Raw genomic sequence first — 142,180 nt, forward strand, 5'->3', positions numbered from 1 at the left:
TGTCTGCGTTCAGACAGGAACTTTTAAAAAGACGGACTTTTCACCTCGCCCTACCAAGACTAATAATAATCATATCTACTTACATATGGGACCTCAATTAATAAACAACGTAATCCTAACGACTTAGTAATCAATAGACTGAGAACCTACAAAAATTGAAGCTAAATATAAATTTATTTTACTCTGTAAATATTATATTATGAACACTATTTCCAATACTTTTTTATATTCTTGCATACTGTGCCTAGTAATTGGAAATGTCTGCCACCGTTGTCAACCATTTTCTAATGCAAAACGTAACTTTTGCAGCTGGCCACCGCAGCCCTCCTCATCTACAGCGGCTTCGCAGCGCTTTACTATGCTAAAGTGAACCCTCCGACCACGGATGACGAGTTCGACGATATATTTCGTCGTCGAAGAAGACGAAGAGCACTGTACGTGTCTCCACGTGACATGCCTTTCTGCGGTTTGGACAGCGCCACGTTCCAAAGGATAATCGACGCCGTTTCCAAGGAAGTTCATTGACAAAGGGACACATTTCACAGAAATTTTCACCAAAACTCTATCTACGAATTCTGTGACTTTGCAAGGAAAAATCATCCGCAGCTACCCACGCGAGAGATTATTTATATTTATGAAATCGAGTCGGTTTCCGCAGAGTGCTTCGAAGCTTAATTTTTACGATTTTTGCATTACTGGAAATATCTACGGTTAAGTTGCAACGATTGCATTACACTTGGCGATTTGTATATATGTATAGCGACTGTGTGTATAATTAAATTAGTTTCATATTTTCTTGTGTCGAGTACATAGAATATATACCCATTGTTTAGTAACAATATTAATTAGTACCAGTCCTGATTTTGAACCGTTTGGGTCAAAGTTATCTTTACGTGGTTAATTCGAACCTATTATGTAACGCATTCATTATGTGCGAGCGATAAATTAATATTAATGACATAGTAATTGTACCTATGTAGAGGATAGCGATACTCGTATAAAACAACATTCTGTATCCTTTTTTTTATTTGTCATAATTAGATCAGGTGCGAAACATTACTGATACCTCATACGTTACTAAAATAAATTATATACAAGAATTCACTCAACGTCTTCCTAGGTGGATTAACACGGTTGATTGCCATGTCACCCAGAACTGGGACTTTACATTAAAGAACTAAAAATATTAATTCCGAAGTTAAGGTGTTAATAAAAATAAATCTGAATATAATTCGTGAACTTGGAGGGTCTGAAAAATGAAATACTATGAGAAACGATAGATAATCCAATTTTCAATTGCCTCGAGACGAAATTTTAACGTTGTAGAAATATTCAAGTGTTTTGCTCTAGCAGTCAACGTGTTAACGTCTAACTACGTCGCGTAGTTTTCGTTAAAAAAATTCACGTATATCGTTTTCGTGACTCGTTACGAGAACACGTTTCGGGAAAGGAAAAAAGGCGACGGGAGATTTTTGCAGCGAGGATCGCGCGCGGTCCAACGCGGTAGCAGACGCCAAAATGTATGCGCGGAAGGATCAAAACGTAATAAAAATCCCCCGAAAAAATGTCGACCGATAAATCAGCCTTGCCATCGTGGCCGCGTACGTATTCAACAGCGTCCATGCGAGTTTTATACGTGAACACTTGTGCGCGCGATATGCGCGGTTCAAGCTCGAAGGCAAATTTTCTTGTCGAACAGCGCAACGTAAAGGGGGCCCTCCAGCACATTTCGGTACGAACAGGACCGTATCTACGACATACCATCGATTTTTTCTATATTTAAAATCGCCAGAAATGGATTATTTCCATTTTAAGAAACTCTAGATGCATTAAATCCTGCAGTCCATTAAAATTGCAGAGGACTGCAGACGACCTCTTTATTTTACCCTCCAGAGACTCAATTGCTCCATTAAAAAAGTGTATACGAGAGATGATGACTAGTAAAACACCGATACACAGAGCTAGTCGTGATCTCAAGAACATTCGTTAAATTTATCTATCTCTATCTAGTTCCCGACAATTTTGTATTCGTTAAACCAAACTAAAATCGACCAAGTATTACACATATCTGTCAACGAAATGTTGAGATAGTAGGCATTGCTAGGCAGCTGCGTAAGAAAAAATTTTCAGCTGAGATTTGCTCGAGGGTGCAGAAACATTTCGCCAGAAGCCGGTCCATTTTATTATCCAGGTTCCACTTTATCGCCGAAAATGATTCAGGCGTGAAATGCGGAGATATTTCAGCGTATAGGACAGGTAGGGTCCGGTACGGCCCTGCAAAAATCACCCACTGCGACTTCGCCAACGCATTCCGCCACGTAGTCTGCTGCAAGGGGTACCTTCAGCAAAAGTACGACGATCTCATGCGGCCGGGTGCGTCCCGAGATGGGCCAACGAGCCAAAGAAAAAGGGGGGTTTGGGGTTTTTTAAAAAAATTTTTCAAATAAATCTCCGACTCGGGGAAACGACGGAGGATATAAAAACGACGTAAAAACTGTTATTTACAACGCGCATCAACGTCGATCGCCGATTCTCGCGGTCTGAACTCACCTCCGTAATGATACGCAATGATAATAGACGATTAAACGCGAGATCGAGACGGGCTCGCTCGCTTAAAACAATTACGGTTGTTGAGAAAGATTATCAACCCTTTGTGGGCTGCTTCCAGAGTATATTTTTACTGATCCATGGTAGAATTGTCGAATTGTTTCGAATTGAGTTTAGGAAAGTGCTTCTTGGGCTTCTTGGGCTTCCTTTCATGAAATTTATTGCATTATTGATATATTCTTTATTAATTTCCGATATTGACTGTTATTGTACTCTTTTCATCAAGGTGAAATGACAATTGAAAATTGAAAATTTCTTTAACCCAGCTATGGCTGAATTATCTTTTGCTATTTCTAGAAAGAATCTTACCACAGGTAGTTTCTTTACGAAACATTTAACATGTTGGTCCCCGTGTCACTCATATATATGTACATGTGACAGGGCTTTTTAATAAAGAAGTAAATATACATAAATTAATTGTGATATATAAGAAGTTAAAGAAAATAAGTACAAGTTTAATAAATATTCTTCTATAATAATTCTTCATTGCATTCTCTCTATCTACAGAAGGTTAGGGTTGCATAGCAAACATCCGAAAGTCCTAAAATCCTTTCAACGCCTCAAACACTTCTTCGTCAACATCTCGATCCTCTACGCACTTCCGTTCTCACGGGTAAGATTTATCTATCATAATTCTTTACTCAATTCCGTGACTAAAATTTCTTGTCCCTCGACTCCGTCAATTTTCGCGTGACTGACGATTCCCGTCGAAACGAAGCTTTTACTTAAAACACCGATGGGAAAAACGTACGGAACCGAAGACTCCTAACAATGACCAACCGACTGCGGGGCCGCGTGGCTCGCGATGCAGGAAGCGACTTTTAATATTTCAGATAAATCTCTGCCACGCGAAAAAGGAAAAAGGAAGTTAGAGGGGCCCCGAAATCGGAGCCCGCGGATAAAAACAGTAATTTATGATGCAATGCTTGCCAGCGATCGATAATTCTCGCGTTGCAAATGCAAGCGGACCGAGAGAGGCTCGGTTGCAGCTTCCTTCTACTACCGGCCTCCCTCCAGCTTCTCGCCGTTCGTTCCCTTTCTTCTTTTATAGTTAATGATAATAATAATAATAATAATGAGGCGAACGGGCGCGGACGCGAAGAGGGCGGGGTCGTACCGAGAAGTCGTTCGAAAGGGTGCAGCCACCGCGAAAAGAATTCATTATGACGCCGGATATCTATCAGGAACTTTATCTCGATGCGCGTTTAAGGTAGTTGCTCCGTGGATTTATTTAATGAATATTTTTCGCTTGATTGTTCTTTGGTTAAATATGAAGCGCATAAGCCTACTTTGATTTAAATTGACCGTGCCAATTTTATGGAAAACGATATTAAAGTTTTGTAATTTTAACACAGACTCTTACGAAGCATACAAATTTCCACGTGAAGCTATTCAATTTAAATCAAAATGCAATTTTGGGGACTTGCCGAAAATTTGATGTTGTTAAAATCGAAATTATGAACCATTTAAAATATAAGTAACAATTATTGACCGCGCCGTTGCTGAGATATAATTCATTAAAATCTGAAATTAATCTTAGTTGCGCAGTATCAGCCAACGTTATTGCCACGATAATTTCTCGAGTATCGCCAACTTATGTGTAAATATACATATCGATTTATTATGAATATGTGTGAGAGCAGTAAGTCTTTACTTTTACAAAAGTCCCCAGTGATACTTTTGAACGTGACTATTTCGAAACAACTACCTTAACAGGGAAGGGTGTATCGCCGATAAAAGTTTTATTTACGACCCGAGCATTGGCTTTGTGCCATACAGGGACGATTTCATGTAGCCAAAATGACAAGTTGAAGGAATGTTTACAGGATTAGCGTAGATCCCTGTATTCGCTCAGTTTCTAAGAGAAAATACGAAAACTTCATACAGGAAAATAAGTTTCGGTCCTGGATCTTACTACAAGTGCAACGTACACTTACACCTTGGGAAAATATTTAGTTAGTAATTAATTACACGGTGCACGACTTTCCAGATAACGGGGCATAAAATTACAAATCTAAAACGGTCGTTATAATTCAGCCATGCGGAAATCATGAAAGTATGTATTTATGAATTTTCATCAAACCCTTAACTCGTTGCAGTCTCGTAACAAGCTCGTCATGAATAAAATATTTAGCGATTTTCAACTGTTTAATTGAAAAGAACGCGTAGCTAGACTCATATAAAATATCGAGGCGCGCGATGATTAATCTTATCGTTCTTGTATTGTTCTAACGACGGGCAAGAAACGGTTACATCCAACAGCTGACAGAAAAATTCATCGGCGAGGGGTAATGCAAGAAAGGGAACCACGCGAGACGTAAAAATTTATTATTCGGCGGACCTACGTGAGAGTCATTTATACGAAGTGTATGATTTATCGATGCGTTTCGATCCGTTCTCAATGAGCATCCGATATCCTGAACGACTTTTTGGCTACGATCCAAGGGGACTGCGAGATCCCCGTGATTTGTGTGGCCATTTCGTGATGGTAATGCGGAATCCGCGATTAATTTCTTTCTGTTAGCTGTTCAAACATCCACTTAGTAACAATGAATCACCATCGAGGATACTTTTTGTAAGCGGAGTGTATTGAAAGCAATACTGTGTCTTATCGTCACGTGGAATGTAACGAAAGGAAGAGCAACGCTTTATCCCAGGGCAGATGAGGGCAGACGAAAATGAAACAGACAACGTTAGTTAGTACACTAAATAAGAACGAAAGAGGTACTTTTAACAGCGACTCGCATTTCGTAAGAGACGATCTTTCTAGGAGTATAAATATTTGTATAGCGATGATCACGTGAAATTCTAGATAAAATAAGATATTTATTGAATCTATGAACTAACTTAATCAAGGAACTGCTTCAAGAACGTGGTAATGCATGTGTAACACTATTAACCGGACGATGATACCGTGTACTACCACGCGTTGAGATCAGTCGAGCGGCGTTTGGATTAATTACGTACGTTCGCAACTTCCTTACACGATAACCAGCTGTATTATCGATACTTTACGGGCACCACACGTTACTCCTATGGTTCGCGACGACTCCTAACGAGAGTGGAAAGATCAGACTCTTGAAAATTGGCAGGACATGCAATTATTATACGTGAAATCTATAAATAAACAAGAATTAGGACCAAGGAACCACTACTAATCTCCACAAATCACAATAGACCACCTAATCTTGCACTGTACAAAATACGACATAATAAGACAGAAATATACATTGGAACCTTTTCTGAAGGACAATTTAGATGACAAGAAAAGCCACGATTTAACGAAAATAAAAGAAACTAAATTAATTGATAAGATATTGTAAAACAAACTACATAGTTGATGCGACGTTGAACTCATATAAAAGAAAAAGAATTTGGAATAAATTCTCTTTAAGCTTAAGTTGATATTCGATTGGATGAGAAAATGGATCACAGGAATTTATAAACTAACAAGTCCCTAAAAATTCAGAAGATTGATCCTTCAATGCGTAAATGTATTGTAATAGGAATTCGAAATTTTTAGAATGATATAGAATATAGCCAATCGCGTTCCGTTACGTCGTATGAATTCTCTTAAGTTCTCTTTGAGTTCTCTTTAAGTGAATGTCTCGTTTCTAGCGCTTCAAGGCAAGAGAAGCACAATTAATTCTCGTCGAACGAAACGAAATCTTGGAAAACTCCTTCCTGGACCCGATATTTCCGAAGGAGCACTCGGTAACTGGGCAACCGTTGAGCTTTATTATCTGGCCGCGGCTCTTAAGGCTTTAATTGGCAAGAAAGGAAAATTACAATGTACTCCGGGAGGAGCGGAGCGCCGAAAGGCAACTGCTGGCACCTATAAACAGACGTGAATTGCGAGGTCCGATCGGTGAGATTCAAGGGCTACGCGAAAAGGGGGATGAGGGATGTGGCTAAATAACAACGAAATGCCAGGACCGTGGCCGAAGCCGAGAGAACAAAAGTGGTCTGGCATTATGACGGGAAAAACGGCAGAATGCCATGTGGAATTCAACCGGCGCGTTCCGACGTACTGAAAGTCGGCACGCTTAGAACTTAGTAAATAAACGAGAAACACGCTGTATATAATTGGAAAGGAAGACGGAAAGGACGCGCACCGAGGCGGCGTAAGAACGCGGGAGAGATGAATGCGTGGATAGGGACGCAGAAAAACGGGGACGACGTAAAGAGGGGAAAAATGAGACGGGGGTAAAAAGATTTCGGAGCGAAACCGAGGGGCGAGGGTGGTAATTACGGGAGGGCATCTTGAAAATCAAACGCAACGAGATATGATCGAACGTCTCCGCTTAGAATTCAGATATTGAAAATACTAAACTGTAGGAAAATTGTAAGTTACTCAATCTTTATAAAGTCGTATTAAATGATGTAACTTATAGGATATGTAATTTATACGCATCTTTAGACATCGAGGCATCGAGGTTGGCCAATTTCCGTTCGAAATTTGTATTCGTCGGGTACGGTAGCTCGTTACTTCACAGTCCCTGAACTTGCAATGTTTTCAAGCTGCAATTTTCATCGCCACTTCTTGTTAGAAACGCAAAAGAAAAACGTCTATGGAAGTAGCGCAAGAGGAAGACCGGAGAGGCAAGGAAGAAACGGAAAAGGGAGAAATTGAAACTGACACTTACCAAAGCAGGCGGTCGGGATCGTCGTGCCCGTGCCGGTGGCCACATAACGACTGTTATGTCGGATATGATTATACGGGCAATGAAATACCACGAGCCGAGGAGGAAAAACTTTTTTGTCCGACTTCTGACGATCCAGCGGAGCGTTGCGTGGCCGCGTATATACTCGCCGAAGGAACGATCCATCCGACGCGCCGCGATCGTTCCCCGTCTGCCAACGATTCAACGAAGTAATTAGAGCCTGGATGTATTGCGCTCGTTATCGAGAATTCTTTCGAGACGCAGCCAATAATTAATTCGACGACGACGACGCATGGCTCGGTCGATTTCGATATGGAAGGAACGGAGTTGCCGTACGCCTTCTTTCTGTCGTGTCACACTTTGTCTCCTTCTTCGACGTGGATGCAATAACACGTTGATTGCCACGCTGATTTTTGTGAACATTTTTATGAGGCCAACATTCTGTTTTAACCCTTTCAGACCTGAATCATTTGTTTTTCTCGTAGTAATGTAATTGAATTTTTATAGTTAATTTGGACTTAAATTAATATAAACAAAAAAATCTAAATAGTGTAGTTTTCTAGGAAAACTGGTCTTTTTTATGTGCATGAATAGTGTCGGTAATAAATTAAATTTGGGCAATCTTCAATTGTGGGCGCCAGGTCTGAAAGGGTTAAAATTATTGAAAACTATATAATCTGAAATTTGTCAAAGTATATGATGTTACAACCTTATCGGAATTTAGCAATCTTATCCAGATTTATTTTCTTTGACACCTTGTCTTTAGAATAAGTTTTTTAAATCCCTGAAAAGTCCTTTGTTGTAAACTCATAAGTCCCTCAAAATTCGAAAGAGTAATCGTCCGATGCGTTATGTAATAAGAATTCGAAATTTCTAGGGTGATTATGCTATAGAAAATAGCGAATCGCGTTCCGTTACGTCGCATAAATCTTTACATCAATTATCGAAAGTTACTTAAGACACCATTACGTTACGCTTTTATTCTTGGCGTGCGTTAAACGCGATAAAAATCAAACGTTAGAAACCGAAGGTTGGCGCCAATAGATTAAGGTTACTATAGGGGAAACACTTTTCAAACAAAAATAAAACACTTCGATACGATCATAGTTAATATAAAATTAACGCAAAATCCATACTCTATATCCTTTAAAACGTGTCCTGTATAGAGAGGTAACAGAAATATTTTCTTTAAAAACTCAACCCTCCTGAATCAACAAAACTCGTCCTAAGTATACGATGCGTATTCTATGTTTATACAAGATGCGTATCTCGTATCAAACGGCAAATAAAAACAGGATATGGTAAAAATACAATAGAAACGTACCTTCTTTCCAAACTGGGTACAAGTAAGGTCGAGTCACAAGCGCTACGAGGTCCGATTTACAGCATGATGACGGGCAAGGTTTATGCAAATCCGATGGAAAAAAGGTCCATAATCTGCTCAATAACGATGTAAATCGGTGAACACGTAAACGTTCTAAATCTGGTGCGCATTCCTGCATCGCAGCTTCGAGCTCGCGTTATTATCTGTGGGAAAGCCGGGTTGTGAATCAAGTCTTATTCGCCAGGTTCTCAAGCATCGCTTTGTTTCGCTTGCTACCATAGACTCTATTTATCTTCGCGTCGACCGAAGTGCCTGGCTAAGGTGTGCCTGGTCGAACGATGAAAAACACTAACTCGGTCATAACCGCAGAAATAAAACTATCGACTGTTTACCTCTTATACAAGATGATGCTCATCCTTCAACGTTGATCCTGGAATGGAGATAAATTTTGATACGCAAAATTTATATTTCGATATGAATGGAATTTCAGCGAAGTAAAATTTCACTTACATAATTCAAATCATCGCGACGAACTGTGTTTCGCCCTCGATTACGCTAATTACACGTGTGTCGTAATTGCAATTACAAAAAGTCTCCTCCAGCTGAAAAAGAGACACGTATCGATTACAAAAATGCAGTAACGCGCGCCGGACAGTCTCGAAGTGCCGTTAAATCGCGCAAGGACAACTGCTATGTTGCTCCATTATAAACAAGCATGTAATCAATTTTTTTCAGATACAAGGAAGCATTAAAAAATAATTGTAACACGATATAAATTACTTTGTAATAATATGAGATATTATGACAGCGACTCCCAACTTCTGCTACATCGCTTTATACTATTTGTATTATACCGAAAATATAACAGGTAGTAGCGAATGACGTAAGAATATTCATCGCGATATTTCCAAGCGAAGCCCTTTTGCATATAAAGTAACTTCGTTAATTCATTACAAATTTTTGTACGGCATAAAAATTACTAAATTAATGGTAAATTTATGACGTTACAAGCAACGATTAAGAAGGGACATCGATACAATTATTTTTCACACCGAAATACGGGTGCATAATTCTCGTTTTCTTTTTTTAAATCCGTTAAAAAGAAAGCCACACGATCGTTTATCTTCCGGCACACGAGGGAATACGTAATACATCGCGCAGCTTGACGAATATGATTCACGTTAATTACCCGCAGATTCCGAGCACGGTTAGGAATCAGGCCGTCAAAATGCGTCCACGGCCGCAACAACGTCGTGTGTCCATCGTGAGAAATTTCGCGACTGGAAATGTATTACCGTTAGAGAGCTAACAATGGAACGCGGAACGGGTGATCCGTTTTATTAAGGGTCGAATAATGAGTAACATTAATGCAAACAGCAGGATTGCGCGGATAATGGACGGGATAATGCCAAGAGCGGTTCGTAAGTTTCTAACGAGATGAGGGAGCACAGTAACCCACTCCTTTGATCACACGCCAATACAATGAACGCGATCGTGGACCTCGACGCTCGGTACGTCGATTGGTACGGTTATTTTTTACATTGTACTAATCAAGCATCAGCGATGTTATTAGATGGCTCTGTGAAATCCAATTGCGTGAGCATTTACTTGTTCAATTATTAACAACAAAATGTAAGTATAACACACGCAACCAAACAATATTAACCCGTTTAAGAATTGGACACACAAGATTGACCCATGGCCATCTGATAACAAGAGATCCTCTTAAACAAATGCAACCTCTGTGACACAAACTTATCAGTTCAGCATATGGTTGAAGTCTGTCCAAAGTTTAATATTGCAATAGGGATAAACACAACATACCACTTGATATAAAAAAAGCTCTCAATGATAAAGTTTTAGACCTCAGCAACCTTATTTAAAGAACAAATCAGTCGGTAGTCGCTAATGACCTGTGGAGTTGATGCGACTAAAAATAAATGTACAAAAAAAATTGTGTAAGTATAAATTTTAATTTTGTGTGCATCTTTATTTCATTCTTCCTTTGACCAACTTCGATTCAAATAAAATGATTGCCGATACATTTTCTAGTTTCTGAAACCGAGTTATCGAATCAAAAATTCCTTCTTCTGTACGCTCATCAGTACCATTACAATTTAAAAAAATATTGATCGTGGCCTCGATTTAGGGGAGCATTGATACGCATCATGCGCGCATCGAAATCACCGAGTTTGCGTCTCGCTTTCCAGGCATCGAAATCTCCACGGGAGCCGCGATATAGCGCCCGTAAGCGTCGTATATCGAGCGTCGAGGGATGCACGAGTTAGGTGATCGGATATCAACGGAATCTCCGTGGTTTTTTAACGATAATCAGTCGGTTCGCATCGGGGCATTCGCCAAGGGATCGGAACAAATTGCTTCGCGAACCGTGAGGATCGGCGCGTTGCAACAAGGTAGCCCGAAGCGGGGAACCGGCGGAGGCTAACGAAGGAAAGGGTGCAAGAATGAATAAGAAAAAGATAAGAGGTGCGCGGCGAGGGAGAGGGAGAGGGAGAGGGAGAACCGGGAGAAGCGGAGCGGCGATGAAAATTAAGGGAAGAAAAGTTCACCGGTCGGTGATTCCCACGAGAAAGACAGAGCCAAAAAGTAAAGTGGCGTGAAGCGCAGTCGGCCGACAAAGCTCGCTGGACGAAGAAGAAACCGAATGAGCGGCAAAGAGCGGTCGGTTAGCTGAACGGGAAGGATGAAGATGAAGAACGACGGTGCGTGAAGATCTCCTGCTGTCAGTCGGTGGTCAACCGTCTCGGAGGAAGGACGTAGTGCGGAGTGCTTTGTACCTCGCTTCATTTATCGTCGACGAACCTCGTTTTCTCTTAACAACCCGACTATTTATATTTTGGGAACGCTGAACTAATTAAGGAAAAGTGCAAACTCAATTCCAATTTCACGAAGGAAGCTTCGATTGTCAAACGTAACGTGGTGACAAGGGAGAAGATGATGTTGCAGTGTGTTGTCGACAGACTGCCAAAGGACTTTGACCTTGCGCCGTAAGGTGCGAAAGAATATCCCAGAAATTTAATTGGAGGACTAAATAGACCTCGAGGAAAGCGAGCAGACTATTCTTTATGAGAGGAACGACGTGGGTAATGTTCGGAACCATTTAAAAACTGGTCTGAAAAATGAACTGGTTTTTTTATGGGTCACCGCGTTAAAAGCTACGAAAAAAGGAATGCTACTCACGTATGAATATATCGGGGACTGTGCTTAACGGGACTGTTCAGGACGCTAAAAAAATTGTGCTACCACGTGACCTTGAATTACCTCGCGGCAATACGAAAATACACTCGGCCTATGCGCATACGCGGTCGCGGATCTGCAATTCAAGCAGGGGAATAACGATTCTGTTTCATCGAGATAAGGCTGCTCTTTCGTTTTTGGAACAATCGATTTCTGGAACTTTCGAGCATCCGACAAGATACCTGGTAAAGTTCTGCGATGAACGCGATTCGAATTATTTAAAACGTCGTTCGGAGATTCTGCGCGAGGGAAAACGATCGAGAAAAATCCAGAAGAGAAAGAAGAATCGGTGAAAGATGGCTTCTATGTGTGGCAGCACGAAAAGCTATCCAGCGATAAACACTGGTAGCTATTACAGGCCAGGTGCCTACCCCTATCAGGTGAGTGACTAAATTTCGTTGAAACTTTCCGTGTGAACTGCGTCGACATAGAACATAAAGAATTCGTAAGGTATTAGGGGGGTCAGAAAGTAACGTCGTTTCTTTTACATTAAATTCAAACAAATAAATTTATGGCTAGTTCTTATTTTTAGTCAATTATATAATCGCCTCTGTTTTCGCTACCTAGTGTGCAAATTTACAATACCTAATAAATGATAAACAAGTATCGACAGAAAAGACATTACTTTCTGGCCCCCCTAATAGTATAATAAATGTAAGGATCAGCAAGAGGATAGGCCGAAAATCGAGCTTCTAAGGGTTTTCTAAGGCAAAGGCTTTTCCTACGATTCGTAGTGCTATCGTCGCTAATCTTTATAAGTAATAAAAAAGTTCACGGAACATTATCGCACTCGTTAGCATCTTCTCCGGATATTCGGATGCTTACACTTTGGCTCCGTTATGGTTTGTACCGGAAATCATTTTGACGTGGTCGGCAGCGAACGCATTAAGCTTACAAACGAGGAACGCGACTGAATATATTGAAGGAAAACCCGTTTCGTAGTATGCACGAACGACACGAGTAAAATATCATGAATAATGGAAGAATCAATTGTCTAAGGCCTACGCTGCTTTGGCGGCTACGAAAAGAGAATTCGAATATCTAGTGCTGAACCAGCTTTAATGAACTGCTTGCTGTAATATATGCTTGACTTTTATCGTGGATGCTCGATGAAACCGATAGACAAGAATTGCTTTGGAAAATATTAATTGCTAGACGTTTCGGAGCAGTATCTTAATCTATTTGCAAATGAAAACTAAATTATCGTTGTTTGATCTAACGAGGAAGAAAGCATCCTTTCAACCTTTTGCCTTAGAATTGATTTTACGTAAAACCGCACAATGGAATTACGCTTGAATTAAAATGACCTAAGGTGCTGACAATAAGAATGTTCATGTTCGGAATTGCGATGAAGTCAGAACTACAAATATATTTCACCGTATTGGTTATTACTTCTCGAAAAGACCTGCTAGCTGACGAATATGTAATTGCATATAGACATTGAATTATTGTATTTAACGTATTACGCAATCACTGTGAGTCGCGTCGTTGTTGATAAATAAAAATTACGAGAACGTCGCAAACAAGATGTACCTACATGTTAAATTACGCGAATAAAATGATGGAAACCTTGATGAAAATAGTCGACAGAAATGGAAAATAAAGAATATTACGAGATAACGTAGAGGAGCTTGGTTAAAACAACGAGTGTTAATTTAATTAAGTCAACGAGGCCTCGACGAAATAATAAAGTTGTAAAGGGTAATTTCTCGAGATTAGAAAACTGTGTACGGTAATTAATTGGTAGGCGGTGAGCGCAGTGGGCTCGTAAGATTAGCATCGAACAAGATCGGCGTACCCATCGATAACGAGAGTGACGAATAACGGGAACCAACTATTCTGGCTCGCCTTTTCCGCGAAGCCGGTTAAAAAGCGTTCTCGACTCCTGCTCCGTTTCGCGTTTCCCGCTATTAGCGAACGACACTGAACAATGGCAGTCCCGGACACGGGAAGGACAACGAAAGTGAGAAAACCGGGGAAAAACTTCCCTGGAGATAAACGGCAACTTATCCTGATAGCGCCTTTAAGGAGTGAGAATGCTTTCAGTGTCAAAGATACGACGGAAGAACAAAAGACAATGGGCGTGCAACACTAATTACTGATCTACGAAATCTGCGTTTACGTTAGAACGTTACTATACAGGTGATTCTCGTTTGTTATTAAATATACATCCCTCTTAAGGTAATTGTTTCGAGATTGTCACGTTCGAAAGTGTAATTGGAAACTTCTTTAAAAGCACCGTCTTAATGCTCTCGCACACGTCCATAAAAAAAAAGAATGCGTATATTTACACATACAGTCAGTCCCATAAATATTCATACCTTCTATGCCTACAGAAGAAATTTGTTTAAATTAAATGGTAGGTTTGATGTTTCCAAGTGTATGTTTGTATAAATATGTCGATGTGTATATAAATATATACATGTATAAGTATATTCACATACATATTTATAATGAAAAATTCATTGAAACGAATATTTGTGGGATTTGACTATACATTCGTAATACTTGAGGAAGAATTTCTATTCTTGTTGCTATTATTATAAGCAATAACTCCACAAAAATTCAAATCGTTTTATTAATTTTTATTTGAGTTAAATAAAACGAAGTAACCGATTGAAAAAATACCATGTATTTTCCATTTGAAACTATCGAAAATTTGGGGCACGTGTTAATATTAAAATTGAGAACTCAAATGCAGGAATTTTGTTGTATGTATTTCCAAGGTATTTAAGGGGGTGCGTAACATAGATTTCGAAGATCATTAAAATAAGGTCCACTTTAATGTACAGCGACCTTCGTCCTGAGCTACTTTGTTTGGTACTGCTCCAAAGCCTGCGATTCTAAAGCCGCTGAAAATTTCCAAGAGAAGTATACCTACAATCGAGTATAGTTGCCTTCCGTCTCTGAATTCCGCCAACTTGGTGGTCCAGAGAACAAGACCCATAGGATTTCTTTCGATAGACGTAATTAAATGCGTCGCCTGACCGTCGCATAAAACAATATGAAACGAACGGACCACACGTACCGAGTCTGCGTCTGCTGGAAACCTTGGCCTTGTCTTGCATGAAAGCATTACATAAGTTCGCCTCGCTCGGCATCGCGTGAAGATGATGCTCCGCCATTCTTCGGCTTTCTTCTTGTCCTCTCCTCTTCTCACCCACTGTCTCGACCTGCCTTTCCTTGCCGCTTCGATACCCTGTACTCTGTCCTATGCCTCGCCCGTTGCTATTCTACGGGACCCTAAACATGTACAGTGGATGGAAGAAGTATTCGTACGGCGAACAATTTCAGTACAATGCGTGCGTTCGCTCTACCTAGCTCGATAACATGTAAATTTAACGTTGTTCTTAAATTCTATCGAATCTCTACCACACTTGTAGTACAGCTTATGCTGTAAGCTTAAACTTCGTTTCAAAGTTCCTGATACGTATCCTGAAAATTGCTCGTTCCCGTTAGCACATTTCACGAATTACAGACGAATGATACGTGTCAAGATAACGACGTACTTATCCACGGTAATTCGTGTAACGCACGATAAAGATCCACGGTGCGTGCAAGCAGACCTCTCCCTAACAGAGAAATTAACACACCACGAACCGAACGAGAGTTAATGCACGACACCACCGTCTCAACCTGAGAAAAGTAGTTGTTATCTCGAAATATGCACCTTTCTTCTCTTTTTTTTCCGTGATACATCAATTTCGAAGCGTGCATTATCCGCGCAGACTCGCTCATTTTCACAATATTCCGTTAAAATCGCAGGCTGCGAACGGTGAGCGTCGTACAATTAAAATCTACAATGCAATTAAGGTCTCCCCTCCCATCAAGACGAGGCATTTCTGCGTGTCATTCCGGTCAAAGACATGCGTGCTTCACCTTGCGATGTTCGTTGACCCTAGAGGGACAGATGTTCTATTGTTCCAGAGGCCCCTGTATCCTCCCTGTCGTTCATGATTCCAATATTCAAGAATGCCTTTACCTCTCCGCCAAGAAATTCTCTGCATTTACAGTGATTCGGTGTCTTCGACAATTCACCCTTCGCATTGCAAAAGTGCCACATTATCTTTGCTATCCACTGCTTTAAATATAATATCCTTTTGTTCCAACATAAGCGACTGCGTTTCCGGTTGACTAAACCGTGATACATTTTCTAAGCGACGCCCGAGCCTTGAATAACGAATGCAAAACCGTGGGATCCTCTAGATGGACTTCATCCTTGATACACTCGAGTGGCCAGCGTGTATAGATCGAAGGATGAACGATATCTGATTCACGCGACAATGTCATCAGCCTTGAACGGTGACTACGATTGTAGTCAAGGTGTCACTCTCTGACAGCTCGTGTAATTACGGACCGACACAGCGCGCGATTCTACTATCACGGTTTGCTGATTCATGCTAATATAATGTTAGCTTGAAATTGTTAGTTACAGTTGCTCTTGAGATGGGAAATACTTGCTTTTAGATTTAAGGCTTTCGGGGGTATCATTCGTTGTATTCATGGCTTACAGTATCGAAGCTACCCATCCTTAATAATCCAGACTGAAATCAGACTCTCCAACCTTCAAGAAGCCACGAATACTACAAAAACTTTCTCTTACATATCAAGAAGGATAGATCTGTTCATAACAACTATACAAATCATTTTCACTAAATATCCAAGTATCAGGTCTACTGGAAAGTTCTGTCCTTTTTTAGAATAAAACAAAAGAATAAATTTTTCATACCTCGAATAAATCTAATCGAATAATTTAATTTTTATCATTACTTCTGACTTCTTGCCGGCGTGATTGCAATTTGTATATCATTTTTAACGAACAGAACTTTCCGGTAGACCTAATACGTATGTAGACTCGTCTTGACAAAAATATTTCCAGCGTCAAATCTGAAGCGAGGGAACCAACGATAACGATTTATAAACGAAGCCCCGACGGAATAATACAGAAGGTAGGCACGGCTCTCGTCCTGGTCCCTTTTGTCGACAACGGGAGGCCGCACGGAATGCACGTCCTGGACAAATCGCTATCAGCCTCGGCATTGCGCGAGAGTAATGACTATAATCCCTCGACTGATTTTTCATCTTTGTCAACCGCTGGCGTTCGAGCCCGCGCGTTACAATGTGAACGTAGGAAATTGTTCCGAAAGACGTCGCGGACAAGTTCCGCGTTTACGGGCGAACGCACACGCGGCGCGCATCAATAACGCCATTATTACGAACCGTAAACGCTTCGTCTTCGTTAATCTTCCGTTTTAAAGCACTCGACTTGTGGGAAAGTCCTGTCGCTTTTTGCGCGTGCGACATTCGACCTGGCCGTGACAAACGGGAGAACCTGGAATAGTTACCTACGGGGTTATCGCTGATTTATCGTACACAGCGTGAACTGTTACGTAGCGCGATTTCTTAGCCCTTTCGTTCTCGCTCTGATCGTACGGTTACATACGCTCGCGAATAAAAGTTGCTCCGCTATTGCGTGTATTTCATTTTGTCTGTTAAAGGGAGGTCGCTCACGTGGAAATCAACTATCAGTAATTGTCCATCCATGCAAAACTTTGGAAATTCGTATTCTAATACGGCGGGATCACGAAATTCGTACCCTTACGTTAATTTCGATACACCACCACTCTCATATCTTTTACTACTGCAACTCCATCTTAAACCTGCTTGGACTCATTAGCAAAGCTTACTTGATAGCTCCTGACTTAGACGTGACGCGATTAATCATTTGAATAATTTCCTTCCTCGCACGATCCTTGGTACGATTAAAAGTAACGGACACGTTGCTATTTGTTCGTGTTATGATACCGTAAAGAGTGATCGAAAAAATCGACAGAAGTTTCCCACGGTCGTAACGCGATACGTCAGTCATCGAGTGTTTCTCTTCCATGTATCCTTTTCCTTTAAAAATTGTACTCGAATCACGTCTAAAGATGTGCTCGAGACCATTGAGGATTCTTAAGAAAACGCACACAGGGAACGTTAACAAAGACCGCGATTAAAGCTGTGATAACAATGCTGTCGTTCATCTCTTCATCCTTCCTTCGTTCCGGCCGTTACTTCGAGTGTGTTTCAGCGTTACGTTGTTTGCCAGCGTTCCTGCCGCCTTCACGCTGTCATCGTCAGGGGCCTTACTCCTTGCTCACTTCTCCGTGTCCGTTCTTCCCTGTTATTTTTTCTCTCTTCTTTGCTTTTTCCTTGCTCCTCCGCGATTCGATAACCGAGCACGCGGTGACACTAAATTCAAGGTGGCACTGACCTAGCTGGCTAGGACCACCAGAGTTGGACCGTTCCACGACTCTCCAGCTCGCTGGTAGGTACTGTTATTTCACTGGCATACTTCGGGCTCGAATACCAAATGAATACGGACGGTGAAAGATACACGGAGCACGCCGCAGACGAACGGCGATGCATCAGGAATTCCATCTGGAGCTAGATACCGTGGATCAGTCAAGGTTGAATGCTCGGGTTCATCGTCCGAATTCCTTCTAAACCGCCTGGACAAATTTCGTACATGTAATATATGTCTTAGCTTTCCGTGGAACAGTACCTCGGTTATACGGCCATACCTGCTCCCATTCGGAGGTGATGGGTTTGTAAAACGACAAACGGGCGCCTAATAACTGGTTATTTATTAGTTCTTACTCTAACGAACCTTCAAAAGGCCGACCAGGAAACAGAATGGAAAGACAAGCCCTGTCCATTGTTACATTTCATCGAGGCAAGTACTCGGAAACCTCTTAAAACTCTAGTCTTGGACAATTATAAGGAGTTTTGCTCTTGGGTCCTCTTATTCTGAGCAAGTCTATTGCTATCAACAATCCCAGGGACAGACCCGGGACAAATTTTGAACAGGTTCCATACAAATTCTGTTCACGTCGCGTAGATCGTTCTTACGGAGTGACATTCGGTTCGCCGATATCTGGAACAACACCTGTCGCCGCTAAAAACGTTGTAGTTGAACTTGAAACGCCGCGCGAATATATTAACGCTGAATAAAATTGCATAACGATCGCACGGTTAAGGAGGTACTGTTATTCCGTTGTACAGGACGACGAATAAAAAAGGTGCAACACTTTAATGACTAGGAAAAGAAAAACCACCGTGTTAACACGTTGAATACCACGTCACCCATATATGGGCGACAGAGCTTTTCGCTAAGGAACATCAACAATTAATTTCTAAGGGCTATGTGTTAATGAAAACGAGTCTGGGTAGAATTCGTACGAGAATACAAAAGTAAGTGATACGACAAATGTTAGATTCTATAGTTTTCGATTGTCTCGAGACAAAATTTTAGTCCCGTAGACATTTCCACGTGAATCAGTCTGGCAATCAACGTGTTAAATGTTTTTAAATAGACTGTACATTAGCGGAGAGTCTTAAATAGTCTCTCCCGCATAAGATCGCGTAAATTCTAGGTCGCACGGGTCGCTGAATTACAAAATTGCGTTAAACGGAACGCTCGTGTCGTTAGATCCTGTCGTGTTTGTAACTGTGCGTGTACAGTATCCACCAAAAGCTTTGCTACGATCATGTTATCTCCATTATTGATCTGGTTGTTAATTGTGTACCGTACGATGACATCTGAAAGAGAGACTATTAATGCTGTTTCGCAGTTTTGTAAGACTTCGCGAAAATTTTGCTGTAAATTCCTGTAATTAAATTAAAATTTATTAAATTAAATTCCTGTAAATTAAAAAGTCCTGTCACCTTTAATATGGATGACGTGGCGGCCAGCGTGTTAACTAAGACTCTATTTGTAAACAAACACACGTTTCGATATCTGGGTTAAATTCCTGATCTCGATTCTCTTTCTGTAACGCGTAACCGCTATCCAAAGTGTTCCATCCTGCCTGTGGGTTCAATTATAAGGCTATTTATGCACGCATGGAAAGAGGAACGATCATGAAAACATCTAGGATACGATATGCAGGGGTGTGCGCGAGATGCTTGCCAATTTTCCACGCGAATCGCCACGAAATGCGCGTAAGTGACCTCGAACGCTGAAATTGGCATCGATCGTTACGTCGGTATGCGGTCACGATCTTGATCTTCGCGAACACGCGATGCTTGATCGTCCATTCACGCTCGATCGTAGGCGAATAGTTATCGTACTAGTTCAACGCTGAGCTGCGAGCTATTTTCAAAGGCCGGTATGCGCATCGCGCGCAACAAAATGTAAAACGGAATCAAGAAAAACGGAATGAGAAATGGAAGAGAAATAACACGAGTAAGAACAATATTTGCGCAGGGCATTGGACAAAGCAGATTTACTAAAGCGTAAAGGATGTTAAAAAGGGTGATATCTGATTAGTATGATATCCTTGGAATATACTTTCATCGTTGGATATCGATATCAATAATTAAACTACGGATCTTTATGCAAAATAAAATCTTTGCAAACTTACCTACAAAAATTGAATCTAAATAGGAATTTATTTTACTTTGCAAGTATTATAATATGAACTTTACTTTCGGTATTTTTTATATCCTCGCGCATTCAAATTTCCTCTAAATGCATACAAATCTGCAGTCCATTCAAACTAGCATACATTTCGGAATTATTGAGTGCCTATCTGCTGTGAATTATCTATCATACCAATCAGCATTAGGAATCAGGGTTTTAATTTATCTAAACAAGTGATTTGATATCGATGCTCCAGATTACAGCCACATTCGTACTTTCGTTCAATTTCGTATCGATAATTACATCGCGCTGAATCGAACGACGAGAAGCGTGAATGAAATGAACCAGAATTGATAAGTTAATTACCGCGACGTACAGAAGATATTAATAGTCTTTAATTACCTGCTTTTAGATTCTACTCGAATATTGGCTGCGTTTATTCAAAGTCGAATGCAGGTATAATCAGATCTCTTCGTTAATGAGGCGGGAGGCGCATCGAAATAGAAACGTGAAGCCGACGGGTGACCTTCCTTTTTGTCTAGCCACGACCGCCGTAAAGGCGGACAGTTAGGTTCAACGGACCCGGATTATGAGTCTGTAACTCTGCATGTGTATCTGGACGCTTGCACGTTACCAAAGTCACGTTTAACAGCCGATTATCCGCGTAATCTGTAACTCAATTATATTTACGACAGCAATAAGTCGATTAGAGATTACGATGATCACAGCATCGAGGACTGTGCCAACAATGAGGATCGACTCACTCCGAGTTTCCATTATTGTCGCGTTTAATCTGATGTTTAGATACACCGTGGATATTAGCCAAAGGTTAACCGTTACGAGTTTCCTTGTATTCCGTGCCTCGTCTTCGACGTTAAGATCTCGTTCTCGTGAAAAGAGTCGGCATCGTTAGATAAGACCGACAAAAAGCATTTTATCTCCTATTAAGTCTAATTTACTAACAATGAGATGGTTACACCGAAGCTTCGAGTATCGAGGATTCGAATGGCTATTTCCTGTACAATCACGTACCATTCGCGTATTCAGAAGTTACCTCCGGATGCATATCAAGTTACTAGAAACTTCTCAACAACGCGCGGATCAGCGTAATAGGTATTATTACGTTGTTTTCCTCTCTATTACCCTTGTTTATTTTTCGCCTAATGAGCATGATTTAAATCGCTGTCTATCGCGAGGAACGCGTTCGTGCGTGGAAGCAACTAAAATGAAAGCGGTGAAGAATCATTTACGCTACCATGATTCAACCGATATAGCACTTCTTAATTGAGGGGTCATCAATAAGGAGGCAGCTCCATTTTTTCAATTTTTGAGAAATTAAAAAAAACACGTTTTAAAATTCAAATTTTTGAAATTTTCTTTCTTTCTCTTTTTCATATCGTAGCACAGGTACCTAATTAGGAAATTTGGTAATTCCGGATTCCATGGTTTCTTTTCATAGCGGTGAGGTAAGGATTAATGTTCGGAGCTGCCTCCTTATTCCAGCACACCTCACGATTGCTAAAATCTTATCTTCGAAAATATTGACAAGATACATTTGCGTTCCCGTTTCTTTCGTTCGTACCAGAAATCAAATTCTGCCGGCAACGGTTCATTAAACACGTGTACACTAAGAATAATTAACATAACAAAGGGAACGCTTGTTTGCTGAGAAAAACGCCGACTAGGTGAATTTCCATAGGCACCGCAAACGTAACTGTATAAAGTGAAGCTGGATATCAGCTACACTTCTTCGTGCACGTAGCTTCTATTTACTTATGGTATAATAAAGACGTTATTGTTATTATTATCTATGATACCCGGTACTCGCCCTGGAGGTTTCCAAGCGGGCGGAGGTTGCTTGGAAATCCTGGATCTAAACGGTAGGGTCCTGAGAGACCCAGAAGGTCAATCCAACACGGTACATCACGACTCCACGGTCTCGGCGTCTTCCGCCTCGTGGTAAATCATGAAGAGGCGGAGATCCTGCACGGCATCTCCACTTCACTTAGTGGAGCCACTAACTCAAACTATATAAAACGGTTACAGGCCAAGACGATCGTGCCATGGTTAACGTGATCCCATTGTACGAAGTACATTCTGTACAGAGTAATCCAAATTTTCAATGCATAGTGTAATCATCCAAATAAATAAAAAGTGGATAGGTGAATTTTTAGAGCTTTAGTTACCAACATTTGGGCTTTTCAAAACTATTTAAAATTTAGACCGCGATGGTATGGTACGAAGTACATTCTAGACAGAGTGAACTAAATTTAAATGCATACTGTAGTCATCCGAATAAGTAAGAAGTTGATCTGTAGATTTTTAGAGCCCTAGTTATTACCAACACTTTTGAAGACTAATCCTTTTGAAAAATACCCAAAATTTAGACCGTCGATTCTGACTCATCCTGTATATCCTCCTCCGCGTTCCATCAGGCTCCGTACACCGAGGTCAAGAGAAATTCACGTAACCGACGCCTTAATACTGGACGTTACTCTCCATTATGCAATCGTTACGTTGGGAGTCGAGTTAACGGTCCGACGTCCGTGAAAACATTGAACTCGTGGATTGGTCACGAGGTGCCAAAGCCTGGGGGAAAAGGCGTAGGATTATCAATTAACATTCTCGTAGTTTAACTAAATCACGTACAGGCTCGATCGCGACGAGAACCGTCAGCGATTACGTACGGAACCGTTGACAAATGGAACACCGTAACGGACATGACGTGCGCGCGTGCTTGTACCTACGAGAGTTCACTTTCTTCCTCAATGAAATCAAGACTTACGACATTCTGAAAGGCGAAACTGAATGAAACGCGTACAAAAACACGCTGCGCTCGCGCCCTGCACGAGAATCTCAATGTCAATGTGAAACAATATAATACTGGCTGGTATCAGCACGTGCTTAATTATCTTTGTTAAACGCTTCAACCTTATATCTGGTTCCTATTCGGTAAAATGTTATAATAAACGTAGCATTAAGCTACAATTAAGCTACAAAATTAAAAATTTACGAGATCATTTTTTTTTTCTTACTTACACCCTCGCTCGTAAATATGTGGACACGTACTACTTTTAATGAATAATTAATATACATCGTAAATTATTACTATACAATTTTTGTTGGTAAATTCTATATTTGATGTATATTTAACAACATTTAATTATATTACATTTTTTGACTGCCATATTTAATTTTATATGAGATCGTTTAGATAGAAAAGTTTAGAACGAATGTTCAATATATCAAACACATTTGTGGCGAAATATTACAAAATAAAGAGATAATATTACTTCGGATACAATGAAGAAATTAATAGTATCCAAGTCTGGTAAAAAAAATGTTAACATTATCTGGTTATCTCTAAAGCTTTTTATCATTACTAATGTGATATTAAAAAAAACTATTAATACAATATATTCGCTAATACAACATAAACATATCGAAAGATAAATAATATAATTGATATCAATAGATTTGCAACTGTTATTGAATATTTAGTGTCCACATACTTCTGAGCGGGGGTGTATATTATTTAAAGTCACATGGCCCCTTAGGGTATTGGCGATCACATTTTCACGGAGATTAAAATGTATCATATTTAAATTATATTTTTAGTCATTGTGTTATATGAGGTCGATTATTCCTATTTTTTTTAGAAAAGTATGTAAATATTTAAACAACTGAAAAGTAGAATATTAAAGGAGGGTCGAAACGTTTAATAAAAATGATTAATTAGCTTGTACCAGATTATGTACACCATAAACTGAATTACACCTAACAAGCAATCTACAGAATTCTCAATAACAATACGCATTTTTCTCACAGCCAAGAAAAGTATGATCATATACGATACACACGCACACGCGAGGATGTAACCTCAACGAAATCTTTCGTATAATAACGCTGATCAGCCGACGTGATGCTCAATGGAAGCACGTAAATGCAAATTTGAAATCGTTCCCAGCGTTCGAGAATCAAATGCGTACTTCCGGCCTCCACTTTCGGTGTAGGTGTATCCTGTCAGGCAGCCCTTATGCTTTACAATTGTATAGATATTATCGTCCCAAAAGACGTAAGTAAGCGCAGCTAATTTCGAATTTTTGCGTTATCATTCGAATCGGTTAATGTCGAAAAATTCTTGGCTAATTGAACGTCGAGAGAAATTTCCGAGAAAAAGAGGGCCGCGTCGAGCATTAAAACGGCGAAATAATAAACATTAACGACACCCGGATAATTCTGAAGATAACATTCTTGATAAAAGTGCGAGTTTGCCAACTCTGGAAGTTACACGAGCCAGGACATAATAACTAAGTGGTTGCGATCAAACGCGGCAAAAATGAGGAGATTCTCGAGGGTGTCTTCTCGAAGAAGTGTCCGGGCGTGGATATTATCTGCTCGACCGTTCCAAGTTCTTCGTGGTTCGAGGGTGATGATTACACGACCGGCTATGGGGATGAGGTTACAGAAACGACGGGGGGAAATTGTTGCTGGACACACTGCTAACAACGGTTACAGCAATTACACGCGCGCCGGAGATCGCAATCTTCGCCAAGAAGATTCTTAAATGTTCACGAAGCCTCGGATTTCATACTTGACACGATCGTTGCGAGTCCACGGAATCCCCACTAAAACAGGCGTCTAAAAATGGTAACAGTTTTAACTCGTTAACTGCCAGGCTAAGACTCGCGAAAATTTTTACCAAGTTAAAACTTTGTCTCGAGACTGTTGAAGATTACATAATTTAACATCTGTCCTAGTATTTCATTCTTTAACCTATTTAATGCATAAATTCTACCCAAATTTATTATATTTTCACTATTGTCTCACTTTTGGAATCAATTTTTTTAGATCCTTTTCGAAAACTCCTCTCCCTGATAAATTCTATACACACTTTTAGCTACTGACCAACGTAAAATTATAATTTTATAGAATAAACTTACGCGTCGTTTTGTAATTAACAAATAAAAATTGAGACACACTATGATTTCGCTGACGTAACGTCATTTTATAATCAAAGAACAACCACCAACGGATCGTGCTTCCTTCCGTGCATTCTAAATTCATGCGGAAGATGCTGGAGCGCATACTAACTCTCTTACTCCGACCATTCACAGTGGAAGCTAGTGTCATAGCGAAACTAACGTTATTTATCTCCGGATGTCACTTGTGAACGTACACTGCCGATCATTAATTTCAACACACCACCGTATTTGTAATTTTTTCAAGGTGAGATACAAGTCTCCCATTTCTCTTAGAGTATATCCTACACGTGATTTTTATTCGCAATTCGTTCTTCTTGATCGCATCTGTCAAGATGATCCCTCAAGGGTTAACCCTTTGCGCCCGGGTGGCGCCTCTAGGGCGACATATGTAATTTAAAAGTGATTTTGTGAACGTGAAATTTCAAATTCACTTAGATCATAATACAACTATTTATTAATTGAAGTAAGAATACATTGAGTCATGAACGTTCGTAGATGTTTCTCTTCGAAGTAGAGTTTTTGGTTTCACAGAAATTTATTATAAAAATGGACTGGATTTGATTCTATAGAAAAATGCCTTGAGCGCCAAAGGGTTAATACTGTTCTCTATAAACCTCGTTATTTAGCAAGTTATGAATATGAAATACTTTGTGACAACTGAATGACATGAATAAGTGCAAGCATCGCTTACATTAATTACGTTTGTCCTTTTTTGTAGAAGTTATAAGTGGTATATCGAAATTAATGGCCGACAGCTTAATTAATTTCCGTTTCCATTCTACATTGTTTAAGAAACATGAATGCACTATTTAGACAATTGTACGCAGCCATTCGTGGCGTGTCTATATTTGTACCAGGTAATGGCACTCCAAACGGGTATCTCGAGAGAAAAATGCGAAGTCTCGGTCGGTCGGTTTTTTGCCGCCTCTCCCAGTTGCTTTTCCTCTTTGTCGAGGATCAGCACAACGCCAGATAAAGGGAAGACGCGGCCAGATGCGAAACATTTACCGGTACAGGCGCCACTTAATATATTGCAATAGGATGCACTGACCATGTATGCACGTTAGACTGGAATTCGATGTCATTCATTAGCGTAAACGTGGAGATTAAATCGGGCTAAGCTTGAATGCCTTTCCTTGTTTCTTAATTTTATCGTCGCTAGGATTATTTCTAGCACGCCTATATAATCTCGAACTCGTTCGCGCCTTTTAGCACCGCCACGAGTAGGATATATTCCTCAAGGTTAGCCATAACTTCAAGGTCATTTTTATAAAACTCATAATGAATCTCACAAGTACATAAACGTGATATATCGCATCGAATTCCTCGAACTCGTTTGCATCATTCCTCAGCCTCATCGGTAGGATTACTTCAAAGCTCGGCCATTTACTTACAGAACGACTCTATAAAATTCAAAATAGATCTCACGAGTATGTGAAGATCCGATTTAAAGCGATGTTCTACGTACAATGTTTCGAACTCGTTCGTATCTTTTCCCCACAATCGTGACACGAAGCATGATTTTTTTAATGTTCCTGTATACTTCAAACATGGGTCTCGCAACCAGGTAGGTCACTTAGGTCACTTAGGTTCGGGAATCTTTGCAACGTGTGCACACGAAATAATTAGCAGCCATGGTGACGCTAATGGTACGGGGCCCGAGGCTACCTGCATTTGCCGATGCTCACCGAATGCAGAGGTATCTTAACACGCTTTATCCTGAATCGCTACATCAAGGCGGACCTGTTCCAGGAATATAAGAAGGCAAAGAGGCCCGTCGACTCGATGCTTTTCCGCTAGCAGCCCTTTTCCCGAGCGGTCTAAGCCAGGAGCTGGGCATTCGTTACAACCTGTATCTACCTGCGAACGTACGTACACGTTTCTAAGGAGTCTCATTAAGCGAGACAAGGACGAGAGGTACGGTGGCGTCCTTGAGAGATCTTTGCACTCGCCGGTCGTAGTCGCATCTTCTCCTCGCGTTTTCTTCATGCCGCCCCATCGAAGGCCGCGAAATGGCTCCGCCCAGGTCATGGTCCACGCACCTGGCATGCACATTGCACCTGTGCCGATCTCTGCCTTTTTCTGACCTTACTTTTTCTCGGTGCTATCAAACCTCTGACTGCGAAGGGCGTACATATCTGTCCTCGACAGTTACACTCAGAGATATATCTGAATACGTTAAATTAATTTTTTTTTAAACAACACCTTATAGAGAATGACAGAACGAAACTTTCTTATATTTACAGTTTATTCGTACGACGTTTAGTTTCGAATGTAAAAATCCGAAATGTTACAAGCCCTTTTCCCCGAAATTCAATTACGTTATAAAATATATAAATTGCTGTAACTTGGCCGAATTTCATCGAAATTCTTTCTATCCATTACTGTTTATTAATATTTAATCATCAGTTAACGATACTTTTCATTTTCACCGTTGCTAATGTAACTGCATTTCAAAAAAACGGAATTCTAGGCTATTAATTTTTATTTTTGAAACTAAACGTCGTATGAATAAACTGTAAATATAAAAAAGTTTCATCTTATCATTCTCTATAAGGTGATATTTTTAAAAAATTCGACTGTTCCAGTGATGCACCCCTTAGAACAAGTATTATCATCGGTTAAATTCGAACACTCTAGGTTTCTGCATGCCTCGATGTCTTCGAATTAAAACAAAAATAAATTAGACAATTTTCTTTTGGATAAACAGCGGGAGAAAAACCGAACAGTTATTAATATTATTACATTAAACGGTAACTCAGCGAAGACCACTGACGTTCCGTTCGACTTATCGGCTTTCATCGGTTCGATGATTTATGGCATTCTTGCCGGCGACGATTTAAAGGTGCCGCAGTGATTCAACGATAAGCAGAATGATGTATGAGACGAGAGACTTGGCACGGTTCACCTTCCCGATTTTGTGTTTCGACCGTTGTAATTAACTTCTTCAGGCTCGCTGCACGTTTACGTCGAGTTCTTCGTGTAGATTCTGTAAACAATTAACGACATCGGTTAGAAAACATTGCAAATAATTTACTACTAACATAGTTGCAACTAAGTAATATTTTTGTTCTGAAACATACCTTTCCTGATTTATATAAAAAGTCGTGACTCTTCTTTAAACAAAGCTTTCATTCGTGCACTTTACACTGGAATTATATACCGCAATTGTTAGTACAATATTAAACGAAAACCAATGAATTAGAGCTACGCGTAAAATATTTATTCACCCCCAAAAAAAGATTCAGATCAAAAAGAGTTAGAACGTTGATCATGTCCTTTTTCCCAATCCGAGAAATATATTCAAGCCTTCAAATAAATCCTTCGACCAGCAGAGATATCTCAGCAATGTCGTTAATCATTCCCGCGTCATTATTTCGAGTAAACGCCGACAGAGATGGATGTTCCGTCTAAGCCAAGAGGTACCGTCAAATTTAATTCTCAAAATTCATGGGCTACGTGAAGCGTGGAAAGACGCTAGTCCCATAACGCGTCGCTGTACTCGTCCCGATAAAAATATCTATTCTTCGTGCATTGCGCGAACGAAACTGTACCCATGGCTACACCTGACGCAATAATCGAACGCCTTTTACGAAACGTGATTACCGGTCAGGAAAAGTAATGATGTGCAGGTTTTGCTTCCGTATTATTCTACTTGGATTTAATAACGCACTTTCGCGTGCGCCAAAGCTAATGCCCTCTATAAGAATCGCGTAGCTGTTACCACGCTTTGTGATCCATATAGTTGGATATGCTCGGTAACGCAAGTTAAGTACGCACCACTAATTCTTTTTGCAGCTTGCGCATATCCAGAAATGTAGAAAGAGTAATGAACAGTCAAGTAAAAAGCGTTTAAACTTGGACGTTCCATTAAACCGTGCACCGGTCTGCATCGAAGAACAAGCGAATCTTGCCCTTCGGTTCTCTGCTCATGAATAACTTGTAACAGAAAATTCATTAATAAATTTCAACGGTGAATCTTAACTGTGATTTTTCTGTTTATCGTACTCGATATTAAAAGAAAAAAAAAATATATATTTTAATTATAATAGTAGTATACATATTTATTATAATTACCATATATAATAATTATAATTCGGCTTTACCAGCCAAGACTTGGTTACAAATCTACTTTCATTCTCCCACTTCCTCCCATTACGCCATTCTTTTAAACTTACATCTATAATACTTATTTACTCCCCATCTACCACATCGTGTCTAAAATTCGCAACTACTAAAATTATACACTATCACATCTTTGGTCTTCTCTTTAGTCTCTTATTAATTTCCTTTCATTTCTATTTTTCTTATCCATTTCGTCACGGTTTCATCTGCTCTCCCTTCTATCACTCTTTCCTCTTTTATCTCAGCATTAAAAGAATATATCCCAATAGATTAAAACAATACCGGTTCTCCAATTGGCGTCCAGAAAACCTCGCGGAAAGTGCTAGCTTCCTGAAGGCGACGACGTACTTCGAAGCCTTTCCAGGGGTACGCCAAACGAGTGTCGATACTGTCGACGATAATGGCGATTCTAACGGGGGGCTCTACTACGTCTTCGCCAAGTCGCCGACAAACCCTCGTCCTTTGACGGGAATTGCATAGTCGAACGGCTCTTTTGTCGTTGGTGCTGGTAACGACCTGCGGACGGGCCAATAGATCCCAACGAGACAGTCGAACCGTTTCGTTTAAAATGTCGACCATTCTCGGAGTCTAAATGTAAATTGGGAGGGCACCGAGTATCACAATGTATTTTTTTTTAAATACATCTAGAATTATTATTTTACTCTAATGTAAAAAAAATGATGTGTACATACGATCCAAGATTTTTCATTCAACACATAAAATTTCTATTTTCTAATAAAGTGCTATCGTCGTAATCAAACACACTCTCAGGGACATCGAAACCTTCGGACATCCACTGTTGACATACTCTAACACCTCCTAATGACAGTTTAAACATAGTCGAAGAAAAAAATAACCTACGAATGTCCTTCGACATTAATTCCCTTCCAGGCACAAGACGGTCGCGACGTTCTCAAAGTGCGCGAACAAAACGTTGCAACATGCCAAGTTTACATATGGCCACTAAAATTTCCATGAATCGTTCGACAAATCGAACCATTAGACCGTCCCGTTCCAGCCGCAGTTACGAATGCAAATTACATGAAAATCGATGCACCATTGCTCAAGGGACTGACCCAAATGCAGATGACTATCATTCTAGAGCATACTGACGAGATGACGCTGAGTCACTGTCAATGAGAATCGCATAAATCAGCATGGTTGATCGACGCCTTTGTCCACTTTTAAAAGCCGATTTAATTTAACGTCCGATGGGTCCATGACCAATCGGATACCTGAAATAATTAACAGGTTGACTGCCAAACAACTCGTACAAATTTATACAAGTCCAACACTTTGTTTTTATATAACCGACAATTATTTTTGTTGAATTTAAACTAGTACTTATCTTTGCAATTTCGCCAAGCTAATAGAACCTGCACAGATTTATTTTGTTTAACATATTATCTTCAGAAGTTATGTATTCAATTCCTCGGTGAATAATCGTGTACTTTTGCAAAAGTTCCTAATTATACTTTTGAACGTGACCATCTCGAAACAAAATGTAAACATGCTGCCACGTTCCTAAATCACCCTTCGAAATATTACATTAATATTCCTATATTAACTTGGCGGCTCATTTTCACCAATTGTTCCGAATCGTGATAAATGGGATCGAAATAAATTATAGCGGTCTCAAAATGCTAAATTCGTGGACTCTTTCACGGCACACTTTTATGCGGAATTGTAATCAACCCCAACGATGACGATGCTGGAGTTCGATTGTTATTCAATCGTAAAATTTCGAACTTCAACTTTTTGGCGTGCCCCTCGAGAATGGGAATAATAATAATAAGCTGGCGCGGCGCGCAGGCTTGACAGAGACCATATACGACCCTTTCAGAGCTTTTATGCGAATAACGTTTCAAAGGAGCCGAATGCTTCATTAACGACAATTCTCTACGGATCCGTTTGCATTCTATACACTTAACTGCCAGGAGACACGCCGAACCTTCTCGTACGTTGTCATTTTCTACTCTCTGCGATCGACGTACACCTGGAGATATAATCTGATATTGATACAGCAGAATGAAACTTTCGTTACAAGTTTGAAAGCACGTCGAACCATTTGGCGAATGCGTTCAGCGAACTTGAGGAAATAAATAAACCGTATGCCCTCGCTTCGACGTGGATGCTTTATCGCTTAATTTTTCTCATTTCTTCCTTGTTCTGGATGCTAATGGAAAAGATGGCGGGCAATAAATCAAGGAGACCCTGGAAAGAATGGACCTTTACGACTTTGCAGACCTCCGAGTGATTCGGAACACTTCCTTCCCCGCCAAGTCTTTGTCTTGGAAATACGTCGTCTTAACGCATAATAGAAGCTCCGTTGTAATCTCGTACGTAACGTACGAAGTCTGGAAAATAAAAAAAGAAGAAAAGCGACTGAATTGACTGTAAAATCTTCGCAAGTATTCCCGACGAGACGGTACGTAAGAAAAACATTGAGAGATTTGCATTGTGATTCGTGCAAACCAATGTCTACAACGTGTTCCATCCGTGACCATCTTGATGGTTACAGCTGAACGCAGCACGTGTGCAGTTGCTGCGCTGGCCATTGTGCGAGAAAAAGACCAAGAAAAACACTGCACGATATTTCTTAGCGAATCACGACATCGATAAACCTTTAACGGTGCACGGCCATGGAATTCTCGGCGCGCTGGCGAATCTTCAATTCGATTCGGTTGGCGACCACTCATCTAACAAACCGTACTGTTTCGGATTGGATGATTCGTTCAATGTACTATTGCACGTAACACTTTACTTCCTGTTAGTTGTGGATTAAAATTATTCCTAATTAAAATATTCCACCGTCTAAACGTCTATAATCTCCACTCGGAACAACGGTTTATAAGCTTCTAAAATGATATAAATAAATTCTAATTATGTTCTGGTATATTTGAAATCATTCGTAACTTTTTACGACCAGTGTATACGTATACATTAATCCATATAAATATGGTACGTCGAAAAAGTATCACGTCGTACTCCGTAATGACATTCTACTTGCGTCACAGTTTGCTCTTGGACGATTGGTTCCCTCATTTCGAAGCCAACGACCTCGGAGTACACACAGACTTCCGATTATGTGGCCATGAAGACTCGATCGGTCATAACACTTAAGCGTGAAATTATTTTTCACCGTTGATCGAGTCGTTAGCCATCGTCATCAACACCGCACGTCGGAATATGTTCCGCGTGTCAACTCGCGACAGACGTCGAGTCTATTACTCGAATACTATACAAACTACGACGGGTATGTTGATTGATTCGTTTGTCTCGACTACTTTGATATCTTCGTTGTTCTCAAGGATACAAAGAATGGAGTGACAGTTCCACGAACACAAAGCGATTGCATAGAACTATGATTTCCATTTTTAATCTTCATAAAAGAAGTTGGAAAACAGACGATCACGAAGAATAAATTATTAAGGTTGTTGCTCTGCGAATTTATTTATTAATGGAGGATTTTAACAAAACTCCGCTTGATTGTTCCTTGAATAAACATGAATCATATAAACCTGTTTCGATTTAAATTAACCACTCCAGTTTTATGAAACACGGTATAAAAATTGTGTAATTTTAGCACAGACCCTTATGAATCATACAGATTTTCACATGAATGTAGGAACTTGCTGAAAATTTGACATGTTACAAAAACCGGAATTATAATCATTGAGAGAAAAATAACAATTACTGACCGTGCCAATTTTGTGAAATATAATTCATTAAAATCTGAAACAAAACGTAGAGAAGTCGTGCAGTAATAGTCACCCTTGTGGCCACGATCATTTCACGAGTATTATGATTGTATGCGTAGATATACCTATTAATTTATTCTAAGCGCGTGCGAGGGCAGTAAGACTGTACTTAAAAAAAATTGTCCAATTACATTTTCCAACCTGACTATCTCGAAGCAACTACTTTAACTTCTGTGCTTGTAGTTTACATCCAGTTTATAGAAGAATAATAAATAATTGTTGACGGAAATTGAATTAAGTGGACCGAATTGCGTGACCATCTGTACAATAAAATAAATTATTCGAGATAAATATTGGACGAAGGTTGCTTCTACGACGAACAAGAAAATACTATCATTTATCTTTAAAAGTTACGGCAGAATGTCAGCCATGCGTAGTATGAAATTCACGGAGGAGAACCGTGACAAATGTGCTAACAGTACCACTTGGTCGGGAATACAAGTGTGACCACGCCGTAATAGATTATTTCCATATTAACCATCATGGCCCGCGTACCGCTGATCGGAACGATATGAGTTTTCTGTACGGTCCCACCTGCCGTGCTTCACTTCGAAACCTTCCTTTCATTTTGTTTCTTAAGCATTCCATCTCGACGCTGGTACCGTTATTGGTATTACTGTACGCCTGACTAAATTTATCGACGGTTCGGTTTATTGAATCGTCGAACAGCGGCGGTTAGTTGGTCACTGGATACAGCGCGGGACAAAATGATACCACCTTTTATGCTCCACCCATGCTCCATAAAACTGACAAGAAAATTATTATTATCATCGCGAACCGAACGACACGCATCGCTTTACATTTTTAAATGTACAGTTAGACGCTGGTCATTGATTAATAAAATATAGAAAACCAAAACGGGATAGTTGGATATACAGCACGTATAATAACCAGACTGCGGATTTCATGCATGTGGAGTGTAGATGGAAATGAAAAAGATATATTGACGTATGCAAAGTAGCAATGAATTTATCAAGTCTGCAGTCTAATGCGAGCAAGCGATTTACGAACGAGTGAATTTCTGAAGTTAATTACATACGACTGCGAACAGAATAAAACGTTTGAATGTAGTCGAATGAACTCGAGGAAGTTTCACGTTATCGCGTAAAATATCGCTGTTAGTTATGGTACACATACTTGTTAAACGATCGATGCTTGCGAGAGTTTTGCAATGACGAATGCAGTATCGCGTATTAAGAATGCACAGCCGAGAATTCGTATAAAATGGACGTATCCGTTTCTGTTTAATTATAGAACGATTATTATTTACCACCACGGTCGACATGGTCCAGAGTGTCTCCACAGCAAAGCAAGAAACAAAGAGGCAGTACCACGTGGAAAGTTGGCAGCGCAATGCTAATAATCTCCGCCATGCTAGTATTAATCGCCGTCTTCGCGATCGCTGGGCTAGCGTTATGGATGGGAGGTTCGTTTATGATTTACAATTCAACCTTTTCTCGCGTCGCCTATAATCGCTAGACAGTCAAATTATATTAAATCAATCGAAACGTTCTTATTTGTTTCAGCTCTTCGGACAGACTCAAAAAATGGTAAGCACGATATTTCAATTATCTCGCCCAATTACAGTTTCGCGAAAATGATCGAGTGTACGATCTATCGTCACCCTGTTCGAATGATTTTCAATAATTTTGTATATCCCGTAAATTAAATTGAGTTGTAGGTTGCCCGACGAACAGTATTCACAAATTCCACGAAAGTAACTCAAGGGTTCGTTAATAATTTCAGCGATCGTTGGATTCACGTGCACCTTCAGGGTGGCCAAAGGTGAAAAATACAATCCCATGTTGAAATTAAATACGAGCATGGTGTTTCGTGAGAAGGAACGAAAATATAAGAATATAGTGAGTATAGAAACGAACGGTAAGGAATTTTGGTTTAATAAATTAAAACAACCTGACGAGTTCCATTACCGTGTTTCAGTTCGAGCTCCTATTTAGAAGGAGCGTGTTGGGCACCGCTTATCAGAAGACCGTCATAGACAAATTCGAAAACGGTGTTCTGAAAGTCTTCTTCAGGATATATCTGGACAGGAGGAAGATACCACGATCGATCACGAATATCGAGGATACGATCGAAGACATTATCGCGAAGGAGACGTACTCGACGTCATCCCTGTTTAAGGACATGGAATTGGACCTCACCACGATATCAGTGAAAAGTAAGCACCCGTTGTGAGCGATGATTAAGTCCGATAAATTAATTACTGTAATTACCTCGAATATTATTCTTAGAATGAGCGTATTCTTTTTCTCTCTAACTCAGGAATAAATCAAGATTCATCTGGAAGTCAGAAACAGTCGCAGCAGAGGAACGCGATGATCACCAAGAACGGACTTCTGCGTCCAAGTCGAAACAATACGCTAATAACAAGCCCGAAATCAAAAACGAAACCGACCAAGCCAGAGTCTAGCGAGCCCGAAATCGATTTCAGCAATATACCTACGATTCAGGGCACATACAAAGCAACAAAAGTGAACGCCACGTCTCAAAACAAGGCCAACGCCACCGAGAGTGTTAAAACGCAGCCCGACGCGAAGAACAGTACCAAGGGACCGTTAGCTCTCGAGGAAACTACGATTAAGTCCTCCGCGGCGGTAACGGAGGAGCCAACTCGCAACAACGCGCACACTGTACCCATTAAAATCAAACAGAAGGTCAATCACACCGCAAACAACGAACGGCGCAACGAAACTATCCAAGAATCTACCACGAGAGTCCCAACGTCCACGATGGCTCCCACTCGAATCGAAGCTGAGGACATTTTCAAGGATTTCCGCAAGCCAGACTTGGAGATGTCACCGTGGAAGCCGATCATACCCTACGTGAACACGGAATTGAAATTACTGCCTGGTAATGTCGAAACGACGAACAACAAAGTGAATTACAGCAATACGAAACCTGGGGAAGCATTTGTCCCCGAGTCAACGGTGATAGCTCCTCAGCACACCGTACAAAGTGCAATTCCTGAGTCGACTACGTCGAGAACGTGGCTCCCAGAACCGCCGGAGAACTCTTTCGCGGACGTTCCCGGGATGAGCACGTTCGACACGGGCGACAGCGACTTTCCGCACGACAGAATCGTGCCCCAGGAGATGGTGAACTTCCGGGTGAATGGGAAATTCAAGAACAAGATACCAGGACTAATGGAGGACGGACAGATCTTCACTATGCCTCCGAAAATGGACGAGATCGAGAAACCGGAAATAGAAGTCTCGGGTCAGTTGCCGGCGGAGACGTACGACATCAAGCTTCGAACCTCTGCTCAGCCCGAGAAAATGGAGTTTTCGTTCACTAAACCGTACAGGTCCACCAATGAGAACGAGACCGGATGGAGAGTCCCTAGTTCGCGGATTTCGTACACAAACACGGCAGCTGGACAACAGGAATCTGTCGGTCAATTAGAAAACCTAAAACATAGCCAAACGACAGTGGACCAAAGTTCTGTTGGCACGGAAAAGGAGAATTCGAGTAATTTCATGTCGAGTTCAAGTACTCCCAGGTGGAACGTGCAGAAACCCACCGAACCGAGCGTGGAGTTCACCACGAAAATCTCGAGGATAGGGGTAGCCGAGCCCGTTCCCGACGCAGACATCGAACTGGAGCCTAGGAATCGATACTCGGACATCCAAGCCGTCACCAAGCACAATAGTAACGCTTTGCAGGACAGAAAGGTTGACAAAACTGCCCAGGAGCCAGTCTACACGAGCTACAAGACACCTGATCTCAACGGTGCTGGCTTCAGGCCGAGTCTAATCGAAAACTCTGGAACGCTGAAACCCTTCAGGCACACGATACCTGTCGACAAAATCACGTCGGTTGTGAACGATAAAGAGGACACCTTGTCGAAGCAAAAGACCAACGCCGTGACGGACAGTATAATCAACGGCGAGGAGAAATTTGTCGAGGAGGCTCAGAGTACGAGGACTGGGAGCAATTCACAGAAGAATGGGTCGCAAGAGTTGCCGAACCTGGAAAAAGTTGTGGAGATAGAGACATTCTTCGAAGACCAGGGCGGTGGCTCCGAAGCGAATATTCCAGCGGATCACGAAAAGCTCGAGCTGTCCGAACGCGTAACGTCGACGGAATCGAACAGTCAGGGTATGATAGACGACGAGAAATTCTTGAAGATGAGCACGACGGAGGTTTACTCGGAAGTGATTCATCCATCGTATAACAACGTGGACAGACTGATTCTAAAGAACGAAGACACCAAGCAAACGCCACCAGAAAAGATAACGCCGAACGTGTCGAGAAACTCCACCTTCATTGAAATCGACACCCTGAAGCACACTCCTGGAGAAGTCGAAAACAGCAGTTGGCCGGAAAGTAGACCGTCTACAGAAGTCGAATCGGACCTGGCCTCTAATGGAACCATGAATCGACCTGGATCGCTGGAAACCCGGAAGAAGATCTACAACGATACTTTGAAGGCCTACGTGGTGGAAAACTTGGTCACCCTGGCACCTGTCAAGAGTAACACTGCCATTGGCAGACCTGTGAGGCCGAGACCCAAGGTGGATAGCCAGAAAGTATCGAAGAACGTCGAGAAATCCACGAACCGAAGTACGACGGACGATGCCATACTTCTTGAGCAGTTGTTCGGCGTTCAGAATCGCGCTAGGAACACGACAAAACGCGAAAACTCCGGCGACGGATATCCCAGAATAGAACAGATAATAGAAGTGGTGACGTCCATCAGCACTAAAATATCCTCGAACATTAAAGAGAATCCTGTCGTATTGAAACTTGTGGTTACCAATTCCACTTCTCTTCCAGTGATACATTCGGAACTCCAGGAAGAGGAAGCGTCGACTCCGCGAGTATCGGTACAAGAAAAACTTTCCGTGGGTGAGAATCGAGAAGAGAATCGTTCTTTTAAAGACGAAACGGCGGTGGAAGATTCAAACAAAGGAGATAAAATAGAAAAGACGCCTTCCTTGACGGGTACGGAGGCGCAAACAATACAGACGTCGGACAGGAAGATCTCCACGATCGAGAATCGATTTTTGTTGGAAAAACTGAAACAATTAGCCGAGATAGGAACAGATGACAAGCCAGCGAAGAGCAGCAAGAATCATTCGAGACCGATCGGAACGTCGCAGCCTCACGTTTCGAAGGGACAGGAAACTCGGCCGTTTCTCGACTTTGAGAAGCTGAAGGAAATCGCGGACATCGCCACTGGAAACAAGACCCTCATGAACTCGACCGCGGGGTTCACGATGACTCGCGACGGGGTCGAGATATTCACCAAGATCCTGACCAAGGTCGAAGACCGCGGCGATAAGATGATTTCTACCACAGAGAAAAGTATAGAAACTGGTAACTATTTGGGAACATCTTAAGGGGTTGTATCTACCTGAATCGTTGGACATGGTCTCGACTCTGGGATTATTCTTCCAGTGTATTTCTAAAAATGATTAATTTTATTATTGGAAGTATGCAAAAGTTTTTACTTGAAAAGTTCATTTATTAATAAACCAAAATGAAATATACCATGAATTAAAGTGTTGATCTTCGGCTGCTACAACCATTGTTCACCTTGAAAAAGATTCCCTTGAATTGTTGCGTTGGAATATCACTTTATCGTCGGTGTATTTAAACATTTTTAACGGTATAAAAAGACGCGCAACTTTCGCAAAAGAAAAAAAAGAGTTTCACAGAATATAAAAAGTTACCAAGAATACAAACAATAATGTTTGCGTAATTCATAAAAGGAGACATAGAAATGTGAGCGGTTTTTGCATACTCCTAATAAAATGGCAAACTTTAAAGTCAGAGACTAAATTTCTATGTTATCAACGAGCAGAAACTAATTTATTTCGATGTGTCCAGGTACATGTAACCCCTGAAACGATTACACAGCGATCACTTTGTCTGCGATTAAAAATTCTTATCCCACGCCATCCGTTTTCACAGACGATTGTTTCGGTTTCCTATGCAGAGACGGAAAATGTCTGCCCTCCAGCGGCAGATGCAACATGCTGGGTGAATGCTCGAATTCGGAAGACGAAGCCAACTGTACGTGCGCCGACTTTTTAAAAGCGCAGCTCCTCCACCAGAAAATTTGCGACGGTGTGGCCGACTGCTGGGACTATTCGGACGAAACAGACTGCGGTATTTATTCTTACAAATGATTATTGACAGATATCGCATCTGACAAACAGTTTCAATACTATCACAATTCCGATAAGACGAAAATATCATTAAACACGCGTAATGAAATTGGAACAAATTCTGATAAAGTAATGAACAATTTTTCTTTCTCTGCAAGGAACAGAGGGCTCAACGTTACGTATCTAAAATAATTTCTTTTCTTCGATTGCTTGTCAGACTGGTGCGAGGAGGGGCAATTCGTTTGCGGTAACAGCCGATCTTGCGTGGATCAAGACAAGGTGTGCAATGGCTTCGCGGACTGCCCCGAAGGAGAGGACGAAAAAAAGTGTGCCGCACTCATAGAAGACGATGCAATACCAAACCACGAGAAAACAAGTGCGTCCTCGAAATATGAGAATAATTTTGAGCCTACCGTGACCGAAGACTACGCACTCCCGCAGGAATATTTTTCCGAAATAGAATCCAGCACTGACAAGGACGTCGTCTTCGATCAAGAAGCAGTCGAGTCTTCCATCTCGGAATCGACGACCATCCGCGCATCCAAGAGCAACGTTCAACTGGACAAAATTATAACCACGAAGAACGAGTCAACGGTTAAAGAAGAAACGGTTTTCGATAATCGTGAGCGATCTAACGCCACTATCCTCGTATCTGGAAGGGAAATATCGTCAAACGCGAAAGACGTTTTGGCTCACGGGAACTCGATCCATGTGAATTCGAAAAATAACGAGGCTATGACCACGAACAATGTCAAGAAGGAAATTAACAATTACAACGAAAAGGGTTACATAAACATACGAAAGAACGGGAAATGGGGGAAATTGTGTTTAAGCGGGATGGATGATCTGTTGCAAGAGAGACAGGCTACCTGGACCATCGAAGATCTTGGCAGAGCGGTTTGCAAGGCGATTACGTATCAGTAAGTATTACATAATACTATCGGTTGATGTTTCCCACTTTTCTCTTAAAGTTTCTAAAATATAAACTACCAAAAAATGAAGTGTCTCGAAACTGGTCAAATTCTTATGCTCGATAGAATTCAATTGGTCTCCACAGCTAAACATACAGAGTCTACTTTTTACTGGTACTTTAGTTTCAATATTGAGACATAAAATACGTTGGGTAGTTCTTTGATATTTATTCGAGCCCCCTTTAAAGAAAATGATAAGCTTATGAGCATTAGAACACGTGCTAAATGTATCAACGAATTGACAAATGTTCTCCAGAGATTACGAGACAGTCGAAAAGGTATTGGACGAAAGGCCAACGTCCAGTCGCTCGTATTACACGTTGTCGTACAACGAGAAATCTCTGGACAAAACGATCCTGACTTTCAAACCATCCGAATGCCCGAGCGGCGAGATTCTCAGGGTCAAGTGCAAGAACCTTGAGTGCGGAATAAGAACGCAGGCACCATCGCAGGCCAGGTATACTCACTGAACCAGTTTCTCATAATTATATACCGACCGCAACATTTATACAACTATTTTGTATACAAACTACGCCCAAGGATAATGCCCTCCTCCTGCGTTTCAGTAATAACAATATATCGGTCGGAGAGAGAGAGAGAGAGGGAGAGAAAAGTATGGTACACGGATACGCATAAAATTAGAATATCAAACGGTCGTTATTGCTCCGAGACGAGCAACTATAATACCATGTATCGGCATCGTACATTTTTATCAAGATTCGTGTGAATATTGCTAATCCATCGAAACGTTCTGTTATTTCCACATCCCACGGATGCATTCCCGACGTATAGAATATTAAAACAATATTCTACGAGTTATATTTGCTCTGTTATTGCGTTAATATTAAAAATAGCAAAAGCTTTTGATAGACCTGATATTTTCACATTATGCATTCTCGACGCTTAGAATATTAAAGCAATATTCTACGCGTTATATTTGCTTTGTTATTGCGCTAATATTAAACAGGACAGAAGGTTTTGATAGACTTGGTATCCACGAAAATGATAAATCAAACGTGTAAACGTATTTGTGGGAAATGTGTGCATTGAAGTAGATCGAATGTTTCTCGACGTTCCAGGATAGTCGGAGGTGGTAGCTCTTCGGCTGGAAGTTGGCCGTGGCAAGTGGCTCTCTACAAGGAAGGTGATTATCAATGCGGCGGTGCTCTCATCAGCGACAGATGGATCGTATCCGCAGCGCATTGCTTTTATCAGTAAGTGGAAGAAACATGTTACTAAAATCGAAGAAATGAATTCAATTAAAATTGATCAAAAACTTGAGTAAGGTACCAAAGTCATTATCCAAACAGTAAATAAACGATAGTTATAAACTTCAAGCAATCAGAGATATTCAGATTTTTAATTTGCCTGTCGATAACTCAAATTAACGTAAACATTTGTGGTATTTGTACCATTGGTTTCGCTAGATAAAACATGAATTCGCGTCTTTTGAAGCATCCTGTACCGACGAATAAAGCGAGTCTTGGCCGACTGGCCTTCTTTATACTCCAAAGACATTTGAGAATGAGAGTAAGCCAGGAACGCTGGAAAATTACGTTACCTCGGTACTTCTTTTCTTTATCGTTGAATCTATTTCAAACGAGAGTGAAATAGGTCGGTAGGTACTAGTTCAACCTGCCCAGAATAACATTATGTGGAACCCTTAACGAAATTACTAGCAATCTTGGCTGCACTTGCTCGAATAAGAAACTGGTTCATCATGAAATGAAAGTAGTACACTAGGCTTCAATTCCGAGCACCGTTACGAACAAACGATTGAAGAAAAACTTGATAAGACTGGCATAGTAACATAGTAATTAATGTGACCTTTTAATAAATATTTGTAAACATAAAAAAATGTCCTTGAATTAATGAAAAGAACACGTATGCCTGAGGTTTCGTTATACAAAGTACGATATTTTTGACAGTGCTCAAGATAAATATTGGGTGGCTAGAATCGGAGCAACGCGTCGGGGGAGTTTCCCGAGTCCTTACGAACAAGTGTTACGTTTGGACCACATATCCTTGCATCCCGAGTACATTGACAACGGATTTATAAACGATATAGCGATGCTGAGGCTCGAAGAGCAGGTGGTATTCAGCGACTACGTTAGACCGATATGTCTTCCTGAAACAGAGCCAAAAAGTGGTACTATGTGTACCGTGACGGGATGGGGACAACTGTTTGAGATTGGAAGAATATTTCGTAAGTATACCTTTCGATAATATACCTTTTAATGTATACCTTTTAATAATTTTCGATTAACTTTTTATTAAATAGCGGATACGTTGCAAGAGGTACAACTACCTGTAATCTCGACGGAGGAGTGTCGAAGAAAGACTCTGTTCCTTCCTTTATACAGGATCACATCGGGAATGCTGTGCGCAGGATTACAGAATGGAGGAAGAGATGCTTGTTTAGGAGACAGTGGTGGACCTCTGGTTTGCTCGGGATCAGACAACAAGTACACTCTTCATGGTAAGACACACACACGCGCGCGCGCGCGCGCGCACGCACACGCACACGCACACATATTCTGTAGTACTAAAAAAGATAAGAAAAGATTAAAAATATTGTAAACACGATTGATCAGGATTCTAGTTGCGAGATAGTGTAATCATTAAAATTGTATGGCTTTCTCTCCAGGTATTACTTCGAACGGTTACGGTTGCGCAAGACCAGGGAGACCTGGAGTCTACACGAAAGTTCATCATTACCTCCCTTGGATAGAGCATACAATTTCGAGAGAAGACATACGATCATCGATAGCGTCCTGCAAGGGCCATCGATGTCCACTTGGTGAATGTTTACCAAAATCTCGAGTATGCAATGAATTTTTAGAATGCTCGGACGGTAGCAATGAACGTAATTGTCCTGTTAACTTATAATTACAAAAGACTGATCGTATTTGTACGTGAATCCCTGCGTATTTATCTGTTCAGCTGTGCAAGCATCGAACAAACGAATTAATTAATTTAATGATAAACGAGATCAAGAATCCGCTGGTCTGCTCGCTGGCAACGAAAGAATAGTTGGGCCAAAATCAATTGGAAAAAACAAACGTGCTGCTTGGCGTAAATTCACAGTTGGAACTGCGATCGTGAGCAACCAATTAATTTTATCCCAACGATAGTCTGTTTGCCGCAGATAGACGCGAGAAGTGACTTTTTAGATAAAAATAAAAACTTAAAAAAAAAAAAACGTGAACACTAGAGGATAATGTTAGAATTTGCACTGATTTTGAATCGGTAGGAACACTTTTGTAACATATAAAATTTTCATTGGTTTTATATGTGTGCAATACATAGATAGAAATTGAAAACTGACGATAAATGTTAGAAAATGTATTGAACATCGGTGAGCGCTGTTAAGAGTTTCGATTATTAATGATAACTGGTGATACCGCGAACACTGATGTATAATTTTCTATGCAATTATCTTCGTGCTGAATAGTTAACATTAATACATTAGGATCGTAAAAGTAAATCGACTAATGGCAATCGTTAGGTTATTTGCGGCATTATTTGTTCCACGACAATACGAATAGTCGCCAAGAATAGTATCTCTAAGTCATTCGCACAACTCAAATATATTTAGCTTAGGAATGTTTAGATGAACCTGGCATTTTGATTCTTTGTAGCTGCAAAACGAATCTCAAGGCCACGTATATCGTGCTCACTACTTCAGTCTCTTTGTAAGTTCGAAGATTTTTAACATAATGTGTATATATCGTGTCTAATGTATTATGTAAAAAATCTTTTAATGCTAATAAATAAGGATTTTTAAAAAAAAAAGAAAAACATCCTGCATAACTTTTTACCTGAAGTATTACTGTTTAATCATACGTCGGTTCCTGAAAAAGAACAAAGGACTGCGATACAATAATAAGGTTAGATGGTATATCATTACCTTTTATTAGGACAATTAGAAATAGCACTGAAAATCATATTCGGAAATAAATATTGATTACTTTCGATATAATACTCTATCGATATTAAAATGAAAGCTGTTAAAGATTACTGTGTTAAAGACAGTACGATCCTCAATCAAATAATCGTCGCTCCGTAATTAAACACATTTAGTACCATAGAAACGATAGAAAAATCGCATCGTTCGAATCTGCTTAAGTCTCTTCGGTAAAAAGGATCGAACTGCTGGCTCCATTGTTACCTTAAACGATCTTGTTATTCTAAATCGTGCCTCAGTTAAGTAGCTCTAATATTAGATTATACCTACGATTAGCACAATATACCAAGTGGTAAAAATCACAATGTAATTTACGTCACGTTCAAACAGCACGCATTTGAAGTTCAATATTGAGTTCACAATTTTTTTTATTGTTCAAGGTATTTCCTCTTCACCGCTGGTACCATCAAGACTTTTGCACAACCATTTTGATCGTTTCAATTTACACTCAACACTCAACGACCGTGCCAAGGTTATTAAAATTCTCAAATTCACGATGAGTCGAATGCTATACATAAAACAAATTTAGTATTCAATCCTATTTACAAATCACGAACGTTCATAGATTCGGAAGACACGTGAACTGAATTACTTAAGCTTTAAAATCGTCAAAGAGAATTAAGAATACAACATATACAATTCATGAAGAAATTTGTCCCGAACCAAGGTAATTCCATGCGCTAAACTGATGAAGAGAGTTATTTGCTGCAAAAGTCTAGAGGTAATATATCGACCTATTGATATGACGTCCCTAACACTTTATAAATGGCTCATGAATGTTTCTCGATTCTATACTCTCAAATGTGTACGTGCGATACTCGCTCTCCTTTCTTCCACTAAAACGATCGAGTGGCAATTCCTTGGCGAGTTGATTGAAATCTTGAAGCGACCGGGTTTGGGCAAAAGTTCGATCACAATAGAAAATGGTGTAAATGTATAAAAGTGCGATTCGAGGGTAGTAAAACTTTTGTCCATACCTATTCTTAATGCAACCTACAGCCCCCTAATCTCAGCACCAACGTGCGAAATAATTTTTCGTGAAGAATGTCGATTCCGTTATATGAACACCTGCTTAACGAATCACTAACCTAATCGGTGCTATATTACAAAATGTTGAGCCGCAGATTATCGAATACCAGCATACATAAATTTGACAAGACTCGTATGATCAAGCATCCTTTCTCACTTGACTCCAATTTCGATCTGCATAGAATCGATGATCCCCACGAAATGCGCAAATACATTGAAAGAGATAGGGCTGTAACGTTGCAATGTTGTTTAATCGATTTATCTAATTCGATTCCACGATTCTCTGAATACGACACAGAATCGCAGATCTATGCGCGCGGATGAAACTACTCTCTTCTACTTCTTCGCCTTTCTCCCGAATTCTTAAATTAATTGAAGAAGCAATAAATAATAAATCGACGAATTCTCTGAAGATGATACCTCTAATGAGCCGTACTCTTAGACAGACGTTAACTTTAGGCTATGAGTAGTTGAATTATTGGCGTTTTAATCCACTGAATTGATCGCAACGGTTTTAGGACCTAGTGGAGTAATAGTCGTCTTGAATTGCTCCGGTACAGCGTACTCGCGCTGCAAATGCAAAATTATACAAGATGCAAGTCAACGAGAGAGGATAAGAAAATAAGCACACGCAATGATATTGGTATTGTAGAAAACTTACATAACTCCCTGATTCTGGTACCATGAAGTTTAATTCGCTAGACTTGCTGCTGAAAAGTTCTACGTCCACTGATTCCGAGTTCAAATACATCTGACAGCCATCTGTCTTGTCAATGGAGATAGTAGGTACCTTTTCACGTACCTGTGATGACAAACAGAACATATAAAAATAGTTTTTAAAAATTGATATGATTTAGAAAATCATATTCCTACAGTATAATTATTTCTTTTCTCTGGTTCTTTTTCGAGTGAACCACTCTATATGCAACATCGATATTTTCACCGTGTTTATAAAAAAGAACAAGTGCCGGTCGCAACATCTCTGGAAGACCGGACATTTTACGCTTCACGTAATTCACATCCTAAATAATAGTGGATACGTGTTGATGGCTTCTTGAAATCTACACTTTGAGACCTACAGTCTAATAACACCTCTTGTCAGAATGCATTGGCAATTCGGTAAGATTTCATTGACCTTTATTAGGAAATAAAATGTATCGTTTTCGTTTCGAGCAAACCTAACTGTGTAATAAAAATTGGTCCTGAAACGTAATTGGTCAGTGTTCTAATCGATTCGTACACGTATGTAGGAGGAAATTTTGAACCCGTGCAAATAATCTGTGAGCTCGACTGGAAGGAATGCCCAAAAGCAATTGCAAATTATATTTGGAGTGAAGTTGTAACCGATGTCCTTGACTGCTTGAAGAACGAATGGATAGTCTGGCGGGTACAGAGAATTATTATTTTTCAGTTGAAATGAATATCGAATTAGAGGTCTATGAACATAGCGATCGGGTAAGTTCTTCCTGAAACTGATTTGACTTCTTCTATCTGAACGCTATGTTCACGATTAGCCCACCGAAAAGTAAACACAAAATGAGAATATTTCCCTGCTCTATACGTATTATATTAATGAAATCAATAATACTTGAAGGTTCTCGCTGGGTTCCTCGTTCTCACCATATTGCTACGTCTAATGTTCGCCAAATCGAAGCACATGAACGACTCTGTGATCGAAAATGAAGTTCTCAACAAAGTCGGATACAAAGTGGAAGATCTGGAGCTCAAAGTTAATATATTGACCTACAAAATGCAGTATGGCGCTTGGCCTTTGCCTCATCAAATCCACAAATCGAACTTCAGAAAGAATCTCCGAAATCTTCGACTAACCCTGTCCAATCCCAACGATCGCAACGAATGGATAAAACACGTGCTACTAAGGTATCAAACAAGCTGCGAAAAGGAGAAGAGAGCAGTGTTTTCCAAAATTTTATGTAACGAAACAAAGTACAAACTATTTCCTGTTGGAAAACACTATCGTGGGAAACAGGAGTTTCCATTTTATCAGAATCTTGCATCTTTAGTCCCAGAAGAAACGAGTCGTACGTTTCGTGTCCAAAGTACAATTATCCTTCGGGGAATCGTTTGACGGAACTGTTCGACGCGAAGAAGAAAACCGTGTACCTTCGGCGCGATGCCTTGGCACTGGAGCATAGCAGTAAATCTTCGAAGAGTAGCAGCGAGAAATCTTTAAAGTACAATTACACGCACTAGATGCAACTTCTGTAAATCCCATCGATATTCTAAGCTGATTGTGCTTACAGGCTGAATTCCGCGTTTAAGAGGGCGACCAGTCAAAAGCAGCGCAAAATATCGAAAAGCGAAAATTTCAAAGTGCAGAGCAGAAAAGCGTTCTCGTCTGCGCTTTGTTCAAGAAATAGAAATAGCAAATCGGCTAGCCAGGTCTACAAAGCTGTTGAGACTGACAAAGAAACCTGGCCTTGTAAGAAATTTATAAAAAGCTTGGACGAGTGCAAACGATATCTGAAGGAGTTACACGATAGCAATAAAAATCTGGGATTAGTCTGCAGCTCATCAGAAATCAGTGACGAGTCGTCAAAGAAAAATGTGTGGGCGGAAACGGAGGTAAATATGGATAACGCGCAGTGGCGCATTTTATACCTTCACGGACCCGAGACAAAATAGAATTTAGGCACTTTATCTGAAAAATAAAAATAAAAAGCATGTTTAAATTAAATTTAATTTCGTTGAGACAATAAACAGACAAATTACATAATATAAGAGAAATACTACTTCATTAAGACTTTGATCAGTGATGGTAATATTTATTTACTTTAATTAAGATAAAGCGTCACTGATGTTGTGCTAAAAAAAATTATTATATCGCTATCGGTTATGTTACAGCAGCGTGTCCAACAAAACGATATACTTGGCGAAAAATTCGAAGAAATCAAACCGAACGTGAATGAAACAAACGCGGGTCAAGAAATAAATTTAAAAGGAACAGATTTGAATCAACAGAACAAAGCAAATTGTCTGAAGCTATCAAATGCAATGTACCCGGTTTTAAAATTACTCGATAAACATTTGAGACCCTCAAAAATGAATATAACATTCTGCACAGAGGTGTTTTCTCGGCAATCGGCTTCAAATATGTTGATACCGCAGTGTGAACAGCAGAAATATATGGGAACGTCTCAAGAAACTTTATATCAAGTGAAGAAGAAGCTGGAAAGTTTGCACAACGTGTTACGAATGTACGAGACACAAAATCCTGATACACGGGGAATAGACAGAGAACAAGAAACCAGCAAGAAAATAAACAGCATTTGTCAAAATATGATGGACACGCTTGTTTCGGTTACAACAGAAGTCGACAACAGGAACGAGAAAAGACAAAGTCGGGTAAGTTTTGATACCGATACCAAAGGAAATTCTGACGAAACGCAACAAACCGTCTACATCAGTTCTGAACAATACGAAAGTGACGAAATGGGCAGAAGTTCCGATTTATCCATTCAAAATTATTCCAACATGTTCAATACGCGTTATCCACGAAACATCAACGATATTCACTGGTCGCTTCTAAACAAATCTGACAATAAAATATATTCTCTGAACGATCAAAAGTCCGACGAAGACAATGGGTATCCCTTTGCTATTAAGTACGATAAAATTCCTGAAAGAGTATATTATACCATTTCATCCGATTTCTTTGATGAAAAAAATATTCGCAAGGAAAAAGCTGTGACAGAGAATTATACGTTACCAGACATATACACTGAAAGCAATCAAGCAGAATCAGTTAGCATCTCTAATCAGCATACTGTTTCGATGGAAACCGATGAAGATTTGATAATACTATCACCAACCTCGAGCCGTACAGAAAGATCTAAGGACAGCGAATCCGACGATAAATCTACAGCACTGTTACTTCAAGAAGCATTAGAATTCAAAAAAGCACTGCTCACACGCGTTGAACTCGAGAAAACATGTTACATTGACGACAAGGATGAAAATATGAATAATGAATCTCTATCAGAATATAGTAAATGTTCTTACGTTAACAATAATCTCCAGTCCAAGTTTTTGGATATAATATCAGAGGAACAATCTGTTAGTAGCTCCACCGACAGGACAAACCGAACTTACATGTTTTTCAATGTAAAGCAGGACAAACAATTACCATGTACATCAACATTCGACAATAATATACCAGACTTTACACATCAAAATACAATTGAGGATCGGAATACATGCAGCGAATATTTTGACTCGACACAGAATCTTTCTTCGTCTTCCAAATACTTCAGTGTTAGTAACATATCGCAGGAAAGGAATGGAATTAACGATAATAAGTTATCCGCAGAAATAGTTCCAAATAACTCACGAATAAAATATTCAAATCATCTTTCGGGTAAGTTCGATGAAAAACTTGTAGAAAAGAAATTTATAAACTGTTTAAAATATGTTGAAGGAAATATAAAAGGGCACAAAATATGCGACAATGATGTAAACGAAAGAGAGGATTCTGAAACACAATTCTTACGTATGAATAATACAGACGAGTTTATAGATCATAACATCGATAGCGTGGAATTGTTTTCACAAAATTTAAACGAAAGCCTATTCGACGAGGAGAATCAAAATCTACATAAAAATGAAGGTTGCAATTTCCTAGACTCCGATTCTTTGAAACAGTGTACAAATGTATTATCTACGAAAAGTATGGAAAACGATTTGAGAGAAAAATTAAATTTAACGGATGATGAGAAAGACATGGAAGGCAATGAAACTTTAACATCTGGTCCAAATTTGAGTTTAAGAAGACATCCTGGTACATGTTCACTAATTGAGCAAACACTAGTAACAAATATTAAAAATACAGCAGAAAGACATATAATAGAAAATGTAGATGCAATATATGAATCATCGCCCTCTGAAAGTAAAGAAAATTCAATTGAGACTAATTTAATACAGGATTCTTTAACATCCAATCTAAATAATGGCTCAAACAATGCTAAAATTGCAGAATCTCCGCCTATAACACTACTGATTAATACATCGGCAGACGATGAGGAGTTAAATTTTAATTGGCCGGATAGTAAAAACAATTTTAGGGATGATCATGTGAACTTAGAAGACGCAGAGACACTTTCAACGAGTACAGTAACTCTTAAAAAATATGATTATGTAGACATAGAAAGTTATGAAACATGTGAGCCAATATACAATGAAGATATGGCTTCAGCAAATAAATACAGAGAAACAAAAATCCATTGTAACCAGGATGATACGTTTAAAGATGAACAGAATAGTTCAGTTCAAGGAAATTCGTTTGCATACTTAGGTAACGAAAATTCGATTAACGAGACAGAATTCTGTAAATCTTATTCTAATCTCATTTCGCCGCACAGTAGTTTGTATTTTACAGACGAAGCTTCGAGTTCTGTCGTTAAATTGAATAATACACACTCGAATCATTCTGAAAATAATTTACATTCACATTCAAACGTACAAGCAATCACTAAAAAGGTATACTACCCAGATGAAAATTCAAAAGACTCGAGAAACAAACAAGATATTGAACCAAAATTATCAAACTCTGATGCTAAAACAAATAATAAAACTGATATATTCTCCTCCGAAGATTATATAGAAAATCGGAATATACCACTAGTTGAAGAAAGGGAACAAACATCAAAAAAAGGAAATGAAGTCTCAAATAATAAAATTTCGACTTTGAACATGCATAATAATAATCATACTTTAATATCGCCAAAAAATATAAATACCGACGACAAAGTACAATCGAATACATTAAGAAACAAATTATATAGTTTCAATGTAGGCCAAAATATGTTTGTGTCAAACACATTATCATGTCAAATTTCTCCGAGGAAAAAAAAAGGAAATACGACAATGAAACGAGGAAATACAATGATAAAGTCAAGGAGTCAAGAAAATTACATTTTGAAAGCTGAAAAGCTTAAGAAATCAGCTGGTTTACAAAATGTAAAAGGATTAAAATCAAATTTGTTAGGTACTGTTCATACTAAAACAGAAAGTAATACAACTCCAACATGTGTAAGAGTCAGAAATTCGTCTGTCGAAGCTAAACGCAATAAAGAACATAACATTAAACTAGACAAAAAAAGGTCTCAATCGCAAATCGCTTTTCGATCAAATGCATCAGCAAATCACGTTACATCACAGTCATTTGAATCCCCAAGGAATGCAAACACGATAAATCACGCTCATTCTTTGGAAACCAAATTAAAGACTCGCGCGAAACCATTATTACTAACACCTAAAACCTCTTCAAAATCTTGTATACCAGTTCTAAAAAGCCGATTGGAAGCGGCGCGGCGATCAGAAAATGAAACGAGACCTAAAAGTCCAGTAAGAGGACCGCTAACAATGACTATGCTTTGGAGGGACAATTTGTGTAGTAAAAACGAGAATGTAATGGAAGAATCTATTAAACTAGAAGGCAAATCAGAAAATAATGAATATACGGATGAAATAAACAGCTATGGTGAAAAGACAGATGATAGTAAGAATCATACTGACAAGCAAGACTTGATGAAAGCATCATATACTATACAAAATTTAAGTGAAAACATTGACAGTAATATTTCTCCTCAAGATCAAATGGTAATATATGTTCACATATACACAAAATATGATAAAAATGCAGCAAAGATAATAGATCCGAACAAATTCTTGGAATACGTTAAAAACAGAGAGCTAAACGAATACAAAGAAAATCAATCTAATAAAACGGATGTAACATTTTCAGCGGACTCGATAGAAAAAGAAAAAAGTATAATGAACAAGATTGTTACCATCGTTTCTTCTATCATAAATGGTAATGAATTAGACGAAAATATATCGCCTGATCCATCTACACCGTTAACAAAGAGTGGATTGTTAGCTGATACTTTATCAAACCCAAAATTAAAACATATATGTGTTCTTTCCGTTGAGCAAAGAGAAATTGATGTTACCGCTAAACCATCTGTAATCGACACGAGTACATCAATTTCGGATTTAGAAAAGGTTTCAGGAACATCGGAAAGCGTATTAAATAAGTTTCAAATATGTGGAACACCTAAAGAATTAAACAATGACGAATACATGGCGCTCCTTGAAATTCTCCATCAGGAGCCGAACATTGTACATTTACAAGAATTGCGAAACATCTGCAAGAAGCTTGTATCAGAATATCAAAAACCTAAGCAACACTCAATGCATTTATAAAATTCACAATTAATTATCGGAACTATATTTTTGTAATATTCTCCTTTTATTTTCTAATACAGGGTGTGTACTTCATTTAATTATATTACTATGTATATATTTACGCATTTGGTAATAAAGATATTTTTACACGATACTTGATCAAAGATATGGAATACGAATCGATTATCTATTTCTACGAAAAATAAACAACATACCTGCATTTGTACGCTCTGACAGTTGACGAATTCGATGCTCGATACCACAGAATCAAAAACGATTGACGATTTACGACACGAATCCATGACAATAGTGTTAACTTTGCCATTGACGATCAGGGTGCTATCTTGACATCGGAACATATAGATCACGTTATTCATCTCTACGTTATCGATGAGCAAGTCTTTATTTCCTCTTTGGTATTCCTGCAATCAAAATAAAATATACATTTCGTGAATAAAATTTACATTTTTACGAATATAAAATACAGACATTAATGTTACTTACTATAAGCCATTTCTTTCCATCTTTAGTAAATACAGGTGGTTTCTCAATCGGTGCACTCGGAAGTGGCACGGATTTTGATGGTATAGCATTTTCGACTGCTGGTGCTTTAAATGGTGCTGGACCAGTCCTCAATGAAGGGTTCTTATGTGTTTGCATATCGGAAGTGACTTTCTTTAAATCTATAAAATAAAACATCAGTTAATTTCATACAATTCCCTGGTTAATTATTTCATTAGTATTTTACAATTATGCTATACTTACTCTTTGTAATAGCTTCTCCTTGATTTATTTCGGCGAAAAGAGCACTTCTGTCATCGGCAATACTGACTGGTGCCACATCTCCCATAGGCATACATGGTGGTGGAGGTGGTGGTATGCCTGCTGGAGCAGAGCCAGTTTTTGCCCATACCAGTCCTGTTGTGTGATGTTGACGTACATACTGTTGAAGATCGCTTAGCGTTTGAATCCAAGCTTTGCACCATTCGGCATGTACTTTATCTCTGTAGATATAAAAGGCTAACTGAACTCAGCATCAGTAATTAATTTTCCAGAAACTTAAATCATATATCATAAGAATAATAATGACAAAAAAAAACATGTAATTTATTATTAATGTTTGACGACTTGCAATACAAACTTACTTTTCCTTCCAATCCTTTAATACACGATTAGAATAGAATTGGCCAGCATCATTCATCTCTTTCACGTAAGGTGCTGGTGTAGGTGATACAGCAACCCATCCTAAAGCTGGAATACTTTCACTAATTGCAGATAAATGATTGAAAAATTGAGATCCTCTGTTTTTCTCGCGAAAATCTTGAATTTGTTGAATTTGTGAAGATGTAGGTCCAAGTAGAGAAATTTGTTCAGATTGATTTACCGGAGCCGATCGATTTGCCGCAGTCCGAATGAACTCCAGTTGAATTCTATAACAAGGATACAAATATTTCGTGATTAATGTAAACAAAAATAAAGTGTTACGTTGAAACACTTACTGGAATGCCTTTTCTACGAGTTTGCTGTGGGTGGCAACATCGCCGCCAATTTTCTGACTCAACTGCAAGTACTCTTTTACAGGACCAGCCAAAAGATCTTCATAGCCTGCGACTGACATGCTGACAGATTTGTCCACTGCTGGCTTATGTAGCAATCGAGTTGGTGAGGCAGACTGTATCGACACACTATTGCCAATTGATTGAGCCTTTTTTGGTGATGGTGTACTTGTTTGAACAGCAGAATCTTGAGTTTCAGTTACAGTATGAGTCTGTACTTTTTCCAGTCGTTTGGTAACACTTTCCAATCGATTTACCAGTTCTTCTAAGTGATCTTCCTTATCACTAGCTTCACAGCCTTTAATATAATATAAATTTAATGAGTAATTATGTAAGAATACGTAAAGAGATAATAAATACATGCAAACAAAATTTGCTTTAGAATACAATAAAATCCTATTCACACTGTAGTTTGAACATTTTAATCAAACTAAAAAAGATCTATTTTAATTTTGCAATTTTTAATCATTTGAAATTTGTTATAATTGTGAGAAATATAATCCAGAAAGTTCGAATTTATGTCGAGTATATTAAATATAGAATGAGTGTATAAATAGATGTGTCAAGATCCACAGCCGCTAGATCATTATGTTGCAGTATATAATACAAATAAATTCGCGTTTCCATTTAAATATAAAAAATGAATATGAATATTAAATTTGAAGTAACTATAATTGCACATTATAGATGCATTAGAATAGACTCTATAACAGACTCTGATCAAAAATTTATATTAATATTATTATTACTAGTTTCGAAATAACAAATGCAATCAACTTAGAAAATTAAAATCAAATCATTAAGTTGCTTTACGTCATACACAAATTTTCCAGATCAGTAATAGACGAATTAATTAATTCATCATCGCTACTTCGATTCAAAATTAATAGTACAACAATTTTAAAATCACACCTCGTACAACTATTTGTTCACTTTATCGAAAATTATTTCTACAGGAATGAACGTACGTATCCGCGAGACCTTCTCGTCTTTTCAGAAATTGGTGAAGAACTAAACCACGGTTCTAATGATACTCGACGCGAGTATACGCCGGCCTATTCTTAGGAAATCTGCGAAAACTGAATCGCGCGTATATGTATAACGTGCCTTTAAAAACTCTGCGTGGGTAGATACTATTTTGTATGGTAGATCTCACGTCTTTACAGGTATTTAAAGCTTACAAATTCTTCGTACATGTATATTCCATACATGAATGTTATCGAGAGTAAAATATCTTGAGAAAGTCCATTTCTGTCTATAAAATTGATAAGATCTGTATTTTACAGCCCTAATAAAAACAAAAATTTCTTACGGAAAGCTTTGAAAAGAATACTCAATCGTTGCAACGTTCCTTTTTACTGCTGTTTTACGCGTACGAAAGTTTTTTCATTCTTGTCATACGAAGTTTATAAAATGATATGTCGAGGTGAAAGGTAAATGGGTCACAGGGTAAAAATAGACCAGGTAAAGATGATACAATGTATGAAACATTGAAAAGTTTTGACGTCGCTGAGTTCCATGTCACAACTCGGAAACAAAGAATTCTAGACAATTATTCCCGATATCCGTGTGTTGTAAATCTGATGGCTATCAATACATGGTATTCGCGATGTTTCAATCTCTCCTGAATACAAACAAAACACTCGTTATATACTGCGAAATATTACTTATGATATCGCATATTAGACGTGTATAAGTTAACAGTTCGAAGAGAGAAAAAACATATTTTATACAAAGATACCACATACAAAGTGTGACAAAGATATTAACACAATTTATAGCAATGCTGTCCAATATTAGCTATAGCACAGGACGCTCACTAATATAGCGTTACGTGTCGCAAGAACATTGCATGGATTCAAACATAACAAAGCAGTATCCTTCAAATTAGATCCAAGAAATAACAAAAGAAATTCTAAGTGATGTTTGAAAAACACTGCTTATATGTATAAAGAAGGACACAACCAAGTAAAGGCTAGCGTTGTCCCACGGTATATTGGATTATTGATAAAAAAAAAAAAAGTTATTTCAGGTGTACGACTATGTATTCTCGAAAAATAAGTTTCGATAAAAATCATATAAAATAAGAAATGAATTTAAGGTGAGCCCTAACCGGCGTGTACCATCGGTCCTAGTGGGTCAAACCTCACTCTGTGCTCCGTCGTAGTTTGTGCGGCGTGCAATAAATCGGAGAAGAATCTGTGTCGCCTTAAAGCTAGTTCGTCGCGGGCGACCGGTGTCGCTGGTGGTTCTTGCATTCCGCTGCATTCTTCCGAATCATGATCGCCGTCGTCCTCCTCCGATAGCCAACGAGGAACTGACGAAACTGTGTATCATACACTTCAATATAAACATCTTTCCCACTTGTACAATTTATCATTACACGCAATTTTCAGGATGGGAAGATTACGATTTCCGTGGCGCCGCATTTTGATCATGTTTTTACTTAATACAAATTATTAGAAAAACAATGTCGCACAACTACGATCCTCTATCATGTTAAGTTTAGAAGTTATATTTATGTAAAGTTTGATAATAATAATAAACTCGTTCCACTCCCTTCAACCCACAAATCATGAATCTTGAATATCTCTGATCTGAAACAGTTGAAGCGAGACTACCAGTTGTTTGTAAAGTTAAATTTCAATACGTTACACGAACACATGTACGTTACGACTAAAGTTCAATAACTTTGATAACATAAATCTCGTTAGTAGAAACTTGGATGCAAGTTAAGTGAAACGTTGTTGTTATCGGCGAAGAAATTTGATTACATTGGAGTACTTTGTTAAAATGGAACCTGTGTGGACAAAGAACCAGAAAGGTAAGAAAATTGCATGTATATGAAATAATTTATGGGGGAAAAACAAAGAAGGAAACACTCCATCAGTGAAAATATACCTGGTGTCGTCTTTTTAATAGCATTGTTGTCGTTCGGACATGCTTCGAAAACGGAATCGTCGCCTTCTTCTTCAGGTCCATCATCGATCGTTCTCTCGATGTACGCGGCGGATGAGTCGTAAAGATTTGTTTTGACAATGCTAGGAACACCGGAATGCAATATCGCCTCTACAAACCCACCCCCATCGCCAATCCCACTCAGATTATCACACCCATTTACTTCTACATTTCCACTCGCATCTTTAATTCCATTCTCTTCATCTTTCTTATTCTTCTTCGTTTGATCGATCGAATTTGCAGCATCATCGCCATTTTCCTTGTTCGATTCCACTATCGATTCTTTCCTCGGTCGAGAACCATCGTCGATTTCATCGCGCTTACCGGAAGGTAACGGACTCTTGACAGTTAAGTCGTCGACTACTTCCGCAGAACAATTCTCCATAGATGGCGAAACTTTCTCCAATCTCTGCACGTCACCGTTCAACTTCTCCTCTCGTCCAATCGGCCCGTCTTCTTCGATTTTCGTCGAGTTGACGGAAACTATCTGCGAGGCCATCGTTTTCTGACTTTGCTTTGCCACATCCCCGTTCGTCTTCTCCTTCTTTGCACTCTTGTTGCACACACAACATTTAAACATCGTCGATATCGATTATGGATTTCCGTTGTGTCAACGGCAAACGCTTTTCGTAGCTTTCAGCCAAATTTCGATGCTTTGAAAGTACTACCTTTACGCTCGTAAGTAGTTAGCTGTTTTCCAATATCGATCGTGTTCGTTCTATGTCACGACGATCGATCCGTCGGATCGGAAGCAATCGATGTAAAACGCGGGTAAAAAATCGAGTAGAATACGTAACTACGTTTCAACGAGAGAAATATAAATTCGGAAATATGTAAGGAATAAGGTCGTAACGATGTAAAATATTGACTATGAATTGAATGTTTGGCGTTGATTCACGATTCGAGTATCGTAGTTTCGATTTAAAAACACTCCTTAGTATGTAACAACATTGACCCAGACATATGAAAAGTAATAACGAGTAAGAACACTTTACTATTTTAGACTCAAGTTCAGTGCTGACCCTTCACAGCCAAAGTGGAACTGGTACTTGAATAATTTAGGTTCGGTACATGTTTTGCTAGTAAGCAGCGGTACTTGGCGATCGAATATTCTATTCCAAGCAGGGATTTCCCACGGGAATCACACGCACTGTAAATTGTTCAGTATACAAACGTAATACAATTACATTTACTCACAGCCTGTGTTGTGTGTTTACGGTCAGCGCCCGCTAACGTTGTCAACTTCGAATTACGTGCACACACAATGAAAGTGTCGAGATAATTAATTAACATCTATTATTTCTTCTTTCTACCGAAACGCGTAATTTTAACAGGCAACGTACACTGGACAAATTGTGTGTTGAGACAACAGAGATAAAATATGTATTTACGAGACCTGCGTCAAACTTGTCCGCTTCAATAATTCGGACGTCTCCTTTAACTACGACGTAGGAGCAACAGTTTTGATAACAATTTAATAATATTTCGATAAAGCATCGAAAGCACAATGTCGTACGCATAAAATTCCCATAAATTTTAAAACACTATAGTCAACCAAGATTTGCAACGTATTTACTCGGCGAAATACTCTGGATGGCGTAATGATCAATTTCAGCTACGTACAAGTTTACGTTTCGAGATAAGCCCGATGATAGAAAAGGGCGTTGCACGTTAACCGAGTTTCGGGTTCTCGTGATGAAACAATCACAAAATTGCAGTTACACACGTTCGTCTCGATACTGCGTTTGCATCCTCTAACGGCTTCCGATTACGATTAATGGGAAACACTGGTGAGATAAATGTTGCGTCGGCGAGCAAATACACGCCCTTTCTAAGGAGAATGATACACCCCTACGAATACAAACTATAGCCACGTTTCTCATAATCGCACAGGAGAAACTGATGATTCGATGTAACTTGCGAACAGTCAAGAGATAAACACGCACACATAAACGACATCAGAAGCACATGTCATTTCAATATATGCAAGTAATGTATGCAGCAAAATCACGTACGTAATACCTTGACGAACAAGAATATGAATGAACGAATACTCAACCGTTAACGAAACTTTGCATACGTTCGTTTACCGTGAATCACTTCTGTTGATTTAATTACAAATAGTCTAACTATGTAAATTAGCACCGTATCAGTGTCACTACTGATATCGTATTTCGATAATAAATCAATCCCCGCGTAAAATATATTCTGACGCTCATTCAAAATTTTCCACACTTATGAATTATCAATGCAACTTCATTCAATTTCGTTGTACGAATTAACGTATTTCGCTTTTCGAATAATTCTCAAATGCTTGGAATAGGCGGATATTTCCACCTTCGGCGATTCCAGTGTAACTACCACTCGATGATCGCGTGAATTCAAATTAATACACGAGTGGAAAAATTGTATTCAATTACGAGACCCGTGAGGGTGGAGTTTCTGCCCTCAAAAACAGCCTACTTTGGAAGCAACCGGCGCAATACTCTACCGCTTCTGGTTTCGACCGGCACTCTGTGGTGCTGCCACAGAGTGGTCGAGACCCGAAATTGTTGCAAGTTTTTTAGGAGGAATACTCTATCGGTAATGACCAACACTCGCAGTGCTGCCACAAAGTGGTCGAGACCCGAAGCAATTGCAAGTCCTTAGGAGCCACGTGCACCATGGAACTTTCGAAATGTGATTTCGTATCTAACAGGACTATGAAACTTTGAATTCTCCTTCTCCGTCGCTATTAAAGAAATTCTATACGAAAAGAAAACGAGTGCTGTATGTAATTCTGCGTGATCATGTTTCTATACTTTAAAAACTATATAAAACAAATTTGTATTCGTAAGAAAATTTTAGTACACTAAATCATTTTTCATAGATAAATTGGAAATGCTTTATCAAACAGATTATGCTGTTCGAAGTAACAGGTGCGTTAGTATGATTCATATGATGAGCGAATATGTAATTTCTGCGACACATCTATAAATGTATTATTGAATGCTTTATCAAAGACTTCATTGTATGTATATAAATACCTTGCGCTGATAGCGGTAAATGTTATCTAATATTGTTTGAGGAAATGAATAACATAGGTATATTATCTATAAAGCGTAAATAATAAAATAGGTAAATAAAAGTATTGTAAATTACATCATGTATTAACTCGTAATATATGTATAACTTAAGATGATTTTAAAAGACGTATAAAAAAGAAATCACTTGTTACTCACGATCCTTCCACATATTTAAAACCTTTTTGTAAGCACCTGGTACCATTAGAGACCCATTTTGTACAATTTTACGATTTTCGGACATTTTCGAAAAATTTTCTTTTCGTTAAGAATTACGCAAAAAATTAACAAAACACCGTCTACATAAGATGCACAAACTAATACGTTCGACGTTTAACCGATGAATGATAATAACGGAATCACTTCGTCAGCTTTCACGATAGAATTTAATCTCACATCAGAATCACAGGACCGTATCATACAACCAACCTAATAATAAAAAATATCAGTAAAGAAATTTTTCATTTTTTTTTTTCAATTCCATTCTAACTTCTAATTAAACCATTTTTACATTATTAAACGATTAAAACGGATACTTTAAACAAACAAAAATGGCTATATTTTTTTATATTTTACGATACATTTTTTCTTATTAAATCAGCGACGACATATAATTACAACTGTCTACCCTAACGTGTCTTTTGTGAATAGAACACTCAAGAAATAAACATTTTCATTTCTATTATATGAATACATATCTTAATCATTTATGTACTTTACTTAATCAAATTTCGTATATTTAGTCAATTATACAAAGTATCAAGATACGTTACCAAGTGTCAAGTATTAGGTGTAGCTTAGTATGACTCACAGACGAAACAGTGCAGGATGTGTAAACTGCATAAGTATAACCCTGTTCATAACCATAACCAAACAAAATGCTCTTTTGTATCTTTCAACAAAAGCAGCTACAGTTCCAATTTCGTCGATCGCTTAATTAAATTTATTATACGTCTCGTATGTATACATACATATAAATTCGTCTAAATTCGAACAATGTAAACTACTGAAACTCATAAATAACGAAATGTTTTCAGAAAAGTTGATATATACCTAGCGGCTGTGGTTCGTTTTAATAACTATTACGCGAAATATGCGCACTCACTCACCAATATGAAGCCTCGATGAAGTTCAGTAACATGTATGCTGTCACTTTGTGACAACTGACTCGATAATAACGCAACAAACACGACAAACAACTGACAAAAATTCAATCTGACAATAGTACTGCACTGGGGCGTTTGCCGGATACGGAATACCGGAAGTTACTACTCTTGCTATTATAACAGCTTAGAATTGTTAACTGCACATGCGCCTAGTTTCAAGCGCATTACCTTCAAAAGAGACATATACTTTCTTTGCAGTATTTCTGTAAATAAGTAAAATTATTATGTTTGTACGATACAGGAGGAAAAACTTTTCTAAGTAATAGATAATGTCGTCACTGTTTACGTTTTTAAATGACTCTGAATTTCAGTACTACACTTTTTAGTACACAGTTTTACTCAAAACGATAAGGTGTAATTGAAAGTGCAGTACCACTTGTATAGAGAACCTGCGAAAATGTATGCGTACCTTCTGAATTTAACACAAAATGTAATGTAAAACAATTCTTCGAATGTTCCGCACTGATCTATATAACTGATTAGTGCTGCCATCTAGTTCTGCAGTCAAAAAAGCTGACTGCAGTAATTACGCTGAGTCAGAAATAACTTTATCTATTATTTTTCTTTAGAAGTATTAGTATTCATTATCATGAAGTTTTACATTTCGTAGTATTTTATAACTCTACCCGTATAATGAAAGTACACATATTGCTACCATAATATCATATACTTTGGGTCCGTATGATATGTTTATAAATTTTACTATAATCATATCGCGTAAATACATCCTAACATTACTACTTTGCTAAGAAAGCATTGTACATTACGATATACAAAGTGATTGATTTTGTTAATCTACAACGAATTGAAAACAGGGTACACAAAATATCATACAATTAACGTCATGTGCACAAAATTCATATTGATCGAATCCATGGAGATTTTAAGCACAATACCTCAATATCATACACTGCTAGGATCATTCTTGATCCTTTGGCTTGTTTGGTTTATAGCTAAGAAACGTTACAATAGACACGAAAGAGTGCCAACAGAAGATGAAGTGGAGAAGAAACTCGCAGAGTGGAAACCTGAACCATTAATACCCACTTCACAAGCGAATCATTCTTCTTTATATCCAAGATGTATAACATCTAAAGCAGGGAAGAGAATAATAGTTGATGGCAAAGATTGTTTGAATTTAGGTACGCACAATTACCTAGGTTTAACAGAAAATAATGAAATAGAAAAAGGAGCGATAGCAGCTATAAGAAAATATGGTATAGGATCTTGTGGTCCACGTGGATTTTATGGTACTGTTGATGTTCATCTTGAATTAGAAGAGCGTTTAGCAAATTATACAGACACAGAAGAAGCTGTAGTATATTCTTATGGATTTAGTACAATAGCATCTTCCATAGCAGCTTATTGTAAGCGCAAAGATATTATATTTGCAGATGAAAAAGTAAATTTTGCCATACAAAAAGGCTTAGATGCATCTAAAGCTAATGTTAAATATTTTAAACACAATGATGTGAATGATCTTCGAAATCTATTAATGAAACAAGCAGAACTTGACAAACAAAATTCTAAAAAAGCAACCAAGATTAAACGCTTTTTAATAGTTGAAGGTATTTATATGAATACAGGAAATATTTGTCCATTACCAGAACTAGTTTCACTTTGTAAGGAATATAAATTGAGAATATTTATCGATGAATCAATATCATTTGGAACACTTGGTGCCCAAGGAAAAGGTGTTACAGAACACTTTGGTATTCCTAGACATGAAATTGACATGATTATGGGTAACTAGTGTTATTAGAATGCATAATAATTGTGATTATTGGTTATTATTCTATTTACATAATTTATTTATATTATTTTTAGGATCTTTGGAGTGGGCAATAGGATCTATCGGTGGCTTTTGCGTAGGTACATCATTTGTTATAGAACATCATCGTTTATCCGGACTTGGATACTGCTTCTCCGCATCTCTGCCACCTCTCCTGACATCAGCTGCTATTACTTCTTTAGATATTATGAAAAATAATCCACAAATATTTAAATCGCTGAAAGATAATTGTGTAGCCATTAATAGTGGACTTCAAGACATTCACTGTTTAGAATGTTCAAGTTTCCCAGAATCTCCTGTAAAACATGTATATCTGAAAGAAAAATTAGATTGTGACACAGAAAAAAACATACTTTCCAAAATCTCTGAAAAATGTATTGAAAATAATTTAGCTGTTGTAACACCTATCTATCTAGAAGCAGAAAGAGATTTACCTAGACCTAGTCTCAGACTTTGTATTTCTACTCTTCTCAATAAGAATGATATTGATTTTGCATTGAATATATTAAAGAAATGTACAGAAGAAGTTCTGTCAGCGTAAGACAGGGGAAAATCAAAAAATTGTTTGAAACAATACTTTAAAATTAACACAATTATCTATGTACATCCTATTTATCAACAAATTTGTACAGTTACGCATTCATTGCACAAGCGCATAAAGATCTCTTCCTGATTGTACAAGCAAAACATTTCTCTATTTTACAAATAATTTATTTTTTATTCAGAATCGTGTCATATCTATGCAGTTGTGATGTGTTTTATATATAATAAAAATTGATTTAACAGTATTTCTGGAGATATATATATTGTCTTATATGTAATTTAAAAGAAACAAATAAATATGAAGTACAAATACAATGGGCAATTTTATACTTCCATGAATTTTTGTACTTATAACTTCCTTTTTAAAATTAAGAAAATTTCGCGGTAAGAGGACAACTTCCTGTAGTATAGCGGATAGGTTTGTATGACGAAATTTCCTCTTTCTCCTCCATTGTACCCGCAACCGTTGTCACGGTGAGTAAAGTTCGATTTACTGTTTCTCTAGTAAAGTAAGAAATTACTAATCTTCCGTATTCAATTATTATTTTCCAACATTACATATGCTATATTTACCAAATAGAATTGAAAAAATACAAATTATTAGTTTAATTTGTTCAAATAACCTGAAAGAAACAGTTAATAGGGTTAGCGTGCCATGTGGCCATAAGCGAACTTCCTACACTATCTAGTTATTTACAAATTTTCAACAGATTTTTCTGAACGTTCATGTACACTTTATATAATACTGATTTTATATGATGATAAAATAACGCGTCTGATAATTCCGAGAACCACACGGAAGCTAGAAATAGCGGAACCCATCTGTGTGCGGGTTAAAAGATTATAAATTATTATGTCTGACTCTAATTTGAATGACAAATATTATAACAAGTGCGGTGAGCCATATTTTGATCGATCTTTGTTTTTTTCCAGTCCTTAAACTCTTCGTAATCCCTACACACACTTCAAGATGGGTAGGGAGGATAAGACAACATGGAAGTCAAACTACTTCACAAAACTTGTTGTAAGTATCTCGTAACAGAATGTTTCTAATGTTTAAATGGGTGCCTGTAATTTGTATCATTTTCATGGAAACAATTATATTTCTCTGTAGCAACTTTTGGATGACTATCCCAAATGTTTCATTGTGGGTGCAGACAATGTTGGCTCTAAACAGATGCAACAAATTCGCATGTCTCTTCGTGGGAATGCTGTTGTATTAATGGGAAAAAATACCATGATGAGAAAAGCAATTCGTGGTCATATTGAACGTAATGCAGCATTGGAAAAGCTTTTACCTCACATTCGTGGGAATGTCGGTTTTGTTTTTACTCGTGGAGATTTAATTGAAGTAAGAGACAAACTTTTGGAAAATAAGGTCAGAGCACCAGCTAGAGCAGGAACTATTGCACCGCTTAGCGTAATTGTACCTGCTCAAAATACTGGACTTAGTCCTGATAAAACATCTTTCTTCCAAGCTCTAAGTATTCCCACTAAAATTTCCAAGGGTACTATTGAAATTGTGGTATGTATATATTATATATTAATTTCCCTATTGTATACCTGTATTAATTCAGGTTCAAATCATCATTTATAATATATGTAGATTTTGTACAATTAACACTTATTGTTTTAGAATGATGTCCACATTTTGAAGCCAGGTGATAAAGTTGGTGCATCAGAAGCCACTCTTCTGAATATGTTGAATATTTCTCCTTTCTCATATGGTTTAATTGTCGAACAAGTTTATGACTCTGGTACTATTTTTGCACCTGAAATTTTGGATATCAAACCAGAAGATCTCCGTGAAAAATTCATGGCCGGCGTTGCAAACTTAGCTTCAGTCTGTTTAGCCATTGGCTATCCTACAGTAGCTAGTGCTCCTCACAGTATTGTTAACGGGTTCAAGAATCTGTTGGCTATTGCTGCTGTTACTGAAATTGAGTTTGCAGAAGCTGCAACAATCAAGGAATACATCAAGGTATGTTCAATACTTTTCTTTACTGTATACAATAACAATTATTTTTATGAATATAAGTATGATGATAAACATACATCTGAGAGTCCTAGTTAAAGTGTCAGAGCTAGCAATAGCAGAACCCACTGACACTTTAGGATTTTTTGTTGAAAAAACGCATGAAATGCTGTCTGAAATTAAATGGAGAATATATAGTTCTCCTAAAAATGATTTACATGTACATTTATATTATTTCGTAATGGTGTTTTCATAGGATCCAAGCAAATTTGCTGCAGTTGCTGTTGCTGCTGCTCCGGCCACGGTTGCTGCAGAAGCACCCGCTGCTGAAAAGAAGGAAGAAGAGAAGGAAGAATCCGAAGATGAAGACATGGGATTCGGTCTGTTCGACTAAACTACATACATGTGTATGTATTATTCAGCATGGCCAGATCATGTAAAATAAACCGGATCTATAACTTATAACACAATGTTATAAGCTTGATCTGTAAAAAAGAAACAATTGTAATAAAATGCTTTGTCATACATATTGCAACAAACTTAATCCTCTGACATATGCCCCTTATCCTACCTTTCAATTCTACTGTATCATTAATCTTACATCTAGTGATAATTATAAGTATGTAAACATTGCACAAGTTCATGCAAGATAACAAATATTCAATAAGACTGACAGTCATAGTGCTGTAGCTAGTTATTGGTCCCATAAAGTAACTATAAGTGTCAAATGACGTATTTAAAAATATAGTTTTTAAAATAGAAATAATTTGTTTTAAAACAGAATAACTTACGAATCATTAAAATCATTACTTTTCAAACAATATAATGTGGTAGTAAGAAAACATGAAGTTGTAACTCTTTTTTATCTATAAAAATGATATCTTCTTGATAATTTGTTGCAAGATATTTGAAATATTTTACAGTTCTATGGTTGGCAAACAACGTTGTTTTCCATTTTATTTAACTTTTCATTAGTAATTTTCAATTTATTTAATATATTAACTATTTTTATATGCAGTATATAATACCATTATAAATATGTAAATATTGCACAAGTTCATACAAAATAACAAATATTCAATAACTCTGCAAATTATAGTTTTGTAACTAATTATTAGTTACATAAAGTATCAAATTACACTTATTTAAAAGCATGGTTTTTAATGTAGAAATAATTTTGTTTTAAAATATGACTCACGGTAAAAGGAAATACTCGGTTACATAATATTTATCGCGTAAAAGGTAACTCACGAATCATTGAAACCATTATTTTTCAAACAATGTAATGTGGTAGTAAGAGAACATGGTTAGGTTGAAATTCTAACAATAGAAAAAATTTGGTAGGAGAAGAAATTATAACTCTTTCTACTCTTCATCTAATTCTTATCGTCTTGATAGCCTATATTTTCCTGTAAGGAAACATTACGCATCATTCTTATAAAATTCTTTTAAATCCCATCTTTATCAAACTCCGGAAAATCAAACTGCCGGTTGAGGTAGGAAGTGGTGGAAGAGTATACTTCTACACAGCAAATGGTAGGAGGTCTCCCAAGTCGATTCTTTCATTTACCCAACGATATATATCATTAAAAGTGACGGGATACTTCGACGAAGACTGTAGGTAGTATATAAAGCGTCGTTGGTACTGTATATATCTTATTTCATTGTGAAATTTCGGTGATTTTTAATACACAAGTGTGATTGTGCCTCGGTGTACCTCGGCACAAGTCGGATTGAGCCACTTTTGCGCGAAATTTTGTTTTAAGTATCAAATTTTGAAACACACCCATATAACTGCTAACCTGTACATTTTACAAATATGGGTTTGTTGTCTGTGGGAAATCCTTTAAGCTGGGAGGAAACAAAAAACCTTGCCGATCACGTACGAAAGCATGGAATTATTCAATTCATTAACTTGTACAAGAGGCTCAGAGATCGACAGGGTGATGTGCTGAAATGGGGTGATGAGGTAATATCCATTTTTCAATTTTTCACATTCCTGAAACACTTATAAACTTATTTTGCTATGTCATGCTACAAAAAGTTAGATATCATAAGTAATCGCTAAAAATATTACCTTATGTATCTGTCTTAAAGAGTATTACAAATTGCAAAATATTATTTAATATATACATATTATTAATACATAGCTAAATTTCGAAAAATTGTATTTTTATATTGAAATTATCATCTTCTAATGGATAAAGTAATATAGTTATGTCATTCTAGTACACATTTCAACAAACATGAAAAATCACCTTTTTTCAGTTAAATTTATTTCTATTCCTATGCGAGATTATCCTTGATTTGCTTTTATCGTTAACATTGTTGCATGCTTATTAATTGATGTAATTGATGAATGTACAGTAGTAGTTCCAGAACTATTATAAGCCATAACCTTGAGTTTTCCTGATTTCAATTACAGTTTAAATACATCTAGATGGATGAGTCAACACTTTTGCTTTTACCATGTGGTTTCTAAATTTACTTATTATTTTAATGTTAGCAATTAAAACTAAATTGTTGTAGTGCCGTTAACATTTTATTCGTTGTTTTAACACAGGTGGAATATATGATTATTAAATTTGATGATGTAGCAAAAACTGCAAAGCTCAGCTTAAGGGCTCCAGAAATACTGCAAATTTTAAATGAAAAAGAAGATAATGATCCAGAGTAAATATTTTTTTCTCCTCCCTTAAACAAGAAATTAAAACTTATTTGTTAGCAAACAATAATATTATATTAAACTCATATTCTAATACACATTTCCTTACAGCAATATTAAATCATTATGGAGACCTGAATATGGAGCTTATATGATTGAAGGAACACCAGGAAAACCATATGGGTGTTTGTTAGTTCATTTTAATGTTGTTGAAGCAAATATGAAGTATCGAAGGCAAGAAGCTTCAAAATTGCTTCAACCCAATGAGGTCCTAATGTCTTTAACTAATTTTCCAAGGTATATAAAATAGTGTTCATACCAGAATATGATAGATGTATAAGTATTTAATATAGATCCAATTAACGTATATCTCATCCTATAGAACAGGAGCAATTGATTTTACAGATCCTCCTGCACAACCTACACCAAGTACTAGTGTATCGAGAAGTTTATTTTTCCCAGATGAAGCTATATTTCCAGGCCATCCACGATTCAAAACATTAACAGGCAACATAAGACAACGGCGTGGAGAAAAAGTTGCTATAAACATTCCTAGTATGTATTTAATTTACTTAATGCCTTCATATTGAAGTATTTGATATACTTCAAAAGTATCTACCCTTTCTTATCAGTAAGTAAGAGCAAGTAAAGGAAACTCCAGAAAACGTGTGGAGAATAGTTTATTTATTTAATTGACAACGGCTTTCTTCCTGTGACCTTCTTGAGGTATGCTACCAGTTTTGAAAAGGAAAACAATGTTAATTCAGATTAATTTCTTATACAAATTTGTAAAACAAATTAATTTTTTGAACAATCATGTGGTAATGAAGAACTTGTATCCCTTTCATGTTTAGTTTTCTGTAGATAAGACAATTTAAGTTTAACATACAGCATTTGTTTACAGTTTATAAAGATAAAAATGTTCCAAATCCATTTAAAGAGGATTTTGGTACCTTGATCGAAAATGAATCTAGTAGCGCAGCAAAAGAAGATCATATTTACATGGATGCTATGGGATTTGGAATGGGATGTTGCTGTTTGCAACTTACGTTTCAAGCGTGTAATATAGAGGAAGCAAGAACATTGTATGATCAATTAACACCTTTGTGTCCAATAATGGTTAGTGACGCATAACAATATTGTTATTTTCGCCTAGAAGATAAAAATGCGAAGTTAGCTTTTTTTTCGCGCATACATTACAGAACATTTGTTTAACATTCAACAGTTGGCTTTAACCGCAGCTAGTCCATTTTATCGAGGATATATAAGCGACGTTGATTGTCGATGGAATGTGATATCTTGTTCTGTCGACTGCAGAACAAAGGAAGAACGTGGTTTAAAGCCTCTGAAGGAAAACAAATTCAGAATCAGTAAATCTAGATATGATTCTATTGATTCATATCTTAGCGAACAAGGAGAAAAATACAATGATGTGCCATTAACATATGATGATGAAATATATAAACAGCTTCAGGATAATGGAATTGACAAGTTATTAGCACAACACATAGCTCATTTGTTTATCAGGGATTCTGTGTCTCTATTTTCTGAAAAAGTGTATCAAGATGATGAAAAAGATACTGATCACTTTGAAGTAATTATTGTTCCTATTAGTAACATATAACTTAATATATATTGCAAGTATATTATTTTATATACATTAACGTAAAATTTTAGAACATTCAATCAACCAATTGGCAAACAATGCGGTTTAAACCACCACCACCAAACTCTCCTATAGGGTGGCGAGTTGAATTTCGCCCATGCGAAGTTCAAATTACCGATTTCGAAAATGCTGCAATAGTTTGTTTCGTTGTTCTACTTACAAGAGTTATTTTAAGTTACAAATTAAATCTATTGATACCAATTAGTAATGTTGATAAAAATATGGCTAGAGCTCAAAAGAGGAACGCAGTTAAAGCAGAAAAATTTTGGTTTCGCCGAGATATTACATCCGATGCAAAAAATCAAGATAATGGACAAGCGGAATGTACGGAGTTTACCATTAATGAAATTATCAATGGAAAGGTATAATTTTCCTCTGGTAAATAAAATCAATTGAATAATTAACAAAAATAAAAACATATTAACTGGTTTTAGGATGACGTCTTTCCTGGTTTAATACCACTAGTAAACTCGTACTTAGCCAGTATGGATGTAGATGCTGACACACACTGCACCGTACAAGCATATTTGAAATTGATACAAAAGAGAGCTTCAGGAGAATTATTGACAACTGCAGCATGGTTAAGGAAGGAAGTTATTTCACATCCAGAATACAAGTACGTACTTCCTTATATGCATAGACATACAAATTAAAGGCATACAAATATATCGTTACATAATTATTATTATATTATATTAATATAGATCCGACTCCGTAATTACGCAGCGTATAAATTATGATTTATTAAAAAAAATTCAGAAGATTGCTACAAATGAATTATTGTGTCCAGAATTACTTGGTACGTGTATATCATCCAAAACTAATGAAACTATACCTGCTGCGGTTGCAAAAGCTGAAAAAGTTCCACTATGAATTGTTGATAGTAATTACACTTACATAGATCATAGATAATTTAGATAAAATTTTTATTTATTTTACTACACTTTATATGTTGTACATATTTAGTGTGAGTAATAAGTATTTTGGCACAAAGCTTAACGCTGGGTGTTTGTACTCGATCATTTAACAGTTTTATAAATAGTTACATTCCGTAAAATAATTTTATTTTTAACATATTCAAAATGTATCCTTTTGTAAAAAATATCAATACTTTTAATCATGAAAAAGAAATCGTAATGTGAAGCTTGTTTATATAGTTTATTTATACATAAATAATAAATTCAAGGGAACATATATTTTGTATTTTAATACCAGAAAACTATAGAGAAACAAGAAATATTATTCTATAAAAAGTAGAGTACACTTTATGATTATAATCCTGTTTGTCAATTAGTTGTAAAGGAGTGTAATTCTGTTGCTATGTAAAAAGGTAAGGGTGTGTGTGTGTGAGGGAGAGATAGAGAGAGAAAGAGATAGTTCTTTTATTCGTTATTTATAATATTACAATTGTTATTGCAAGATCATATTGTTTATGATCATTTTCATCATTTGTTTTTTAAAAGACACCAATTTTTGTATTACTCTACTGTGTAGAACTTTTAGAATATAACACTTAAGAGAATGTTTGTATTAAAAAAGTTACACATATACCATCAATGTTTTTAAACCTGTAATTATTTCATACACCTATTGATTTCCTAAACTTGTCCTATATGAAATGTAAGTATTCCACAACAGAGCTACTGATTGTACTGTTAAAACCTGGTATTGTAAAGGTATAAAATAAAAGTTAAATAATTGTACTGCAGGCCAAACCTGAAACAGAATTTGCACCCACAAATATTGAAAATACATATAACTGGAATAATATAGAAGGTTCATCCCATTGCACACATTATACATTACCTTATAATTATTTTTTAAAATATCAGGATACTCGTTTTTTAATTTTGTTTTAACATTTTCTGCACTATTTTCTTTAAACATACCAATTACAGATAATAAAACTAGTAAAAATGAAGGTGCAAAAAATATTTGATCATAACATACTTTTTTTAATACTACAACTCCTCCTTTAGAACCAATATATTTATCTAATATTCCATACCAGGTTCGTGTTACGGGACCCTGTCATAAGTTCAATTTATAAAATCATTATAAAATAGACGATAATTCAACAAACAAATATGTAAGTACAATTAAATAATGGGTGTTTTAAATATTGTTATACTATAACTACTTACAGCAATAAAAAAACCTATACTTCCAAATTGGGCTGTCCTTACAAAATCTAAATCCTTAATTTTTCTTTGCTCAACTAAGTTTTGAGCAATCTGATCACCAAGTGCCATCAATGTACCTGTTCATTTAATAATACAATCAATTACAAGTATGAGTTTTTATTATACAAGTACAGAATATTTGTTATTCTATTACCAGCTTGGGTAGCTTGAACAATCAATGGATATTTTGATGTTAATCTTTGGTATATTTTTATAATATGCGACATGTTCGTTGAAAGTGCCATTATATCACCGACTCAATTATTGTATTACGACAAGCTCATTAATTATAAATTAAAATCCATATTTGTTGACTGAATACCTATATCTAACGCAAAAAGTATTTAATTTACATATTAATACGTGTGCATACAAATACGGTTTAAAAATTCGGAGCACGTGGACCACTTAGTATATAAAATAAATCTTGATCTACAAAATCGTACCTTGTATTGCGACACTGGTGGTTTTATATATATTCGATATCAAAGTCGGCTTTCCAAAATAGATAAAGATTTGATTTATTTTATTTTTGTAGATATTTCCTTTCCTAATAAATTAGTGTACTATATAGTCATTGGTCTATTCTACTTCCGATTGTTTCCGATTCCTATGCGGTTAACTACAGTTAATTAATTGAAATGGCGACCTCGCGATAAATCAGTAGTTATTATGGTCGATATTTCGGTTCGGTTCATATTAAACCTGATTAAACCACAGAGATTGTATCACAAACTCCTATCGAATGACCGATCTATTCTATACCTTGTTTGTGGTAACACTAATTTCCAAAAAATGCTAGCTTTAAGGTTAATACTATTTCAGGAAGTAATTGAAATATTTGTTGTTTTGACTTATAGTTAACTGTAGAGTGCCGAATAAGAAGTTTCATCCTCTTGTTTATTCTTTAAGTGGACTGCACAAACATGTAAATGTTCAATGTAAATATTTGACAAGTGGATATTGAGGAAAACAAATATGTTACCGAAAACGGATGTTAGCTTACCGGGTAGATTATTATATCTCTGTTATAACGAAGTTCAAATTATAAACAGAATTAATACTTTGATTAATAATTTCGTACTTTCAGACGTTCCACTACCATTTTCTTTACTTATAATCACATTATTGTCTTTGTGCTTTGCTAATAGCTACAATGGTGACTTTGTGTTTGATGATTCTGAAGCCATTATAAATAATGAAGATGTACAAACAAATCCTCTTAAAGATTTATTTAAAAATGATTTTTGGGGCACTAAATTAACTTACAAGCAAAGTCATAGATCGTACCGACCACTTACAATTCTTACCTTCAGGTAAAAATATGTTTATAAGAAATATTATATTTGAACATCAATTACTGAGAAATATTAACGTTTTTAGATTACAATTCTGGCTTCGTGAAACTTTTGTAGCTCAAGATTATCATATAGTAAATATTATTTTACATACACTTGTATGTATATTACTGTTGCCTGTATTTAACATAATTTTGGGCTCAAAAGAGAAAAACATTGCAGTTTATGCTACTATATTATTTGCTGTTCACCCAGTACACACAGAAGCTGTAAGAGTTATTGTTTAAATTAATTTTTTTTTTCTAAAATACAAACATAATTTTGAGTAATACTTTTAATATTTAGGTTTCAGGTATTGTAGGTAGAGCAGAATTGTTGTGTGCTCTATTTATGTGGTTGTCTATTTTGCTATACAATTATTCCATCTATGGAACAAGATTACTATGTAGATGGTTCAGTATGTGTGGTTGCATCATATCTATAGGAATTTCAATGTTATGCAAGGAGACTGGAATTACAGCAATTGTAAGAAACATGACAAATTTATTGTATGTTAATATATACCAATAATTGTAATTTATTTCAGGGTATTTGTAGTATATATGATCTTGTAGTGGTAAACAAGGTGCTGCCTTCTGATGTGATCACGTTTCTGACTATACAATTCTCTTACACAAAAATAAAGAATATTATTATGCAGAAACGAAAATTATTGATCAGGCTTTTTATACTTTTTTTATCTGGTTTAATACTCGTAATTTCAAGATTCAGTGTTATGGGATTTAAACCTCCTACTTTTCAGCCTGTTGATAATCCAGCATCATTTTTAGATAATATATTTTTGCGAATGATGAATTATAGTTATATTCACTGTTTAAATGCATGGCTTCTGATATGTCCACAATGGTTATGCTTCGACTGGTCTATGGGTTGTGTACCTTTAATTACTACATATGATATAAGAATACTTTATGTTCTTATTTTTTGGCTGATTATTGGCCTACTGTTCACTTATGCATTCAATCCACATGAAGATCAATCTGTAAGGTAATTATATCATCATAAATTTATTTAACTGTAAAGCTACTGTAAGAAATGTTTTTTTTTATTTACAGATATACAATTATGGGACTGGCGATACTAGTCATTCCATTTCTCCCAGCTAGTAACATCTTTTTTAATGTTGGATTTGTGTTAGCAGAGAGAACCTTATACATTCCTTCTGCTGGTTATTGTCTCTTATTCGTTATAGGATTACATAAACTTTGTAATCGTATTTCTATGCAATATGCATTATTAGCATACACAATTTTAATTTCATTATTTTTCACGAGATCGTGGATGAGAAGTGATCAATGGAAAACTGAAACATCGCTTTTCAGATCAGCATTACTTGTTTGTCCGTTAAACGCGAAAGTTCATTATAATATTGCTAAAAATGCTGCTGATGCTGGAAATTCGACCTTGGCACAGTACGCATACGAAGAAGCTTTAAGGTACAACAATGTACGCGAAATATATTTCTAAGTAAAACAACAGGGATTAATGTAAATTCAATATCTTTTTAACAGATTAAATCCTAAGTACGCTCAAGCTATGAACAACCTTGGCAACTTGCTCAAGGATCAAGAAAAATATTTAGAAGCAGAAAGTTTATTTAAACGGGCTATAGAGCTGCAGTAAGTCTGATTATAATAGACTATTTGAGATGCAAGCAGATGAAAAAGTTTATGTAGTCGTGCCTAAAATTTTTGAATTAGAAACAGTCACTAAGTTGTGAGTTTTAGGGAAGACTTTGCCACAGCATGGATGAATTTAGGTATTGTCCTATCGGCACTAAAAAAGTACAAAGAATCTGAAAAAAGTTACTTAACGGCTCTTTCTCATAGAACCAAATATCCTGATTGCTTATACAATTTGGGCGTATTGGTTAGTAAAATGGACATTGATTCAATGAAATAAAATCATTTGTTCTAAAACAAGGAATTCTGATTACAGTATTTGGAACAAAGAAATTACGATAAAGCTTTAAAAGCTTGGGAAGCGGCTACTAGACAGAGAAGAACTCACAGAAGAGCATGGACGAACATGATATTACTTCTTGATGATTTAGGTATCTAAATAAAATTAATTACACGTTTATACGTATAAACTATAATACAGTAAATATATGCATTGTTTTAGGTATGCGTGAAGATGCACTTAAAACAGCGACTCAAGCTTTACAGTTCCTACCAGATAATGCCTCTATTCACTTTAATATTGCAAATATATTAGGCAAAGCTGGAAATTTTGTAGCAGCGGAAATGCACTTCAAAATTGCAATATCGAAAAATCCAACAGATTCTATGTTTTTTACAAACTTGGGTAAATTTGGAAATTTTATATACGAATATTAAATGTTTGTATTTAACTTTAATATCAATAAAATTTAGGCGTACTTTACCATCGATGGAATAAATTGAATGAAGCCGAATATATGTACAAGAAAGCATTGGAAATTAAACCAGAACTTCATAGTGCAAGGGATAATTTAAAGAAATTGTATTCTCTGAAGTCATCAATAAAATAATTTAATTTTTAGAATAATAGAATTATACTTACTATAAAAATGAAAACGTTTCATTATAGATTTATTATTTTCTTTACGAGTTCTGTATTACGCGGATAAGGGTATGCCTTGAAATTTCCAACTTTTTTGTCATCGATATAATTAAAAGACTTGAAACACGAGTCACAGAAGTAACAAGGATTGTGTGGTATTCTCTCATGCTCCAATGTGATCCACTGTGCACTGTACACTGTACATATCATACAAAATTTAGAACCAGTAGGTCTTATTCGTACTATTTGCGGATATGCGGCTAAAGCTAAGTCGTCGTTACGATTGATCAACCTGAATAAGAAAACTCAATTAAGTCTAAGTATACATAGATTTATCATAATCATTTAAGATTCATGTGTAATTTACTGAATTACCTTGAATCACTGAATACGATCAAGTGCTCACAACCACCTTGGTGTTTATACACCCATGGATAACCAAACCTTAAGAATAAAGAATCTAATCGACAATATTCCATTGAAGCAGTTTTGAAAGGTCCTAATTTTGGTCGTCTTTTAGCCCAATCTAGAATCACCTTACTATAATCAACGTTTGTTGGACATCTAGTATCATTATAAAATGTGTCTTCGATGAAAAAAAATCCTGATTTGTAGATATCCTATAAAGTAATACAAACATTTCAAAATATAGATATAATATAAATTATAAAGTATACAAACTATACATGAAAAAATTACCTTTGCCATTGGACCTATAGCATTGTCCAAATTTGTACTACACTCTTTAGAAATTGTATGATCAGCAATGCAAGGTATTTTATCTCTCAAATCAGCTAGTGTTTGAGAACCTAGAATAGCTGTGATATTGTTTAATTTAAGTAAAGTACCACACTCTGTCTTTAGTGTACTTCTTGCACGTTGAATGAAAGGATAATAAATCCTAACATAGATTATAATATCTCGCCCAGGAATTGCAAACTTGCCATTTGCTTCTAATTCTGTTTTCTTGTCATGATTCTAAACAAAAATAGAATAACTATATATCAACAATAATTTCTTTCTTAAATGATCAATATATCAAGTAGACATTTACTATGATTAATTCACTTTTATACTTGTAACAGAGTACTTTGGTTCCTAGTTGTAGTCTTCTTCTTAAATTCTGAATGGTCTGTAGATCCACATCTTCTGGTTCTTTAGGATCAAACGTCTCCTGTTTTCTCATCTTTCTATGATTAATTATTTTTGGCATTTCTCCTTCTACAGTTAAATTGTCAACACTGACGACAATGCATATATTTTGCAATTTTATAAAAGAAAATACACCACTGTTGCAACTTGGCATGAAAATAGTAAGGAAAACTACCTGCAATAATTTGCTAGCATGGATATTTCTTCTTCGCCGAGGTGGATGCCCATAAGTCCTAACAAATCTCTGTCATCTCTTTTCATAGGTATAAAACTTTCTGTGTTAGCTATCATGTTCAGATATTCGTCAAAATATTCTTTTATGTGAACCTTTGGTGACGCGTTGTTATTGTATAACCTATATACGTCATCCATCGATAATATATTTGATTAATACCGTAATTCGTAAACTGTTGGTAAAAATTTACGAAACCAATTTTCTAGGCACACAAAGATCGATTAAATCGTGAAATATTATATGCTAAACGCTGTCTCTTTCACAGTTTTTGACAAGTTTCTACACTGTACGTTATTCTTCGTCCAGCAAGAAAACAGTAAACAAAGCCACGTGACATGTAATTTGAACAGAAGCTCAATGATACAATTGATTCGATGTTTCGTTGCTGTTTTGCATTTTCTATTCGTTTGACGATTTTAACGGCAAAATGCCCAAATTTGTAACAAAATAATTTCTATCAGTTCTTGGCGCTGGATGACGCTACCAAATCCTATTTGATTTATTTTAAACAGAATTACGTGTGTGGAAAATGATGTCACATCTGGAGATGAAATAATGAATCTATCGCATTAGAGTTTTTAAATTGAATTTACGTCTAATTTCTTATAGAAGGTATTAGTGGCGCCATCTAGCCACTATCAATAGAAACTATTATACGACAAACTTGAGCATTTTACTGATAGATGGCGCAGCATATTCTGTTCCTTGAAGAAACGCGCGTAAATTTGAATACATCTTTATCCTATAAATATGTATTCACAGGTGTAAACTTCATTATTTTAAATTAGTTAAAAACTGAAATAAATGTACTCGCCATGTAAATATTTGAAAGACACATGTAACAGGACTATTTGTCATTAATAAAAAAAGAATTAAAAACGAAATCTTCTAAACACTGCGTAAGCCACGCAGATCTATAGCACTCTTTTCTACAATATTTACTCAATTATTTAACAAGCATCGTGACTAGATGAGACTTTGTTACGTATTCTTTACATTCTTTCACATGTTACATTCTCATTATTCTATTTACTCTTATCGTTTTATTTTCTAACACCCTCACTAGTAGTCTTGTAAGGCTCAATGGTCTCTACAAATAACACTGTCCAACACGATTTTTTTTCCGCGATAGCCACTAGGTGATTCTTATAGGGTTCCTCGTCCTAAATACGAATCTGAAAGTGAAATTGCTCCATCACCCTTAGTTTTCGAGAAATACGAGATTTTGTAAAAACGGTCGATTTTTAGAGAAAACGTAGTACTACTTGAAAACCACGAACGCTAGAAAGTTCTATTTAAACTTAAAAGATGGAGGAGTGTTTTCTGAATATGAAGACATATTCCTTTAGAATTATCTGCTCCTTTGAATGCCTGTAATGAACACCGAAGTTCAAAAAGGTGATGATGCGTGAATTGTTCGCGAAATACTTTTGTATTTTAATGAAAAGTTATTCACCTAGGTCGAATTTACACTACGTTATCGGATTCTCCAAACATTTCTGAAGAGAAAACCATTCGCGGCAAATGTTGGAACGGTTTTTAATCCATACGGTTTGACAAAATGTTAACTCGGTACGCATGAACGGTGTTTTGCCGCTGCACAGTCATTGCTCGGTATGTTAGGATTCGCCTAATCGGTGCCACGCGCTATCGGTTTTTCTATTACATTTACATGTTCCAGATAAGGAATTCTTCATTTTTAATATTTCATTTATACTGCAACTCAACAAAACGAAGACAATTGGCCACTGTTTAAATTTTAATCATTATTTTCCCGTTTTTTTGTCTTCAATTATTCGACTTTTGCTAATTTGGTATTGAGCAAACTTTATTTAAATCTAAATTGAATTATTTAACAATTAATTCAATCTATAATTGTATATTTTGTTGTTAATTTTTAATGAAAATTGCTACCTAACAAATTTCTCTTTAGAGCAGAGTTTACCCCCGAACACTAACTTAAATAAAAAAAAAAGATTAAAGTATCGAAAAGTAGAAACATTAAGCTTTAAAGTGGTATTCTATTCGTCAATGTGGGGTGAACTTTAACAAAGTTACGAAAATTTGATGGTTATTATTCAAGCGCGTAGCGACGATTGTACACAACGCATGACGACAGCCCTGATTTACCGATATAAAGCGAGCGAAGCCTTCAAACGCCGGCAAACAGAATTCCTGCGTTCTAAATTAATATTTTCAGGATCTGTACGATTTAGAAAACGTTCCAATATTTGCCGCGGGTGGTTTTCTCTTCAGAAATGTTTACAGAAATCTATAATGCATAGTAAATTCGACCTAGATGAATAAGTTTTCATTAAAATACAAAAGTATTTCGTGAAAAGTACTCGCGTTGGCAACTTTTTGAACTTTGGTGTTCATTTACAGGCATTCAAAAGAGCAGATAATTCTAAAGGAATATGTCTTCATATTTAGAAAACACTCCTCTCTCTTTTAAGACTAAATAGAACTTTCTAGGGTTCGTAGTTTTCAAGTAGTACTACGTTTTCTCTCATAATCGACCGTATTCACAGAATCTCAAATTTCTCGAAAACTAAGGGTGATGGAGCAATTTCACTTTCAGATTTGTATTTAGGACGAGGAACCCTATAAGAATCACCTAGTGGATATCGCGGAATTGAAAAAAAGTTTAAATTTGTTAGACAGTGTAATGGCTTGGGTACCTCGGGTTCGCCAAACCCGTACTGTAGCTCCAAATAAAAACATAGCTACAGCTCCTGAGGGTTACCGAATCCTCTACTAAAGTTTCAGTACGCTGGCGTATTCTGGCGACTTGCGGTACAAGTCCACTAAAAATAAGACAAAAATAAATCTATGAACCACCAATAACAATCGGTATCAGTTTTGGTCGTTCCGTTAGAGAAAAGAGAAACATTGTTAGTTCGTGGTAACCCTCACCGGAATAATATATTCATACTTTTGATAATATTATCTTTTGACTTGAATAAATATCACTGATAAATCAATAAATATTCCGTGTTCAGAATTCATTATGTATTATACTCGTAAAAATGTACCCTGGTGCGGTCGCACGTAAATAGAGTAGAGCATAGTAGGACGCTGAAAGGGTCCTCGTGCATACAGCGAGGGAGGTAGAATAAGACAATAAACGTAAGGCACGAGCGCACAATGAAGAGGCGTAAACCACGCTGGCTCACGGTGCAGTGCTCGAGCCAATGGTCCGTGCGAATGTAGCTCCGCCTCTTAAGCGTGGCTAGTTTTCCCCCTTAGTATCCATCGTGATTGTTGGCTGCGCTTGGTCGAGCTTGCGCACCAGTGTGCGGCTCGTGCACACTTGCAGCAAAACTGCAGTTATGCACCGAGTGCAACGAGTGCGCAGGGATGTGTGCGACACGTGAATGTGAGCGGCACCGATTGGTCGCTCGACCACTTGCAGTCCTCACGAAACTATCTTTGTGCGTCCTTCTCCTACTTGCATTCAGTTGCACATCTTTCTTTGTTTCGTTGTTCGCTCTCCTTCGACCTCTTCCTCTCTCGATGGAGCCGCTCTTTCTCGCTATCTCTCTTTTTCCAAGGCGATACGCAGCTTCCTCTTGCTCGCTCTTGCTGCATGGGACGTGCACGATCGCGAACGTCAGAGCAGTACAGTGGGCGCGTCTTTCGCTCACGCGCTTACCAGGATCGGCTTAAGATTACGTACGACCAGTGCTTAATGCATCGGAATTCATGATAATTTCATCTTTGAACTTTTGTTTCGTAAGAAAAGTAAACTAGCTAACTCGAAGTAGTAGATACAAGCAGCAAGATTACTTCTCGAGTAATTGCATGTGATGAAAAGAATACACATTCAACGACAAGAAACAGATGAGACGAATTCCGTGCAGAAACTTGGACCAATGCCTAGTCTGCCTAATCTAAAAGCCGTCCCTGACGCTGACGCGAACAGCGAGATACGGTCTCGGTGCGCGCGCGAGCGTGTGCTCATACACGAGAGAAGGAACGACTACACAGCCAGCGGGCGGGGGCCGCGGTTCTAAGGCCACGGTAGTAGCCGGAGAGGAGATTTCTTATTTCTGCTCTGGTAAATCTGTCGCCCCAGTCAGTGAGGCAGCGAAGGGCGAGCCGCGCACCATTGACCGTGTCCGTGCTTCTTTTTTCGTCTTCTCTAGCCGCAACTCGGCGTTCTCCGTTCCTCGCAACCTTTCTTTCTCGCCCATACACACATACGGCGCATCGCATCTACCTTTCTCGCTCTTTCCTCCACAGTAGAGCGAACCGATGTGTACATGGACACACTGCACGCTGTTTGCACCGGTTATTTACCGACGCGCTACATTGTCGCGTTTTTCCCGCGTCGGGTGTCTCTCCTTGGCTTGCGTGAATGAACGTCGCGGATCGCTCGCTGTTACCATCTTCTTTGATCGTTCGGTGACGCGGTAGCCCCTCGAGTGTCCGCCAGTTTACGCCGTTCCGCTCCGATGCAGAAACGATTGACGTCCGTGGCACCAAGTTCTCGCGTGTTACGTCAGTGAAGTGCCTGTTGTTGTTCTCCTGAAACATTGCGACGTTGTCAAAGAACGCCGATACTTACGGGAAAGATGTAAAATCGAAGGGATGCTGGTGCACGAGGGAACACGGTCGCATCGCGGTCGAGAGAGTTCAAAGTGCGTGAAGATTTACCTGACGGTTGGATTGCGAGTTTACGAAAGTCCAGAAGATACTTAACCCGTGAATTAAGACGATTCCTCGGATCGAGAATTTAAACCGAACGCGCAAGTGTCGAAAGAGAGTGGAAGAAGCTGCGCAGGGTTCGCAGAATCACGGAGGAACCGCGTTGTATGTAGCCGACGCCGACGGCTGCGAGTGGTCTTCCCGATGGATCCCATAGTTCTAGGTGAGCGATCGTTCCTGCGATTTACAAGCGATCAAATACTGTTCCGTCGAACCGTGTAATGAAATCCGCTGACAGAGGTTGTCGGGACCGATTTCCCTTTGGACAGTCGACCAAGAGATCCACGGGTAGAGAGATCTGTTGGTAGAACGAAAAAAAATGTCAAGAACCAAAGTTTGCACGGTAGTTGTAGTTTATACCAGCTGGTTTATACCAGTTTGGTCCCAGCTTTCTTCAACATACTCTATACTGTAGGTTCTAAAAATTGTCTACCTGATTTGGATCGCTAGTTTCCGTACATTTCGCTTTTCATTCTGTAAGGAAATACGCTTTTAAAAGTCAGTATTTCATTACGGTAAAATTAAGGGAGTAAAGAATTAAAAAATGAATGATTAATGTCGCTACGTAATCGTTCATTTTCCAAGGCGATTGCGAAAAAATGATAAAGTGTCGATGCTCGTCGATCCTCGACACCTCGGTTTCGTTGCCACGTTCGAGTCGACTCTTCAGTCGCTCTTTTGTGTATACCTAAGGATAGTTAACAATGCTTTCCATCGACCAGAGAAACAGTGTCGTCTCTCAACAATTATTTTTCCCTTACAATTTGGTGGATGGAATCATTCGCTCACTCTGATGAAGTTCTAAAAGTGAATAAAATGTACTGTCTTCGTCTGGGGTTAATCGTGGTTGAGGGAGCATTAAAATTCTTGATCTTCGAAGCAATTAACTTTACAAACCTCAAGGTAGCAGATTGTCCTCCATGAAATACAAGAAATTGGAGTACTAACTTCGCTTGTTTTGAAGGGGATCGCCATACCAAAATCCAAACGCACACGGGCGCAACCGATTTGAAATTAGTGTTGCAAAGTATAGCGTTTGCGCTCTTTGTTTTACCTACTCCACTATCTTTGTTTTACCTAGATCCACGGTCGCATGCAACTAGTTTCAGAGTGGTTTGAAACTGATCAGTTGCGCCCATATGCGGTCGGCCTAATGGTTTGAAAAAACGTCTCTCGAGTAAGCCACGGAGCGTCATTGCATAGATGCTTGAATAAAGCGTATTTAACGCGACAATACGCCCTCGGTAATATTCTTTCCTACGTACGCTAAGCGCAAAAGAACAGATATCGTAACCGACATAGCACGTAACATATACAGAAATTTCACGAAACGATATTTGCGATCTATGTCGTACGTTACAATACGCCTATCGACCGACAATATCGTACGCCGGGCTTCGTGACGAAAGCATGCAAGCAACGAAAACACGACACTGACACTTCGTGGACAGATGTCCATTCCTTCGCGTTTGTCGTGCCAATGAAGCTACAATAAGCTTACAATAAGCGTAAAATATCTGATACGCGCCGATACAGCGACACCTCCGTGGACACCGAGCCTAAATTGATTTCTGTTTATTGCTTTGAAGAGCAAAAATTGTTCTTTTCCCTAAAAGAAATGTGTGATGCAAATCTAAATGGTCGATAACCGTACGATTTCGCTGGATGAGACTTCATTTGCGACGCAGTCGTTCCTCTTTTCCAAGGGCGTTCGTTCTAAACTTTCTTTCCTTTCCTTTTTCCGCGATAAAACACTGAAAATGCCGCGCGACGTCGCGCGCGAGTGTCGATCAACTTCGACCTAATTGAATTTATAATTAAATGAGACGTGGCGCTTGTATCTCGACGGCGCCGTCGGCCGCTTGCACTTATTAATTTCGCAGAAACGATAATAAAATAGGCTGGTTAGCAATTATCGGATTCGATACCGAACGGCACCTAAGCTGCAAACGAACGACGGATCGTTTCATTCAGAGAAAGTTTACCGTACTCGTTTCGTCGGCAACCTTTGCCCTTACCGAGCCGCGGATGCGGTCTTTCGGTCCTTATCGCTCTGCTTTTCATCCTTTTTTTTTCAAACCTACAACGAGACGGGGCTGCCAAACGCGACTCGTCGAAGTAGTGTTCGAATAATTACGTCAACGGTCTTTCCTTAGCTTCAGGAATAACGGATCTGACCGTTCTAACGAGACTGTTTCGTAGCTGACTTCCACTGAGCATGATTTACGTCGCTGGTTACCGGTGGACTACGTATTTATACTCGTCCTGAACGACTGGACACGCGGAAGCTTCCAAAAGTTAAGTGACGAGACACTTTGTTCATCGTTACTTGGAGTTCATCAAACATCTCCAATTTCATAGAAATTCTAGAAATCGTTTCCTGCACCACGATGGACTGTATCTTTCGTCTCCTCCCTATTGTACATCAACTTGTATTAAATAGATGTACAGGATAGCTATGCACGAGAACGACTGCTTTAATCAGGGAAAAAAAGTTCGAAACCTTCTGGTCGATGCGCAATCCTCGGTTGAGAAGAAGTTCAAGCCGAGGAGGACACTTCCAATCAGAAATATTGACAGGGGCCGGGTATCGTGACCTACATTTTGGTAGTGCGAGCATAAATCACCGTGATGTGCTACGGTTGTTGTGACGCGTGAAACAGCCGCCGATGACCCAGATCTAACGTTACCCTTTCGCGGCAAATGCCGATCATTTTTCCCTCTCGCGTGTTCAATGCGACTAGAGGCGAGCAAACTTTTATTCGAGCAGATGAGAAATGGGACCACTGTAGTGGGTGTTTGGTAACTAGTGGACCACCAGTCTTGGTACAAGCGAAAAGGGCGCGACTAAAGTTCATCGTTAACATTTGGTGCTACGTGGTTCGCAGGTAAACTGTGTTCACCGATTAAAGAAAACAGACGTTCGGAATGATCGATTAATTTTTCCGGAACGCGATCACCGAGCGGAACGATATATGGAAATAATGCTTGTGGTTTGAGACGTCCGCGTTATCGGGGCCCATGCTTTTTTTCTCCTTGTCCCCGATGACGTTGACAATCCCCCGAAATTATTGACTCCAATACACCAGTAACAGAGACGTACGGTTCCAGACCTTGATATAACGCGATACATTGGAAACGTATGTCGCGAGATAAAGTCGTCCGAGCGTGCTTGTTCCAAGCGGGTGGACGCGGGAGATATTGTCGACAATAAAAATTTGTCAAGACACTTCGGGACCGACTGATTAACCACAATGTTTCTGCGTTACTTTGCACGATTAAATATTTGCCTGAGATCCGATCATCGAGAATGGAAGAGAAGCGACGAAAAATGCTCGATATAATCGACGTATACACTATACATGAAGGAAACGTTGTTTGCGATTTGTTTCTAATTCTGTTTGCTTGTCATGATTTTAAACAATGATTCTTTCTTAATCCTTTGCAAATCAAATTTTCAGCAAATAGGACTTTTAGCGATAGTTCAAATAGGACAGCAAAGGGGTAACCTCTTCAGGGACGATTTTTTTATGCTATTATCAAATTTTTGTTCTTTTTATTATCGACAGATAAATATAGAAAACTAAACGCGGCCAAGGATATGAAGAGATTAAATAATCTTTGTATCAAATAGACATTTACTATGACTAATTCACTTTTATGCTTGTAACACAGTCCTTCGGTTCCCAGTTGCAGTCTTCTTCTTAAATTCTGAACGGTCTGTAGATCCACATCTTTTGGTCCTTCAGAAAAATGTTCGATAACCAACGTAAATGTTAAGGAAACATTGTTTGCAATGACGATCTAAGTCGAAAATCAGATTGCCTCCGGATAGAGGTTCCAGATGCCTCCTGTAATATTGACGCTGTCAGGAAATGTGCAGTTACAGATTCATTAGCGTTCAATTAGTACCGTTTGTTCCAGTTAAATAAAGAAGCCAGCTTTTAAAAGGTCTGGTTGACAAAGGACCCTGCGCAAATACTTGTACTAGCTCCTGGAGTTCTCTCGAGCTACCTAGGAACCGTTTTGGTCGGTCCTCGTGGTATCCTTCCCTACTTTTCTACCGCTCGTCTAGTCTTAAAAGTGCCCATGACAATTCGTTGTTGCTAATTTTGCTCTACCTTCAAAGTTAATCCTACCAAAGAGTTTTCCGTGTTTGCTGCAACTTTCACTTCCCTAAAAGCAACTTTGCCAACTACAAATTAACCAATTCTGGAAGGTTCTGTAAATACTCGACAAGCGTTCTTTCTCCAAACGTTGAAAATACATGGAACTATCTTCCTCGAAGACAAGAGAATCTTGACAAGAGAAACAGCTTCGAAACGATATTCGAGCGAAACAGAAAGTTATTCGTGAAAGTTATTCTGATTAAACTGTATTGAGACGAATGCGTGCAATACAAGCATGGATGACCGAGCAATTTTCTACAGGGCACTAAAATATGTATTTATCTGAACTTCGACCAAGCCCAGACGTAAATTCGAGTACTACAGAAGAGGGCACTCGTCGATTAGATGGCGAGCATAAATCATGCAGAAACATAGGAGACGGTATCTTTCTTTTTATCGTAATATTAAGCAACGGCTCGATGCGTCTTCGTCGGTTCGTTTAGAGTGTTATACAACATAGCATTACACGCTGGTGAAACCGATATCGGGATCTTCCGAATCGTTTAATTAAATATTATATAAGGATGTTATTAGTTGCTATTATTATCATCTCGCGATTAGAGTACCAGAAATATAATTCGTAATGTATCATAGTTTGGGATACAATCCGACATTGAAATAAATAAAATATCTAGCTGTGCAGAAGTAGATATCGAGCGTCAAATGTGACACAACGATATGCGAACGTCATTTAAAATCTATTAAAATTACTTAGGTTAGTTGAGGTTTGCGAATTGCTACGAAAGACGATTCAATATCGGGATGCTTCTACCGTTATACATATATTTCATTTATTTGTTGGTCGAACGAGCAAACATCGTTTCACTTTTACAATCGATGCAAAGTGTATTAACGCGTTCAGCTCGAATATTTATTTAGATTATTCGCCGTTCGGCCCGTGATGGTTCGGCTATGAAAACGCGACAAGGTGGAACGTATCGTATGGGCTATTTCGCCTACAGACAACGATCGTACGGTGAAACGATTCCGAGATGTATCGTTGACAAGTTATTACTTGCACGATTTGGACGTGCATACCTGTCCCGTGATTCAAAATCCTGGCTGTCGGCCATCGGGGGAATCTTCTAATAGCCTATTCCAAAAACTTCGCGCGACTGTTTAGCGTGCGTGTCGGCCAGCAATGTTAGCTTCGATCCGTGAGCTTTTTAAATCCGTTTTCATCTTTTGCATCGAACAAATCTTGGAGTTTCCAACGAAGATGGACGAAATGGTAGCTGGAGCTCGGGACGTGTATTCGAAAGGATCCGTTACTGAAAGAACTGGACTGTAATTATACACTGCAAGAATTGAGCTGTTATATTTGAAAATGGATCGTCCATTTTTTCATGTACCGATTTGCATTTGAATTAATTTAAAAATAATTGGCAAACGCTAATCGATTCGAGTGATGTTTTCAACACTATACACCTTTTGAATTTTATTATAAAATAGTAATTATTAAAATTATTTTAGAAATAAACGATTTTTTTTGTTCCAAATGGACTTATTTCATTTTCAAATATAGCAGCTCAATTAAGTATTTTTATGTTGTTGATAGTACCAGTTTCACTTGCTTGAATAATAGGAAATTTTCATGTGCAAGATATTACAAAATGCACACAGTATGCAATAACATAAAAAAAAAATAAAATATTAAAAGTAAAATTCATACTATAACATTCGCAGGGTAAGATAAATTTCTATTTCACCTTTTTCAACCCAACATTTTTCGGTTTGTATTTCGTTCGTTTCTCTTTTAGAAATCGATTGTATTAAACTAGGGCTGATTATTTATATATCAAAGGTTGTAGTTGATAAGAAGAGACTCGATAAGTCTTCCGCCAAAACCGGAGACACGTTCGAGGAATCGACAAAGAAAAAGAAGAGATGTACTTTTGCCGGTGCACGTTTTTTGTTCGTCGATCGGATATATTTCGGTCCCACTGTCATCGCGTATTCCAGATGCGGGAGCGGGTTCCCGCGTGACACGCGCGCGTACACGCACGTGGCGAGATAAATTTCGCACGGATGTATTTTAGGTGCACGAAGAAAGGTACGAAGGAAGAATTACTGGAAAACTTGGCGAAAGGTCGGAGAGAAAAATACAAATCGAACGCCTAGAAGGAAACCGAGATTGCTTCTTCCTTGCGAGTTATTTGCAATGGCACGAAACACCAAATTATCGAAACATCCTGCTCTACCTAAGATTAACGAGGCCGATTGTATAATTAATTAAAAGTAGAGATTTATTAAAAATTTGTTTGAATTTAATGGAAAAGAAACGACGTTACTTTTTAGTTTACGTAATACTAACATAGAAAATCCTTTTGTAAGCTGTTTTTAAATAGGCCAGTAAATAAAGTGTTACTATCGAAATGAGAAGTAGATGCAAAGTGAAGTTGCAATTCAGTTTCAAGCAGACGGGTCTACAAATTGACGAAGCTATGGCGAAACAATGTTCGACGAGGTCAAACGGCTATCGTGAAAAGTGCACCGCGATTAACGCATAATTAATTTCCTCTTGCGTCAAATTGCATAAACTATGCGGTTATAAATAGACGGTACAACAATCTAAGGAAAAGTTCGGGATCGATTTTTTTGGCCGATAAGCGGATAAGATACATTTTCAAAATGTCACGAATTTACGAGCTCGCGCGATAACGTTTGGTCTATTCCATCGAGCGCGATAACGTAATCGAGGAAGCTTCGACACTGTGATTTCAGACACCGATTTTAGACGCGGCGATGCAAAAATCGCCTTGATCTGCCAAGAATCCTTTTCCGGTGGGAGATAACGCCGTTTGGCTGGTGCCCAGGTTATGAGACTTCTGGAAATAATGACGAAGCCTGACAGGCCTATTTCGAACGGCCGCGGATACACGTGGTACGAATCTAGGTGCATTACGTGCATCACCCCGTCCTCAGACACTCTGACTCGATTCTGAGATTCATGACCCTTCGAAATAGTCGTATTTCCTCCTCAGTCAGTCTTCGAAACTTCAAAGCCCAAAATGCGTTTTGAATCCAGACTTCGGGACTATCTACTGTCGTACAGACTCTCAAGAGTGCTGTCTTACGAGGAGACATCCCATCTATGTGGTCGTGGATATACGTGACGATTTAGGCTTCATTCTATAGGTAACAAACATAACTAGACTGCGGATGTTTATCCGTTTATGACAAGTGGAAATATTGGAAAATGTAGAAAGATATGCGCAAATACAAAAATATGTAAAATATCAGTAACACATGTTACACTATTTAGACGATAAGACGTACTCTCATTTAAATCTCAGTTCTTTATCTAAATCTGGAAAGATATGAATTCGCATAAACGTCCGCAGTCTATTATAATCCTCGGATGGACTCGTGTCCGTCTTTTACCTTTTTACGTAGTGATTCTGAAATAAAAAAAATATGGGTTTATGATAAAAAGTAAGAGAAAATCACCTTGAAATAAGCTTGAAAACGCCCACGGATTAAAAAACTAGTAGTGCCATCTTATCCCCCACTCGAAACACCAAATGACAGTCAGTTAATTTTTTTAAATCACGTGCCTTTGAGATTTTTTACAATCTCAACTTAAACGTGATACCCTGTATAATGTCTCGGATAACCAATATCAAAATTGACCTGAAATATAAGAGTAAATTTCTTGCAAGTCGTTTGCAGAAGAAATAAATGAAGTCCTTGGAGGGTTAATTGTCAAAATTTATGAAGTTTCGTCATATCCTGAAAAGTGTACAAGTGACTTCCACTCTTCCGTCTGGTCTATAGGACTCCTAAAAGTAGATCAAATTTTCGAGTAAAAGTCCGTACATTCCAGAATTCTACTACTGCGTCAGATTTCGCACAGATCCTGGCTTTCTGCAGAGACCATCTTCCTTTTTATCAACTTATTCCTCTTATCGAATTTCCTCGAGTAAAACTTCCTTTAACGATACATTAATCCGAGGCGTTAGACGATTCCTCGGACGGTTTAAACTTGACGCCCGAGGATAAGAAGGTTTAATTTCTGACGCGCCGCTTCGACGAACCTAAGCACTGACATGTGCGCCCTGGCACCGCTGAAATTAAATTAAAGATCCGTTTCTATAAAAGCGAAGGAGACCGACAAAGGGGACGGTGGCTCGGGGGTCGATAATTAGCGAGTGAGAATGGTAGACAAACACTGGTCGCGTTCGGGGGCATCTACGTAAGTGAAACACATGTTTTCGAGGGTGACACTGACATCCATCACTCGTTTCGTGCACGCCCACATCTCGGACCATGCCTCGACGTTCGCTTCTCTACTTATACACCGCGGCCGGCTTTTTTGCTCGTCCTTTTGTCCGCGACAATTTGTTCCGCCCCCCCGGGGTATCGTTTTCGCAAATTTCCAGTTACGAAATTAGCCGATCCTTCTCCGTTGCAGCGCGCGACACTTCTTATTGGAGCTTCATTGCGTCTCCCCGGTATCTCTCGGAGCACGGGGACTCTGGTATTGAAGGCACAAATCGCTCGAAATAATTGGGCGGTCGTTTATTCGAATTACTTTATCGTTTTGCGCGGAATTACAAAGGTTGCCCGTGAGTGATGTTCACGATGTGTTTGAGAGAGAGAAAGAGAGAGATAGAGAGAGAGAGAGAAAGAGACTACTTTCATTCAGAAAATGCGGTCGCGATCAATTTAAAAGTGAATTTTTTGGCAAATGTAAGCAACAACTCGCAGAAATTGATGGTACTCTAAGCTCTCTGGTAGCGTTTATAGGAGACGTTGGCGCAACTATATTTCTTTCATCTCCGACACGTTCGCGACACTACGATCATTTTGGACAGTGTAATTCCATCAGCGTAACGCACCTCGCGCATCATTCTCGCCCAACTCCACTTCCCTAAAGAGCACAATTAGCTACAGAATCGAAGCGCTCGTTATAAAAGCTACGAAATATTAACGGTGGCAGATATTGTGACTGAACGTTATTAATCACCGTCGTAGTTATTGTCGCGCTATCAATCTCGATCGCAAGCTTGACTTCTACAGTGTCGCGTTATTCCTTCGTTGAGCCCAAAACAACATGAAATCTGAGTCTCCGTCTAAAGAAAACCAAACATAAAGTACGAAGCGTAAAATAAAATCTTTGCAAATGTACCTATGAAAAGTGAACATGAACAGAAATTTATTTTACTCTGTAAATATCTATATATATTTACAGAGACATTTATTTACAGAGTAAAATAAATTCCTGTTTAGGTTCAATTTCCGTAGGTACATTTATATATATATATACATTTATATATTTTATACATTTATATAAATGTATATATTTATATATATACAGGGTGTCCCAAAAACGTTGTAACACATTGAAAGAGGTGGTTCGGGAGGTGATTTGAAACAACTTTTTCCTTAGCGAAAATGTTGTCCGAGGCTTCGTTAAGGAGATATTAAGAGAAAACCCCGACCAATCAGAGCGCGCGTATACCGTTGGAGCGGCCGTGGTAGCGAAGGCTACGAGCTAAGCGGCCGCGTCCAATGTCTTCGATGCACGTCGAAACGCTTGTCGCGTACAAGCGCGGCCGCTCCAACGGTATCCGCGCGCTCTGATTGGTCAGTGTTTTCCGTTAATATCTCCTCAACGAGGCCTCGGATAACATTTTCGCTAAGGAAAAAGTTGTTTCAAATCACCTCCCGAACCACCTCTTTCAAGGTGTTACAACATTTTTCGAACACCCTGTATATATATACACATAAACATTTAATGCTTTTTACATTATTGCATACTGTATGCATTTTATAAATTCTTGCACATTCAAATTTCCTAGAAATGTGTAGGATGTATAGAATGTACATATATGTATATCTAATGATTAGACTGTGAATGTTTATGCAATAATAGTAAGGTATGGAGAAATATATAAGAATGCAACAAATGCAAAATTATATAAAATACCATCATTAATATTACTTTATTCTATAGGCAACAAACATTATAACTAGACTGTGGATGTTTATGCATTTATAACAAGTGGAAATATGGGAAAATGTATGAAAATATGCGCAAATACAAAAATATGTTAAAATATCAATAATCCAGTACACACTACACTGTTTAGAAAATAAGATGTACTTTCATTTAAACTTGTTTCTTTCAAATCTTTCTCTGTATCTGCAAAAACATGAATTTGCATAAACATCAGCAGTCAACTAACGATGATATTAACATGTAGAGAGAAACTTATTCTTTGACAGAGTACTGTTTACTCTTCGTCTCTTATTCGAATAAGATTCTGCCCATCTCGGACGAATTGCATAACGCATGGTTGCGGCTGATTCGCCTCGGAACGTTCGACAATAAGTCCACAGTTGTCTCGCAGAGAAAGTACAACCCCCTATCTATCTCCCTTCCGTTCTCTGGCTAGCACGAGCTTCCCGGCGGATCGTCGCGGATCGAGGAGGAATATAATCGTTGCAGGAAGATCGAGCGGTCGCATACATCTGCGGATCGTCGCGTGGAACCCGGCGATCCGGCCATTTCACGCACGCACACGCGTGAACGTTGCCGTGCACGCAATATTATTAGACTTTTTCTCGAGCGTGCGGTGATGAATGGTCGGGATCAAAGAGCCCCGACGCGTGTAGTAATTTTACACGCGTGTAATACACGTATTTAGAGCGAGATGAGTGCTGCACGCGTGTGTGCGCGTTCGCGTCTCCCCGCCACATGGTCCACACGAGGAGGATGATCCCTCGTTTGGGACGCCGGGACTTTCGCTCTTCTCCGGTGACTTGTGTTTTGGGTCCTCTGGTGATACTGTAATCAACACTCTTGCGGGTTTACTTAACCCATTGCACAAATCGATTAACTCCATAAAACAAAAAGTTGAGAAATACGACGAAACAATAATGTACAAATAATGATAATGCGATGCAATAATGTTTGTAATTGAATGGTGTTAATCTTTGCTATTCAGGAAAGTTATAAATATAAAAAAATTACGACTATACCAAATGTTTTGACACTTTTTAAGATTTTTCAAAAGGCGAAGTTAGTCGATTTGTGTAGTGAACGTCTCGTATATGTCTCACTAGGGTTGAAGAGGTTAAGAGGTTAATTGGCTCTATAGCGTTGCCTTAGGTATCGTTATCGTTACTGTTATTACTATCGTAAACACTTCCGTTATTTAGTTAACCAACTCTTCGCCCAGAAACGTAATCCGATTGTTTTTCGTCTACCCATAATATTTTCTACTCTCTAGCGTGGGAGAGTTGGGGACCCATTCGATATTACTAATTTATTACTGACCCGTATAGGATTTCTAGTAGCGGAGACTTTAGAGATCTGGAGATTAATGCTTCGAGGGTCAAGGAAACATTGGTTTCCGAGTAGTTGAAAAGGGGGCCCATAAAAAAAAACAAAATAAAGCCTTCGTGCTTTTCACAAACGTCGATACTACACGATACAAATTTGTATTTCTATATCTCGGCGTGGTTCTTTAACCTTTCGATATACAGTCAGTCCCAAAAATATTCGTACCCTCTGTGTCTATCGAAGATATTTGTTTAACTCTTAAATGCCCTAAGTTTCAAATATGATAAAGAAATAATCGTCAGCTGTCAAAATTGTTCAAATAATAAATACATTGATATTTTTTAATATTTAATTTGGAAAATCAGGCTTCTGAGGGTTGAATTAAATGGTAAGTTTGATGTTTCCAAGTGTATGTTTGTATAAATATGTTCGTCTATATAAAGATATATAAATGTATAATGAAAAGTTCATTTGGTAATATCAAAACTATTATTTAATTTAGTCAAACTTCTTCAACAGACATAGACGCTACGAATATTTATGAAATAGACTGTATATTATTGTCCTGCGTTTATTTAACATTCGTGCTCCAAAATGTCCGTGCGTGAAGAGTCAAGAATCGCTCCTCGGAGAAGAATATTGCTCCACGGTTCACGCGGGCGCTGACAGAAACAGCCGAGGCCCTGAAAAGCCACGAAATTCATCATAACTGTAAATCTATCAAAGCAGCGGTTTATCCGCTCATTAATTACTCACCTATAAACGAGCCGACATAAACCACGAAGCCCTGTCTCCTTGTTTAACGAGCGCGCGCTACTCCCTCGCGATCGACTGTTCGCCGCAAAAAGACGGGGCTTTTAACGTAACGCGGATCATTAAGTCCAAATCGTTGGAGTTTAACGGGCCACGTCGGGGTCGTTCCACGAATCGTCGATCTGCTAAAAAACTCCTCCTCCGGTCGGGGTAATTCCCGGAAAACTCGTGATGCCTTTCCGTCAATTAAAAAGTTTGACGTTGTCAGAAAAGTTTCGTCGGATCGATCTACCTTCATCGACTGCAGTATTCAGATTCGAGTACCTGGAAAGAAGCAATCACTCAGTCGATGGCAATACGATGCTCTAGGTTTTGGTGTATTTTATCATCAGGATGAAACAAGTTTACCTTTGGAACGAGTCTCGTATGTGTTCTTCGGACGCTGAAGAATAGTTATGCATTTATATGTGTTAGGTCGTCCTAAAAGTTCATGCCACTTATACTTCTGCTACTCAAATTAATATGTGAAAGTGATCTCTCTCTCTTTTTACAATATTTTCTCACCTTTCTGACAGTCATTATACCGTAACTATAAAATTTCTGTAGTCTCTTTTTTATTAAATATTGCCACATTCCATTCATGTAGCATTCCATCACTCGAGTATCACGCGGACTCCGCACCAATATGTACTCTTGAAAATTTCTGCTGTGATTATGACACTGCTGTAGATGATTGGAAACTACATAATCTATTATATAAAAATGAAGTCCTGACTGATTAAAATCAACGTCCAGGCTAAACCCTTGAACCTAGAAAGCTGAAATTTTGCACAGAGTTGAATTTTTCATGACGTATACAAGGAATAAGAAAGGATATTTCGAAATTCAACCCCTAAGGGGGTAAAAAGGGGTTGCAACGTTTGTATTCCACGCGAGTGAAATCGCGGGCCACAGCTTTCGGAAATATCGATTTAAACATCTGAGTTATGGAAAACAAAAGATAGTCACCTACTGATTCACGAAAGAACACGCGGTCGAATGCAAACAACATAAAATATATAGTATTCCAGAAGTGTGAAGCACCGGGATGCAGCTAGCCAAACATATTCTGTGGTATTTGTCTCCGAAACTTCATTGAAGTTCGAGTATTTCGTTCGAATTCATTTTCTTTGACACTTAACTTTCAAAATGAATTTCTATGGTTCTTCGATGAAAAGTACTGGCACCTGTACACAGGTGACGTCGCGAACAACATCCTTGGCTCAACGTTGAAATTCGTAACGCATCAGGTACACAATGCATTCGTTGACGGTTGAAAGGGAAGAGCAAAGGGTCGCGCCTTCGCCAAAAAGTTCGCCATCGCAAGGGAAATCGAGGGGTTCGCGGGGAGGTTGAAGAGAAAAAAAATGGTGGTCGATGGGCGCTCTCGCAAAAACGCGTCTCTACGGTTGGCGGCGTCGGCGTCGGCGACGGTGCTCCACTTCCAGGAATCACGAGGGCCATCGTAGGGCCCTCCTTTCCGACCGCGGTTTTCTTATTTGCTCCTGTTCGTCTCCGTAGTACCTCCGGCCAGCTTGCTCGGTGCACGGAAAGAGAAACGAAGGGAGAAAGAGGAGAGAGCCACATAAATTTCACCACCGGCGGCGTCGGCGTCCCTTCCGCGGACAGGAAAGAGCGTCCTCCGCGTTCCGTCTGGGACGACTTCGCGCTTCCTCTCGTCGCCAAACATGGGAATTCTTGTCCAGATAAACAACTCGAATAATACACCGAAGATAAGTAACTTTTCAGCAATCGTGAATCAATTAAAATCAAATAATCAATCAATAAATCACAATAGCGTGACAATAAATTACATGCTTTTTATGCTACGTTATTTAATACAACATGATTCCTCTTAGTACATTCTGGAATAAAATGGCTTCGAGTGCAGAGGGTTAATCCTTAACACGTTAACTGCCGTGGGGGTCACCGGTGACCACGAAAAATACATTAAATACCATTGCATAACCCACCTTACCTGCCGTGGATAAAACTTTAACATAATATACATATCGCATAATGAAAAATTCATGTTGGCGCTATGGGCAAACCACGTAAAATGCGCGCGGCAGTTAACGTGTCAACTACTTACACTACGTTCCTTTACATCAGTAATGGGCGAAACCCTAGGCTTCGAATAAATCTGAAGTTTGCCGATATGTTTGTCTCGTTTCCTCTTTTGAACATTTCCCAAAGAAGGAAACGAGAGAAACACGTCGGCAAACTTCAGATTTATTCAAAGTCTAGGGTTTTGCCCATCACTGCTTTACATGTCTGCTGGGGCCTACTGGCCCCATTTTAATTAAGGTACCTCGAGACGGCTCAGCCCGTACTGTAGCTACATTTACAATGAAACACAGCTACAGCCCCTGAGGACGAAATCAATACGAAATCCACGCAACGAAAACGGTATGCGGTCCGTGTAATTTGTTTCGCACGTAATGGAGATGGATGTAAGAGTTTCCCCTGTTGTCGTGTATCAGGGAAAGTCGGAGTGTAGCTCGAGTCTTGGGTTAAAGATAGCTCTTCTTATTATGCTCGCAACGGGTTGTTTGTCTTTGGTTACCGACTGACGGAATTTGGGTGGGTTTTCGGAATGCAGTTAGAAGCAATTGCTAGGGCATCGTTTCGCTAATTAAGGGCTGTTACACAAGGCGGATTGGATTAACAGGAACGACACGGAGCCCGTATACATCTGCATCTCATTAAAACGAACTCTCTACACCAGGTGTATGTCTCGATGCGGTGTATATTATCGTCGCGTTATTTCGACGACTCGATCTTATTGTTAGATGGCGCAGCTCCATTGCATTCCGACTGGCCGTTGTAAAGCAACGGCTGGCGACGATTTTGTTAATCAAAATCGTATCGCTACCCTCGGCAGAAACGGCACGGCGGCGCGCTACGCGAACTCGGAAACCGAGGGTGTCGCGTAACCGAAACGCCGGGAGAAAATAAAATTGGGATTTAGTGAGAGTTTAATGGGCCGAAAGCCCTCGTCGTAATCGACTACGACACGTCGACTATAAAAAGCTTCAAAGGGTCCAAAAGGTCTGCCCAATCGAGCGATGCCACTCGTTTTTCTTGTTCGATGCGGTCCAAAACTGCTGGTCCTTCGACGAACCTCGGATCAGAGGAGAGTGAATTCGTATCTAGTTGAGAAAAATAACAGAATAATAAATGATTCATTAACACGTTCCACGTGCCACGTGTACCACCGGTGGTACATATTTATTTAATTCGCTGAAAACATATATTTTACGATAAATTTAATTTTGTAAAATATATTTCCATCCAAAGAATGCAGCACAAGCGGTACACGATATGATAACTGCTCTAAATTAGCTAACTACTTATGGATTGATAATGTAACGAAATATCGTCTGATAATATATCAATCTTTCGTCAAAATATCAAATGGCCTCATCGATAAGTCGCGGAAAAACGGTTTGCTACGGAACGTGTTAATAATTACTGGCGCTACTTTCCACCAAAAATCGTAAGGAGTTTATTACTATGTTACGCAAGTAAACTTATCGGCTTTCCCAGTCTCATTATCATTCCTTTTCGCAGCTACCGCTACCTGGGGCCTCGGTATTTTAAAAACGCCAATATTTCTGGCCTCTGGTTCAGCGAACGCACACGGATCTAATCCTCCCTTTCCCTCTTTTCGCGAGCAGAGAACAATGTGGCCGAGCTGGGCGCGGACCAACAACAGCAGCAGCAGCAACAGCAACAGCAACAGCAACATCACCAGCACCAGCAGCAACAGTACGGCGAGGTGAATCAACTGGGTGGTGTGTTTGTGAACGGACGACCCCTGCCGAACGCGGTCAGGTTGCGAATAGTGGAGCTTGCACAGCTGGGCATCAGGCCGTGCGACATCTCGCGGCAGCTGCGGGTCAGCCATGGTTGTGTCAGCAAGATCTTGGCCCGTTACCACGAGACTGGCAGCATACTGCCTGGCGCGATCGGCGGCAGCAAGCCCCGGGTGACAACGCCTAAGGTGGTCCAGTACATCAAGCAGTTGAAGCTCAAGGATCCAGGGATCTTCGCTTGGGAGATCAGGGATCGTCTGCTGGCCGACGGCGTTTGCGACAAGTACAACGTGCCATCGGTGAGCAGCATCTCCAGGATACTGAGGAACAAGGTTGGCACCGCTACCGCGTTGCATCATCATCATCCAGCGCATCATCACCATCATCACCTGTACGCGGCAGCGGCCGCCGCGGGAGCTGCGCTCTGTCCCGTCCCTTATCCGCCGACGCCTTATCACGCGACGCCGCCACCCGCTGTAACGCATCACCATCATCATCATCATCATCCAGGTTGGTAGCTGAAATTCCTCTCTGTCTCTACTTCTTCGCATCGATACCGACCGAGAACATTTTCAAACTTACGCTTTGCTATCGACTTGCCAAGTAACTTTTCCAAACTGTACGCACAGTCACAGACGTCTACGCGAACCTACCCACTGTGACAGCGTTTCCTAGTCTTTTTACTCGTAAGACGCATATAAGATCGAGGGTTCATTCCACGCCAAATCTATCGCTTTCTGTACTCGTTACTTCGAGCCATTTAACCTTTGTGTTTACAAAGACCGTAGGATACATTAACCCTATGCACTCCTAAGGCCACCTGTCACCCACAATTTGTCATTGAGTTTTAACCAGTCGGCTGTGGCGTCCTGATTTTAGAGCGCGCACCTATGTGTATCGTGAGTATCAAGGTACGACAGGTATAGTCGTCACACACAGTAATATTGCATCGCAAAGACAGCTATACATTAGATTGTTCCAAACATTCATGCCTCTTATACTTCTGCTACTCAAATTAATACGCGAAACATACTCTTATACAATAATAACAAATGATAACTAAATTTTACGCGTGAGTACAACTTCACATAAATAATCAAACAAAGGACAATATTTCCACCAAACTATTAATTGTGTATGATTGTTTGATCAATAAAAATGTAAAATTCTAAAAAAAATCATACAATTTGACAAACTGCAAAGAGTTTTTCGTGACCATTCCATAGCTTAGAAATCTAAGAAAAATGGTCTCGGAGTTGACTATCTGTATAGAACCAAATTGCTTGGAATGCAAAGGGTTAATTTCATCGATATTCGTAACCTCGAGTACAGGAAGCGATCGATTTGGCGTGGATTGACCCAGGCTCTATTCAGTTCTAGCAGCGAGCTCGCGGGATATCAGGCAACAGTCGCGTCTCTTTCTTCCATCCTGATACGAGCGCTGATTATCGAATTCGCAACAACCCGTTCCTACCAATTCGGTACCGGTGCGTTTCCAGTTGAACCGACGCCCCCGTGCAAGCTGTCGCCATCGTCGCCGACCGCGATCCACATCGGTCACCAGACGACGACTGCCAGTGGTCTCCAGTGGCCTAGCCCTCATACGGTCCACGACATCCTCGCCAGTGGTTGCAATCTTACCGTCAACTCTCCAGCGTCCTCGCCGATGACGTCTCCGACCTCGCCGTTATGCATCGCTGTAAACAACAACCATCATCATCATCACGGCCATCATCATCATCATCATCATCACCAGTCCAACGAAAACACTGTCAACAACAATAACAACAACAATGACAACGAGGAAACCAGCGTCAGCGGTTACCATCATCCGCATCACCATCATCATCAGCAGTATTACGCGTCGGCACTCTACCATCATCATCGTCATCACCACGGGGACAACGCGACGCCGGTGGTGACCGCTTCGCCTGTCCTCGCCGTCCAGACAATCATGATGCAGTCCTCCGCGGCGAACAGCCAACCAGCCAGTCCGTGTAATTGACAAGGAGACGGGTCCAAGTGTAACTCTCGCTTTTCGAGGGACTTTAGTTTGGTGCTAGTGTCTGGAATGCCGAAGCTATCGATATATGAGCCGTTCATTGCACAAATTGATTAACTCCAGAAACAAAAGGTTGAGAAATGCGACGAAATAATGTACATTGTTTCTTAAAATTCCCTTTATAATATAAATTCGAATAAATATTGGAGAATGGATAAATACAGATGTAGCTTTCATCTAACGGTATATAAAATTAATAAGAAAGAATAGCCAAGAAATAATCGTCATTAATGTTACAATTTTTATGTGACTGGGTGGAGCTACATGATTTGTGCAGTGAACGGCTCATACGGTCTCGTGTTACTCGTATTACCTAACAGGTTAGTATAATATCAGAAAGAAATAATGAGATTAAGATACGAAAGTCTTGAAACTTTCAAATAATTATTAAAGTTTTAACCGTACTGTTGCAAAATCGTACAACAACAGCTTCGTCGTTTCTAGTACTATCGCTACGCAAAAGAGTGAGTTGCACTTGGGGATGATTTCCTGTGAGACTGGACGCGTTTCATCGTCGAAGCGATCTGAAAGAAATGCGTAACTGTGAGCTGAATACGTTCAAATGGAGCAGGCCTGACAAGTGTAGTGAGAAGATGTGGTTTATCGTAAACAATACTTTTAAAAGTGTATCTTCATAGTATCCGTAGATGTTTTCGCGCGAAAGAGATTCTTGTGCCTTACTACAATAAGAGAAAACGAATGATATCGTTTCAAGTGATCACGAGACTCGGAGAACATTCGTGAAACCTCGTTGTCGGTAACTCGAACGATGAAAACTACGAGAAGGACATATCGTCACCAGTATTATATATTTTTATCGCCGTGTGCCATCAATTGAATGCCAAAAGTGCCTTTTTTCCGAGTGCCATAAAGAAACGTAATTCTATGTAAGTATTTACCGTGTACCCGACGAACTGGAGGAAAACAACGGAGCGAGAAGATTGTTGCAACTTTTGTAAAGATTTACACACTTTTCAGAGTTTATCCCATTCGTCCGTTTTTGTATGTTCGTTCGATCCTTGGGTAGATTTAACGACGCGGTCGTTAAGGGAGCGTTGTCCGTTCTCGAGATAGACTGTGACCAACGCGATAACTCGTCGAATCCGTACGTTGAACTGAAAGGATTATATCGCTGTTATTTAACTGATAAACGAGTACAATCGTTTCACGGTTGCGTAACCATACGTCTTCTGCTATGTTTTTTTTTTTTGTATGGAATGTAACTTTTCTCATTGGGAAATATATAATTTCCTCGAAGTTAAAGACGACGTACCTTTCGACCGATTCCTTCGATCCTTCGATGCCGAATGCAGCCATCGGACAGCTACAGGTAAGATTTCTTCAATTACTGTTACGGTTTGCGATAGCGTTGGAATGGTTAAAGGGTGAGGGCCACTCCAGGCCAATTTTAAGAGAATAGGACCTGATTTGTAGGAGTTATCGTTTCGCCCGATTTGAAGAACGTAGTCCGCTGTGTCATTGCCGCGTGGTTGGTGCGCGTTGCGAGATACCTTGGGAGAACATTCGAAAACGACCTCTTTGAGATTTCCCCGGGCTATGAAATATTGCTTTTCTTATTCTTAAAGATTTAAGGCAACATATTAACAAACAAAAATTGATTTTCTGAAATTTCTGAAGTGGCCTTACCTCTTAAATGAATTACGCCAATCCATAGATTCGCTATGGATTCTCTTTATTTTAGACCGACTCGTGGAATCGAGGAAGGCTCAAGCCCGAGAGCAGGTGAAATTAAATCTTAGACAGGAAAAATGGCACATTATCGTAATATTTCGCATTTCACGACTTACAACGCTATCTTACACTAAAACGAATCGATGAACAAAACAAACTCGTTTCTTCTTTACAATCTAAATGTCAATAAACGAAACCGCGTTAGCGCGTTACAGTTACCGTTGAGTTTCGGCAGTTCGTAAATGTTTAGCAGGAGACGAGCACAGATTGGTGTTGGACGTTGAAAGAATTAGCTGGTAACGATGCATCTCGGATGGACTCTCTCCTCGTTGCGCCACGGCACCACTATAATTAACCGAAATTTTTCCGTAGCCGACATTAATCTGCTTCCTAGCTCGCGGCTCGGTTGGCACGCTGAAGAGTTCGAGAATACAACAGCGCTTTAGATTCCCTGCGATTCCGGACCTTCTTGGCACGGTGCGCCCAGACCTTTGAATGATACGGTTCTTTCGCCTGGATGGCCCAAATGACCGAAACCACGATCGAAAGTGCCATTGTTCGGTCCATTAGCGACAAGTGAAATTCGTTGGAATTTAAATTAAACCGAAATTGAAACTGACTGCATAAACTGTGATACCATTTCGCTGTTATTTCGGTCATCTTCGCCACGGAACGGTTAGATATTGATAGCTAAAAACAAAACAGAAATGGAATTAGAATTACGATTATTAAAATCGAGACGATCTCTTATAAGGGCCGGAGAACCCAACAGTCTGCGCCAATTCAGCAGAAGGCAATCTTCCGCGACGATCTGCTTAATGGCCACGACTTCCGTGGCTCGAGAGGAAAGTTCGTTTCAGAGACAGCGAGAGAAAAACGGGATTTAGTTGTCCATGCTCGCGCAATCGAGTTTCCAATCGATCGAAGCACAATGCGCGTATTCATTTTAGTCGGCTCTTGAAAAACGGCCAATGTAATAGTTGAGAGTCTCGCGAATGGACGCGAGGAGCCTGTACGTTACATCCCAATTTCATTGCAGTTGAGGAGAACTAACGAGAACCTGAAATGAAAAGAATGCTGCGTATGCTGTACACTGTATACATAACGTATAATATCGCAATGCTTTCCTAGCTATCTGCATGAACCTACTCCAATTGCTGATACACTAGTTCGATGACCATCTTTCGACAATCGGGACATCTCAAAGCAGTTTTAGTTTTAGCGTTAATAAACTGGTTCAATGACCACCTTTCGACAATTCGAGCAATATCTGTTGTCGGATTGGTTTGTTGACTTCCACCAAGCAGCGAGCTTATTCAGTGATAATGAAATCCGCGCATATCGGAGAGAGTTGCACCAGTCGTGAAATGTATTCGCTGGCAACGATAAATAATTGTAACACAGCGTTTTGTCTCTCGCGGACGCAACGCTGTGCGTCTTGTAACATACGTGCGTAACGGCCGATAGCGACTGGCGTGATTGATGCTTCCATTCCGAATAATCGGAACCATTTCTCTGTAACCGTTGATAATGCGCGCGCAATGTTTAATGAGCTGCGATATCGTTCTTAATGCGTACAAGCTTACTACTAAATCAATCGTTCCTCGCTTGTTTTTCACAGAAACGGATCCTCCCTGTGGAACAACGCAGTTAACCCTCGACTAGTGCAGTGAAAATTAATTGCCGACTAATCTACGTTGAATCGAGTTACAGATACTTAGAGATAGATCATAAAATGGGTAGATTACTTTAGCTTCGATGGAAATACAAACTGTAATATAAAATTGTTTCAACCCCATTGGTCGAGGGTATGTAAATCCACGGTTTACATTTCATACACTCTACAGCCTCAAATATACGAGCTATACTTTGGCTACACGCGTCTGTAACGTCAACAATACCGAGACATTCAAGTGTTTGTTACTCGGTAAAAGAACAGATAAATAGCGGCATACATATATAACAGATCGCGTGGAGTCGCCCCTTGGGTGCCCGTGCGCCCGCACACACTGGGATATAAAAGCAAACGGAGCGGCGCCGTCCAATCAGCGTCGATCGAGCGTGAAATCCCTCCTCTTCGACGAAATTAGACACCCACTCGGCGTTCCCGACTTCATGGGCCTCGGCCAAAATAACCAATGATAGTTTTTCCAATGGGAGCCGATTCAAAAAGCCATTGAAACATTTCTCTTATGGCTCTCCTGCGAATTTAAATAATAAGCCTCCAAAGTATTCAAGTTTTCAAGTCTCGGTGGATTTTTTGAAGATTTTCAACATATTGGTCATGGCGTCACACAAGAAGGGGGTGACAGGACTTTTCATTAAGGATCTAAAACATTAATAAATGAAAATTTACATGTGTCATTGCTATAACGCGCAGGTGCGATTACGAACTCCAGTTCTATATCTGATATCTACGAACGTCAAACGTTACTGAATGAATCGGTTCCAATAGGCAACACCATCAGTAACGTTCATTTGTAATTTGAATACAGTTATGTAATAAATGAATAAAGAAACAATCCACACATTTTTGTTCTTAGTAATAGAGAAGAGTGGAACAAAGACGTCGAGCGGTATTTTGTATATGTATTATATTCTTTAACCTGTATGTTTATCTAAAGTGCAGCTCGCTGTAACGTTACGCTTTATCAAAGTGGCCCGTGAAACTATTTGAGGCCTGCCAGGCCTGATCTAGAACAAAGAATTCCAAAGATTAAGCATAAATACAAATAAATCTGCCAATTAGGGGACATCCTCTATAATCTACCCCAATTTAACAAAATTCATTTTCAACAGAGAAACGAATGTAATACAAACAGAAAAAAAGTCAAATGATTTTTTTATGGAACCAAGTGCCAGTGATACTCTACCAGATGCAAGAAGTTTCAATCCGATTGGTCAATCGATCTCGGAGTAAGAAGCAGTACAAAATTTTTCGGTTTTTTGAAAAAAAAAAAAAACGGGTAAAAAATGAGATATCGCAAAATGTCTCGATAATGAGACCACCCCGAAGACATGCTCTACAAGATGCAACAGGTTTCGTCCCGATTGGTCAAGGCATCTCGGCGTAATCGGTGAACGTACCTTAAAAATAAAAAATATACATGTCGAATTGAGTAACCTCTTCCTTTTCAAAGTCGGTTAAAAATGTCTCGATCGAAAGGGTTGATGAAGCTGCCTTAGTAATAGCACGCCAAGGGCCATTTTCTCTCCTCGATTCCTCAAAGACGAATCAAAGACAAATTTTAGCAAGACATCGTACTATGTCATAACGAACGGATATCGGAGTGACGAAACGATCTCAAAGAGCGAAGTTCGGTTAGGTGACGTTCACGAGCCGTTTCCGCGTAAAAGTCTCTGGTCTGTCGGTCCTCCTTTCGACATATAGCTGAGCGATGGTGTTTTCCTCTTGACGTTTTGGGCGCGCATAACTTAATGAGAACCGTTGCGGCGTGACGGACGTCCCTTTGAAATACGAACACCCCCTATCTACTCTGCGGTGAGATACCCCGCCCCGATACTCTGTTTCTGTAGTCAAAGGAGCGACAGAACCTGCCCACGGGGCTACTTCTTTGGAAGTCGTTCGGTGTCGGCTTTCTTCATTCTCATTAAGGGCGCACCGTTCTTATTAAGCGCGGCGAAGGAAAGGGAGAAACTAGGGAACCTTCGTGGATTGCGTTCTCTTGAAAACTCTTTGTTGGGACGATTGATTCTTAACACGTTGACCGCCACGTCACACACGCGTGGCCATTTACTTTGATGTTTCAGGTTGATGGTGCTGCTAGCCGTTGTCAATATTGTCATTGGCTTTATTGATTATCAGTAGACTGCGGATCTTTATGCAAAATAAAGTCTTTGTAAACGTACCTACAAGAACTGAACCTACTTACTTTTAATATGTTTTATTTTATTGGCTACTGTGTCCATCATATATTTTCTTGCACGTTCAGATGTTCTATAAATGCATAAAAATCCGCAGTCTAGTTATCAGAGACATTATACATATAATTAAGACGTATTCGTAAACTTGTGAAAAAAACTAAAATTACTTGATAAAATGTTGATGCATTAGCTTGTGACCTGTTACACGAGCCCATAGTGGATCGAAGAAAATAAATGTTGGTAGGATCGATGAATTTCAAAGGGGTTGCAAATACGAGTTTCATCACAAATGCTAGATTACATCATTTCTAATTGAGTAGAAACAAAATTTTAACCTCGTAGAAATTTTGACGATTACTGATCTGACAATCAACGCGTTAAAAGAGTGACACCAACAGGATGAAGATTCTGAGATCCTGAAATGCTTAATCCAAGTCCACTCTAGGCTCTTTTATTCTTTCATATTTAACGTCGCATCAACGACTTTGGTTATTAGCGACTGTCTTTTATGTAATTGTTCTTATTGTTAGATGTGGATCGAATATCTGCATCCTTAAGTAGGTTAATTATTTTCTTCACGTTCTCTGTGATCCAAGTATATCTGTAAAACGTTATATACATACAATTTATGAATGAAACATGTTTAATGTTTAGGAGCAGAGCCGGGCTTTTCTACAAAGAGGCCTGGGTGCAAGAAACCCTTTGAGACCCTAAATTTGTTGTAAAGTAAAGAAAATACAAACACGAACATATATTACTAATGCGTGTTTATTTAATGTGTGATTTTGGTTTTGCTAATATATTAATTACTTCAGAAAAGTTACAAGTTTTTGCAATTTCTTTTCCGATACTTAATAGAGCAAGTGGATTTAAACGTTCTGCGTGCGTGCTTGACCAAAGATAATTCTTTATTAATTTGAATTTGTTGAAAGAACGCTCACCACTTCATACCGATAATGATAGTAATATTGTCAACTTTCAATATGCAAGAGTACATTATTTCTTGAGTTTCTTTAGTTCTTGATCATATTGGGGCTCCCTCGATCGCGGGCCCCGGTGCATAGCATCCTGCATAGGAGAGTGTATGCATCAGCAATATAAGAATAGAAAACATCCCTCAGCCTCGCAAGGATCCAAGAACATCTACTTCGGCATGTTGTATCGTCCACAGTTAGTTTCCACCGCGAGAATGACTCAAGATGCGGAATGCAGCGCAGACAATTCGGTTACGCGTTCACCGAATTGTTCGTCTTTCTAATATCAGAGGAGTGGACAGACATTGGCCGTGAATAGGCATATAAATTTCCACGGCAAATACACGTCGAGTCCTTTTTCGTTGGAGGTAGATTCAAGCGTGAGATAAAGGTGTCCGCGTTCTAGCGTCTGCGGCAACCCCTTTAAAATACGGTGACTTCTAGTGGGTAGCGTTCGCTGTTACGACGTTCAGTGTTCGCGAACTTCGTCGCGCTCGATTACGAGCTGCGCCGCGAGCAACACGCGCTAATAAATTAACGGGTAAATAAACCCTCCGCGAGAGGGGACGGTTTGGCGCATATCTGCCACGCTTAGAATAGAGTAGAATGTATTAGAAGTGCACGCGCGATTTAATGGCCCGAGATTTCCTACGACTGGAAGGTTCTCTTAAAGTTGGCCGGGGAATGCTCGAAATATAATATTAATATCCGTGAAAATCAGTATCGAGTGAAACTCCAGTTGTCGGGGCAAAATTTTCGTCAATGTCCGATTCAGTGAATTTCTGCTGTACTTGTATTTTACTCCATTTCTGGAAAGATAGACAATTTGAAAATGGTCCCTATGAAGTAGTTCCTAAACGTATTGATGCCCTCCATGCTTCGAATGGAGTTATTAAATGATTGAAAGCACAAAGGAAACCGAATGCAATTAATTTGGAATGTTTGCAAGATTCGGAGAATTTAGTAATTAGTAAAGTTTTCAATGACAATAATTAATTTTGTTTTAACGAAACATAATTTATACTTAATATTTCATGCAGGGCTGGGCATCTGGAGGGTGCGGCCGATGCTATGTACCGGGGCCCCGCGATTGAGGGGCCCCAACATGATCAAGAACTACAGAAACTCAAGACACTATGTACTCTTGCACATTGAATAAGTTATTTCTGAATGTATTAACTGTATTAAAACTTTTCTTTATGTTGCCAGTTACTATAGCAAGTGCTGATCGCTCTTTCAGCAAATTAAAATTAATAAAGAATTATCTTCAGTCAAGCATGTGCGCAGAACCTTTAAATGCACTAATTTTTCTGAAGTAATTAATATATTAGCAAAAACAAAATCACACATTAAATAAACATGCATTAGCAATATATGTTCGAGTTTGTACTTTTGTTTACTTTACAAAAAATTTAGTTGGGCCTCAAATGATTTCTTACACCCAGGCCCCTTTATAAAGGCCGGCTGTGATCTCATGATATATGTTTTTTACTAATACTCGATGCTTACTAAATAATAATTATTAATACTTGCTTTATCAAATTGGCCCTACAATTTGATATAAATGAAGTTTTACTGTAGTAAATGTAAACTAACATATCTGAAGTGGTATGAATATGGAAACGCTCCCTTACTAACAGAAAGATATGTTGGGTTCTTTTAATGAGCCATACTCAACTAAATTTTTCGACCTTTTGTTTAAAGGTCTCCAGCGGTAGCCTCGTCTTTCGCGATAGCGAATAGTAAAGAGGAAAACGCGAGAATAGGGTGGAACGTGGTAATTAAGAAAGCTTCCCGTTCCTTTCGTCTGGAGACGAGTCGAGCCACGTTTTCCATTCGGTGTATACAAATAGCTCCGAGTCCCCCCGGCCCCTGTCGGCTTCTCTCATGTCTTCGTGACGCTGAGCGTCGCGTCGCACGCTTCACGCTTCTGCGCTACCCGATGCCGGGCGTCGTCAGTCTTACTTTCGATCTACTTCCTTTTTTCGTTTCCGCGGACCGGCGCCGCGCGATACGCGGGAAATGGCGTATATTTATCCCGACTCCCGCTTTTTCTAGGGAATTGTTCCTCGACCAGCAAAATGGCGGTCACGATCCACCCCTGTATACAGACAAATTCGAGATAATTTCCTTGTTTATTTAACACTTATAAGTAGACTGCGGATCTTTATGCATTTATAGGAAATTTCAATGTGCAAGAAACTACAAAATGCAAGCAATATGCAAGAATATAAAAAATATTGAAGGTAAAGTTCATGTCATAATATGTATTTGCAGAATAAAATTAATTCCTGTTTAAGATCAATTTTTGTAGGCACGTTCGCGAAGATTTTATTTTGCATAAAGATCCGCAGTCTACTTATAAGCGGCAAATATTTAAAGTAACTAATAATTGTGCAACTTGGGCTTTTTCAAAGAAAAGGTAGTAAAAGTAAAGGGAAGAAGAAAGATTAATCGAGTGTTTGGATAAAACATTCCTGTAAAAATTGTACAAACTTTCCTTGTTTATTTAGCAACACTTGTAAAAGTCAAATATTTGAAGTAATTGGACATTGGCGTAAACTGGACTCTTAGAAAGGAAAGTTAATAAAAATAAATGGAAGAGCAAAGATCAAGCAAATGGTAGGATGTTTAAAAGGAACTTAGATTTACGAACAAAAGTTTGTGCAAATAGGAATAATCTGATTGTTTTTTGTTTGTTAGAAAATTTGAGCCCCTAGAAATTGACTTCCTGCGTGCCACGTATGCATTGCACCCCCTAGTTATGCTACTGCTACCGAGCATAGAAAAAATAGACACCAAAACGATTATCAATACGATGTTAACCTCATGTATTATCTTTAACTTAACATTAGCAGTAGATTCGCGAAAATCTCAAAGAACCATATTCCTTGCTTATACTTAAACTTGACAACCTATTATATGCTTAACATTGCAGAGTAATATTTCATATTTCCTTCATATTTGCTTTCGCTTTATTCTGATCAGAATAATAGTTAAGAATTGCTGCGTCAGATCAATGATAAATGACAAACTTTCTGTTACGAATCGTTTATAATTGCATTGCGGTTCCCTGGTACAGAGTATTATTGTGGCTTGTATTTCGGTATAGATTCTGTAAAAAGGTTACTATTTTACCATTCCGAGTGTCTATTTCGTCGAGGACTAGAGGGAATGGAGGGAAAGAGGATAGACGTCGGCACGGAGACGCATTAGCCATATTCCGAGGTTGCATGGCGGAACGCCCCTTTCATACCATCCCCTCCTGCCCTCGAATATTACCGGGAAGATAGAAAGTCTCAGAGAATCTGCCGGCGGAGCGTCCAAACCGCGTTCCTCGTGTAAATTGGTTAACGAATTGCCGCGCTTAATCACGTTTCTTACCGACTGTTCCTTTTTCTGTCGCAAGACAAGGCAGCTACGAGGAAAATTTCATTGGAAAAGATGGCCAATAGAAATATCTATCGATCTATTGGCGATGCGTATTCGTTCACTATGAAATATAATTTCACCCCATAATTGAAATTCTAAGTGTTACTCAACAAGTAACTGATAAAAAGTTATTTATCTTTTATATTTCACATGTTATTCGAAATTGAATCTAGATAAGAATTTTGCCCATTTCTGTACTTTGCGAAGTATTGAAATTCGATCGTTGGCTCGTGAACCTGGAAACCAACGAAATATTAAAAATAGAAATAATTATATCGATATAAATACAAATTTTACTTACAGAAGTTTCCAGCTCTCTGAATAATTAATAATGTTGTTACTCTGGTATTAATAGATTAATTGCAGTATTTGCACTTTCGATCGAGTTGAACCGTTTCTGAAATACCTATCGACGGTGTATACTTATCGATAGAGAAATGCGAACGCTTGGAAATATCGAACCACATTTTACGCGATTTTTTTTTGTTTTAAATGTCGTATTTAATGAAAAAGATATGAATGTATCGTAAATAACGATTACATTGATATCAAGGAGAGAAAATTAATTAATATGACAAGTTGCAGGTACATAATGGATTGATCCCATCGCTAGCTCTGCTGCGTTCATGATTTGCTTGGAATTTCTGGATAAGTAGCGACTAATTTTACAACGTGCACGCACCAAGATCATCCGAAAGAACGCAAGAGAAATGCGTCGAGGATGGCCGCTGCCTTAAACAGATACATGTACCTAATTTGTCATATTCAACTTGAACTAAACAGTCAGGAAATTATAATTGTGTAAAAATTGTCGGTGTTCAACTTTACGATTAATTTTATTGCAGTTACGTAAAATTTATAAAGGAATAATTACGAAACAAGAGTCAAATAAAGCGAAAATAATCAAATTTTCATAAAAGGTTCTGTTGTAAATTTACTTCTGCGAGCTTTTTAATTTTTCATAGGTTCTTTAATTCTTATTTCCAATTTATAAAGAATAGACAAGGATTCTTGTTCCGTCTTGCAAGGCAGGAAAGGTCGATCTTTGCGAAACTCGAATGCTTATTAATATTGCTATGCAGAAAAATTACCCGTGTTCTTTTACCCTCATTGATACGCGACGAATTCTCTTGATGTCATGCTTAATTAGAAGAACGGAGATGTACAAATTCGTATAAGAATTTGGACTACGCTACATCACCAGGAGACACGCTCGAGGTTTATATCTATATATTTTATTTGATCATACACGTAAAGCATTAGATTCGTTTAATGCTCTTCTTTCTCGCATATGTATTAAAAGACATACTGATACAAAGAAAACGATGAACAGACTATTATACATAATTTTCCAATCGAAACAAATTTCGAATTGTCTTATGGTATGCTATCGACATACTTACTTCTTCACCGGACTGTTTTACTCTACTCGATGAGTGGTAATCATTTAAATGACACACTACGATAACCATAATACAAATATGCAACATTTAAAAAATAGGGAATTTCAGTAAACTGCAACTAACCTCTTATGTCTATGGAAAATTTGAACGACACCCGTCGATCGACGCTTGATGAAGAAATGAGTATGCGATACGACGAAGGGAATGAATTTGTATCCGTATGAGAACAAGTAGAAAGTGAAATTTTCTCAAAAATTGTAAAAGTTATCCACACGCATAAAGTATCGAGTAAGAAAAACTCCATTTCCTTTTTCGTTGGACCATCCAATGTACGTAATATGTACAAGCGTCGTAAGTACATTTAATACTAGCCATTATTCTCGTCCTTTATTTCATTTACTTGTACTTCCTCCGTTTTTTCAACTTCTTTCGATATATCGCAGTTTTCGACCTTCTCGGGTTTCACCGAAATATTCTCGGGTTCTTCGTTAGTCTCCGATTCCGAATTCTTTTCCGGATTCGGATCACAGTTTTCTTCTCCTTCTTCTACCGACTGCTGAACTTCAGCGGTCGCATTTAGCGATGCGGACCCATCAAAGTTCTGTTGATGCTTTCCAAGACCTACTTGTACCTCTATTAATTCGAGTTCTTCGACCAATGCTTTTTCCCTTCTTTCAATTTCCTCTGTAACACAAAATAATAACAAAAAGTAATGATTTTCTGCTTACCGTAAGCAACGCTCGTTACAAAAATACGCACCATGAAGTTCTTTCGCTGATTGAGTTAGGAGAACGTCGGTCTGCGGATGTTTACGCTTCGGTGCATAATAAATAGGAGGTTGCGCACGCGTTTTTATAAACGAAGCAAGTGGTAACTGCGCAGCACGCCAATCCTGAAATTGTCGACTACGCGCCAACTTTGCCTCCAACGCTCGTACTTCTGCTAATTGTCGTTTGCGTGACAAAAACAGTTGTTGCCTTTCTCTTCGCAATTCTTCTTTTTCTCTTCTCCGAGCTTCCTCAACTCTCGCTTCTACTTCTGCTTTTTTATCTTCCTATACAATGTAATCCATAATTAATAAATACTGCCCAATCAAATCTGCGTGTTACAATGTGAAAATCTAGACATTCATTAATATCAATGGAAGGTGTACCTTTGCTTTAAGTTTAGTTTCCTCTTGACGAAATTTCTGTAGTGTACCTAAAAGAGCTCCAAACATTCGCTTATTTCTTTGCCGACTCCGTTCATCTGTCCTTTCTCGCCTGATTACTTCCTGTCGAGATGGAATTTCTCGTGGGGTTGCTATTATTCGCGAAGATACAGCTGGCTAAAGTAGATATTTAACAATATTATTTGAAGTGATGCATTAAAAATGATAAATGATAATAGGTATATGTAATATAATCATACTTTGAAAATAGTATCATCTTCGTCTGCACTATCATCATTATTGGAAGGAACGCGTGCACTTAAACGACTGAAAACTGTTTTTGGTTCTCCATTTGAACCTTGCCATCTTCGTTTTCCACCAGTTACATCATTGTTGACAAAATCAGATGCAATACGTCGTCTATCTTCTTGTAATGGCCTCTTTTGTGTCAGCCTATTAAAATTGAATTGCAAATTAATGTATGAACAATTATACACAATAAATCAATGACATTGCTTAGACTAACAACTCTACTTGGCTTAACCAGTTTAACGTAAATTAAAAAAATTAGCACATGAATTTACTATTATATTGCTGAATTATTACAAATAAATGCAATGAAATCGTGTGAAATGTAATGAAATGGTCGAAGCGTACGAGAACTAGGTTATGTTTATAGACAACAGTGTTTTATTCATTGATCAATGAAATTATGGAATAAGATATATTCTGCAGGATGTATACATTTTTCTGAGGTATTTTAGGAACGTTTACAGAAGAATTATTATGAATTTAACCTTGGTGGTGGTTGTACTGGTCCGTTTTCTCCATCAGGAAGATCCCGGCCCAAGATTTTCCGAATACTCCGATCAAGCCCTCGAAGACCATCTCGAGCTGCTTCTAATTGTGCTTCTAACCTGTCAGCCCCCCAGGCCTCTTGTGGATCTAATTTTCTCATCTATTTAAATTAGCCACGTTCACTGAAATCGCAAAACTAATTTATTTAACAGGTCACAACGATTGTTGTCGAACCGCATCACTGTCGTGGAGCCACCTACAATTTCGTTTCCTTTTTCCTAATCGATAATCCTCGGGAATTTTTCTTTATGTTTGTAGATCATGAATCTCTAGTAAGTTTCTTATGACGCCAACAATCGAATTCAGTCGTAGGATACATATAACTACCAAGAATAATCGAATAATTAATTATTATTTAATACTTTTTAACAAAGAAATAAATCACTAAATCACTCTTTGAGGGGGTGAACTAACAAATTTTGTCTCAAACATAGTAGCAATCAATTACTAAACTATACTAATACTGGTTTTTATACTAATAGCGCCATCAGTGGGAAAACGCCCAAATTTGTAGTAAATACTTCCCACCACCGCTATTAAATGGCGCTGCTAGCTAAAGCGTCGATAATTATTGCTTCTTCAAATAACTCATAAAAATTATAAATTCGACACACGCAGAAGTGTTATGAACCAAAGGATCGCATTAATTATGCATTTATAAAAAATACAGAATAAATGATTAAAAGTATCAGTGACGTCATCTTACAGAAGCAGAGGAAACTGTTTTCAGTACAAACTTGGGCGTTTTACCATCGATGGCGCCATTGGTACTAAAACCAGTATTAGTATAGTTCCAATAATTAGCTACAACTAAAAGACGGTCACTATGTATGAGAACAAAAAATTTCTAAGCTAACCCGTTCACCCATAACCTTTTTAAAGGCACCAGTATTTATAACATTCACGTTTAACGTTTTCGAGAGTAAACTTGGATACATTAAACCACACCTTATATTTCAAATATCATATACATAGATGTATTAATTTAAATGTATTAAAGTTGAAGACTAGAATAGATATATCTTTAGACCTTATAAAATCTAAAAATAATCATCCCTCTCTTATACATGTATATAATAGTGATTCTAAGTGAATTCTAAAACTGCATATTTTCATTTACTCGTAAACAAGAAACATTGCAGCTGTTAGCTCCTATTATTTGGTATGCAATTGATAATGTCATCTGACCCTTACTGGCGATGCAGTTAGCAATTACATACTTCAAATAATATAGAGGGTCCAGGTCTCACCACGTGGAGGTTGCTGCATATGGAAGCCCAAAAATTTTGGTGGCCAAGACAAAACCACATCCTAGCCACACTTCCTTAATCTAGGTTTTGTACCTGCCACCCTGACATGCACTAATAAAAATAGAAAAAAACATTATGCAACCAACAAGCCACTTATGTAATAATGTACTTAATTAACACCACAAGTACCAAGAGAAATGGATACATATTACACAAAGACTCTATTCAATAATCTACTTAATTAACACCACAAGTATCAAGAGAAATGCATACATATTACACAAAGAATCTATGCAATAATCTACTTAATTAACACTGATGTAGTACTACATGTGTGATAGGAAAGGAAGATGGGGAAAATACATTGATCAATGTAATTAGTTTACTGTTTGTCTGTTTTGTCGTTAAATACTAACTGTTTCTAGCTAGTTGAGCGCTCAAATTTAAATATTATATATAATAACTTAATACACAATTAAACACTATCGTGTTTTTCTTATATCTAATTACGCTTTTCTTACAAATATGTTATAAATCTAATTGTGTCAACACATCCAGCCTCCGGTGATGTTCGATGAAGTGCAAGAAGAATTTCTGAAGCATGAACTGAAACATACTAAACAGAATTTGATAAAGTTTGGTTTTTCAGACACACCAGTTCAAGTTCTGTATTTAATTGGTTTTGACCATTCTTCTTCAAGACGAATATTATCTCTGAAACATAAACTTGTTCAATAGATTAAAATATATACATATACAAATCAAAATATGAAAGCTGAGAAGAATATTTTATGGTGCAAACGTACACACATAAATTACTCGATATGAAAATCATTGCCAATCGTAGTAAAATTGAAATAGAAAGAAGTTCGATTTAAATTTTGAGTTTCGAGACACGAATACTTTGAAAATAAATTTGAATCAGAAATGAACTGCGTCTTAACGCCAAGAAAAAAAAGTTTAAAAGATTAACAGTATTATTTTATAATAATTTAAGCAAAAGTGAGAAATAAGTTTCCGTAACGACTCTACTCTTAGTTGAAAGAATAATAACGAACACAGATAATATCGACTCTAGTCAGAGTTTTCATATTGATACGAAGCATCGAATTGCATTTGCGTACTCTTTTAGTGTAAGCTTTTTACTCGTTATGAAATTGGATAACGATCGCGAGCAAATTTTAATTATGCAACAAATTTTCAATATTTCCGGAAATATTCTCTACATTCTTACTTCAAAATTCTTGGAAGTTAACGGCAATTAAAAGATAGACTATATCGCGTGACAATTCTAATAATGAATATTCACTAATAATATCAAACATCAAATAATTAATTGACTCTATCATCATCATTATCGTACTACTGATAAGATAGTAATTTTGAAATATGTAAAATATGTAACTAGGAAAGTACCCAGATAGCACAGGGACGTCTTATAAGACGTCAATAATATATTATGGTTCATAACAGTGAAACAATTCAACCTTATGTTAAATAAAATATACCCGATATGATTAGACATTATACATAGCAATTAGAAGCTAAATTGACTCTAAATACTATTTAAAAACGGACGCGATATTTATCATACGCAACACTAATAGCAATCGCGGTTGGTATTCATTCGTATCGCAAAACTACTCTGAAAAAAAACGCGAAAGACTCGAAGCAATTGAAACAATCCTAACAAACGAACGCGATTCATATCTTCATACGCAACACTAAAACAAAACGCGAATTGCCCAATTGACACGCAATGATATCCCACGTTGGGGTACATGACCCAAAGAAACAAACTACTACAACTACAGGCGAGTACAGTGACAAAATAGTAATAGTAATTACTCCCCATCTTCGAATTCGAATTCGAAGATGGGGAGCCATTCGTTGCAGCCCTTTCTTGCGACAATTTGTCAGAACCACTTCGGCATACAGCCTCTTCTTTCTTCGGACGCATTGTCCCATCTGAAACTTATAGCTAGGATCGAGATTCAGTGCAATACGTGGACGTTCAACCACACGTGAACCACACGTGAATCATACGTCTAGAACCTCGAGGGAACGAGCGTTTCGAACTACCTTACTGATCACGACCGCGACCGCGAAGCAACGACTCAGAGAGTCGAGACTCGAGAAATCGAGAGCAGATTCGAAAACAAACGGACAGAAGCTCCGTTTGCATCGTCATTGCAACGATTTCTCAAATCCACCTACAGGTGCAGACCCATCACATACGCGCGCGACCTACCCAACTAAAGTGACGAGATCTGCCCTGGACCCTACCTACTGGGATTTAACATACACACCAGAAGGTAAGTTACCTACCTACCTAACCCTATATTTAAAAATGCTAAAACAATCACACCAACACATACGCTCAACGATCCTCATTCAAGGTCCTCGGGCGCGACCTAAACTAGAGAGGTGTCCCGGGACACCTCCGACACCCGAGGATACCATACACAACATTCACACTCTAAATTTAGAGTACATACCTTAAGGTACGTACCAGTTCCTGAAATCGACTGACAAAGGCTAGCGACCATTGCGTATATCTAAATATTATATATAAATATTTATACGCGATACTTTAAGGTGATGCAATCATTAAAAATTATATACAGGTTCACCATCAATTTATGATTGTCGTCCTGTTATACAAGTAAGATTGGCAAGCTACTTTTTATATATATTCAATCGAGTACTTATTACAATTATCACACCATATGCAATATGAAAATATGTATTTAATAAAACAATTAATCGTGAAATAATTCATTGTATATAAAAGTTTGACGTTAAAGTTTGGTATTGTGAAATAACACAGTACAGTAGAAATCTGGTATTAATACCACAGTACAGTAAAAGTCTGGTATTAATAAATACCACTCTGATTGTAGATTATAAGAAATTCTTAACCGACGCACTTCTACACCCTAACCACACACACACACACACATGTGGAAAGTACGCCGGCGCCGGTGCACGAATACGTTTGCACAAAGTCAGTCGCTCATATAAAAATGGATTAATATTACAGATTAAGTCATCGTGCCCATTGCCTTCGCTCATCCAAGTAGCACCTGGGCACGTGAATGAGTTCAGACAACGAGTACGGATGGATTAAACCTGAAAATCCTGAGCTTGAAAGAGTAATTAAGTAATTATAATTACCTAATTACTGGGTTCTATTATATTTAGGTTAGGTTCTATTATAATAGAACCTAAGCGGGCTAGCATCTTTTCGTTAAGTATTATTTTATTTTTAAATAAAATGACTCGACTTTTACTAAGTAAAAATTCAAAATTGTAAAATAAGCATGCATTAAGTTGAACAAATTTAATTATGAAAAAGAATGAGTTTAATCAAAATTGAGTTAATTCTAAAAAAAATATTATTAGCATGACAACAATAATATAAATTACTTAAAAATTTCAAGATTCGTATTTATCTCCTAACAGGTGATTCCCTTGCAAAAGGATATTTTTAAATTCGAAAAAGTACAAATCATATTACTTTGGCGCAGGAATCGACCTATCGCGAAGCGTGCTTTTTGTACATATCGACAAATTTTAAACGGAAAGAATTTATACTTATTACTTTACACGTTCAAATAGAAATAGAATTTGAATGTGTAGTTTAAAAAATTTACAAAGAAACAAATATTTCAATAATGTGAATTGAATCATATAGTATTTATTGAATTTTAATTCAATACTATCAGAAAATTGTGTTTATTAATAAACACAAATATTTCGAGACTAAATTCGTTTAAAAAATAGTATTATATATAAAAATTAATATTTTATTAATAGAAAACGCGAAGTACAAAAAGACCCTGTCCTACACTTATAAATAAAACAGAAAACGTTTACTATTCATGAGTATGCCAAGCAATGCATACCCGCAATAATTATCGACTCTTTAGCTAGCAGCGTCATCTAAATAGCAATAGTGGGAAATATTTACTACTAATTTGGGCGTTTTCCCACTGATGGCACCATTGGTACAAAAACTAATATTAGTATAGTTTAGTAATTGACTGCTACTATATTTGAAACAAAATTTGTTAGTTCACCCCCTCAGAGAGTGATTTAGTGATTTATTTCTTTGTTAAAAAGTATTAAATAATAATTAATTATTCGATTATTCTTGGTAGTTATATGTACCCTACGACTGAATTCGATTGTTTGGCGTCATAAGAAACTTACTAGAGATTCATGATCTACAAACATAAAGAAAAATTCCCGAGGATTATCGATTAGGAAAAAGGAAACGAAATTGTAGGTGGTTCCACGACAGTGATGCGGTCTGTTGGTATGAAAATGATAGTTACACTCCGCTCAATGTACGAAGAGTAGGCTTGAGCGGTCTATGTCTCTACTATATGGTCGAAGGTTGTCTGTCTTCAACCTATCTTTCTTTGGCTTTGTTCGTTTACTCTGTCTGTTATCGGTTTTTGTTTCCAATGCCGACGACCAATCAGAAACGAAGCACGTGTAGTACTATCCTGGAGGATCACTAGTATATAGTAACATAATATGATAGTACTGATAGGATCTACTGGCGCCGCCAATTTGGCGGGCAAATTACAACCTGTTCTTGTTGTGTTCGAAAACCGTTGTGCCTTCATACATAACAACAATTTTCGATAATATTCTTTACACTATTTGTTGATGTTTGCATTAGTTATTACAGGGGATAATACGAATTGTTATCTATGTGACTAACAATTACGCAACATGACAAGTTTGCAAAATACTGGAAGATATAGGGCTGATAGGTCAAGTCTAAAAAATGACCAGAGTCAGGAAGGAAAATCATCACGGTATAATATTTTTAATTTGAAATGTAAATTTCAATTTCATTGTATTGTTATTTTTATACTTTTTAGAGAGACCTCAGGAGGAAGATTAAAGGAAGTCAATGAAAATATTAGAATAGACGGTTTATATGGATTCCACAGGGTAGCCGATGTAAAAGAAAGAACAGGTTTTCTGATTAATATGCATGCAGTAAGTTAAAATATACTAAGTATCATTTAATCAAATCACTCGGTGGTATTGCTCTTTAAATTATATTAATATTTGTTACAGACAGAAATTATAGAAGATGATAAAAGATTGTTTAGTGGGGTAGATTATTATTTCCTAGAAGAAGATTGTACTAGATTTAAGATCTCGTATCCATATTGTCCATATTTTTATATTTTATGTAGAAAAGATTCGCACGAAGAAACCTCTACTGGTTTAAATAAAAAATATAGTGGCCTTATACAGAAAGTAGAAACGCTTTATAAGGAAGATCTTGACTTGGTATGATCTAATTGAAATGATTTGAAAAATGTTTAACAGGATAATGCGGTATTTTTATTCTTTTCCTTAGCCAAACCATTTGATTGGTCTAAAACAAAAATACATGAAACTATCTTTTGCCAATACTTTGGACTTGGCTAAAGTGAAACGAGATATCATGAAAGCTGTAAAAGCAAACAGAGAACGAGAAAAAAATCATACCTTCTACACAGATATGTTATCAAACGTGTTAAATCCTGATCAAGTAGTGGTAAATTCCAAAAGGCAAATTATAGATTTTATGGATAATATTCTTGACATAAGGTATGTTTCATAATATGATACTGTTTTGCATTTAATAATGTTTGTGCTCTTCTGTAAAGAGATATTTATTATTGTAGAGAATATGATGTACCACATCATGTACGAATCTCTATAGACAAGAAAATTTTTTGTGGTAGTTGGTACTCAGTAAAAACAAGAGGAAACGAAGTGCCAATTATTACAAAGAGGGAAGACATGATTGAACCTCCAGATCCCATTGTGCTGGCTTATGATATTGAAACTACAAAGCTTCCTTTAAAATTTCCTGATGCTAATACAGACCAAATCATGATGATATCATACATGATTGATGGACAAGTATTTATTTTTTCATAGAAGTATTATTGACAATTTAATATTTGACGTAAGACTATTACCTACTACACGCACCATATTTAATTTTAGGGCTATTTAATAACGAATAGAGAAATAATTTCAAGCGACATCGAAGATTTTGAGTATACCCCGAAACCGGAATTCGAGGGTCTTTTTACTGTTTTCAATGAACCTAATGAAAAAGCGACGATTAAAAAGTTTTTTGACCATATTAACGACATTCGACCACACATATTTGTAACATATAACGGTGATTTTTTCGATTGGCCATTTGTAGAAACCAGAGCAGCATTCCATAATATGGACATGAAGGATCGGATTGGTTTCTCAAAAAATCGCGATGGAGTTTATGCTTGTAGGCCAGCTATGCATATGGATTGCTTAAGGTATTACATGGTTTATGAAATTAATTTTGTTTTGAAAATCATACAAAGTATTGGTTTTAATTTTGAATTTTTAATAATAGTTGGGTAAGGCGCGATTCATACTTACCAGTTGGTTCTCAAAACCTGAAAGCTGTTGCAAAAGCTAAACTAAGATATGATCCAGTAGAACTGGATCCTGAAGATATGTGTAGATTAGCATCCGAGGAACCAGCAACTCTTGCAAACTATTCAGTCTCTGATGCAGTTGCAACATATTATCTTTATTATAAATACGTTCACCCTTTTATATTTGCATTGTGCACTATCATTCCCATGGAACCAGACGAAGTAAGTTGTTCACGTAAAATGTAACGCGTAATGTACGATTAAAATGATGTTTATTCATGTACAGGTACTTAGGAAGGGATCCGGTACATTATGCGAATCTCTTTTGATGGTAGAAGCCTTTCGAGCTAATATTATATTTCCAAATAAACAAGAAACAGAGTTAAGCAAATTTACTAAAGATGGCCATTTACTGGATCAAGAAACATACGTAGGAGGACACGTGGAGGCCTTAGAGTCTGGGGTTTTCAGAGCTGATATTCCATGCCGTTTTAAGATAGAGACTAGTGCGGTAGATGAACTAATAAATGGCGTTGAGAATGCTCTGACGCATGCCATTCAAGAAGAAGAAAAAGTACCCATAGATATGGTCACGAACTTTAATGAAGTGGTTGAGGAAATCAAAGTTAAATTGGAGGCCCTGAGAAGTCAGCCTTTAAGATTAGAAAATCCTGTGATTTACCATTTAGATGTCGGTGCCATGTATCCAAACATTATTTTAACTAATCGTTTACAACCATCCGCGATGGTAAATGAAACCGTTTGCGCTGCGTGCGATTACAACAAACCAGCAGCTCTTTGTCAGAGGAACATGAAGTGGATGTGGAGAGGAGAATATTGTAAGACGAAGAAAAGACACTTGAAACACTTGAAAAGACATTAATAGGATTCACTATAGTAAACGTATACTTTTCTTTCAAATTTCAGTGGCTGCAAGCTTAAGCGAATACCAGAGAATACAACAACAGCTGGAAACCGAAAAGTTTCCACCGCAATTTCCTGGCGGTCCCCGTCGAGCTTATCATGAATTGTCTCATGAAGAACAAGCTGCATACGAGAAAAAGAGACTTACGGAATATTGTAAAAAAGCATATAAGAAAGTTAAAGTTACAAGAACGGAGGAGAGAACACAAACGATTTGTCAGAAAGAGAATTCGTTTTACGTTGACACTGTCAGAGCGTTCAGAGATAGAAGATACGAATACAAAGCGCTTACTAAAGTTGCGAAGCAACAAGTAGCGGCAGCGGTAGCAAAGGGCGACGCGGGTGATATTAAATCGGCTAAGAGTCGAGAAGTACTCTATGATTCTTTGCAACTTGCCCACAAATGTATTTTAAATTCTTTCTATGGTTACGTTATGAGAAAGGGGTATGTATGCATTACACATTGATCCTCGCGTTTAGAACTATTGACGTGGTTTCTTCGTATTCCAGATCCCGATGGTTCAGTATGGAAATGGGCGGTATAGTATGTTACACAGGAGCACATATCATCATGAAAGCTAGAGAAATTATAGAAAAAGTTGGCCGTCCATTGGAATTAGATACCGATGGTATTTGGTGCGTATTGCCTGCATCTTTCCCCGATAACGTGGTCGTCCACACCACTCATCCAAAGAAGTCGAAGCTTGCAATATCTTATCCGAACGCTATCCTTAATTTTATGGTGAAGGTAAGCTAATCTTGGAATATCTAGTTCGTTTTAAACTATTCTCTGTGATTTTATTTGTAGGACCAATTCACTAATGACGTGTATCATGAACTTGTTAATCCTGAAAATTTAACATATAAAATTAGAAGCGAAAATTCTATATTTTTCGAAGTGGACGGTCCTTACTTGGCCATGGTACTGCCTGCCGCAAAAGAAGAAGGAAAAAAATTAAAGAAGCGATACGCGGTCTTTAATTTTGACGGCTCTTTGGCCGAATTGAAAGGATTTGAAGTGAAGAGAAGGGGTGAACTTCAATTGATCAAAATTTTCCAGACTTCTGTGTTTGAATCTTTCTTGAAGGGCAGCACGCTGGAAGAGTGCTACGCGTCAGTGGCTAAAGATGCAGATTATTGGCTCGATATTTTGTATAGCAAGGTGAATAAAAATATTCTTAATTGTGCCAAATTTGTTCTATTATTAACTGATTGTAAACAAAATTTAGTGTTCAGATATGCCGGATTCGGAACTATTCGAACTTATATCCGAAAATAAATCGATGTCGCGTAAACTAGAAGAGTACGGAGAGCAAAAGTCTACGTCCATTTCCACTGCTAAAAGACTGGCCGAGTTCTTAGGTGATCAAATGGTGAAAGATGCTGGTCTAGCATGTAAATACATCATTGCTAATAAACCTCAGGGTGCACCAGTTACGGAACGGTAATAATAAAAGTTCATTCTTTACGCTACATTATATTAAACCATGAATTTGTTACACTGCAGAGCAATACCATTAGCCATTTTTCAATCGGAACCAACTATAAGAAGGCATTATTTGCGTAAATGGTTAAAGGATCCTGGCTTACAAAGTGATGATATACGGCAAATTTTAGATTGGAGTTATTACATTGAAAGACTTGGAAATACTATTCAAAAGATTATCACCATTCCAGCGGCAATGCAAGGAGTACTTATTATTCTTCTTGTGTAAAATTACAATTATTAATTTTTTGTATTTACGTATATAGCTTTCTTCCAGCTTCACAATCCTGTACCTAGAGTAAAGCATCCAGACTGGCTGCACAAAAAAGTAATGGAGAAGAGCGCAACGCATAAACAGAAGAAAATAACAGATATATTTTCAGCAGCACCAAGAAATCAAGAATATAATAATGATGACCAAGAGCCGGGTCCATCTAGTTCTCGTGATATTGAAGATATAGCGGGCGGAGAACAGATATTTAAGCATCCAATGCCAGTCGTTAATAAAAGGAAAAGACAATTTTCAGATGAAAATAAAGACGATGACATCGATAAGAACTGGAAAGATGTTTTGGGTTCGCCACCATCAATGGGAACGACAATCGAAGAAAGGCTGAAGTGGTTAGAATTCCATAAACAAAAATGGGCCCATCAAGCTAAGCAAAGAGGCCAACGACAAAAAAATAAAAGAAGTAAAACATCAATGGACGACGACAATACTGCTAGTTGGGCCGTTAAAAGAAATACCAAAACAGCTACTTTAGGTGGTTTCTTGAGACAAGCTCAGAATAAATTGCTTACCAGGGCCTGGCAAATTATTCAAGTAAGAATGTGTTTATTAAGCGTATTACATTTCCATAGATGGGAAATGTATATATACACATCTATATAAATAATTCATTGTTTCGTTTAGATATCAGAAACAAAAGAGCCTGGCCTGTTTCGGTTGTGGGTATTGGTCGACCAAGATCTTCATCAGTTACGCCTCGTAGTGCCTCGTATATTTTACGTGAATACTCGTAAACCAAAACCTGATCCGGAACCTGGTAAAAAGGTGTCTTGGACGAAAAGCTCTAAAATTTTACCGCGATCACGACCTGTTCACAACTTATATCGATACTCAGTTCCAGAAGCGCAATATCTACAGCACAGTCAGTAAGTTACATTTATTAAATTTATTTTTAATTCTTATATTAAAATATTTTCTAACACATTTAATTTATTTAAAGAGAGCTTCTAGAAGATTTAAGTAAACCAGAAATTGAAGGAATTTATGAGACTCAAATGACATTAGAGTTTAGAGCTATTCTTCAGTTAGGGTGTATATGCACAGTAGATCGCAAGGCGGCACGTCATATAGCGGATGGTGCAGATACATTCAACTTAAATCAATTAGAATTTAAGAGTATCGCTATACAACCATACCTTAAGAATGTAATGTATTTTTATTTTCGTACTATATCGTGATTTAGAGATTGGAAAGAGAATGTCTCCTTTATCTTAGGTTCATGAAATTAATTACGTTTTCTTATATCATCATTGGAGTTCAAATCATCAAAGAGCATTGTGGGGACTTTTCCTAAATACGAGCAAGAGAGCTCATATATTTGTGTTAGACAAAGTTTCGTCGAACCAAATGGCTAATTTAAACACATTATACGTCGAAGAACGGAAGACAGCGTAAGATTGATGAATTCTATTATATATGAATAATACTTCTGCTATATTGATAATGTTATGAGTTGACTATTTGGTAGTGTATCAATGAGCGGGGAAGACAAAGTAAAGACTTTGCCGGAATCAATGCAATTCGTAATGAGATTTGAAACAAATTTTCAACAAGTATGTCGTGTTCTGCAAGCAGCTATAACTGCATATAAAAATGAAGGGCACGGTGCAACGATATTTATTACTCAAACTGCTCTCGGTAAATTTGAGTGGAACTCCACGCATCGTATTTTATAATTTGTGTAGTTTAAAAATAATTTTTTTATGTTGCTTTTTTGACATAGATAAAACAATATTACTGTCTCATATGCCATTACTCAACGATTTTCCAATGATTAATACTCATGTGCAAGATATTGAAGACTTATACAGTACACTGGAGTGGCAAAAAGTTGGTGCAAAAATAATGATACGTCACTATTTCAAGAGTCAACAAATTGTCGAATTGATGGCAGAACAATGTAGATATTTTCATGCGCCTATTGGAAATATTCCCGCAGATCCCACCCTCTTTGGTGCTGACTTATTTTATGCTAGAAACTTACAGAAAAGTAACTTTGTGTTATGGTGTTCTCCAACAGAGAAGCCAGATTTAGGAGGCAGTGAAAATGACGATAATAGGTAGTAATTATATTTGATTATATTTGAATCTATTACAAGTTTTTTTTCTTTTTTTTTTAATGGGATTTTTTGCAGACTATTGACAGACTTTGAAGAAAGTACACACTGTGCTGCAAATAATTCTGGCACATATTCCAGTATATGCATTGAATTAGAATTAGAAAGTTTAGCAGTGAATACGTTGTTACAATACCATCATATTCACGATGTCGATGGAACTAGCTCCTTTGTTGCATTTCATAATCAGCAACTAACGTCTGTTCAAGTAAGCAAAGCTCTTTTATCTAAGAGAAATTAAATGATATAATTCTATAAAACCACATTATCATAGGACATGGCAACAGGCGATCCTATGACAAGTGTAATTCCAAGTTACGATGAAACTGCACTTTGCAGTCCTGCATTTAAAGCATTGCGAAGTATGGTCAATGCATGGCTATTGGATATTTCGGTTTATAAGAATGTATTTGCAGATTATCAAATTATTCACTTCTATCGGTGATTATAGACCTACGAACTTTTTACGCTGCGTGCATATTACATTTATCGTTTATTATAAATTTGTATTTCTCCAGATGGTTGCGTTCGCCAAATGCTATACTTTACGATCCTGCTTTGAGGAGAACCTTACATTGTTACATGAAAAAATTATTCATACAATTATTGGCTGAATTTAAAACGCTGGGTTCTATTATCATCTTTGCGAATTTTAATAAAATCATTTTATGTACGAAAAAAAGAACAGTAAGTGATGCATTCAGTTACGTGGAATTCGTTGCACAAACAATACGTAATAAAGAAATCTTTCATGGTATTGAAATTAGTTTTGACCAGTGTTGGGAATATTTAATATGGCTTGATATGGTAAGTAACGCGATGTCATGTATATTATAATAAAAAATATTTGATTGTATAGCTAAAGATATTGTGGAAATTAATAGCATAATCACGGTGGCGTGCAAGGAAAATTACCAAATCATTTGAGAGAACATATAGATACTGTTGAAGAAGATGTCGAGGAGGGTGATGATAACGAAGAAACAGTAGGTATTCTCGTAATTGTTTTATGTTATTGGGTTACAATTTTCCTAATCAATGTTTATTTTTATTAAGCTCGGAATAGTAATGAAGTGGAATTTGATGGAATGTCTTCCCAAAGACGCTGGATGTCAATCGAGTTTTTGTGCCTTAATAGCAGGGTACATAAATGCGATTTATGAATTTATGTCTGAGAATGAAGAATTTAGTTCTAGTGCAAGACCTAGGAGAGTGTCAACTAGCTTAAGCCAAAGTATATCAGCGCAGTTGGGGTTGGGTTCACTGAAAAATACTGCGGATTTTGCAAAAACACTTATATCAGGAGACATGTCTCAAAAGCTTTTCCAGTGAGTGTTATTTCATTTTCTAAATAATAAATGTTTCTATGTTAATCTTGAATATGTTGCAGAATTGTTCAGAAAATATACAAGAAAATTCCGGAGAAAGTATTAACAGCCCAAGAATATCCAAACTTGGATTTGGATGGTAAAGAGAGTAAGAAAATTAATCCTGCTTTGGAGCTAGTTAAAGCAATATGCAAGGTACTTAAATGCAAATGGATTATATTAAATAATTGTATGTATTAAATATATATATTAAATATGATTGCAGGTTTTATCTCTAGATAAAGAAGTTGAAAACGAAGTATATACCATGAGAACAAATTTATTACGATTAATCAAAATTAGTGGTTATAGTGATGAATCCGAATGGAAAGACCCGTGTATATCGCTAATCTTACCAGAAATTATTTGTAAGTCGTGTAATCACACAAGAGATATTGATCTTTGTAAGGATAATATGTGTATTATGGAGAATAACAGGTATGTATTACCAAGCAATGTTTATTTAATACTTTGTGTATTTCACTTCATGATTCTATTTGTACAGATATATATGGAAATGTCCTGTTTGTAAAATGAGCTATGATAACGAAGAAATAGAGTTCCTTCTGACAGATGTGTTATATCGCAAGAATATGGGTTATATGTTACAAGATTTACAATGTCGAAAATGCCAAGAAATTAAAAGAGAAAATATGAATGACCTCTGTTCCTGTTCTGGGGATTTTAAAACTTTAATTTCCAGAAATGAAATAGTAAAGTTCGTTAAGTTATGCAAGTCCGTCGCTAGGAAGTGTAATATGGAAACGCTAATGGAAATAGTCGAAAGTACAAAACTTTTTCTAGATTCTAAATAGTTCTGAAAATCTTATATATTTTAACCTCTTGCTCATTTTAAATTAGTAAGTTGTTTTTTTTTTTGTTCCTAATTTAATGAATTAATTATTCTATATTAAGGATGATGTAATTTAATATACTTTCATTTATAATTTTACATATATTTGTATTTTTACAACTGATAACTTAATTTTAAATATAACAATTTGATTACAGATGTTCTAATTGCATATACAGTTTCATTAATCCATTAGTTTTTAATTGAACTGACATCTATCACTGGATCTGAAATTAAATTTTGTTTGTGTTTTAAACAATATACAATATATTGTTTTATGGTATTATTAATATTGGCATATGTACCTTTAAATTTGAAAGTAGGAAACTGTGACATTTGATTCCTGTCTGAACCACCATATTGTTTTGCAAGTCTCTCAAGTTCAGCTTGTCTTTCCTTCTCAATTTCAGGAGTGGGATCAACTAATTTTCCATTGCTAAATTTAATAATTTAATATTAAAGTTACATTTTACAGTTTGGCTTAACCAGTTTTTCGAAATCAGTAAGTACTTACGCGCTTTTCGATTTGTATTCACGAATTTTGTCGATAAATAGTTGCTGAATCGGATCACTAGCCTTTTGCAATGCTGGTGCAACAATGCCAATATTGCGCTTTAAAACCTTTGGTGCGCTAACAGCCAAACGCCTGGTAAGCATTTTGCCTAAAAAACAAATCAAATATAAATAATTCTAGTTCAGAATATAAAGAATAAATAATGACAAGTGACACAAGGAATATTGGGCTTACTAACTTTATAAAATAAGATTACATGGAATTACAGATTCAAATTCTTAAGTAAATAAAAAATTATAACAAATAATTTAATTCCTCTTACGTAATACAACATTATACAATACATAAATAGGTTATGTTCAGTTTGAAAAAGACGATATACAACACAATAAATTATAAACGGGAGACGTACAAATATTCACATTAATATCATTATATATATATAAATGTAAGTTGAAACCATTTTACCTAATACAAAATTCTTACCCTTTAATTAGTACACACTTGGACACAATTGCAATTCCTGGCAATACCAGTCAATAACAGCAACCGTAAAACATAGAATAGACTATAGAGTGATCACAAACTACGGTAAAAGTCACTTTTTATATGCCTCGTCGTGATTCGCCAAAATTCCAACGTACGTTCTAATTAATTTTAGATACTCTTTCCTGTTTTGAAATATTTAAAGGTAAATATTATTAAAAATCTTCAAGAAAAATATCAGTGAAAATATGAAATTATTAGTAAAAACTATCAATCATTCATTCTTGCAGCTACACGAGCTTCATGCTACATTCGCCCATGGCGCAACCCAGAGAATCTGCGCACCATCTATCTATTCGTATATCCCGGGTGTAAATGTCGCTCCAACGGAAAAAGCAAACGACGATAACGAATCACGACACGGAATGCGAACGATCACCACCGATTGGTCGTAGACACGTTTCTGTGAAGAGTGGGGAGGTAGAGCCCGCTCTTGGTTTCATTCATGAACGCCTGGGCCGCAGCCATAATACATTTGTAATCTGTATTGTGTACGGGTAGACCGCGTTAGTGCTGCCGATGTGCGTGCGCCTCACAGTCGTACACGTGATTTTTGTTTTGTGTTCGGTTCTCTTTTGGTGTTTTCCGTGTGCATTATCTGATCAATTGACATTGCTGCGTTCTTTACTGGATTTTACGTTGGAAAACAGGTAAGGGAACGCGTGGAAATACATTAACCTGCGCGCTTTCTGTGTGACTCAAGCGCGCGAACGCGAATTCTTCGAAACTTTTGTACGTGCGAAACCTTTGATTCGTGTTTTATTAATAAAAGAACGACGCGAAAGGGGGATACGAAATTACCAAGGCATAGGAGGCTCTTACGAAAGGGTAGACGTAGAGACAGCGAGAAAAGTGTACGCCTACGACATACGGTCAGGCCTATATTTGTTTTGACGGAGTGTTCATTGGCTACTTTGCATCCCACGGACGATCGGAACACTGACAAGATGAGTATTATAATACGAGATCTCAGTAAAGACTTGTCCGGTGTTTTTCTATCGTTCGTTGGTACCGGCTCCGATCAAAGCTAAACAAATTACTTGGTATTTAATTTCGTTCTCTAGAATCTCACCGAGTTGATGACGATCTTTGTGGTACACTGGAAACCATTATTTATACTATATGTATAAACAATCGTGTTGTCCTCTGTAAACACCTCGAATGTATCGGAAGTTTTAGTTTATCTTACGTCATGACATTTGCGATAGATACTTTGGTTTGATTTCAGATATACATATTTATCTAGAGAGGAGTCGATATATAATGCGTAGAAAATGCAATTCAGTTTTTGAAAACTCCATGGTTTATGAATACTGTGCTTAAAACTAGGTTCGTTTGCAATAGTACTCCAAAATCGATTTCTATGGGGATATTTCGAGGATTAATTCCCTTTCTCACGTATTGATCACATTATCGATCGTAAATATATCGAATGTCTGATAATCGTATCGCACTTCGCGTCACGTAAAATTTTCACTTTTATCGTTTCGAACCAACGCGCAACGTAGACGCCGTTCCCAGAATTTTTTAACGGTCATCTCTTCCGAGTAAGTGCATAGCGAAACCTTGCTTTTCATTTGATCAAAAATCGATGAACGAATTTGTTGCGATGATAACGAGTCGAGAAATACAATGAAATGCATTGTACGAGAGAATTTACTGTGTGGTTAACGAACGAATGCTCTACGTAACGCTTAGATAATGAGCTTTCATTGTAATCTTTCGCGTGTTTTCATCTCTACAATACGTACAATCAATACACAACAATATAAATCCATACAATCTAAATTATCGTTACGTCAGTGGACAGTACATAGTATTTCTTATTATACTCTCTTATTGTCGAGACTAAAAATGAACGCGTATAATCGCATCAAATGTATTTCAAAATACGTAGTATAACTTAAAAGACGGTTTCTTTAAGTTCCTTAATTTTTGTCTTTGAATTTTTTGTTTCACAAATTAATCTCAAAGAAATAATAGGAAATCGTGTACGACCTGAACTTGGCCACTTACGAAATAGTAGAACATAGTTGCCAACATATTCGAAACAATAAAAATAAACGATGTTGGTAAAACATGCGTTCAACTTAACGGTAGAATCGCGTTATACGTTGAATTTGATTTCAATATACAATATTTTACGTTTCGGTAAACATTTTCTGTCGGGTCTGGATTAAGTTTTTATTCGGTGTCTGTGTAACATATTTCGCCGGTAACGCGTGGAGGTAATATTTCTGTTGAACAGTATTTGATATACACGCCGAGACGAGAGAAAGACGGATACGTAAAGCGTTGGTTTAGTGGTGGGGAGTAGTAGGGGGGAGTGAGAGAAACAGTGCATTGGACACAGTGTACGTTAAATGTGCACGAGGGGATGAGATGGCTAGCCTGGCAATTTAAAAAAGGAACGCGATGCCCTCGGTGTTGGTGAGTCGAGTGGTTTTTGTACACTTTCTCGGATCTCTGAGAGTACGGCATGGCAACGTCGCGACCTACCATGCTTCCCTCGTTTGTCTTCTCGGCTGTTTCTTCTCTGCCAAAGACGCGACAAATATCAAAGGCCAGAAGACACCGCGATGACAAAGCTGCACGAACATTCTGACATCGAGATGGAAAGAATGGATGCTAGAAAGAGATGGCGAGAAAACGACAGATAAAGCGAAGAAGCATGCGTGCGAGAAAGATAAGGTAAAAAGCTGTTGATCGGTTTCGTGAGACAAGACGATTCGTGTATCGCCAAACGGTTTTTACATAAAAATGGGCGGAATTCAGTTACTAGGGGCCCGTATTCATAGTCGCGACTTAAGCATTGTCTTAAGAAGTTCTTGACTAAGTTCCCCTTATTGTAGTAAGCATTGCTTGAGTCGCTATGTATTCACAGTCAGCGAATAAGCTCGACTTATTGTTAGTTAAGAAACCGATGCTTAAGGTTTGCTTAGTTGAGCAAATGCTTTTAAGCAATGCTTGTTTGACGATCGGCTATTTCCGTCGATTTTCTATTGTAACAACCATATAAAATGATTCTTGAAAATCCAGCATTATTACCGTGAATTGAATTGAACATTTGTCCCGGTGGCTCTCCTCGACGAAATTTTATTAAATTAACTAACGGACCCTGTGAGTAATACCTACAAAAAAAATCTGGAATGATGATCGGTTATTTAGCTAGCACACGTAAAAGTTTAAAAACTGTCGGATTCCTGGAACATGGTTAAATAATTAAATAGAAACAAAAATACCAGCTATGCATTCGATAGGGAGGCCACTACGATCAACAATTTTGTAATTGATATCATAATATTTTCCTTAAAAGTTCATTATTTTTTAAACGATATCCATTGTTTACATATACGAGCTATGCGTCGCTCGTTGGATGGTAAAATAGTCGTAAATAATTAAAAAGAAACAAAACTGGTGATATGCATATAAAAGAGGGACATTTATTGTATGATATGAAAAAAAGTTTAATAACATTAAGAATATACAATATTATTTTTTTATTATGTATATATATATATATATATTTTTACTTATACATATAACTCCATTTCGTATTTTTTAAGAAAGCAGGAGGAGTTACGGAGCCGCTATTTTCGTCTTTATTTTCGCACGCGTGCTTAAGTCATGTATACTGTTGACTCCAAAATGTAACCTCAATTAAGCGAAATAAGAACAGGTTTTCAATGAATAAGGCAAACTTATTCGACTATGAATTCATAAGGACTTAAGACTTTCTTAAGAACCGACTGTGAATCTAGAATAAACAGCAATTGCATTCAAAAGGAAATGCTTAAGTCGATGGTTAAGGCGTTACTTATTCGACAACTGTGAACCTTACGAACACCTTAAGCATACGTTTAAGGTCAGCTTCGAAATAAGTTGCGACTGTGAATACCGCCCCAGGTCTTCGAGTTGATGGCGTGTATAGTGCCATCTCTCGAAGGGGTTAGGACACTAGTCGTTCGATTTTTGCGATTTATAATCGATACGTCCGAGGTACGGTTACGTTACGATAATCCTTCGATAATCGAAAGTATCGCTCGTCTAAACCATTGGCGTTCGAATTTTCGTAGATGACGCGTGTGTCTCGAAGTAAGTTAACTTTAGTGAAAGGAATTCGTGAAATTATGATTCGAAGAAAGGAATAGTTGGTTTTAATGAGTTCGAAAGTCAAGGGCACATCGAGATTTTTCCACATATGGGTCCATCGTGGGTGCTAGGGATCGTATACGGGTCCATGGATCCCGTGACCTGAAGGAACGCCTGCCCGCATCTGGAAACCCAGCGGCAGCTTCTCGAAAGATATTATATTGCTCTCTCGGGTGAGTTGAAACAATAGACACTTGAACATCTCGAAGGACAGGCCAGTTTGTGGACAGGGTTCGAGGAAAGCGAAACGAAAGTCGTGGCGTAGTTTCGTAGACGGACGGTATGCATGGAAAAATCTAAAGTACCTTCGCTATATTGCTCATTGGAAAAATGAATTCTCGTTTAACGGGTTTTTCAGGCTTGATAATAAATTACACTTGGCGACGAAAAACTAAATCGACAGACAACTATTGGTTTTACCATTCTTGTTACATTGTTTTTAGCATATTGTCATCCGATTTTCTGTATTAATTATTTCGTTCAGAAGTGAAATATTCGCAATTGACGCTTGCCTCTTGACGAAGCCATTTCCTGCCATATTGCTTATTGGCAAAATGGATTCTCGTTTATATTTTATTACAGTGCTTCGAGATTTTGAATCCGAAACTAGACTTATGGGATACATTATATTTAGGTAAAAGAAAAATGATAAATAATTATTCATTTTTCCATTCTGCACAATTTATATTTACAACAAATTCTCTTTTGATTTTTTATATTAATTATTCCTTTAGTAAAATATTGACAAGTAATGGTTGCTTTTAGAACAATAATTCGAAAATACACTTCAATAATTAAATAAAAAAAACTTTTAATAATGTTCAACACTCGATTAGGATCTCAATTCTTAAAAAAAAAAAAAAAAATTGTGTTTTAAGATAAAATCTGATCATTTACTTGTTGTAGAGTAAGAACAACGATCTTTCACACCTGGTCTTTGTCGTAGTTATTCATATCTTGGAATCGTATCAGCACGGTATCAGGATTGTTCTCCGTTCTTCTTCTTCTTCTTTTCCCTTTGTTTCAGCGTACAGATAGACAACGTGAAGTCTTTGGACGTAGCGTTAACTCGTCTAAAGCAAAACATCCAGGTCTGCGTGTCCTCGGTATATGCCAGTCAGGAACTCGCGAAGTGAAACAAACCAGGAGCGTTACGACTTTACCCTCCGTATCGAACGATCTTTTCCTTCGCTTTCGTTGCTCGGAAACTCAGGTAGACGCAGTCGTCTGGAAATGGTATCCTCCTATTTGCACGGAAGTCGGTTGATCACTTTAAAAGCCGATCGTGTTCCCTTCCGACAACACCTACAGATTTCCAGATACAACGGGAACATGCATGAAAAGTATCCGCCAAAGTGCAGCAGTCGTAGGTCTTGGATCGTTGCAAGAACACTCCTAATTTCTGCGATGTTCGCTATGAAATTAATATTCAAGCAAGCTCTTTATTATGAAGCAATCTTTGTATGTAGATACTACCATGTTCGAAAAGCTTTCGTACATTTAATACTTAGAAAATTGTTATCATCAGATAATAAGTCAACGTGGTAACAAAAGTGTACCGTAATCCATATTACAATCTAGTACATCTATCGTTATACGTATAAGGAAATCTGGAATTGATGAAAATCGTATTATAATTGAAAAGTTGATAACGACGTGCCCTCCCGTCCTTCAGATCAACAACGAGATATTTGTCGGTCAAAGAGATACGCCTTTTGTTATTATCGGACGAAAGCTTTTCGCAAATCTGATTCGTCGAAGAGTTCTTGGAATTTGATCGTTTGCGGCGTACATTTGCTACTTCGAGGGATTATTGTGTCACTGCTTTCAGAAAGCAACGTCGGATAAGCGAATCGCAGGCGTATCTTTCGTCACGTCGGATCGATAGCCATCCGTTGGACGATAAGCATTGTTATCTCCTCGATCGTAAAGCGAAAGTAGGCATTATTAATATCTCTGTTAAAAACAACGCCATGGAGGAGCGAAACAGCGACTTCATTTTCGTGTTTTCGATTTTCTCGTCTGAAAGCCTTGAGATTATTCCGGATTGTTTTCGCTCTTGGATATTTATCGAGAATGTCACCTATTTTATATCAAACATATTAATTTTTTAACCTTGGACTCGAATTTGTTATTTTTGTTAAAAGAAATATTCTCGACGCGAATGATTCTTTTGCTACTTGTAAGAGCTTTTCGATCCGTAGAGTAGAATGCTTTCTCAGCGCTTTCTCATCGAGATGATACAGACACCTTGCACAGACGAGAGGGTTAAAGACCAGAATTTTGAAACGCTTTGTACCGAGGTAGATTTTGCCCGCGTCTAAAGAGCCGTGAGAGTCGATGGCGGTGCTCGAGCACTTTTCCACCTACCATCTGTCGTTTGGGCTTCCAGCCGGAGTAACCTGATCTTTGTAGAAACCAGGGTTCAAAAACCTCCTACGTACGCTGTAGTGCCTGCAGCTCGCATCCCCTTACACTTGCACCTTCTAAAAATTGCACCGGCATATTTCGCAAAAGCGGTGCAGTTCTTGTCTCAAATATTACTTGGTTAGACATTAACAACGAATTCTATTCTTCGATTGGAGGTTTCGCAGCGTTCCATGCAAGTATATCTAGAGACTTTGAAAATAGAAATCGGTATTCTAAGTTTTTTCGAAACGCGGAATCTCGAGTATTCGTTTTGGCGAGTTTAGAGTCGAGCGATGTTTCACGCGTTTTAGAGCATAAATGGAGGAGGGGGAGGGGAATGGAGGAAAAAGGAATAGTCGGTTGGCAGAGTAGGTGCGTCATGTGGTAGAGAATTTACTGTACAGGTTGCAAATAAAAAGGGAACGGTGGTGATTTAGCATCTCCAGACCCGGCTCAGAAATGTGTGCGCGCGCGTTCGTTGAACGTCTGTTTTTAAAGCGCCTACCCGACCGCCATTAAGCGTCCAAATGAAAAGTTATGCTTTTCACGTGCGAGCCACCCCCTAAATAACGAATTTACACGCGCGAATCAAACAAAATGCCTCCGAACGCCGCAATAACCTCTCAGGGACGAACAAATTTATTTAGGAACCGAGCGAGTACCAGCAGCGATTATAGAGGGACTAATTGGCCCGCGATTTGATCTTTAACGCATCGATCGCCAAGACGGCTTTATAAGAGAAAAAGAATTTATGCAGACGATGGCTTCTAACTCGATGGAATTTAATTTTCTTAGGATGACGCTAGACATCCCATTGGCTAGGCTAGAATATTGCTTCCTATTTTCTAACGAACACGACTGTACCTGATTCTTGGTGGACGCGTTAAAGACGTAGGAAACCCCTGTGTTTGGAAAGATATATGATTATTAGGCTTTCCAGAGTAATCAGGACGACTGAAACAGAAACAAATTCAACATTTTCGTCTTATACATTTTGTATGGTCTCTTTAGAAGTTTTGTACACCTCAAAAATGTATGGGACGAAACTAAAATATTGCTCTGGAATGTCCAATTATGTAGCGAGTGTAATAAGTATTCGTACGCCGATCAATTTCCTAAAAAACTTTTGTGAAATTGTAGTTTATTAATTTCTTTTTTTATAATCAAGGATATTCTACATATTCTCGGAAATCTCTAGAATAGATGTAGTCCAAACAACAGTTTTTAGTTTATATAACAAGAAAATACGAAAAATTGGTAAAAATATAGAAGCAATAAATATTCGTACGGTTTTTATAACGAACAATTTACAGTAGAATTTGTACCACAAGCACATCAGTTTATTGCTTCGTGGGAATTAGAAAACATTAAATTTTCATTAAAAAAAGACTTAAAAAATGCTCTAATAAAGGAATGAAAAAAGATCCCACTCCGAATAATATCGACATTTATGATAGTTAATTTAATGCCTAGAAGAGTTGCAGTAATTATAAATTCAAATGGAAATCCTACCAAGTATTAATTATTTATAAATTAATGTAAATTAATGTAAATTTCATGTTTCTTTGTAATGAAGTTTTGAAAATTTAACATTTGTTCGAATACTTATTGCTTCAATATTTCTATCGATTAATTGTTTTTTTCTTGTTAATTTCGCAACTTAGATAAATAGAAATATTTTTTTGTAATCTATACTAGAGATTTCCAAGAATATGTAGAATGTCATTGTTTATAAAAAAGAAGTTAATAAATTACAATTGAACGTAGTTTTTTCTTTAATTGACCAGTGTACGAATACTTACTACACCCACTGTATGTATATTCTTCTAAACACTGTTATTGATAAAGACGTTTTTTTTTTTTTTTTTTTTAATCCCGTTATCGTTTGTAATGTCTCGTTGCTGAAACTTCGTTCCTGTTTCAGTCAAAATGGATATGGAATCCCTGTACGACTACGGGGATGAGGAACAGGATTTCTACGAGGAGAGTCCCGGGACCAGGAAGGGCTATCCCATCGATCACAGATCCATCAAGGTCAGTGAGTGCTCCTCGATCCTAGTCGCGAGGCGGCCGGAAGGAAAGCTCGAGCGTCGAGTTAATTTTAACCGTACGATCACACAGGTGACACGTAATTACACCGGGTCTAATTTTAAAGCGAGGCGGGCAATTTCGAAACACGAGTGGTTCGATCTCGGCCGAAAACTTTCCTAGCTTGGCGCGTTGTTATTTTCGGGGCACTCTTTGACAACGCCACCTCGCGTCGACGACGCCATTGTTGTGTAATTGTTCGTTGTCACAGTCCGTTCTTTTGTCGTTTTTCATCTGTTTCCTTCGCGCGGAGAAACGAAAGCAGGCGCAGAGTTGCGAAAGATCGTAGAATCTAGAACTGGCAAGGTACTGAGAATTGGGCATTGGTGTGTTTTGTTTGATACGAAGAGGCGTTCGATTTCCAAACAGTTGTCGAATATGATATGTAAGGAGAGGGAGGACGAAGGTTACCTTCGACGGTATAAACAGGATGGGAGCACGTGATTTAACCTAGTATTCACTTGAAATAAATTAGATCAACTTTTGTCTGTCTCGTACTCAAAAGTCTCATGTTACGTTGCGTATTACCTAAACAGTTCCTAACATTGGAATGCAACTCGGTAGTAACTGATGTTGGGAACAAATGTAATTTATGAGGCTATTTATATTGCGATATTTGAAGCGTTACTTTGTGCAGGATACTTGGACCAGTCGCAACTTGGCGACGGGGTACGTTATTCCGAACAATCGTTGGAAACGATGGCGAATGATGAATTCGTATCTATTTAACTTACAGAAGGATGGTCGAAACAGGTCAGTCGTTAGCGTGGTCGTTTTGGAAATCGTTAATTAACCCTGACGCGCGGTTGGCGAGCATCAGGCGTGCACGAGCGGCGCACGATTCGTTAGCAAGTGGAGCCGGTCGAAATAGGCCAATCGTACTCTATTTTCGCGGCGATAGTTGACGTTGGCAGCCGCGTTGGCAGCGGCTGCGATTGTACGAGTGCCAGTAACAATTCGTTCCTCCTCGCTACTCTCTGCCTTCGTTTCATGAATGAACGTAGAGCCAGCGCGCTCGTTCATCGTGTCCCCTCGGCTCCTCTCTGACCTCGCCTGGTCATCATCTAACGCATTTATCGCGATCTCGGTTCTTCTTTCGGTCTCCTCTCCGAGAAGAAAATATTAGTGTAACGCTAGACAACGAGTAGGAACACGAACGATAGCTTATAGTAAATTATTCTATTTGACGTATCGTTCTCTTTCGGCACGATGACTCGGATTAATTAAAAGGCAGGTTTCAAGCAGGTTCCAAGTGTTTTCAGTAGCTCAACTTATGTTGCACAGGAATGTATAGGGATTTAATGATTCGTTAGAGTATTCGATGCTTTGATAGCTGAAGTAATTTTTTAACGAATGGAATACAGAATTCTGCGTAAGAAGAGTATACCTATCATTCTCGCCTATCGTGAAACGGGAAAAGGTGACCTACGTGGTTCTAAGTACCTTGCGTCAAAGCATTCGTTTTGTAGTAGACTTTGATCAATATCAGTAAATGTAATCGGATACAAACGGATCGCTAGCGATGCGCGAGAGAAGACGTCATTAGACGAGGCTGGCACTCTATTAAAAGGGAAGAGCGCAATATCCTTCGAAAGCGAAAGGGACACCGAAGAAACGGGATGCAGGGAAGAAACGCACGGCCAGCCGTTCCAGGGGGAGGAGAAAGGAGAAATCTAAGCCGCCAGAAATAGCATCCCCTTCTTGCGTCGTGCAGAGCCCAGACCTTCTTCATGCGCCGCTCATTCTAGTCCCATGCACCGTTGCCTCACCTACGTCACGCGTTCTCTCGCACCCGGTGCATCAGCGTCGGCCTCTTCCTCTCACGCCTTTGCTTCTTTTCATTAACGCGAGGGTTGACGGAGAATAATCTAAACGTAGGGTATCGTTTCACGCACGTGAGTCGCAAACGACGGCCTCTCTCCGGATATCGAACATCCACGACACCAAGGGAGATCGACGCCACGGAACGTTAATAATTATTGTTCCGCGAAAATTCAATTTTTCTAACGATAGTCTGAAACTTACCTCCACTTTTCCCTATACAACGAACCAACGTCAGGTTTTAGGATAAAATTGTGTCATGTTGCGTTAATAATTGTAGCTTCGTTTCGTAGATAGTATTGCAAAGATTGTTCAGCGGTTGCGAAGCACAGCGATAGGAAAGAGGAAGCAGCCGGAGCGAATTCGAAATTTGATCGATTGCACAGGCATGTCTGGAACAATTAGGAATTGAAATCGTAGCGTTCGTTTGCCGTGGAATCAGAATTAAACGATTTGGGCGTGGTGCATCCGTTTCCTTTCCTAGCTTCCTGCCGCATACTGATTACTATTACGCTTATTTTCCCCTAACAATAGTCGACAGGTCGATCGTAGTAGTTTTGTTTTTTAGAGCACTAGCGTGTCTCGATTCACTCTCGACATGTCTATTTAAATCGAATCGAGCATTTTGTTTTGTCTACAGAATGTTTTCGATTCTTTTGTTTTCAAGTATTCTCAGTAGCTCAACTTTAAACGTTAATAACTGTATTATAAGGTCCTCGATGTACACTTCCTGTGCGCATACATTCATGCACCTCCAGCATCGCATAATCTTCGTGTCGCCGAATTTTACCGGGAACAGTCTCTTTTTCTCTGGGCCATCTGTCGATGAATATTAATAAGAGGAAAGCAGGACAGCTGTTGTTTGCTGGGAGCAGGAACTGGCCACTTGTCCGGTCGTTTCTCTACCGGAAGTCCTTCGCAGAACTTGCCGAAAAACGATATCCCTCCTTCCCGCGCGCATCGCTTCAGGCCCTCCCGCAGGTTTTCCAGCGTGATTCGATCTCTCGAGCTGTCTCCCGAGTCAACAGTTATCAATCGTTTCGAATTAGGGAATTGCATGGTTTACCTATCTCAATTTAGATTAGTCATAAATAACGAGAATAGCGCAATTAACAAAAAATCCAAGACAAGCTGTGAATAGTATAGATTTTAAAGATACGTAGAGATTGCAGAAGTCTTAGGATTGAGAGTTAAATGGGAGATACAAGTGTCTATGCATAGATGACTGGAAACCGAGTTTTTAAAATAATTTCACGTATATATCTCGTCCAAATTAGCATTGTTTGCTCGGTACCATCGTTCCCAAAGAACAACGATACGTAAGGTTATAAATGTACAGAGTTCGCGGAGCTAACCTTTAACTATTTTACTACAAGGATAAAAAATCCACCGTGGATATTTATATCAGCCACTAAAAGCCAATCTAGCGGAAAAAGTACTTAATCGCGCGCATCTTGTGTCATTCATTGGAGACAAATGCGATCGTCGTATAAATAGATAGCCGGACGATGAATAGCTGCGGCGTTACTTATTCATAGACGTTTTTCCATTGACGCTTCGTCTCGTGTACCAAGCCAGTTCGTTGAATTTCTCGCGAGGCTATTCCACCCCATTTTCGTCCATGATCGGATGAATTCAAATCGAGTGCAAAGTGTCGCAGAATCGGTCGGTGGTTTTTATGCAGATATATCAGATTGGTAAATATTAGAGTAGGTGTCTGAATATTTCAGTATCCAGGAGACGTTTCAGCAAAGTTAACGAACTTTTGACATTCGTTCATTGTTCAACGTCGTCCAGTCCATTAACCCCGAGAGGATTTATCGAGTTTCGATCAACCCCCGACACACATCTGTAGATTGTTTAAATATTTATTTATTCGTTATTATTCAATTATGAGCTTCCGCCTAATTTCGTTATGATGATTTATATTCGGTAATGTAAATTGTTTAGTTGTATGAAATTAATTAGGAGACTTAGGAGAATACGAAACGAGTATTATGTTTTGTAATAGTTAAACAAAAGAACGAGCTTATAGCGAAGAAAGGTAGAAACTTCCTTTGTGCGTCATTTCGTGACCGTATCGTTGAAACAGTTACAAAAAGCACGCTGAAATCGATAAATGTAACATGCTTAATCGACTCATTGAGGGTACCACGAGAATGAAAGTTGCTGCAGTCGAGACCGCCTCGGGAGGACTTATCTAATCAGTGCACTTTCTTTGTGTACGTGCGCCATGTACCAGGCGACATTCAGTCTAAGAAAATATTGATACGTAAAGTTCATTCATGGTATTAGACATTAGATCTGCGTTTCATAGACAGTGTGTCCCGATAGGTGCCTCTTTCCAATAACCAATATGGAGTTCATCAGCTTTCGCGAGATATTA

General features: G+C 38.1%; 15 protein-coding genes across 27 annotated transcripts in view; 10 read left to right on the forward strand and 5 right to left on the reverse strand.

The window, feature by feature from the left end:
- Positions 1–951, forward strand: part of LOC128896057 (uncharacterized) — a 1,937-nt gene extending 986 nt beyond the window's left edge. For both annotated transcript variants that reach the window (XM_054159202.1, XM_054159201.1), the window contains one exon: positions 310–951. In XM_054159202.1, coding sequence (XP_054015177.1) covers positions 310–525 — 216 coding nt within the window. In that variant the 3' untranslated portion in view covers positions 526–951. The remainder of the gene's footprint in view (positions 1–309) is intronic.
- A 10,437-nt stretch (positions 952–11,388) lies between these two features.
- Positions 11,389–43,987, forward strand: LOC128895470 (uncharacterized). 2 transcript variants are annotated; one of them, XM_054158074.1, is made up of 13 exons: positions 11,389–12,233; positions 34,386–34,557; positions 34,658–34,681; positions 34,878–34,993; positions 35,073–35,310; positions 35,415–38,471; positions 39,069–39,266; positions 39,483–40,185; positions 40,493–40,693; positions 41,292–41,450; positions 42,165–42,442; positions 42,518–42,715; positions 42,884–43,987. In XM_054158074.1, the coding sequence occupies exons 1-13, from the start codon at positions 12,150–12,152 to the stop codon at positions 43,123–43,125; spliced, it is 5,670 nt and encodes a 1,889-aa protein (XP_054014049.1). In that variant the 5' UTR covers positions 11,389–12,149; the 3' UTR covers positions 43,126–43,987. The 2 variants fall into 2 exon arrangements, with proteins under 2 accessions (XP_054014049.1, XP_054014050.1); XM_054158075.1 differs by having other exon boundaries at positions 41,316–41,450.
- A 145-nt stretch (positions 43,988–44,132) lies between these two features.
- LOC128895475 (adenylyl cyclase-associated protein 2) lies at positions 44,133–61,283 on the reverse strand. 4 transcript variants are annotated; one of them, XM_054158086.1, is made up of 9 exons: positions 56,896–59,420; positions 56,108–56,320; positions 53,938–54,292; positions 53,584–53,868; positions 53,204–53,442; positions 52,943–53,121; positions 52,654–52,860; positions 45,894–46,034; positions 44,133–45,802 (listed from the first exon to the last, which is right to left on the reverse strand). In XM_054158086.1, the coding sequence occupies exons 1-9, from the start codon at positions 57,530–57,532 to the stop codon at positions 45,719–45,721; spliced, it is 2,340 nt and encodes a 779-aa protein (XP_054014061.1). In that variant the 5' UTR covers positions 57,533–59,420; the 3' UTR covers positions 44,133–45,718. The 4 variants fall into 4 exon arrangements, with proteins under 4 accessions (XP_054014061.1, XP_054014063.1, XP_054014062.1 ...); XM_054158088.1 differs by lacking the exons at positions 56,108–56,320; positions 56,896–59,420 and adding an exon at positions 61,124–61,283; XM_054158087.1 differs by lacking the exons at positions 56,108–56,320; positions 56,896–59,420 and adding an exon at positions 60,174–60,318.
- Positions 46,649–52,647, forward strand: LOC128895471 (homeobox-like protein HDP1). Its single transcript, XM_054158077.1, has 2 exons — positions 46,649–50,399; positions 50,445–52,647. The coding sequence occupies exons 1-2, from the start codon at positions 48,089–48,091 to the stop codon at positions 52,454–52,456; spliced, it is 4,323 nt and encodes a 1,440-aa protein (XP_054014052.1). The 5' UTR covers positions 46,649–48,088; the 3' UTR covers positions 52,457–52,647.
- Positions 61,284–61,677: 394 nt separating the features above from the next.
- On the forward strand, positions 61,678–63,760 carry LOC128895486 (serine palmitoyltransferase 1). Its single transcript, XM_054158115.1, has 2 exons — positions 61,678–62,925; positions 63,008–63,760. Exons 1-2 carry the CDS (start codon positions 62,025–62,027, stop codon positions 63,511–63,513), a joined length of 1,407 nt encoding a protein of 468 aa, XP_054014090.1. The 5' UTR covers positions 61,678–62,024; the 3' UTR covers positions 63,514–63,760.
- A 166-nt stretch (positions 63,761–63,926) lies between these two features.
- LOC128895493 (60S acidic ribosomal protein P0) lies at positions 63,927–66,017 on the forward strand. The gene is made up of 5 exons (XM_054158126.1): positions 63,927–63,989; positions 64,449–64,539; positions 64,630–65,040; positions 65,152–65,496; positions 65,747–66,017. Exons 2-5 carry the CDS (start codon positions 64,486–64,488, stop codon positions 65,882–65,884), a joined length of 948 nt encoding a protein of 315 aa, XP_054014101.1. The 5' UTR covers positions 63,927–63,989; positions 64,449–64,485; the 3' UTR covers positions 65,885–66,017.
- A 748-nt stretch (positions 66,018–66,765) lies between these two features.
- LOC128895481 (glutamate--cysteine ligase catalytic subunit) lies at positions 66,766–71,015 on the forward strand. Its single transcript, XM_054158107.1, has 9 exons — positions 66,766–67,459; positions 68,054–68,163; positions 68,267–68,452; positions 68,538–68,710; positions 69,060–69,274; positions 69,381–69,749; positions 69,833–70,183; positions 70,256–70,437; positions 70,526–71,015. The coding sequence occupies exons 1-9, from the start codon at positions 67,310–67,312 to the stop codon at positions 70,692–70,694; spliced, it is 1,905 nt and encodes a 634-aa protein (XP_054014082.1). The 5' UTR covers positions 66,766–67,309; the 3' UTR covers positions 70,695–71,015.
- A 173-nt stretch (positions 71,016–71,188) lies between these two features.
- On the reverse strand, positions 71,189–72,591 carry LOC128895499 (protein Mpv17). The gene is made up of 5 exons (XM_054158137.1): positions 72,451–72,591; positions 72,159–72,332; positions 71,966–72,081; positions 71,628–71,849; positions 71,189–71,537 (listed from the first exon to the last, which is right to left on the reverse strand). Exons 2-5 carry the CDS (start codon positions 72,247–72,249, stop codon positions 71,409–71,411), a joined length of 558 nt encoding a protein of 185 aa, XP_054014112.1. The 5' UTR covers positions 72,250–72,332; positions 72,451–72,591; the 3' UTR covers positions 71,189–71,408.
- Positions 72,592–72,608: 17 nt separating this feature from the next.
- Positions 72,609–75,874, forward strand: LOC128895476 (protein O-mannosyl-transferase TMTC4-like). Of its 2 annotated transcripts, none has more exons than XM_054158091.1 (11): positions 72,609–72,779; positions 72,865–73,320; positions 73,388–73,571; positions 73,648–73,827; positions 73,889–74,349; positions 74,418–74,798; positions 74,874–74,981; positions 75,090–75,231; positions 75,301–75,415; positions 75,487–75,669; positions 75,738–75,874. In XM_054158091.1, exons 2-11 carry the CDS (start codon positions 72,983–72,985, stop codon positions 75,872–75,874), a joined length of 2,229 nt encoding a protein of 742 aa, XP_054014066.1. In that variant the 5' UTR covers positions 72,609–72,779; positions 72,865–72,982. The 2 variants fall into 2 exon arrangements, with proteins under 2 accessions (XP_054014066.1, XP_054014067.1); XM_054158092.1 differs by lacking the exon at positions 72,609–72,779 and having other exon boundaries at positions 72,872–73,013; positions 73,095–73,320.
- Positions 73,965–77,826, reverse strand: LOC128895487 (snRNA-activating protein complex subunit 3). Of its 3 annotated transcripts, none has more exons than XM_054158116.1 (7): positions 77,234–77,825; positions 76,961–77,147; positions 76,606–76,884; positions 76,282–76,526; positions 75,907–76,198; positions 74,174–74,342; positions 73,965–74,105 (listed from the first exon to the last, which is right to left on the reverse strand). In XM_054158116.1, exons 1-5 carry the CDS (start codon positions 77,428–77,430, stop codon positions 75,928–75,930), a joined length of 1,179 nt encoding a protein of 392 aa, XP_054014091.1. In that variant the 5' UTR covers positions 77,431–77,825; the 3' UTR covers positions 73,965–74,105; positions 74,174–74,342; positions 75,907–75,927. The 3 variants fall into 3 exon arrangements, with proteins under 3 accessions (XP_054014091.1, XP_054014094.1, XP_054014093.1); XM_054158119.1 differs by having other exon boundaries at positions 76,961–77,127; positions 77,234–77,373; XM_054158118.1 differs by lacking the exons at positions 73,965–74,105; positions 74,174–74,342 and having other exon boundaries at positions 75,928–76,198; positions 77,234–77,826.
- Positions 77,827–81,378: 3,552 nt separating this feature from the next.
- On the forward strand, positions 81,379–101,770 carry LOC128895488 (paired box protein Pax-1-like). Of its 2 annotated transcripts, XR_008461811.1 has the most exons (4): positions 81,379–82,166; positions 97,936–98,583; positions 99,573–100,455; positions 100,580–101,770. XR_008461811.1 is itself a non-coding variant. In XM_054158120.1 (3 exons), the coding sequence occupies exons 1-3, from the start codon at positions 82,148–82,150 to the stop codon at positions 100,076–100,078; spliced, it is 1,173 nt and encodes a 390-aa protein (XP_054014095.1). In that variant the 5' UTR covers positions 81,379–82,147; the 3' UTR covers positions 100,079–101,770. The 2 variants fall into 2 exon arrangements, 1 of the variants encoding a protein (XP_054014095.1); XM_054158120.1 differs by having other exon boundaries at positions 99,573–101,770.
- Positions 101,771–111,331: 9,561 nt separating this feature from the next.
- LOC128895489 (pinin) lies at positions 111,332–113,831 on the reverse strand. The gene is made up of 6 exons (XM_054158121.1): positions 113,730–113,831; positions 113,469–113,651; positions 112,932–113,124; positions 112,675–112,848; positions 112,281–112,575; positions 111,332–112,205 (listed from the first exon to the last, which is right to left on the reverse strand). The coding sequence occupies exons 2-6, from the start codon at positions 113,627–113,629 to the stop codon at positions 111,889–111,891; spliced, it is 1,140 nt and encodes a 379-aa protein (XP_054014096.1). The 5' UTR covers positions 113,630–113,651; positions 113,730–113,831; the 3' UTR covers positions 111,332–111,888.
- Positions 113,832–119,310: 5,479 nt separating this feature from the next.
- LOC128895469 (DNA polymerase epsilon catalytic subunit 1) lies at positions 119,311–128,239 on the forward strand. Its single transcript, XM_054158073.1, has 27 exons — positions 119,311–119,611; positions 119,678–119,798; positions 119,880–120,098; positions 120,169–120,401; positions 120,479–120,719; positions 120,807–121,123; positions 121,204–121,450; positions 121,515–122,067; positions 122,156–122,597; positions 122,663–122,900; positions 122,961–123,314; positions 123,382–123,596; positions 123,660–123,843; positions 123,916–124,461; positions 124,552–124,793; positions 124,868–125,072; positions 125,143–125,318; positions 125,396–125,565; positions 125,651–125,987; positions 126,063–126,252; positions 126,319–126,485; positions 126,563–126,851; positions 126,929–127,030; positions 127,101–127,372; positions 127,435–127,567; positions 127,638–127,849; positions 127,917–128,239. Exons 1-27 carry the CDS (start codon positions 119,526–119,528, stop codon positions 128,224–128,226), a joined length of 6,801 nt encoding a protein of 2,266 aa, XP_054014048.1. The 5' UTR covers positions 119,311–119,525; the 3' UTR covers positions 128,227–128,239.
- A 107-nt stretch (positions 128,240–128,346) lies between these two features.
- On the reverse strand, positions 128,347–129,398 carry LOC128895500 (ATP synthase-coupling factor 6, mitochondrial). The gene is made up of 4 exons (XM_054158138.1): positions 129,265–129,398; positions 128,779–128,926; positions 128,570–128,700; positions 128,347–128,491 (listed from the first exon to the last, which is right to left on the reverse strand). The coding sequence occupies exons 2-4, from the start codon at positions 128,919–128,921 to the stop codon at positions 128,457–128,459; spliced, it is 309 nt and encodes a 102-aa protein (XP_054014113.1). The 5' UTR covers positions 128,922–128,926; positions 129,265–129,398; the 3' UTR covers positions 128,347–128,456.
- Positions 129,399–129,788: 390 nt separating this feature from the next.
- The window catches only part of LOC128895478 (ETS-like protein pointed), a 179,340-nt gene continuing 166,948 nt past the window's right edge, over positions 129,789–142,180 (forward strand). For 2 of the 4 annotated variants that reach the window (XM_054158095.1, XM_054158101.1), the window contains exons 1-2: positions 129,789–129,974; positions 137,810–137,919. In XM_054158095.1, coding sequence (XP_054014070.1) covers positions 137,815–137,919 — 105 coding nt within the window. In that variant the 5' untranslated portion in view covers positions 129,789–129,974; positions 137,810–137,814. Of the gene's footprint in view, positions 129,975–131,532; positions 132,016–133,448; positions 133,650–137,809; positions 137,920–142,180 lie in introns of those variants that run through there. The other 2 variants (XM_054158096.1, XM_054158097.1) reach the window with 2 other exon arrangements.

This window comes from Hylaeus anthracinus, unplaced genomic scaffold (genome assembly GCF_026225885.1).
Source record: "Hylaeus anthracinus isolate JK02 unplaced genomic scaffold, UHH_iyHylAnth1.0_haploid 5, whole genome shotgun sequence".
Taxonomy (NCBI): domain Eukaryota; kingdom Metazoa; phylum Arthropoda; class Insecta; order Hymenoptera; family Colletidae; genus Hylaeus; species Hylaeus anthracinus.

Coding starts and splice junctions, on each gene's coding strand:
- LOC128895500 (XM_054158138.1), bottom strand. CDS start 128,921: ATGCTTACCAGGCGTTTGGCTGTTAGCGCACCAAAGGTTTTAAAGCGC. Junction 128,701..128,778: donor GAATACAAATCGAAAAGCGC/GTAAGTACTTAC, acceptor TATTAAATTTAG/CAATGGAAAATTAGTTGATC. Junction 128,492..128,569: donor TCCTACTTTCAAATTTAAAG/GTACATATGCCA, acceptor ATTTAATTTCAG/ATCCAGTGATAGATGTCAGT.
- LOC128895476 (XM_054158091.1), top strand. CDS start 72,983: ATGTTACCGAAAACGGATGTTAGCTTACCGGGTAGATTATTATATCTC. Junction 74,350..74,417: donor CATGAAGATCAATCTGTAAG/GTAATTATATCA, acceptor TTTTATTTACAG/ATATACAATTATGGGACTGG. Junction 75,416..75,486: donor ATTACTTCTTGATGATTTAG/GTATCTAAATAA, acceptor GCATTGTTTTAG/GTATGCGTGAAGATGCACTT.
- LOC128895471 (XM_054158077.1), top strand. CDS start 48,089: ATGTTACAGCAGCGTGTCCAACAAAACGATATACTTGGCGAAAAATTC. Junction 50,400..50,444: donor TGATTATGTAGACATAGAAA/GTTATGAAACAT, acceptor ATATGGCTTCAG/CAAATAAATACAGAGAAACA.
- LOC128895489 (XM_054158121.1), bottom strand. CDS start 113,629: ATGAGAAAATTAGATCCACAAGAGGCCTGGGGGGCTGACAGGTTAGAA. Junction 113,125..113,468: donor CCAGTACAACCACCACCAAG/GTTAAATTCATA, acceptor CAATTTTAATAG/GCTGACACAAAAGAGGCCAT. Junction 112,576..112,674: donor AAACTAAACTTAAAGCAAAG/GTACACCTTCCA, acceptor TACATTGTATAG/GAAGATAAAAAAGCAGAAGT.
- LOC128895493 (XM_054158126.1), top strand. CDS start 64,486: ATGGGTAGGGAGGATAAGACAACATGGAAGTCAAACTACTTCACAAAA. Junction 65,041..65,151: donor AGGGTACTATTGAAATTGTG/GTATGTATATAT, acceptor TTATTGTTTTAG/AATGATGTCCACATTTTGAA. Junction 65,497..65,746: donor CAATCAAGGAATACATCAAG/GTATGTTCAATA, acceptor GTGTTTTCATAG/GATCCAAGCAAATTTGCTGC.
- LOC128895486 (XM_054158115.1), top strand. CDS start 62,025: ATGTGCACAAAATTCATATTGATCGAATCCATGGAGATTTTAAGCACA. Junction 62,926..63,007: donor TGAAATTGACATGATTATGG/GTAACTAGTGTT, acceptor TATTATTTTTAG/GATCTTTGGAGTGGGCAATA.
- LOC128895499 (XM_054158137.1), bottom strand. CDS start 72,249: ATGGCACTTTCAACGAACATGTCGCATATTATAAAAATATACCAAAGA. Junction 72,082..72,158: donor TGTTCAAGCTACCCAAGCTG/GTAATAGAATAA, acceptor TTAAATGAACAG/GTACATTGATGGCACTTGGT. Junction 71,538..71,627: donor TTTTAAAAAATAATTATAAG/GTAATGTATAAT, acceptor ATTCTGTTTCAG/GTTTGGCCTGCAGTACAATT.
- LOC128895488 (XM_054158120.1), top strand. Junction 98,584..99,572: donor TCATCATCATCATCATCCAG/GTTGGTAGCTGA, acceptor GTGCGTTTCCAG/TTGAACCGACGCCCCCGTGC.
- LOC128895487 (XM_054158116.1), bottom strand. CDS start 77,430: ATGGATGACGTATATAGGTTATACAATAACAACGCGTCACCAAAGGTT. Junction 76,527..76,605: donor CTATAGGTCCAATGGCAAAG/GTAATTTTTTCA, acceptor ATTACTTTATAG/GATATCTACAAATCAGGATT. Junction 76,199..76,281: donor ATCGTATTCAGTGATTCAAG/GTAATTCAGTAA, acceptor TTTCTTATTCAG/GTTGATCAATCGTAACGACG.
- LOC128895481 (XM_054158107.1), top strand. CDS start 67,310: ATGGGTTTGTTGTCTGTGGGAAATCCTTTAAGCTGGGAGGAAACAAAA. Junction 68,453..68,537: donor TCTTTAACTAATTTTCCAAG/GTATATAAAATA, acceptor CTCATCCTATAG/AACAGGAGCAATTGATTTTA. Junction 69,275..69,380: donor CACCTTTGTGTCCAATAATG/GTTAGTGACGCA, acceptor AACATTCAACAG/TTGGCTTTAACCGCAGCTAG.
- LOC128895469 (XM_054158073.1), top strand. CDS start 119,526: ATGACAAGTTTGCAAAATACTGGAAGATATAGGGCTGATAGGTCAAGT. Junction 122,598..122,662: donor GGTTACGTTATGAGAAAGGG/GTATGTATGCAT, acceptor TTCGTATTCCAG/ATCCCGATGGTTCAGTATGG. Junction 127,373..127,434: donor ATGTCTCAAAAGCTTTTCCA/GTGAGTGTTATT, acceptor AATATGTTGCAG/AATTGTTCAGAAAATATACA.
- LOC128895470 (XM_054158074.1), top strand. CDS start 12,150: ATGGCTTCTATGTGTGGCAGCACGAAAAGCTATCCAGCGATAAACACT. Junction 12,234..34,385: donor CAGGTGCCTACCCCTATCAG/GTGAGTGACTAA, acceptor GTTTAATTATAG/AACGATTATTATTTACCACC. Junction 34,558..34,657: donor GCTAGCGTTATGGATGGGAG/GTTCGTTTATGA, acceptor TATTTGTTTCAG/CTCTTCGGACAGACTCAAAA.
- LOC128895475 (XM_054158086.1), bottom strand. CDS start 57,532: ATGTTTAAATGTTGTGTGTGCAACAAGAGTGCAAAGAAGGAGAAGACG. Junction 54,293..56,107: donor AGGACCGATGGTACACGCCG/GTTAGGGCTCAC, acceptor ATTATATTAAAG/GCTGTGAAGCTAGTGATAAG. Junction 52,861..52,942: donor ATGGAAAGAAATGGCTTATA/GTAAGTAACATT, acceptor TTTTGATTGCAG/GAATACCAAAGAGGAAATAA.